General features: G+C 38.6%; 1 protein-coding gene across 6 annotated transcripts; it reads left to right on the forward strand.

The window, feature by feature from the left end:
- Positions 1–3,985: 3,985 nt before the first annotated feature.
- DTWD2 (DTW motif tRNA-uridine aminocarboxypropyltransferase 2) lies at positions 3,986–98,519 on the forward strand. Of its 6 annotated transcripts, none has more exons than XM_075021679.1 (8): positions 4,579–4,699; positions 9,810–9,923; positions 37,390–37,480; positions 39,746–39,834; positions 43,459–43,553; positions 58,610–58,799; positions 88,597–88,725; positions 93,336–98,519. In XM_075021679.1, exons 3-8 carry the CDS (start codon positions 37,411–37,413, stop codon positions 93,504–93,506), a joined length of 744 nt encoding a protein of 247 aa, XP_074877780.1. In that variant the 5' UTR covers positions 4,579–4,699; positions 9,810–9,923; positions 37,390–37,410; the 3' UTR covers positions 93,507–98,519. The 6 variants fall into 6 exon arrangements, with proteins under 6 accessions (XP_074877783.1, XP_074877778.1, XP_074877779.1 ...); XM_075021680.1 differs by lacking the exon at positions 4,579–4,699 and adding an exon at positions 4,967–6,461; XM_075021678.1 differs by lacking the exon at positions 9,810–9,923 and having other exon boundaries at positions 4,559–4,699.
- Positions 98,520–144,179: the final 45,660 nt, after the last annotated feature.

The following is a 144,179-nucleotide window of genomic DNA, read 5'->3' on the forward strand; positions in this document are numbered from 1 at the left end:
TTCAAAAAGGCCTGCCTCGGGAAACAAGAGGGCAGGCAAACCAGGTCAGTGCATGTTTGCATTGAACAGAAAGCAAGCTCTTCCCCAAAACTCAACAGTTCCTGGTTTTGAGTTCAGACACCCCCAAACTTGTCCTGCACTGAGCTCTATTGCCACCCATAGTGGTACTTGCCAACATTGCTCATGAACCCCCTAATCTAACATATTGGCTTCTATATGTGCACGTAGGGTTCTGTTCACACAGAACAGCTTAGAAGGTGCTTTGTTAATACCATTCTTCTGTACAAATAGCAAGATATCTGTCTGCTGTTCTGAGGAATTGGGGCAGAAATATAGAAGAGCAAAAAAACCCCATCATCTCTACTTTTTCACGGCAGCCTTTGTATAAGCACCTCCCAGCTCACCTGTCTCCAACCTTGTTTCCCCTTGGCTCACAGTTCTCAGTGCTAGTGAGTTCTCCAGGCTCACTTGTGGCGCACTGAGACAGCCCGTCACTGCTTCCAAGCTCCCAGCACCAACTCCACTCACGCAGCCTACGCCTTGTGCTGACACCAGTGACTGTGCAGTGAGCCCGTTCAGGCAGTTCATCCAGCTTAACTGCTGGCTTTTGGATCAATCCCCTGAACCCATGGCCAAGTATGGGGGTGGACAGGAAAGAAGAACCACAACTGGCCTGAATTCAATGTTTGTGAGCTGCCATGAAAGCACATTCTGTATGAGGATATGGTTTTTGCAAAAAAAAAAAAAGATCATAAATCCAGCAGGATTTCAAATTACTTATGTTGGTATTTGACACCACAAGGCAAGCCAGGGAGTAGAAACATGGCATTTTGAATGAAAAAGGTTAAAGCTGCTGGGGAACTGCACCTGCCATTTGAATATGCTTGTTTGAGAACTGCCATCCTGAAAACTTTTTCCCATTTCTTAAAACAAATATATATTAAATTTGAACTTCTTGGGGTGGGGGGTGGAACTTTTCTGGGTACACCACTTTTAACAGCAAAAAATGTAACATGTTCTTACTTAACAAAGGCTAATCCTAGAATAAAAGATAAATGGTTTACATAAGAATGCAGAAGAGATCAGACGTGCAAAGGAATGGTACTTTCCATAAAATTTAATGGACTTTCCATACTACAGTGAGTCTACAGCTACTCACTCAACATGTGATCATTCACAATACCAAAAAGGGAACAGTGCAGTACATCAAAGGGTATTCAATCCAAGTAAGAAGCTCCCAGTCACACCATCATTTAGGTCTGTAAATTTTCAAATTGCAAACACTGGTCTAAAGAGATGCTGCGAGTTCCTCAGGTTTCTAATATGATGGTGGAGGTGTTAATTTGGATTTAAGTATGCACATCAAATACTCAAGTCATGCATTAAATAGGTAGTGTGGATGTATCTACCTATTAGCCTGCAAAGGACTATCAAGTTCTGCCATTAAAAACTATTTTACTTTTTGCCTTAATCTTCAATATTTAGGCATTTCTTCTCTTAAACTTGTTCTGTTGTTTAATACTTTTTGGCCTAGAAATCATGCTTCCAATTTTTTTAAATGTGTATTTAGTGTCAGGTTTGTAGTTTGCTGGCCTGTAGTGAGAGAAGTTGCTGTTCTGTTAAGCTCTGGAACAACATGCATATAAGCAAACACTAGTTCTGTTCCAAAAAAACGCTAGGGTCAAGCTGGCTTTTAATCCCTTCTGCTTTTGTTGGTAGTCCAGAACAGCAATGTTCTGATAAACAGGAACCCTCTACCCTTCACGCCTACACTTTAGTCACAGGCAGTTTATCCTAACCTGATCTTGTGCCAACGTTTTCCTTCAGTTTAAACTGCTCACTTTGCTCTTCAGATGTATATATACAGAGAAAAGCTACAGCACTCGTGCTCTGTTTAGTCTCTAGCTATTCCCTGGTACATTTGCCTATTCCCTTGAGAATAAAATTACTTCATGTTATTATTACATTTTAGGCATCTATCAGCAGATCAATTTTTCTCTTCTGTGTAGTCAGACCAGAATGATTTACAGTGGTTTACTTCTAAACTTATGACTGAAACCAATTATTCTTACCAGACCAGATAAAACCTTATTCTTTGAGGACTCTCATGGGAAGCTGTGAAGGCATATTCAGGCTCCTCTCAGTAGCTCTGCATGGGAATGCTTTTCACTAAGGTAGAAGCAGAAAAGTGACCCTGGACTAAGTCATCCACACTCCTTCTCCTGTCCACTACAACTGCGTTACTTCTAATAATCAGCCTGAATAAGCTCTTTGTAGGTTATACCAACTCATCTTGTGACGTGGCTTTCAGCTTCATAGAAAAGTCCCATGTGTGCCCCCCCCCCCCCCGCATTGGTCTCCCTGTCCTAAATTAGGTGACAAATAATACTAGCAATAAATAACTTCATAATTTAAAATTTGCATAGTGGTATGTTTTCCTTTTCCTTACCTCTTATTTTTTTTTGCATTTACACTGTTATTTATAGCCAGCTTCAGAATCACTGGTCTCTGATTTCTTTATCTTGTGAGCAAAATGCATTCTAATGGCTATACAAGAAAATGAATTAATTTGTAGCCTGAGCTACAAATACAAGACTACGGTACAAAAATACAAAACCTAAAAGCAAAACCATCTTAATATTGTGTATGTATGTAGTAGCAGCAGGCCTAAATTACATCAAATGGCTCTGAAGACTGTAAATATATAAACATAATACATTTTATTTTGGATGCAGAACAGAAAACAGGAAATAATACAACCTGCCAACTTATCTGCAGTTGCTAATTTCAGGAGAGGGTCTCTTGCATGGAGATTCACTAGTTACTGTATTTTAGTAGATTTCAAATGTAAGCTGCAACAACCTTGGGCTTGAATTTCATTTTACTGTATAACAGACTCCAATATAGTCTGTTTATTATTACATGTGACTTAATGAGCACAGTATAACTTGCAAGTAAATCCTGGTTTATATCTACAGTTTAATTCTTAAGAGCAGGTATGTCCTGGTTTTGGCTGGGATAGAGTTAATTTTCTTTCTAGTAGCTGGTACAGTGTTATTTCTTGGATTCAGTATGAGAAGAATGTTGGTAACACTGATGTTTTCAGTTGTTGCTAAGCAGTGTTTATACTAAGTCAAGAATTTTTCAGCTTCTCATGGCCAGCCTGCAAGAAGGCTGGAGGGGCACAAGAAGTTGGGAGGGGACACAGCCAGGACAGCTGACCCAAACTGGCCAAAGGGGTATTCCATACCATGGGATGTCATGCCCAGTATATAAACTGGGGGGAGTTGGCCTGGGGGGATCACTGCTGGGGAACTAACTGGGCATTGGTTGGGGAGTAGTGAGCAGCTGCATTGTGCATCACTTGTTTTGTATATTCCAATCCTTTTATTTTTTTTAGCCTGTCATTTTATTATTATCATCGTTATTAGTTTCTTCCTTTCTGTTCTATTAAACCATTCTTATCGCAACCCATGAGACCTACCTTTTTCCTTCTGATTCTCTCCCCCATCCCACTGGGTGGGGGGGAAGTGAGTGAGTGGCTGCGTGGTGCTTATTTGCTGGCTGGTCTTAAACTACTAGACAAGGTGGTACTGGGGTTGGAAAAGACAGCCATAGCTCATCTGTTACTTGACCACCCTCCTACTCGCATAGCTCATGCTGCAGCCTCTCTCCTGGAGTTGTGGGAACTCAAGAAAGAGTGTAAAGAATACCTACCACGATGGGAAGGCCCGAACGCCTACCCTGAAGCACTTCAAATAAAATACCAATTAAAGTGGTCAGGTATGTATTTAGCGACCAGCAGTTATTTTTTTCTTATTTTTCAGTGGTATCAAGTTCAATCTCCAACACGACTGTCACTAGCACCGGGCGACCGTTCCCGCCAGCTCTTCGGGCGGAGCGGGACGCCGGCAGCTCCAAGCGCTTGGCCGGGTTTTCTCGCACTTCGACACCCACGCACACGCCCCCAGCCAGGCTCCGGCCAGGCCCGCCGCCCCGCAGCCTTCCCCCGCCCCACCCCACGCCCGGCACCGCTCGGACGGGCCGAGAGGCACGGCCGAAGCTGCCATCGCGCCGAAGGAGACGCCGCGGGTGGCGGCGCCGGTCGCCGGCCCCGCGCGGTTGCGGCGGGCGAGGCCGGGGCCTGGCAGGAGGCGCTCGGGCCGGCCCCGCCGCTGTGACGGGCGGGCCGCTAGCGCCGCTCTCACCGCCTGCAGGCGCCCACGCCCACGCCCTTCCGGGTAAAGGCAGGGGCGGCCCCGCGGCCCCAGGCCCCGCCGGGCGCCTCAGCCGGGGGAGGCGGCGGGAGGGGCCCGAGCGGGGAGAGCCGGCCCCCGGAGGCGGGAGGGGCCCGAGCGGGGAGAGCCGGCCCCGGGCAGCGACGCGACGCGCGGCAAGGGCGGCCCCTGCCGGCCGCGCCGCTCCCCAACGAGCCGGGTGAAAGGCTCCCCCCCGCCCCGATTGGATGAGGCCCCGCGAAGGGGCGGGGGCGCCTCACGTGTGCGTGGACGGCGGCCTCTCCTGCCCGCTGGCGCCCCCTGGCGGCGGCCGGCGCTTCCCGCCGCGCCGGCATGGAGGGGGGTAGTGCGCCGGCCCCGGCCCCGTCCCCGTCCCCGGCCGAGGAGGGCGATGGCTGCGCGGGCCTGTGGGAGCTGCCGGTGGAGCGCTGCGAGAGGCGGCCGGAGTGCGGGCGCTGCAGGTGACGCGCGGGGCAGGGCTGTGGAGGAGTCGCGGGAGCACCGGGCCCGGTCGGCCCTCGCCTCGCCCCGCCCCGGTCTTCGGGAGCCTGCGCCGAGGCGGCGCGCCGTCGTGGTGGCGGTGGCGGGCGGCGGGCGGTGCAGCGCTCGGCGCAGCGCTCGGGGCAAACGGTGTTCGGTTACTTGGCGGCGGGCCGGGCGGGGGGGGTCGGTTACTTGGCGGGGAAGGAGTCGCCCTCGCGTGTGCCTGTCCCCGAAATCTTGCCCTCGCGTGTCCGTCCGTCCCCCCCCCCCTCCCGAAATCTCGCACGTCTCCGTGTCCAGAGACAGGCTGCGGGAGCGCACACGCGCACCTTGTCGAGATGTCCGTCCGTTCGTCCGTCGGCAGCGGTAGACGAGAGTTTCTGGCCCGCCGTCGGCCGTTTCACCTCAGGAAACCGCCTTCCCTGCGGCGGGGCGGGGGAGCCGCCTCGGCAGCGCTTGGCGGGGAAGATGGTGGGCAGGGGGTAGGGGGGCAGCGCCTGGGGGGACTTACAGAGGCTGGCGACGAGCTGGTGTGAAGTTGTTGGGTTGGTTTTTTTCGTTTTGTTTTTTTTTGGTGGGTTTTTTGGTTTTTTTTTTGTGTGTGTGGTTTTTTTTTTTTTGAGAAGTGTCTGGTTCTCGCCAGGAGTGTAAGTTTGGCTGTACTGGGTTAGACCCCAAGACTCTCTTTCCAAGCACAGCCTGCATCTGTGACACCTGGACAAGGTGGAAAATGTCCCCTGGAGTCTGTGGGAGAGTGAGGTGGGGGAGAGGACGGTGCGGTGTCCCCTAAGTGCCATGCGGTGAAGTACCACACCTCAGTACGGCTGCTCAGTCTTTGCTGCTTTGTCAAAAGAAAACGAGAAACTAACCTTATGTGACAACTGTGCAGCTAATTTTGAAATTCATTCAAGCACTGCGGAATGGAAGAGTTAATATAACTTGATGTGAACTCGGGTATCTTTTTAAAGTAGGCAGTGACTTTTGATCTTACAGAAAAACCTTGTAACCTGATTATATGTCCATGTATATACGTCCTTTTAATAGAGAGAGCTGGCAGTATGTCAATTGTCCCTGAACTGAAAAGTTTGTGCAAAAGCACCAAAGAAAAAAATTTCCAGTACTTATTTTGATTTCATCTGTTTCTCTTGATCAGTTAAACAAGGAGAAAGGCATGTAATTTTACTATCAGTGTAGTTGTAGTCTCTTTAAAGCATCAGAGTACAGGAGCTTATTTTTGGTGAGGTTCCTGTAAATAAGTAATCATAAAAAATACGTATCATGTAATGCATAACATTTGCGTTGAGCATTAAAGAAAAAATAGTCACAGGCCATAGTTGGTGCCCAAAGGTGAAAACCTAGCAGATGCATGACACTTTGCTGTTCTTTTTTTCTCCAGTGAGTTTTAGCTCAGGGGACTTCTTGAACCAGATGTCGGTTTGTGTTTGTTTAATATGCCCCTGTAGATAATTTTTTTTTCTTCTTTGAATTTCTCTAGCCCCCCTGAACCCATGTAAAGTTCTGCAATGTCTGGCTGGCAAGAAGACACCTCAGGCCAACAGATCCCAGGGGGAAGAATTACCTTTCTGTTTATTTTGGTTGTAGCTGCTACCTTCCTCTTTTGCACATAGTATTCAAGGTGTGAGCAAGCCAGAGATTTATACTTTGGGTAATGTGTTTCTGCTCATTCTTATAAGGACCATTCCTCATGCTATGGCTGCTTAGTTTCCTAGTAACCTTTTGGTAAGTGACTTTATTAAAAGTCTTTTGGAAAGCTAAAGTTGATTTTTTTTTTTTTTTTTTTTTTTTTTTTACAACTACAGCACCCTTATCCCCATATTTGTTGAGTCTTTCAGAGGTCTTAAAATAGTTTTGAAAAGCAAGATTTCCTTTTGCAAAAGCCATGCCAAATGTTTTCATGTAAATCATGTGTTTTTGGAAGTGTTCACTAACCATATTTTTAATTATAGTTTCAGCTTACAGTAACAGTTTCATTTGTTGCAGATTTTAATTTTTCTGAAGTTGTTTCATGTTTGCCATTTCTAGTCCTGAGGTGCCAAGGAACAGCTGAATGAGAGTTAACCTACTGTCATTCCTTACTCACCTATTTAACCTTGAGTTCTTTCAAAATGCCTGTAGGGTGGTGCTGATTATTGTTGTTTATTTAGTCAATGTGTTTCATAACCTCTGCTCTAGTTCCTTCGATTTTGGACAGATTCTCTGCTGAGTCACCTGCAAAAATGGTTTCCAGAATAGGCACCCCCCTGTTTTCTTTCGTGGTAAAACCTGATGGAAAGTATTTACTCAGCTCCTCATCACCATATAGTATTAAAACAACAGCTTCCTAAAGAACAATAAATGAATTACACTTGCTGTGAAGAGCACGGGTACAATGAGGACAGACACTGAAAGAAACGTAGGGGCAGAGAAACCAGGGAGGATAAAAAGACCACAGAGCTGCTTGCTTTTTAAGAAACAAGGAAAGTGGCAATTTTTTTGAAACTAAGTTTTGATGGAGGTTGCGATGCAAGACTGAATTCTGCACTCAGTCTATTTTTGCAGTGTATCCTCTCCATCCTCTTCCTCATTCTGGTTGTCGTTGAGCACAGCGTTCTGTGGCATGACTTGGAGTAAAAGTGAGTAAGTCAGTGAGTTAGGGTGCATCGTGGGAGGGAATGTTATGAAACTTGATTATTACCCTGAACGTTATCATGATGGTGATGGTTGGGTATCTTTAACTGAATCCCTCAATTTTCTAAACTATAGTGTAGATTTTTACTGTAAAGCACCTTAATGGATGTGATTTAAGAGTATTTGGAATCAAAGTTTGTAATGGTGATGGTCTGAATTCAGTACAAAAGCACAGAAGAACAGGTTCTCTTTAGCATTATCTGGTGATTCCTCGTGGGGACTGACTTAAGGTTTTGGCTTTTTTTTTTGATATGGCAAGATGTCCGATTGACAGGTTTCTAACAAGTACTCATTCAGTCAAGATGTGAAACAGAAATGTGGGAGTAAGGTAGATAAGTTTTCATTTGGATAATGTGAATGACTTGAGTGTCCTGAAGGAACAAAATGTTTCTAAGTATTATGCGTTTGAGACTTTCTATTGCCTATGGTGGTTGTGGAGAAAACGGTAGCATTTGCAATAGCTTATGGTGGAGAGTTTGAATGAAATAATGTAATTAAATTTTACATTTTGAAGGCTTGTGTGTGTGTAAGCACTAGTTTAAAAAAAAAAAAGATTGTGGAAAATGATCCTACTCATAGTTGGTGTTTGAGGTGGCAAATGGCTGATGCAAAGGAAGTATGTGCAGTTGACTTCATGCTGTTTTATTCTTGAGGCTACTGTTTAATTGGTTGTCTGCCAAAACCAGAAGGTCAGTGGTGATAAACTTTGAATCACCAATGATTATTTGATCACTTCTTAGGCTTTCTCAGCTGACAATGTTCAACTTCCTTTCAGAAGTTAAAGACATCTAAATTGCAGAATAAGCTTAATATAGTTTCCAAATTGCTGTTAGCATGGAAAACAAAATGAGCAGGCCCCACAATTGAAGCCATATAGGACAACAATTTGATTTTGTGGTGTGACAAGCTGAGAGCAATATACCATTTTGAAATTTTGTCCTTGTATAGGTTGGAGTTCACTCTTTTCTAGATACTTGGTGTGCTGTTAGGGAAAAAGCCTTTTGGTAGTACAAAAGCAATAAATGCACGATGACTTGTTACTGCAGGTCTTGACTGTGCATGTGCAGAATTTCACTGTAGTAGGAAAACTTCTGAGGAATGTTTTCAGGAAAAACTAAGATTTTTAACTGTGAGTATTGTTTATGATCTATGCGTATTGCTAGGTCTCTTGTGGGCCATCAGAAATCCCCACTAGAAACAGTCCTCTATGTTTGCAGGGCTAATTTATGTTGTAAAGCCAGGATAAAGTTAGAATAACAACCACTGGTGTTTTCTCAGGTTCTGCTATGATATATGCTGTTATGTGATATTTGTATATCAAGGGGCAGGGGGGGAAGAGAAGGAGTAACTTTAATCCTTTAATACAAATGCTCCCTTTGCCTATATCTAAGGTATTACAGATACTATACTTAATCTGGGTACTGTGTGAGCACTCTTGATAGTGTTGATAGATTGATAATGATGTGATGGCATAGTGCTGCTTCATGTTTTGAGGAAAAATTTAGTCTTCTTACATAAGTGTCCCATATTTGTTAATATTTTTTAATATTCCTGTTAAGTCATGCAAAGGCTGAAGCAGCAATGTGGTCTGTTTTCAACACAATAAATATATGCAGTTGCTTTATAGCACATTGGTATGGTATTTAAGTGTAAACATGAATTTTAAAGTTTAATTAACTATCAGAGACAGTGAAATAAGCATGCATTAATTCTTTTAGCAATGCCTGCTGCAAGAAAATAGCTCCATAGCCTTTGATTTCTTTGATGTTCTTAAAAATGAACTCCAGGCATTTATTTTGACTGCTCTATGTTTATTGCAATTTTTCACTCCCTGAATATATTGATTACTTATCACTGCTTAAACAAACATTCTATGAAACTGAAACTGTATGTTTCCTCATGGTTCATGACTTGTAAGAGGTGACTTACCGTTCTGTAGGATATAATTTAAAAAGTTTCATGCATTTCCTGTTAAGTTTGCATTGAAAAAAAAGGAAAAAAACCCCCCCACATTTAGGTGACAGGCATCACTGGAGTGAAGTTTATTATTCCAGGTTCTTAAGTGGTGTATCAAAGGCAAATTTTTTTTAAAATGCTATTAGCACTTTCAAAGACTCCTAAATCTGAGCAATATTTTTGCTGAATTTACTCATTTTCAGTATAGTTAAATGTGTAAAGTAGGTTTACAAGTGTAACTGAGAACGTACATGTCAAAATTACATGGATAAATAAGGTGATCCTGCAGAGTTTAGAAGGAGCTAAATTTGTGCATCATCAGGAGACAGAAAGGAAAAGGCTAAGCAGGTGAAACAAAATGAGACCCATTCACATGCATGTTAAATTTGGCAGCAACTAAAAGCCAGATTGTGCCAGTAATTATGTTCTATGTTCCTTCATCAGGAGAGGTGGGTTCGCTGTGTGACTGGAAGGACTCTTGTAGGATTTCAGGAGGGCATTGCTATATCTCATCATCTGGTATTAGTGTGTGTATGTATGGCGCTACTGTGAAGGAGGGTAAGTATCATCTAGTCTATGGGGATCTCTGTTATTTGTGGTTCGTGCCTCAGTGATAACAAGACACTAGTAATATAGGTCCTTCTCCAAATGGTGGTGGGAAGGAGCAGTATTTCCATCTCATACTTGGGGTAATTTTTTTGCACTTCAGGCATTTTCTCTTTTGCTCTCTGAAGAGGATTACCTGCTTCCTATCGGGACATAATTGTCAATGACTGCTATGAGTTCTGTAGGATTAGGGTTTTCAGCTGCACCTGTAGTATGATCACACTGTCTTGTCACTATTGCTTACATCACAGAATCACAGTGTCCTGGTTTCAGCTGGAGTAGAGTTAATTGTTTTCCTAATAGCTAGTATAGTGCTGTTTTGAGTTCGAATGTTGGTAACACTGATGTTTTCAGTTGTTGCTAAGTAACATTTAGACTATAGTCAGGGATTTTTTCAGCTTCTCATACCCAGCCAGCAAGAAGTCTGGAGGGGCACAAGAAGTTGGAAGGGGACACAGCCAGGGCAGCTGACCCAAACTGGCCAACAGGGGTATTCCATACCATGTGATGTCATACCCAGTATATAAAATGGGGGGAGTGGGGCTGAGGGGATCGCCACTCAGGGACTAGCTGGACCTCGGTTGTCGGGTGGTGAGCAATTGCATTGTGCATCACTTGTATATTCCAATCCTTTTATTATCCTTATAGTAATACTTTTGTAAATTTATTAGTGTTATTATCATCATTATTAGTTTCTTCTTTTCTGTTCTATTAAATTGTTCTTATCTCAACCCACAAGTTTTACCTTTTTTCCAATTCTCTCCCTCATCCCACTGGGTGGGGGGGAAGTGAGTGAGCTGGTGCGCAGTGCTTAGTTGCTGGCTGGGGGTTAAACCATGACACACAGAATGGGCAAGATTGGCAGGGACCTCCTGAGATCATGTAGTCCAGACCCCTGCTCAAGCAGGGTCAGCTGGAGCAGGTTGCTAAGGACCATGTCCAGTTGGATTTTGAGTATCCCCAAGGATGAAGACTCTACAACCACTCTGTGAACCTCTTCCAGTGTCTGACCAGTAAAAAAGTGTTTTCCTGTGTTCAGATGGAGTTTCATGTGTTTTACTTGTGCCCGTTGCCTCTTGCCCTGATAGTGGGTGCTGCTGAGAAGAGTCTGGCTCCATCTTCATTCCTTCCCATCAGGTATTTGTACACATGTATAAGATCCTTCTGATCCTTCTCTTTTCCACGCTGAAAAGTCCCAGCTGTCAGCCTCTCCTCTTCCGAAAAATGCTCGTCCCTTAGTCATCTTTGGGTGTGTGCTGGACATGCTCCAGTATGTTTGTGTGTCTTGTGCTGGGAAGCCCAGAACTGGACCCAACACTGCAGACATGGCTTTACCAGTGCGAAGTAGAGAGGAAGGATCACCTCCCTTGACCTCCAGGTGGTGTTCTTAATGCAGGCCAGGATGCTGTTGGCCACCTTTGTGGCAAGGGCGAGGACAATTTGCTGGCTGATGATTAGCTTGTTGTCTGCCAGGTCCTTCTCTACAGGGCTGTTTTCCAGCCGTTTGGTCCCAAAGTGTGTACTGGTGCTTGGGGTTATTCTTCCCCACATGCAGGACTTTGCATTTCCCTTTGTTGCAACTTCATGAGGTTCCTGTCAGCCCATTTCTCCAGCCTGTCAAGGTCCCTCTTGTCAGAGTCCCATAATCCCTCATGAGGTTCTTCTAGATATTCCACATAGGGAAAGGTGTAAAGTTTAATAGCAGGTTTACTTGTTTGAACATATCTGACGTTACATGAATTTTGATTTAGCAGACTGATACAGCAGTGTACTGAAATCACAATAAAATTGCAGTATGGCACTTGCATTCTACAGTGGATGTTGGATCACAATAGAAATGTGATTACTGGTCTCTGTATGCTAGCCATTGCTATACTGTGCATCCTAAACTGCCAGGAAGGAATGCATGGGTTGAATCCAGCTCAAACCCATTGCTCTCTTCAAAGTTCATTTGGTGTTTGTTCAGCTTTTATACTAGGTTGTGCTAAGCCACATAAATACTTTCTCCATGCTGGTCTGGCTGGGTTGGGAAGATGGTACTCTTTATCGATTATCTCAGGGGAGTCCATTTACACAAACGGTTGATCCACTTAGCTGATAGAGCAGTTTATCTAAAGCAAAAGCCACTCTCCAGTCCTCTTTGGGTTGAAGTAAGTCCAGTTTCCTTTATGATAGCTGTGGTGACTTCCTACATTGTTTTCTGAGCCTTCTTTTCATCAAAGGGTTCATTTATGGGTCACATCTCTGGATGGCAGCACAGCCATGTACTCAGCACTCCTGCCAGTGTATCATCTGTGAACTTGGTAAGGGTGTACTCTGTCCCAGCATCCAGGTCACTAATGAAGAGGTTAAACAGTATTGGCCCCAGTATCAATGCCTGGAGTACTCCATTAGCAACTTGTCTCCAACTGGACTTTGTCCCACTGGTCACAACCCTCTGCATCTGGCTGTTCAGCCAGTTCTCACTCCTCCTCACAGTCAGCTTATCTTAGTGGTACTTTATCAGCTTATCTAGGAGGGTGTCATGGGAGGCTCTGACACTGTCAGAAGCCTTACCAAAGCTGAGCTAAACAACATCCACTGATCTCCCCTCATCCACCAAGCTAGTCACCTCACTGTAGAAGGCCATCAGGTTGGTCAAGAACGATTTCCCTTTTGTAGATCCATCTGACTACTCCCAATCCCCTTCTTGTCCTTCATGTGTTTGGAAATGGTTTCCATGAGGATTTTCTCCACTACCTTCCCAGGGATTGATGTGAAGTTGACTGACGTGTAGTTTCCTGGATCTTCTTGCCCTTCTTGCAGACAGGAGTGACATTTGCTTTGTTTCAGTCTTCAGCAACCTCTCCCACTATCCAGAAGTAATCAAAATTGTCCTCAGAGTAGCATCAGCCAGCTCCCTTGCATGGATGCAACCCATCAGGCCCTGTCATGGGCTTTTGAACATCCAGTTTGTTTAAGTGCTCCCTAACCTTGTCCTCCTTGACCAAGGGTAAGTGTTCCTTGCTCCATACTTTCCCCTCTGGTTTCAAGGGCCTGGGATTCCCAAAGGCTGGTTTTACTGGTAAAGACAGAGACAAAGAAGACATTGAGCACCTCAGCCTTCTCCCTGTCCTGTCTCTCCAGTTCCCCTGCCCCATTCAGCAGTGGGCTCAGGTTTTCCCTAGCCACCTTTTTTGCTGTTTATGTACTTGTAGAAGCCTTTCTTGTTGTCCTTCACATCCCTTACCAGATTAAACTCCAGGTCAGCCTTGGTCATCTCTACACGTTCAGACAGCAGATCTGTATTCCTTCTGGGTCACCTGTCCCTGCTTCCAGCTCTTGTACATTTCTTTGTTTTTCTAAGTCTGAGTTTAGTCAGGAGCTCCTGGCTTATCCATGCAGGCTGCCTGCTGTCTCTCCTGATTTCCTGGTTGTTGGGATGGACCTTTCCTGGGTTTGGAGGAGGTGATCCTTAAATATCAGCCAACTCTCCTGGACTGCTTTTCTCTTCATGACCACATCCTGTGGGACTCTTCCAAGTAGGTCCCTGAAGAGATGGAAGTCGGCTTTCCAGAAATGCAAGGCAGTGGTCCTACTTTTTGCTCTGCTCTCTCTTTTTAGGATCCTGAACTCCACCTCTCATGGTCATGCCAAGGCTTCCTCTCTGCTGTTTATAAGTATCACATTCAGAAGAGCAACTTTCTTTGTGGGTTCCTCACTCACCTGTGCCAGGAATTTGTTATCAATGTACTCAGATCTAGATTGCTTGAGGCCTGCTGTATTGTCCTTCCAGCTGATATCAGGATGGTTAAAGCTGCCCATGAGGATGAAGGCCTGTGAACGTAAGGCTTCTTCAATTGTTTGAGGAAAGCCTTATCTACTCTACCTGATCAGGAAGTCTAGAGCACATATCCACTACAAAACTCCTGTGTTGGTCTGCCTGCTAATCTTGACCCATCCCCTCTCACTGACTCCTGACCTGTCCCAAGGCTGACCTCCAGGCATTTCAGCTGGTGTCTCACATAAAGGGCAACTTGCCCTCCTTGCCTTCCCAAGCTCTCTGTCCTAAAAAGCCCATATTCCTCTGTCACAGTCTGCCAGTCATGTAAGATATCCCACCACGTCTCCATGATCCTAGTGAGGTTGTAGCCTTTTAACTGCACACAGACTTCTCTCTCCTCCTGCCAGCAGGTTGCGGGTGGTGATCCTTCCTTACTGCGCAGCACTGGTGATGTTTGTTCCCATCCTGAGTCTAGAAGCACTGCAGAGAGGCATGTGAGCATGCAGATTCCTCAGTACAGGCTTAAGAGCCTTCCCCATTAGGCTATTCTGCAGGCACCTTCTTCTTCACGTGCCTGTCCTCACCTCACCTCTGCCTTTTTGGTTGCTATATCCCTTCTGTTTCCATCACTGTAAGGCTTGCCTACTCAACTTCCCTACTTGTTTGTTGAGGAATTACACCCTTCCCCATAATTTCTAGTTTAAAGCTCTGCCTAACAATAGTTTGGCCAGCCTGTTGGCAAAGGTAGTTCTGCCCTGTTTAGTAAATGCACCCATTTCTTTCAAGTAGCTGTTGACCCTCAAAGAGGGTTCCATGGTTGTAGAAAACAAAACCCTGCTGCTGATACCAGCTGCACAACCAGTTGTTAACATGCAGGGTTCATCAAGACCTTCTGAGACCCTTCCCCCTCACCAGCAGGATTGACAAGAACATCACCTGTTCCCTGGAATTCCACCCCCAGAGCTCAGTAGTCATGCCAGATACTTCTCAGGTCGCCCCAACAGTGTCATTGGTGCCTACACGGAAGAGCACCAGAGGGCCAGATGAGCCTTGGTTACTTATCTACAATATCCCAAATGTGAGCCTCCAGCAAGCAGCAAACTTCCCTAGAAGACAGATCATGGTGGGCCTCCATCCCGTGCAGCAGGGAGTCTTCTACCATTATCAATTCCTGCTTCCTTCTAGTAGTCCTGAGTGGGTCATGCCAAGCCATCAGAGATGCTCCATTGGACAGCACTCCCACTTCTCATCAGCTATGAAGACAGTGAACCTATTGTGTAATTGCAAGTCATTGGGTGGGGCAGGAACCTTCCTCCTGGAGTGAGAGGTCTCCACCTTCCAGCCTTCATCATAATAAGAGTTCTACATTACCAGCTTCATGGGCACAGGTTCTTCATGCCCCTCTGCTGCAGCTGAAGGTTCAGGGTCTCAGAAGAGATCCAGCTGATCTCTTAATGCTCTTTGATACTGTGCAGGGTGACCTCCTCCCATAGCCCTTTAACTTTATAGAACAGCTAGTGGGCAACTGCATGCCTCCTGCGGGCTAGGAGACCACATGCCCCAGTGATAGGCCCCAAGCACTCCCTGCAGCCTGAGACTTGCAGAGGTATATCCTCCTTCTGAAGCTCCATCTGAGTCTTAGAGTCTGATAGCAAAGTGGTGGTTACTCCAGTGGTGCCTGAGAACCATGCCCTGTGACCACCATTGCTGAGAGCAATGTTCTAATCCAATGTAGATTAATTATCATAGAATTTCTCAAGTTGGAAGGTACTGATAAAGATCATTGAGTCCAACTCCCTGTTCCTCGCAGGACTACCTAAACCTTATGACTTACGAGCATCATCCAGATGTTCCTTGAACTCTGACAGGCTTGGTGCTGTGACCACTTCCCAGGGGGGCCTGTTCAAGTGACCAGCCACCCTCTCAGTGAAGAACCTTTTCCTAATGTCAGATCTGAACTTCCCCTCACACAGCTTCATTCCATCTCCTCATGTCCTATCACTGGTCACTAGAGAGAGGACATCAGCAACTCCCCCTCCAGTCCCCCCTTGAAGAAGTTGTAGCCTGTGAGGAGGTCATCCCTTGGCCTGTTCTTCTCCAAACTGAACAAACCAATTAGCTGTTCTGCTGAGTAAGTTTGTTCCTGGACAGGCTTTTACCAGCTTTCTGCCTGCTGTGGGTGGGGTTATCAGACTGGAGGTAGAAGGTGGAACTGTGGAGGCTTGACTCAGATAAGTTTAAACTGCTGTGAAAGAGCACTGAGATGACTTAATACTACTAAATCAAAAGTATCCACATTCAAAATAAACTAAAATTAATTGTATATATCTTTCTTGTGAACTGCAGAAGATAATAATGTAACCACTGATGATAATGTTATAGTAATACTCTCATTCCTGGCCATTTGACCAAAAGCTGGCAGAAAGAAGTACTTCAACAGAGGAGATGGTCTTGGTGAAGTTATAGTATAGTAATGAGACAATGGCAATTATAGATCTGCTGGAAGAGCACAAATAGCTGGTAATAAAATTTAATTCTGAGATGAGGCAAAACACCCTAGAAATAGTAACATTTTGTAAACATGAAACTGACTTTCCAGTTCTTGGTGGCAGTCAAAGGTTGCATTATAAAGATGCTATGTATTGTAGCTTACAAGACAGTATCTCAAAAGTATCTGCAGCATCAGCATTTGCTGAGGAATATATTTTGGTAGGTAGTATTCAGTATTTTGCAGATATGTCTAACAGAGTGTCTGTGAAGAGTGATTATGTTGAAGATATTACATCTTAGGTCTGCCTTTGGATTTGTGTGGAAGGACTTTGTCAGTGACACAACATCTGTTTGAAGCTGGGAAGAGGGGGGTGCCTAGCAGGGAAACACTGGGAAAGGAATTATATTTTTTAAAAGAGTTGTCTTTAGCTCGTGCTGTTAATAGCAAAGTGGGTAAATTGTTCTGTGTGTTGCAGTGTAGCTGAAGGAATCAGAAATTATTTATCTCTTCATGGGTTTTTGGCCTGTGGAACTGAATTTTATTTCTTGTAACTTTTTTCATTTATTACTTTTCAAAAAACATGGTGTGTTTGCAATTCTGTTGTACCCTTATGTTGGCCTCGTAATTGCATAAATAGGTTTTTAAAAGTGTTGTCCAAATGTGGGGACAGAATTCCCTGAACTGGTGAATTGATGAGGCTTTTGTAAGCTAGTTTCAACACAGATGAGCCTGATAAAATAGTTACAGGCCTTGTCACCTATAAGTTGTGTTTCTTCAGAAAATAACTAGAAGTATTAGCAAAGATTTCTTATCTCCTTACTGTGAATAAAAATTGTTTATTCCTGACATTTAGTGATTTTTATATAAATCATTTCAAATATAATTTAATACAGAAGGGTAGAGATGTGAATGTATTTCAGTTTCTGTAAGCATAGGTATCTAGGCAGCTGAGAAGGTAAGAGAGACCTTGGTGTAAATCAGGTGTTTGACCCTGCTTTGGGGCTTTGTCAAACTTGTAGCAAATGTGAGTGGCATGAAGAAAAGCTCTGTTGCCATGACTGTATTCTTTTTGATATTTGATTTATGCATTCATAGCCAACTTGGATATCTGTGTTTTTGCACAGAGAGATCTGAAGCAGTACCCTTAGAAAGCTAGGGGGTGAGTTAAGTGCTTGTGCAAGAAGATTCTGTTGGCCTGTCCGCCCTCAGACTTGGAGTTGATTGTACTTTACTGGCCAGCAGAGAATCTAGCTGCAAGACCACAGAACAAATTACTGTCGTGAGTCTGACATTTAAACACATGTGAATCAAGGGGAAAACATTCCTTAAAGGTTTTACAGCCTAATGCAGAATTATTTAACAATAAATGGTTATTTTTGCAATGCAAAAAGTTATTTTACAAACTGTGGAAGTTTATTCCAGCACTAAGTGGTTATGTAGATTTTCCTGCCATTGGAGCCGCAGAGGGACTTATGCAGTAACATGTCAGCTCTTCTGAAGAGGCTAAGAAATTTAAATAGGGCTGGGGGTATGGAAGGCAAGTGTACACAAGCTGAAAGTCTCTAGCATTCAAGAATTACCTTTTTCCTTCATAGACGCATACGTCTTTTGAGTTCTTGATTTATTTTCAGTAGAAGATTCTCAAGGAGTTTTAAAGAATGTTAGGAGGGACTCATGAAATTATATACTTAATAGTAAAATAAATGTAGAATTTACTACAGATGAAGTTGTAACTTGTTGAAATTGGTGAACTAAGATATATGTAATCTGTACCACATTTTAGGAAGAGAAGCTAAAGTAAGTGGAAAAATTACCAAGCATTAGTTTTGAAGTTCAGTGCCTCTTACAATCTTAACACACTTTTATTAATGTTGCTTTAAATGATTGTAGTTCACACACTAAATTCTGTGGCTTCTGTTGGTTCGAATTATAAATATGAAGCTAAACATTGGTCAGTGGGTTTCAGTTTATTTTTGTTCTTCATTTAGCAGTTACTATATGCAGAGTAGTTTCTCATGCTGTTGTCTCTTTGGCCTATATTAGCAGTAATGAGTGGTGCCAGAACTGTTGATGATTTAAAAATTTTAGTAACTTGAATGTTACTTCTTTCTGCTGGGCTAAATTTCAAAGGCACTTATTCATTTCCTATTATATTGTGATCAGATTAATGAGTAGTGACCTTTTTAGGCCACTTATTTTGTGCTCTGCTGACTTGGTTAGCATCCATTTTGATCAGCTGGCATTAAAATTAAAATAAAAAAAGAAAAAGGAAAAAAAAAGTTTGTCAGTCTGGCCACATCCTTTTGACTATGGACAACTATAGGCTAGTAGGAGCACAACCAGAGATAACTGCAGCAGAGAATAATCTTGTTCATTAAAGCAACTCTAGTACCTTTGATCTGCTTCTTTTCTGTAATTACACCAAGTGCAACTTTGCCTTGCAGATGGTAGTGTATTGTAAGAGAAGCCAAAGATGTTTCAACATTGATCAAGCCTTCCCAATTTAATCATGAGGAATATTAAAAATACCAGTGGTTCCTTTACAAGAATTGCTATTGATTTTTATAAACATAACAGAAAGCAAAAACCTAAACAAGAAAATACATACTTTACTTTTCATGCTGTGATGGTTACAGAAAATGGTTAGGTGAAAGCTGCAGACTGTTATCCATATATGCAAGTAAGAGTTGGTTTAAGTGCAGCCAATTCTGTGATTTTTCTTGTAATTTCTGAGGCTTGCATCTGAGATTGGGATGGGTGAATTTCATCTGGAAAGTGGTGCTATGAAACAGAACGTATTTCCTTTTGAGGAAAGCCAGCCCTGACATATCCCAGAGTTGTTTATGATGTAAAAGTACTGTACAGCTTGTCTGAACATCCTGTGACTGATGTGATCTTACTTCACTCAGATTCTTCTTCAGTTACCCTTTTTTTTCTTCTTCTTTTGTTTTCCCCTCAGCCTAACTGAGTTTCATTTTTACAAAACCAAGATTTCCTGTCACTTCAGATGCACCACTCAAACTTTCCCCCCTTCTTGTCTCCGTATGCCAGAATTTATTTTTCTTTCTTTCTCCCCGCCCCCCCCCCCCAACTTTCCTGAGAATGAATTATCAGGGTGATCTGACTTCTTCCACCTGTAGTTTTTTGGCTGCCTTTCATTTATGATTTTGTTTTTTTCTTCCATTTAAGTTGTGGAAGGTCGTTGCTGGAGTCTTCTTTTAGTGACTGTATTTCATTCCACCATCTGATCTCCCATCCAGATTTATCCCTTGCAATGCACCTGTGTGTCAGTTTCTCATTTTTTAAGTCATATAGTGTCTTCTGAGCACTGGATTCAGGGTTTTTTTGGCTCTTTTATAGCTTTACCAGCATCATACTTTAGCTCCACAAGCTTTGCTGAGATGTTTTTTGTCAAAGTCTGTAATGCTTTCTGCTTGGAACAAATAATCCAACTTTGAACTCCTGGATGTGTCAGCCTAGTAGTTGCCTGTGTTGTTACTAGAAGCATAGCTCTCCTCTGGCTTCTAAGACATAGTCCTCAGCTATTTTTTTCTCCATCTTTCTACATACCATTTCTGAGTTACATCAATGAAGCTTATAATTTGTGTTAAGAGTTTCTTTTTAAATTCTTGTCCTCAGTTCCTAAAATTATTCAACATCTGTGTCGGTATTGAAGAACTGCAAACTGTCTGTAACAGCTGGTTTTCATTTAATCATAAGTTTGTCTTCTCATGAATGTCCAGCTGTATTGCCTTAGTCACATAAAGGAGAATGTGTCCTTGCTGTACTTCATAGTGTCCAGCAAGACAATAATTTAAACAAAACAGACAAAACACGTCCTGGAGGCCTCATCCTGTGGCTTTTCTGGGACAAAAGTAATAGATAGTAGATGATTTATGTTGTAAAGTTAACTGGAATTTTTCTTACCGAATGAGTAGCCAAATACTGTGGCTGATCTTTATTTCTTTCTACATATTTTTCATAATTGTTTTTATATCAACAATCGATAATACAGTTTTCTGAGTTTGTTGGGGTTTTTTTGTTGGTTTTTTTTTTCCTATTTTTTAAGCAGTCAATCAACTGTTTTCCAAAAAGCTAGAGATTTTAAATAAAATTGAATGTTCATGCTCCTTAGGCTTCAGGAGGAGCACCTTAAAAGGCACAATTTTTATATGAACTGACAATATCTGCTTATACAACCTTACAATGTTTGTTATAAAGTATTTTCATTTTCTTATGGTGTCATAGAATAGGCGTTCTTCCCTATACTTCTGTTTAGTACCAGCACTTCAACATTTCCATTTATTTCATAAGTCCAGTTTAATGAAATTGAAAATAGGTCAATCATGCACTGGGGAGAGAATAAATGGAGGAAATTGGAATGAATGTGAAATGTTCAGGAATTATGTATTTTGATGCTCACATCAGATAGTGGAAAGAAAATGCTCCTTATCTTAAATAAAGCACCTACAGTTTGTGGGTTTATTAAGGAAGCCAAACAGTCTGGAGAAATCCACTGCCAGAAAGTTAATCAGAGATAAGGTCAGACTGTTATGAGGGGACAGTGACTAACCATGGCTGGTTTTGTTAACAATGGATTACATTCTTAACTGCTAGAAAATTGTGAATCAAATGAGTGGTATTTTATAAAGAACGATGCTCACAAAGGGTGATTTGGGGGTTCTTATGTTTTGTTACTTATATAGGACAAGAGTAGTTGTCCTCTTCAGTTTTATGATGTATAGAACTTGTTTTTCCTGATAGTTCTGAATTCAATATTACTCTTACACAATTTGTAAATAATCCCGTTAATTTTTTTCCTCAGTGTCTATTAGGATTTGATTTAGAAAATTGATAATTTCTCTTTGTTGGAGTTTTCATTGAATGGTGTTCTGAGCCTGTAAAATCGTCAGGGTTTACATGTGTTTTACTATTTTTAATAGAAGTGATTGTTAGTTGTACCCTCTAACAGGGAATTTCTTCATTAAAATACCAAAGAGATGAGCAATTAAATCCAGATGCAGGTCTCCAAGAAAAAGGCACATCTAGTTCTCCAGGAACATCTAAGTTCTTTTAAAAACTCTAATGTATGAAAAAGCAGGCAGCTAATGCAGTGCATTACATTGATTTTAAGTGCCTTTTAGAATATGTCATCTCCAAGTAGATTAAAAAACCCAAACATCAAGTACAGCAAACTTTCTTTTATATATATAGCCCTTTATGCCTTACGAAACCCAAGCAGAGATTCTGATGAATATGTATGTGTTTTAAACTCAAGTAGTTTCAGAGGGATCTGAACACCTAAATATCTTAGAGCTTCAGTCTCTAAAACTACTTCGGTGATGTCTTTGACATTTAGAACAGTACAGTGGATATAATCCATCAAACCCTATTAATTTAGTTACCCTTCGATATAATTCTGTTGTGAGCCACTGCTTTGGTTTCATATTCTGTTCATGTTTGCAAATATAGATTATGTAGCATTTTGGAGAGGGATCAAAGGAGAAACTTAGTAACGGCACTGTCAGAGGACTAATGAAGTCATGTAGCACAAAAAGAAGTGGAGGTAGGGGACAAAAGGAAGAACAGCATGCCCACCTACTTTGCCAAACTGGTTAATGGTTTTAATATCATCTAACCATAATGACAGGTTTTGAAATAGTGGTGGTTACATTTGTCTGAGTGGATAAGAATACTAGAGAGGTGTTCGACAATTTTCTACTGTACCCTGGTATTCAAGATGAGAAGATGCAGACTGGATAAACGGGGCTACAAAATGAACAAGGAGCTGGCTGGACTGTTGAGCTGAAGTGATCGACAGTTCAAAGTCTATGAGACAGCTGCTTAGGAGAGGTTTCTGTGGGGGTTTATGCTGTGTGCAAAGCTGGTGAACGTGTTCCTAATGACCAGGGTGGTAGGGTAGAAGGCGTGCACAACAAGCTTACAGGTGGCACCAACATAGAGGGAGCAGTTGCTGGACTGCAGGAGGATAGAGCTGCCATTCAGAGACTTGTTGATGAACTGTCTTGTCATTAGGAACCTCACAAAATTCAGCAAATTCAATGCCCTGTGCCCGGGGCTGAACAAGCCCTGGCAGCATTGCAGGCCTGCATACTGGCCGGCAAGGAAACCACTCTTCAATAAAGACCTAGGGCACCGAGGTGGGCAGCAGGCTGAATGGGGGGCCAGCAGTGTGCCCTGGTGGCAGAAGAGCTCCAGTGTATCCTGGCTGTTTCAATGCAAAGGTAGCTGTGTTTCAACGTAAGAAAAAGCAAATTAGTCTTTGTGAGAGTCGTTAAATGCTGGAGCTGGTTGCCTGGTGAGACTCTGGAGTCTATCCTTGGAAATGCTCAGATCAGGCTGCTCAAGACCTTTGAAATTATTCCTGCTTTGATTGGAGAGCTGTCCCAGTTGATGTCCAGAGGTCTCTTTCAATCTGAATTATTTTATGAGTCTGTTTATAGCTTTGTACTGTTGTTCTCTGTCTGAGTTAATACCAGTGCTTCTCAGACCAGGCAGTGCTAATTTTCTCAGTGCAAAATCTTAGTGTTGTGGTCCATCTTGTTCCCGTCAATCTCTTAATGAGGTACTCAGGTGCAGTCTAAGCTTGTTTTTGTTAACTTTTGTGAGCATGCTTGCCAAATATACTACATTAGTTATAACACTAGTGTTTCCAAATTATACAAGAAAAGTTCATCTATGCAACAGACCTCTGGCTTTCTTATGCAAAAGAAAGTATTATTTTAAGTTATTTTTTCCTAAGAAATGCTGACTGCAAAGCACCTTGAGTGGTCATTAGGTACAATCAAGATGGTTCTAGGGTTTGATGTGGTGACCGCTATATTCAGCATTTAAAAGCATTTGTGCTTAATTGGTTGTATACCTTAAAAGCAGCATCTTACAGTATGTCCAAAAAGCTTTAGAATAACTTAATGAACTTGATGCCTGGTTAAATAAATAAAATATTCTGTATTCAGTAAAAACACATTTTAATGAAATATAATAACTGTTTACTGTTTAGTAACAGTTATACTATTTTAAAATATGTTATTTCATTGCATTTTACCAGAAAACTTGACTGCTTTTTAGTAAGATTGATGCTAGATCAAAATCAAAGTGAAAGTGTGTTTGACAGAACTGCCTGCTATTCAGAAAAAGGGCGCTAGAGTGTAGTGTAGCATTTATAGTACTCTTACAGTTAAGAGGTATCAGGAAGTCTGAACAGAACATTGCTTGCAAGCTTACTTTTTTTTATATGTGTTATAATGTTGAGTTATACTGAAGTTCTCTCAATGTATAAACACAACTCCATTCTTTTGCCGTCTATGGAGGAGTGGTGAATGGTACACTAGAATATTTTAATAATACTTTAATTGAAGATTCTGTTTAATATTTAACCATTTTCCTAACTTCTGTTATTCATCATATGAAGCTCTGTTAACTGTATTTTTTGCTTACATTCAGTTGAAGGTAAACTGCAGAGAATGGTATATTTTCCTTTCAACAGGGGTATGTACACTTTAAAGAAGTTTTGTCTGATAGAAGGCATCCACTTTATTTCAGTGCTAAATATAGATTAGAATGGGCTTCCTGTTGTGTATTCATCTGTTTTACCAAAATAAAGTATAGCAATACCTTCATTTGCCTTTTTTTTTTTTTTTTTTTTTTTTTTTTTTTTTTTTTGGGGTGGGGGGCATCTGTGAAAGGAAGAAGGCTTAAATTCATAGCTCTAAGTGACAGCATATAGCATTGTTGCATGGATTGAGAGATACAAAACCTTAGCTCTTCTTTTAACTTCTGAAAGATGTGTGGGTACTAAGCATGCTTTCATTAAAAATCAATGGCAGGATTGACTTCTGACTTCATCTGGCGTAGAACTGAGCTTTTAATTTAACTCCTCTTTCTCATCTGCTTGTTTTGAACTAGGATTCAGACTTGTTTTGCTATTAGCAAATAAAGTATACATGCTGATAGGCTCTGTCTTTAAAATACTATATTAAATAAGGTAAAGTTGCATAGGTAGACTTAATTTCCAAATAATAAAAGACCTGTTGCTTATGTGGAGTTAGAAAAGTCAGTTTTGTTGATACTTGGTCTGTGTTTTTGGAACAAGAGAATGCTGTGGATGTAATTTTAACTTCAAATCAAAACTGAAAAACTTCACAAACTGTGACATGGAAAGTCAGTGTTAGAATTTTTTATTCTTGCATAGATTCTTGCAAGGGTACCCTTAATGACAAGTTGTAATTATGCTTTTTTAATCAAGAAACCAACAATAACAAAACAATAATGCATGAGGCTTTTAGGTAGTTTAACTACAGATTTGTAGACCTCATTTACGCAGCTTCAGTTGCTATTTGAACCAATGAATGCAGCTGAAATACACTGTCACTAGCTCCAGCTAGCACTGTCTTAATCCCTTAGTTTCTCAAGCTGCCTTTCCCCTGCCTCACTGCAATGTTCACTATGACCCTTTATTCCACATGGGGTGCAAAAGAGCCTGTGTTTCTTCATGCCAGGGTACCAGACTGAGAAGGAGAGGGAGAGAAGGGCTGATTAGCCACAATTTCTGAGAGTCCTCCTCAGGGAGGCCCTTTGGGCAGACATGGAGGGGTCTAGCAAGCCTACAAGACAAGTCTGCCCGCTAGTCCTGGCAGGTTGGAAGAGGTAATCTGCTGTACAGAATTCCAAGTTGCATGTGTAATATATTTTTGGTGCTCTTCTGGATTGTAATGAAAGCTTGGTGCCAGCAGAGAATCAGTGTTGAGTTCTGTCTGGTGGTTTTTATTGCTTTGGAAGAACCCTACAGTTCTGCTGAAAACAGGCTGAGTAGGAGGCAGAAGCAAACTTCCCTTAAGCTGTGCTACTGCTTCTCTGATTTATCAGTTATGTGTGTTCTTGCGTGTGGAGGTACACGTTAGCAATGCACTGGACTGATTTGTCTTGCAAATCTGTATAAAAATTAATAAAATTTGTGAGTAATTGTGTAAATATACAATTAATACTTAGATAATTATCTGTTGCTAACCTAAACAGAAGCTGAAATACTGCTAAAAATAGTAATTGCTAGTGAGTGTATTAATGCTTGCTAAAATGCTACACCACAATATTAAATAAAATTTATTATTGAATGGAATTTTTTATTTTGAAGTTTGCTGAAATTGGAGTGGCTGAGGAGCAGGTGCGGGAGTGGGGTGCTGCAGGCATAGTGCAGCCTGACAGTGGTAGTGGACGGCTGGGTGCTGCCTGGTGAGGGCACCCACTGCATGGCAGGAGTAGCCCACGTTGGGTTTTGGCTTAGTAGCCCTTGGTAGGGAAGTCACACAGCAGGTACTTTCTATGTTATGACCATTTTTGCTTCTCTGGACTGTTTTATAGCTTAGTGCTCTCTGCCCTGTTCCAGTCCATGGTTTTAAGATAGTTTTCAGCTTTTTATTTTCAGTTTTAGTCAAGAAAATAAAATAATAGAAATATTTTGGGCCACGTTAGGACAGACCTTCCTAATACATGATGTCATTGCAGGTAAATAGGCAACAACTCTAATTCTAGTCAAGTAACTGCTCACACCTTTTCTCTTTTTTCATGTATAAGTCTTTAGACAGGAAAATAGGTCAGATTGTGTAACTGGAGTTCGTAAAATCCTATCTACACAAAGTTCAGATTCTGTGTCTTTTCAGTTAAAATTCGTGGAGAGATATAAATTAAGGAAGTGTTAGAAATGAAAACTTCAAGAGAGTCTCTTTGACAGTCTTTATTTTTATAAGCATTTTGTATTCTTATGTTGGAAATGGCTTGGTGCAGCATTTTCAGATGTAGGCACTTCTTAACCATCTTTTAAACAAGCTGCATGTCAACTTAAATAAACCATAGCTGGACTGAGCTTTATCACATAAAACCAAAGGCACAGTTTCTCATTTTTTAATTATTATTTCAAAGGCTAAAACAATAACAAGCATTTGGGGAAACACAACTCTTCAGTTTGAAGCAAACGTTCAAACAAATGTATTTCTGTAGTGTTGCAAAAAAAATTATCTTCAGCCAATGATATTCACAGACCTCATTTAACTTAGGAAGCATTAATTTAGGAACTGCATATGCTCTTTAAAAATATACTTCTGTTTTTATTTTATGCTATTAACTGGAGTGTTCTCTGCATATATACAAATGGATGAAAAAATGGAGTGGCTGATTCTGTATTGTTGGATTTTTTTTTTTTTTCTTTTTCTTTCTTGAATTGGTTGGTTCCTAGTTCCCCAGGAAATTCTGAGCTTTTCTGCAAGAATTCTTTGGTTACAGAATTTTTCTGGTTTGTCTGTTCTTGTGACAGCCTCTAAACTGAGACAGATTCAGAATTATAAAGCTGGCAATGTAAAACTTCAGTTTAACTTCTTAATCTTAATGTCTCAATGGCTTGCTTTAAATGCTATTACAACTTCACCTTCTTCAACAAATTTAAAGCTCTGTTAACTGTCTGGCATCAAGCTTGTCAGAGTGCCAGCTATTCTGCCAGACTGTAGAGCCAAGATGCATGAAAATGTCAACAAACTCAGGCTCATTAGTTCTTGGCTTTCCTGGCCTTTCTGTAATGACTGCAGTGCTGCATAAACTAAATGCTATTTTTTTATTTACTCCTATTAGTTACAGTGGAAACCACAGCCAACTTTAATGTAAACAGTTGAAATAGTTGAAAGAGTGTTCTCCTATTGATTTGTTAATTGCAGTTATTTGCAAGGAAAGCTGCCTGCCAATGTCTGCTTACATATAATAAGTTAGGAAAATATACAGGGTGGATATATTTTCTTCTTTGTATCTTTTCTCTTTTATAGCATTGGAATATATTTGTTGGTTTTATTATGTTCAGATTAGCACTGTAAGCTGCCATGAACATTCCAGGCTAAAAAATCCCCAAACTTACCTGTTTGTCCTTTATGACTTAATTGGTCAGGCAAAAAGATTATTTGCCTTGGGAAATGGTCATGTGAGAACACTGCATAACTTAGAGCCTTTAGCGAAGGCAGTATGGACCTTGTCCGCATTTCTGGAATATATTGTTTTTTATCTGTATACCTTCAGCATGAAAGTATGTAAAAGAACACTCCTTGAGGACAGCTTACACTTAACATACAGCATTCATACAGGTGCTTTACTAACATATCTACTAATTTTGTTGGGTAACCTATTACCTTCCATTGTAACATCAAAGTCTAAAGGAAATGTCCAAATTAATTTAGAATATTTCTGATGTAATTGCCTGTTACTGTAGTGTTATAAACTTCTCCATAAAAGCCACTTCACCCTTAAGTGGTAATTCTCTAGGTACAACTATCTCTTCAATAATAATAATACATAATAATAATAATAAATTTAAAAAAAAGTCTATTGTACTATTTACTTAGTGTTCAAAGCCACTGTGAAAAATATGATAATGCAAAATAGAAGGGAAGTTTGGAATGATACATCAACTACCAAACATTTGAAAGGGAAGGTTTTTTCTTTACTAGTTTTAGATATTTTTACAAAGACACATTTTCTGGAAAGAAAACTATGATGTATGTTTACTTATTTGCCTAATTTTTCAAGAAACATACTAGTTGGTGTAATTTTCCAAAAGACAGGAATGTTCTCCTTAATGAGAACTCTGATCTTGTCATGAAATAAATGACTGCTTCCATCCCTTACCTCCAGAGAGTTGCCTTTTTTTGTCCAGTTTTAGTCTTAAATCCAGGAACAATAACATCGTGTAATCTCTGTAAGTAGCGCTTTTCAAATGTTTTGCTACAGTTGTTCAAATCCAGACGAGTTGAGCTTTGGCTGAAAATCATTACAAATTGATAGCTGCTTGGTGCTGAAAAAGAAATGAGTTGGTAATGTAAATCCCATTTCCAGTGGTTGGATGTCAACAACAGAAAACTCCAAGCTCAAAACCAGCACTAACACAACAGCTTCTTTAAGACTTGCACTGAGGATAGTTTTGGTGATTTTGCTTTTTGAGATACATTTTGTCACTTTTTTTTTTTTTTTTTTTTTTCCCCAGTAAGAGCTCAGGACATAGTTCCTGAAATGTACTGGGTTACTCTGAAAGTAAATGTTAAAATGGGACCATGTATAGTCTGTGCTCTTGTTCTGACCACTTATTTTGCTGAACTTCATCTTCTTCTGCTGAGCGTAGGAGCTGGATATGGTCTGTTGCTTCATTTCTTTTGAGATGTGTGGCTCAACAACTTGTTTGTGTTGTTGTTCAGTAACAGTAAAACATGCACTCATGGTTATCGTGCCGATGAAGACTGAAAGATATCTGAGAGCTGCGTGCGCATGGCCTTACAGCTGTATTCTTTTAAATAGTGATTTGTGCCAGTAAACTATACTGAGAACAAATGGGTCAGACCCGAGCTTCGTGTGGTGGAGAGTTGAATAGTGGTGAGTGACAGGTGCCTGGGGATCAGCATAAACTCAGAGCAACTGTACAGTGATATTCTGTGGCTGATAGGAATACTGGTTCTGGGATTTTTCTGAGTCAAATGGCATATCTTCATGCTTCAATAGCTCTTGATGATGGATACCTTTTTTCCTGCTGTGAATTTTTTGTTCCCATGTTCATGTGAGATGTACAATGTAGCTATTCATGAAACAGATGCCAATAGGTGTTTCCTTTGAACTTACTCTTCTGGCATTGCTCGATGCCTCTGTCAATTAACTGCCTTATTCCTTATTTGGGTTTTCTAAAGTCCATTGATTGTTTCAAATTTGCAAGAGAGTGATAGTTTTCAAATTGATGGAGAAGTCTTGATTGAATATGATGGAAAACATAATCAGGGTTTTGGTCAGGAGGGTTGTAGCCCATATTGCTGAGAGTGAAGTGGAAAATGGAAAGAAGAACAAGGGGATGTATCTTCTCACCATAACACATAGGAGCAGGAGAACTGCCAAGAGCTGGTGCCAAGGGAATCTGAATGCTAGGAAATAGTGCTGTGATCTCTTAGCTGCTCAGCAGTAGTGCATGCCTTGTTTAGAGGCAGGGAGTTGGCTCCACTCCTTCATCCTCCTTTCTGAACCTCTTTATATACCTCTTCTTTGATGTATTTCTGAACCCATCCCATTGCCTTCTCCCATTGCTGCATCCCCTGCCCACTATAGTTCCAGTGGTGGAATATTAGGTTGTTTCAAAGGCAGTTTTTGTCTAAAAATTTTGTATTGCTTTTTGAGTGCCTCTGTTGTATATCATGCCTCCTTATACTGTGACCAAGCATGCTGTGTTGTTAGCGTCTTGTGGCAAGAAGAACAGATGCTACGTTGTGTCAAATATACAAATATCAGAAAAGTCTGCTGGAAACTAACTTGTCAAATACAATGGTAACCTGTATTTAATTGGTCACTTTTATAGTCGTGTAGGTTTGGAATTTCGTGGTACTGCCTTGAATCTCTTCTGGTACAAAATGCTAAGCTTAGTCTGGTATATTTTAATGAATTTAAAATGTAGTGCTGCAGTGGCTTTTCCTGGAACTAGATGGAAAAGTTTTGAAACTTGTAACAGAATACATTGTAGGTTTGAATTGATCCAGTCTGATAGTGCCCTAAATGTGTGTTTCTAGGAGGATGCTTCTCTGTTTCTTCCTAGCACTCCAGAGCAATGAAAGGAGGAAGCTGATATTTGTAGACATTATACAGAGTCCTGATATTCAAACTCGGTGCCTCTAGCTCATTAGCACAGTTCATATTCCCTGTGCATTGGAAAATGATCTTCCACAAAATTGGAAGACACTAAATGACTTCAGAGCTCTCTCATGGTACAGTGGTAGAGCTTTTGTATGAATTAGAACAAGTATTCCATATTTCTGATCAGCCGAGTTAATTTATTCCTGTGTCAGATCGCTTGAAGTTGCTGTCTGTAATTGTATTGAAAACAGAGTACAAAAACCTTTGTGCAGGATAGCTGTGAAATTTCTTTGAAAATTTACCTCTTTACACCTAAAGGCAGTTTGTTTGCAAAGTAGTTGATGCCTGTTGGTGGGTAACATGGAAATAGTTTTTCTCCTGTTGTGTGTGATCTTTTCTTTGGATAGAATATCTTTTCTGTGCATTTTTTTACAGAGGTTAGCAGAATAGTCTTGTGCTCTTTAAATGCTTCTAGAGCTGATGAAGAGGTTGAGGAGCTGGGGATGAAGAGGAGTATTTGTGTGATTTGTCCAGGAATGCAGGTTGACTAATCAGTAGATAACATCACAATTTTTGAAAGTTGTTTTATTAATTAATACACATATATAATTAATCACCCATTAAGTTATAAATTTGAAATTCAAAAGATGCAAATAATTTTCATTATGGTTTGTATTAGATGCCTCTCCATTTAAATGTATTGTTTTACTCAGGAAACTGGGATATGTTCTATGAAATTCACTGGCTGCACCATTTAAAAAAAAACAACAAAACCAAACCAACAAAACAAAGCCATACACCTGTTTCATTTATTTTTAACTTCTCATGGGAAGCAAAACCTCAGCATTATGCGTCTTTTTTTTTTTTTTTTTTTTCCTTTTTTCTTGCCAGGAAGCTGGTTCTATACAGGTTACCTAGTGGAAAAGGAAGTGCTTTGTTGATTGTTCTCAGTAGTCCCTCCACCTGTGTTTCTGATCCTGGTTTTTAATTTATGTGGCTGTTAACTCTTACTGAAGTTTGTAAAAATAAAATTTTAAATTTTTATGCCTTGTGACCAGTGGGTTCCAAAGTCTTTTGAAAGAGACTGGAGGAAAGGATGGAAGCTGGAACATGATGGAGTCAGAATAATCTTCTATGCCTGTTTTTTTTCAGGAAACACCATTAAACTAAGGCTTGGAATTTTTTTTTTTAATAAATAATGTTCAAAATAAACCTAGAAGAAACCTAAACAGTGTTGATGGCTCCTTGAGTTTCTCTGCATTTCATGAGAGCTGTAGCACTTCTCAGAAAGATAGCTTTCCAAAACTTACTTTAAAGAGAAATTGAAGAGCTGGTAGGCATGTAATCAGAAAACTGAGGCTAAAAAAGGATAAGCTTCTATTGCATTTTACTTCTGATAAGTTCTTATTTCTTGATCTTGTCTGTGGGAGTCTTCTGTAGGTTAGTTGATTTGAATGGTTGTGAGCATAGTAATAGACATCTTAAATGTATAGTAATGCAAGCAGGAGAGTTAAAACAACACAATATTGTGACCATGAATTTTATCATTAAATCTGAAGTGTGGCAGGGATGATATTTTGTTATTTCTGTGCTCCAGGGTAACTGAACACGAGACTGAAGGACTACTAGCACTGCAACGGTGAAAAATATTTACATGGTAATGTTACACAGCCATCTTGTAGTGCCTTAAAATTGCCCAGCCACTTTACCTACAAACTACCTGCTACTGAGAAAATAAGGGCAGTTTATAATAATCGAAGCAGTGGTAATGATTCAATTGGCTCATCCTGTTCAATTTTAAAACAAAAGAAGAGGGAGAACTCCAAGTAATTCCTTCATTTATTTCAGTACTATAGTTCACAGTTTCCCTCTTACTCAGTAGTTTAAAAGTATGTGTGAACTTCAGTTAACAAAGCAGATCAGCAGAGCTTGTATATTTGGGACATCAGCTGTGGAGTTTCTAGTTTAAATCTGGCTCATGTTTACTGGGATCAGAGGATGGGCAAGCTTTCAGAAATCTCAAGTCTACTGTGTAAACTTAGCCAGAGTGAGCTTTAGGCCTGTCTTTAATGTACAGTTCAGCTGGTGGCCATGCCAGTTTGGCTTTTCTTGCAGGATCTATGCTTATTATCAGCAGAGCTACAGGGAATACCAAATCTTCCTTCTGGCTGCACTGGCCCTGGGTTTGCCAGATGAGCCTCAGCCATCTAGAGGTAATCCAGTATTTCACTTTTGTTAAGCACAAAAGACAGAGGTTTTCATTTAATAGGGATGGCTTCCTATCTTCCATTAAAGTTGTGGCAATTACATCAGGTCCCATACTGTGTAGCCATCAGGTGAGGAAAAGCAGAAATGTAACATACCCAGCAAATTCTTTTTAAGATGATAGTAAGTCCTGTCAGTTACAGAAGGCTACCCCAAAGGAGCTGTAAGATTTTACCCAGCGAAATGCAGAAGTACGTACAGCCAAATTTTAGAGCTAAAATACAGAAAATAAATAAATACCGCTAGGTAATCACAAGCCACTGCAATTGGCATTGTATACATTCATTTTAAATTGTGCAGAATGACTGAGGATAGAAGAATGGCCATACTAGAGCATATCAAAGATCCATTTGCACAGCGTGCTGTCACCAGCCATGAACAGATGTTGTAATGAGTGTATACGTATGTCTAAAGAAGAACGGTTAAGTATGTGCTGATACTTCCTTCTCCAACTGCCTTTAGCTCAGGGGACTTTCTGCATTGGCTGTGGCTTTGTACCTTCAGTGGTGGTGCTTCCATATCTGATGGATTTTTATTTCACAGATTTTTCTAGTTTCCCTTGAACCCATGTAAAGTTCTTCTATCCACAGCACTGGTCAGCAAGGAGATCTGTGGCCCTTGGAATGAGGAATTACGCCTCATATTTGATTCTGACCTGGCTTCTCCAGCCTGTTTTTGCACTTGGAGTGCAAACTGGAGGTTTAGGTAGTGGCGTAATAAAGTTCCCTGTTTAATTCTTTCATCCTTTCCTGGTAACACTTAATATCTGATCTGCATTTTTGAGAACTGCTGGGCATTAAACTACTATTTTCACAGAACTGTTTATCTGTTAAACTGTTAAACTTTATGGTCTTAACTCCTGAATGTCATGCCATATTAACTTCAGACCCTGGGGTTTTTCTGTATGGTGTGTTAGGATTGTTTATTTTTAAGTGCATCATTTTATGTTTATCTGTGTTTAAGTTAATCCACTCATTCTTTTAAGGTCCTTCTATAGCTGTAGTGGTTAAGGTGGAGGATACAAAATTAATTTTAAAACCATTTTTGATTTGTATTTGTCCTTTAACATAAGCAAAAATAACATTTGTTCTCAAATTTTATAAAATGTATGGGCTTGTGCCTTTAAACTTCCAACACAGCTTTGTAAAACTTCTGAATGTTGTTTTAATGCATGTGTGTAATGGACTTGTGTTAATATAAAACACATATTAAAACATTAGTATAAAACAAACATACAGTAACTTTGTGGCTTTTTTCCAGACTTCTCAGGTGGGCTTTGACCTTGAAACCCTTGGTGTTTTGACCTAAACAGTAGAGAAATCTAATTTACTTGAAGCAGCCATTTCTGTTTGGGCAGGTGTGTTTCTTTGAAAATACAGAGTCTGGGGCTTGACCTTGGCAATATGTGTTGGAACATGAAAATGTTGCCACAAGTGATAGTAGTTTAAAAACACCAGCTTCCTCTGTATTTTAATATTGCAAGCATTGTTTCTGTAACACGTGTTTGGCACACTTAACCTCTTTGTAGCTTTCCCTAGAAAGGTCTACAAATGCTGAGCGTGAAATTGTAACAGTGTTATTCTTTGCTTACTTTGAGTTTAAATCCTTGAAGTACCTTCTTTAGTTTTCGGAATATGTAAGAGTACACTCATTTGCATTCCCAGAATGGTGCCTATTTCAGAAGCCCTTTGGACATGTTGTAACATGGTAAAAGTTAGTCCTGAAGCCAGTGAGGACATTTGTATTTGTAGGAAAATCATACAGAGACTTGGAAAGAGTTTCAGCGTTAGCTCACTATTTTCCAGGCTGCTGCATATTCACTTTTAGAATATCTCTGCCCCGAAACTAGTAATTGCACTAAACCTGACACCACAGTACAGCACAGTGCACTGTTCAGATTCAGTTCTGCTGGGAAAATAAATTAAATATTATTCTGAATCTAAACATCATTAATTTAGATGTGAATAATGGAAAGAAAGCTATGAGAAGTCTGTGGATGTGCATGGCTGTCTTTTGCATATGGAGCACTTTTGCAAGACATAGAATGATTTTTTCTTTTCTTTTTTTTTTTTTTTTTTTTTTTTGTCCACCAATGTGGCAGGTTACTTTGTCATAAGTTTTTAAACTAGAAGTGCTGTATTGAAAAACAGGTGAGAAGCCACTGGATAGCTTTGAGCTGTAGTGAAATTGCATACAGATGAATAATACTGTAAAAGCTATCCTCCTTCAAATCCTAATCCCCACCCACAAACCTTTGCCTTAATATTCTTAATACTACTGTTCCTGCCTGAAGCAGATTGCTACTTTCATTTCCAGAAATGGGAGAAAACTGATGTTCATCATTAAATAAGTTCCCTGGTGCTGCCCCTACTCTTCTGTAACAGCAGCTGAGTATGTAGTACAAGACTGTAGCAGAATCTTTAAACAAAAGAAAAAGACAAAAAGCCTTTTCTGCGTAGGTGGCCCTTCTCAGAGCAAAGGCAGCTTTTGTGGTGGTGGAACAGAACTTCTAGTGTTATGCAGTGCTTCCTATCTGACTGATGTAGTCTGGTAATATCAGTTGCATGCAGGAATGATGTTTGATTTGTCTCGGCACAATAACCGTTAGGTACCAATGTGAAAGTACAGAAATAAGTCTTGTGCCCCCAGGATGGGGTTGTAAAAGTACGTATTCAACATAATTACATACCTAATTGGGTGCTTAAAGTTAAATAATGTACATACATATGTAAGTAATTAAATTACATTGGAAAGTATTTTATTTGTTATGGTTTGTGCTCTGCTCCCTACAAATCAAATTATAGGTAGAGTTTATTCTATAACTATTTGCAAATGCTTGCTTTCTGGGTAATTTCCTTTTTTGGTTTGGGTTTTTTTTTGTGTGTGTGTGAGGTTAACAAAGCTTTAAAAAACTACCTGTGAAAAATCCAAGCAAATGTGGAAAATGCAAAAAGCATATACAAAAGGGAGATTTGAAAATAAGTAAGTTATATCTAGCCAACTTTGTTATAGTTAAACACCCTGAGATCTGAAATCACTGGAAACTGTTTCTGTCTGCTTTTAAAAGCTAGTGAACAATGCAGCTCTTTGGATTGAAGTCACCAGCTAACTGTTTCAGAACAGCTTTGTGTAGTGGATTGTCATGCCTTAATGTCTCCTCAGTTGAAAACACCATAATGGGGAGAACTTTAACAAATTCTCTTGTTAGTGAAACCAGCCATTTAATAATGGGGAGAAACTAAGGAATTGCACTTAGTATGAAATTGAGTGCCCACTAAATCTGATGATGAAAAAGAGGATAAGCTTCTATGTAGCAATTGGGGTACAGGCAACAAACAGCCTCCAGGGATATTTGCTGCTTCCAGGTTGTTAACAAAACTGTTTTCAGAAATTTCTGTTTAAATTGGTTACACATGAGAAAATTTTGGTAAAGGTGGTACAGTGCTGGAGAACTTCTGAAATTAGACTCACCAGACCTGGAAGTGAGGTTGGTTTCAGTTCATTCATGGTGAAGGTGCCTGAAATAGCCTACTGAATAATGAAATTAATGAATACTTAATTTTAGGCTCAAAGCCTCTTCATTAATACAACAGAATGTGCCAAATTTATGCAGGATTAGCAACAGGAAAATGCCAGCACAAGTGTGAAGGAAAGACAGACAGCAGGCCACTGGAACAGTATACTGGAAGACCGTATGAGAATAATTTCCATTTTGTCATTAGGCTCATTTCTTTGCCATGGGCCTTTTAGTCTAAATATTTTAAAAAACTTTTTCTAGTGCTTATTTTGATGAGTACCAATTCCTTCCCTTGCATCAACACTCTCCCCAGCACTTTGGATTTAGACCGTTGGGTAACCTTTAACTGTATACCCTATGGAGAAAGGAATAGTCTCTGTGTCTTAGTAGCTGGGGCTAGAAGTAGGGGGTTTAAATTAATAAAACCTGTCAGCTGTTAGAGAGGAGCTTATCTGTTGTTACTGCCTTTTTATAATGTTGCCATTTATCAGTAAGTACTAATGTTTGACTATGGAACTCTTATACTGGCTTGGATTACTGTCATGTTACTTCTTAGTACACGTGGCTGGGTGTGTGCTCTTGTAGACAAGCAAGAGCAGTGTCAGCTGGGCTCACAACGAACTTGATCTGGACCTGTCTTCAGAATTTACTTCTGTAAATTCCATCTACTGCAGTGATTGCTTACTGACTCACGTTGACCAACATATAAACTGTTACCAATAAAGATTACAAGGAGGATGCAGGTGAAGTTGTGCTCCGAGTATACCTAGCATCCTGCTGAAAATCCTGACTTTGTATTTTTTAAGCTCAGAGGACTTTGTTTGCAGGGATGGTATGATTTTAAGTGGTGAATATTGGTAATAGCTTCACTGTTAAGGAAATCCTTCTTTTTTCTGAGTTATTGAGTAATATATGTGAGTAGCTATAGTGACTTCTGTGTGTGCACATGCGTGTGTATATGCATGTTTTTGGTGTAACAACTTCAATTACTGTATGTATAACTTTCAGCTTAATTCTTTGCTTTTGTTTATTCTTGAGTTTCACGCCAAGTGATATTTAAGTTCATTTCTTTAGATATGGTTCTTCTGCTAGTCATTTTAATAGCTACGTGCAGTACACCGAAGAATTTTAAATAATTTTTATTTTCTTTTTTGAGACCTAAATTAGAAGTTCCTGATAAAGTTTTTTAGTTTTCATACTAGATGTCTACTAGATATTTTAGCATAGATGGAATTATAAAAAGGAACCCAATCATAAATATAGAATGTCTGGGGTTTCGTCTGTGTATACTTCTAAAGTTTTCTACTGTAATTAATCTGTTATAAATATTAAATCAATTATACATTTTATATATTCTATTATAATATTTTATTGAACTGTTGGAACATTAACTTGGCATGAAAAGCAGTAACAGACTTCTCTTTTTGGGGTATGGATACTAGTAAGTTGCTTCTCTTGAAGACGACGAAAGGATTTTTAGAGTGCTTTAATCCTAACCAGACCACAGTGAGGATCTGAACACTGTTCTCAGAACTCTATTTCAATGAAAACCTTGCTTCTTTATTTTTCGAAACAGAAAATTGTATCATGTTTAATACACTGTGTCCTAAGGGGAAGTTCTTTGTGTGCCTCTTAGAATGCAGTATGTATTTGTGCAACATATTTATACTGTCTCTCATAAATAGCTGATTACTTTTATTTTTTTCTCTCACTCCCTTCTGTCATGTAGCCGTCCTCAGAAGGTGTGTTTATGTCCATTCCTGCCAATACATCCGCTAAAGGTCTCCACCTGCTTGTATATAATTCAGCATCCAGCAGAGGTGAGTAAGGCTGTGGTAATTGTTGGAGTTTGGCTAGAATATTAATGCAGGAAATGGTAGGCAAGAGGAAACAGCTATGCTGTTAACATCATATAATGATTGATTTTTCCCTTTAAACTTGGTGATTGAAGTGCCAGTTCACCTGAGTTATTGTATCTTTTATTCAGTTCTTCTAAATTCTTTTATCTTCTCAAACCACACCTTATTTCTGCAACTTCCATGCACGCAAGACATCTTTTCTTATCTGAATAGCCCTGCTAGAATCTGAAGTCTACTTGCCTTGGTACAAATTGCAAGAATTAATCTTTACATGGTATCTTACAGAGGTACTCAGAGTTGATCCAGGGAGGAAAGTATTTCAATTATAACAGTGGTCTTTTATTGATGTTAGTGTTCTGTTAAAATTATGAATTAAGCAATTCATCTTAGTGATGAACTCAGCTGTTTAGCCAATGAAAAACTATAGTTTAGCTTCAGAATAGTATGTTTTGGTTTACCTAGTAGGAGAATTTATGTTGATGTTTTCTTGTCTCTTGACAACGGAGTATGGTGGTGGATCATAAGGGTTTTAGAAGTTGAACTGCAGTTACACAGGTCTGGATAGATGGTGGGTCTACAAACTAGACTGTGAAGTTCAGAAACCTGTAGTCTTCTGGTCCAGCTGTTTACTTAGCATTATACAGTAGCTCAATCAGCATGCAGAGTCTTTGTCTGAAGGACCTTAAGCAGAATGTAAAAGAGAAAGTTAGAGAAAAGTGTTCTCTCATAGAGAAACAAAACAGAAGCCATGACATAGTTGGTGATTTTTAATTGGCTACTTATAATAAGGTTACTGTTTTGTGTTACTTCTTGTTACAAAGTACTTAAGTATATGCTTGTTACAGAGGCACGCACAATCAAATGCAACAGGTGTTAAAGCTCAGTAACAAGTAAAGTTACAAAAAACCTCTTTTTACTTTAAGTAAAAAGTTAGTTAGAACTCCAGTAGCATTTGTAAACCACAGGCTCAATGATGTAAGGGGAATTAGTATACACAGCAGACTTAAGTATTCTTGAGATTTAAAACGATGACTCAAAATGCACATATCACTCACCTAAAAGATGAGGGCTCTCAACCTGCAGGAGTTACTTCGGGCGGTGCCCCGACCCAAGGGGGAGTCCCCAACTGCAGACACGCTGCTCCAAGGAGGACTGATTCCCAAAATGTCCTCCAGTGGGACCCCATTTATACCCTTGTCGAATCTGATCTGTGGTCATTTTAATCCCCATTGGTGTACCTGGCATGTCTCAATTGGTCAGTTCAATTTTCAACCTACAGCCTCTAGGGTTTGGGGTTTTTTTGCTCTCCTCCATTTTGTTTCCTGGCAGGGGGTGAGGGGGGGGTGGGGTGGTCATGTACTGCCACAATGCTTAAGTCACTTGCTGGAAAAAAGAAGTTTAAAAATGTGCCAGAGAACTTTGAACTGGCATTTGAATTGTGTTGATTTACTTACACCTGGTGGAAGGTATTAGAAGAAGTTTGCAGATTCTTTTTAGATTTCATACACCATTCCTGTGTCCTTCTGAAAGGCTATCTACACTTTTTACTAATCAGCCATTGCAACAGCTGTCTGTTACAATGGGATGCAACTTTTCCATTAGTATATGTTACATAATGATAATTCACATGATAAAGTAGTGTTGGAAGACCACTGTATTTGAAGACAATCCATCTGAGAAGAAAAATGTAACTATCTGATATATGAGGGCACTTGGCTTATCAGAGATAAATCCTAACAAATGGTGGGAAGCTAAGACTATCTTACAATGATCTTTGAAAGCGTTTGTCTTAGATCATCACAGTTGATGCTTTTAACTCCAGAACAGCACAGGCATACCCGAGAAAAGATAGGTTCCCTTTGCCGTAGCTGCTTATACTCAAAATACAATCAATCAGGCAGATAAGCCTTCTGGACTGTATCTGATCCTTCAGTCTGCTATTTCATTACAGATACACTATAAGAGTCTGTTTCAAAAGTACCTCATTAAACTAACAGATAGTGAATGTCTTTCCCCTACTGCACATCAGTGCCAACTGTCATCCTCCATGTGCTTCATTATTTATTGGCTTTGGAAGTCCACAGTGCAATGAAGTAAGCCACCAACTATGGTCAAATGATGCAAATTGAGACTTGTATTCAGGTGAGATAGTAATGCAGGAAGTCAGGAGCAACATTTCCTGTGCTCTGATTAATGTAACTACGTCTCCATATTCTTACTATCCAGAGGCCATGCTGACAGATAGACCTGTGCAGGTATCAGGTACTGTGAAAGGGAGAGGAATCACTTATTGCAGAACAGCGGATCGATCCCAGGTGAGGAATCCTACCATCCAGCTTCCATTTTGCATAATAGGTCTATGGATTAATTAGATTTTTATTTGTGAAGGAATTCAAAGAGAATTCAGCATTCCATGTCAAGGCCTAAATACTTGTTTTTTGAATAGTGTTAGCGTACCATTGTTCATAATGAGAGTAATTTAAAAATCAAATATATAGAAACCCAGTATTCTAAACCCAGCATCAGGACTAGTGGAAAGGTGAAGGAATTATTTGCCTAGGCTAATTTCTTTTTTTCTTTGCATATAGATATAGATATAAAAGTAAATAAAATAATTTCATCATTTTTCTCTTCTTATGCCTACTGTTACGAACCTTATGTCAGGTCAGTGGCATGGCTAGGTATATAAACCCCTGTAGGCTTCTGTCTTACCTTTGCCTTTTATCATCCTTGGAATGATCTCCATGAGAGTTGTAGGCCATTATGTACTTTTCAAAACCTGAGTGATAGGTATAACTCAGGCCAGAACCCTTAAAGCATAGCGGAGGGTATCTGTTTAGGTTGTTCTGTTTCCCTGCCTTCTTTCTTTCTGTAAGTGTAAGAATTTTCAGTGTTAAGCATCTTAGAAGAAAACTTAGTATGTATGTATTTAATGAATTTATATATTGATCTAATGCTAGTAATTAGCTCTGACTTGCTTGTTATAATACTTCTGTATTGTGTTCCTTATTGAACAGTAAGAATCAAATATAAGGGGAAAAATTCTGCTAATTTTCCTAGCAAGTCATAATAAAAAATGGAGGAAATACATATATCTGCTGGCTTTAATAAATATTTTGATTAGTTACAACTGTCCTGTTCATTGTAGATGGATAATGCTATGCTAAACAAAAGTACCACTAATTCCCAGAAAAGAAAAAAAAAACAAATGTGAAAGTAAGTTGTATTGGGTCTGGCTGGGATGGAGTTAACTTTCTCCATAGCAGTTCTCATAGTCCTGTGCTTTGTATCTGTGGCTAGAACACTGTTACTAACAAACCAGTGTTTTGGTTACTGCTGAGCAGCATCAGGGCTGTCCCTCCAACCCCTAACTCCAAAGGCCAGTGGCCTGGGGGTGGGCAAGAGATTGGGAGGGGACATAGCAAGAACAGCTGACCCAAGCTGACCAAAGGGATATTCTGTACCACACAATGCAATAAAAGCTATGTGGGGAGGTGGCATTTGTTATTAAAGCATGCCACGTGCTGAGGCCCTACTTCCCAGGAAGTGGCTGGATGTCACCTGCTGATGGGAAGCAGAGAATAAAATCTTTTTGTTTTCCTTTGCTTCTGCACACAGCCTTTGCTTTTCTTTATTAAACTGCTTTTATCTTGACCCACGAGTTCATTTTCTTCTTATTTTCTTCCTCCTGTCCTGCTGAGGGCTGGGGAGTGATAGAGCAGTTTGGTGGGCACCTGGAGGCCAACCAAGGTCAACCCACCACATAAGTCCTCCAATCCTGTTTCTATTGATGTACTTCAATGGGCAAATAATGAATAAACAAAGAGTTCCAAATCACTATTAGAACACTGAGAAGAACAAAGGAGAGAGTAACTGCTCGTTTTCAAACAGTAAATGGAAAATAACTGATATGATAATAGGTTATATATAGTCTAGTTGAATACAAATGGTTTTTAATGAAGAAAATTATAAACAAATGAAAACTGTTTTAATATTAGTTTGACTTAGCTGTTCTTAAGATTCTGTTCTCAAACAATTCCTTTCAGCTTTTGAATTTTATGCTTTATCTTCCTGTAAATATGGATTGGTTTTTAGATTGGAAAATTCCATTTTTCCTGTTGGTAAGAGAAAGTATTTATTTGATATGAAAGGTAATTCTGAAGTAATGATTCAACATTGGAGGGAACAGTTGAATGACTTTCCCTTGACTGATGATAGTTCTTTTGGTTTGCTTATCAGAGACAATTGATTTTCTCCCAGTTCTTTTATTGCCATTTCTTACATTCTTATGAAGAAGGGAGTCTTCTGACTAGTGAATTTGGAGTGTTATTTAATTACGGTGAAATAAAGACAAACAATACTGTACCACCATTGATGGCTTATTCCACTTTGCTGAGATAGAAGAAATCAATGGTAGTTTGAAGGATGTTTCTCCCTCCCATTGTTAGCACTTCAATCCCCACTTTGATCTTCATCTATCGCTAGGAGACACCATGCTGCTGTTGCTGCTGTGCAAAGTGGTGGTGGATGTAGCAGGACAACTTTTTCCTTCAACTTTGTGATGTTGTATTTATAGAGGATCAGTAGATATGGATCAGAAAAAGCAAAATTAACAAAGGTTTTAGGCAACAGTGATAAAAGTCTTCACAGAACAAATTTAACACCATTTTGGTAGAAAGAAAATGTGAGAGGTGCAGGCAGCTGCACATTGATACTTGCGGAAGGTAACAGCTGCCCAGAGAAAACTGAGAGAGCTGATTGAGGCCTTACATGTTAACAAATACAGAATTGTTGATATATGGCTCATAAATTTAAAGACAGACTAACGCCCCCTGGGTTTTCATTAATTAATCCTGTGGTTTAGGGACTTATCTTCGGATTTTCATTGTTTGAATCATGACACATTCAGGCTGAGAATATTGTAAGAACTCATTTCTTGCTGGGTTTAGGACTTTTGTAATCCTCACCTGTTCTCTAGTGTCTTGCCTCCTGCTAGATTCAGCTAGTAACCTTCCTTTCTTCCTCTTGTGATAAATAAATAAACTGAAAGTTTCATTCAGTTTTTGGTGTTGGCTTGCTGTCTTCATTAGAGGCAAGATAAATCTATGCTCTCTCTTCCTTGATGGGAAAACAAAATTTGACATCCTAAATATTCAAGCTCAGTTTGCAATACTTCTTGTCTAGACAAAAACTAGTGTGTTCCTAGCTGTGTTAAATAAAGGACAGAAACAAATTACTCGGTTTGATAAGCAGATGGTTTGCTTCAGCCAGCAGTACTTCCCTCTTCCTCCACTTTCTGAAGCCCTGCTCCAACACAGCGCGCTCTAATGCTTTATGAGATCTGAAGAGCCCTTGCTCCCCACCCAGGCATGGCAGTCGCCTTCCTCATCTGTTGCACAGAGATGTAGGCAGATGCCTGGTCAGCACAGCCTGAATGGCACAAGATGGGAGTACTCGTGGCAGTGTTGGTGCCATTGTCCTGGTTACTGTGAAGTCACAGCTGAGTGGAAATGTTTGTATTTCATACTGTCTGCTCTGATACACCCAGTGCTTTTATTTTTAGCACCTGTTAATGGAAATCAAGCCCTCCCTTCATTTTCCAGTATTAGCTCCCCAACGTATTACATTAATGCTAATGCTGGTTTTTGCCTGCTGTTTATTATTCTGTGAAGATTCGTTGTTGTTTTTGATACTGATAGCCTACTTCAAATTTATGCTGATAATCATAAGTTAGGTAAAACTAAATTCAATACTGTCAATCAAAACAATACAATTTGAATGCATCAAAATTGGGTATTTTTTCTTGTAGATCTTTTTTATGTTATCTGGTAGGTTTTTTTCGGTGTCTGTAGTCAAAAGAACTTGAAAGTAAATGGAAACATTAACAATTCATAGAAGCTCTCGTGATCTTATTCAAAAGTAACTTTTCTTTTTTATAGGAAAGTCGAGTGTTAAGGACGGTACCTTTGCTAGCAGCTTGTCTTCCTCCAGACAAATACAAAATTCTGGTTGGTCGACGTTTTAGTGAAGACAGGTGAGTGTGATTGCTGTGTTTTCTGGTCTTCTGTAAATTATGGAGGGTTTTTTCAGTGTCTTTATTAATAGAGAACAGAGTTCTTAATTTTTATTTCAAGTGTGTGCATTCACTTTTGATATAAGCTTCTGATTTTCAGCAAAGATAAATTCTATATAATAGTCAGAAACACTTGATATGTCTTCCTCTAGGTTGTAGCTTTTATTATCTCAGTTTTGTGCTCTTGGAAATTTCAGGTGGTTACTCTGCAACTCTTAACTTTTTGCAGTTCTGTTCTTACCTGATACTAGGTTTGTCTTGCTATTCTTTACTGTTCTTTTCATATTTGCTTTGTCTGACAAACCATTTGGTGTTACTGAAATATAAGAGTTTTTACTTGAGTGTGGGAGATTGTACTTGAGAAGGGAGTCCACTGGTGAAAAACTCTCAGAGAATAGGTTTTTTCAAATCCTTTCCCCTTTCTCTTAAAATAAACTACAAGAAAGCATAGCTTTCAGAATTTTTTTTTAGTATGTTTTTTATTATTCTGAAGCCTTGGACAATATTGGTGTCCTGTGTAGTGTCTTTTATCTTCATTAGATGAAGCTAAGTCTTAGAAACCAGTTCTTGGTACAAATGCCAGTGAAATTTTATTTCATATATTTTCAATAAAAGCAAATAAAAATAATGAATACTGTTGAAGGAAATTAATTCTAAAATTGAGTTTAATCTTTGGAGAAAACTTTTTGTACAGTTCAGTGAGCAAAACTGTCGGAAGGTGATTCAGAATGGTGCTCCCACACCTTTGTGCTGCCTGTATAGTAACTAAAGCACATTAGAAATACATTGCTTTTCTATTAGTCTTCTATGATAATAACTATAATAATGACCTAAGAAATTCCAGGCTACAGGGAAATTGTACTGTCTTCCCATTAAACCTGAAAATGAAGCAACTTTTCATATTAATGTGCAGAGGGTGGAACGATATCAATACAGTCTGCTTCTAGTAAATCTCCTTAGAATTTTTTTTAGAAGTGATGATTACAGTATTAAAGCTTCTTGAAGTTTGAATCCAGAGATATTTCTCTAACCTAAAGGATCCTCTTTAGGTCAAAGCCAGTTGTGGAACATCTCAGCCTCAAAATAGTTTAAATAGATTCATAATTACCTAGTTCCTATGAGAACTAATAGAATTTTTTGCCATAAAACATACTGGAGGTGGTGAAAGAAATGGAAGTTTTCTTTAGGTTAATATGAATTTTGGTGATCTGACTTACACAGATGCAGGGCTAAAAGAAATTAGGTAGTAGTCATGGCTCCACTCTTAAGTATCTGCAGTATGCCTGCTTTGTACTGTGGATGAAAGTGAGACTGCAGAAATTGGGAGTGCTCAGTCATGGAGTTCATTCTCACCTTCCCAGGAGGAGGAAGGATGAGAGGGAGAGAAAAGTTATCTTCCAGCTTTGCAGTGTGTTACTTCTACATAATTTTTTTTTTCTTAGCTATATATGCATTCTGCCAATGTTTTAATCCATATTCCTTATTTGTAACTAGCACTTGGTACTTGAATAGCTAGTTAGATCATCATATCAGTCCTATTTTGGACTTCTAGCATCCTTTCAGGCCATAAACTGGGTAGATGTGTTCAGAGAGCTCACATTAATCACCTGGAATGACTTAAGTTCCTTCTCTGTTGTGGTTTGTTCTAGGAACAGGCATCTACAGACAGAGGTAGAAACATCCGAGTGTTTACCGTGGATGGGGGAGGGCTGTACTGGTCCCTGCACTCCTCTTAGGGTGAAAATCTCTGGTAATGGGACTTTTAAAGCTTCATAAATTGCAGTGGTTCAGCTCATGTTTTATGGCATATTAAACTAAACAGGGCTTGTTTTTTTTGTTTTTTTTTTTAAAGCCACGCTGTCTGTAAGCAATTTGGTAGCTGTTGTACAAGCAACTTAATCAGCCTTGCCCCGTGTTGGGGGAAGACTTCTGTCTTTGTTACTCTGAAGAAAAAAAATTGTCAGAGTGTGCTTGCTGATACATTTTATAAATATCATTGTTTTGAAGCACATTAAGGCTGTACTTTTGCTTTTTTTTTTGAAGTTGTGTGACACTTTTTACATCCTTTGCAGCTTCCACCAGAAGTGAATGGGTTGGAAGGGAACAGAAACAGTATAACTAAATCTGTGCTTGCACTGATCTTACATGTGAACAGTGCCTACAGATGGAGGGGTAATGTGGTGCACACATTCTTTTTCTGCATGTAGAAGTCCCACCATGCGGCAGATGACCTTGATGGTTGTCCATACATTTGTAAATTATCAGAGTAGAATGGTAGTGGGAGTATTTGTATTATTACAGGATCCAGCAGGTCTTGGCAACAGCTCTGAAACTTAGAACACTTCAAGGTAGGTAGCCTTTGGGAGCATAAATAATTGTCATTATGGATTTGAGTGCAAATTAAGCTGTACACACCAGCTGATTTTTTTTTTTTTTTTTTTTTTTTTTTTAAGTCTCCATCACAACAGCTCTAGCAGTGGCATACCAAACAGCAAACTGACAGTTGTTAATCTGTAGCTGTCAGAAGAGGTCTCCTTTCAGGTGAGAACAAACATACCATCTGTGCTGGGTAGCTCTTCCAGTTTTAAGTGCCCCTCTCTTGAAGGGGAAGACAAGTTTGTTGCCCAGGTGTATGTAATTTATTTTTCCTCATTTGTCATAGTGCTACAAAATTACATTTTTCCTATGCTTTGTAATCAGCATCCAAAACTAATTAGGAGCACAGAAGGATTTCATTAGGAACTCAACATAGAATTGGGTACTACAGAGTAACTAGGATGATTTGAAAGCTTAATATTTAGGCCTCTGATGTTTATGACAGTAAGACTGAAAATCAGGCTTTTTTTTTAAAAAAACAAACAAACAAACTTGTGTTTGGGTGAAAGAGTAAACTTTTTTTTAATTGACGTTTCCTCTACCCAGGTCCACCTTCTTGCGTCACCTTTTCTTGTGGTTGAAAACTAATACACAAATCATGTAGATTACATTTACCTTGTTCTTGATTGACCTATACTGCAGAAAAGCTAAAGAACCAACTTTTCAAGTCTTTCTAGGAGTAAACAACTAATCAAAGCTTTTTGAAGTTGACGTGTTCAACATGTTATTGACACAGTAATGGTAAAGATGAGACATGATTAATCTGATTGTTTTTAAGTGCTAATTTGTGATTTTTCTCAGTCTTCTCCATTCTTCCTGCAATCTGGCATTTTAATGCTACTGAAAGTATGTAATTTTTGCATGGTGACTTGACTTATCAGATGGCATTTCTGAATTAGAAGACCAGTTCTGTTGGTTATCTGTGGTTTTTTTCCCCCCAAGCACTCAAATTTCTGACCTTTTTAGTATTGATTATGTTATTGTCAGATATTAGGGTTAATCTTTGATGTGCTAATGAAGCTAAAAGCAGTTTGTCATCAGTACTTACTGAATGGTGGTGGTATTGTAAAAATAGCACTTCTGTGAGTTAATATTTTCTGTTCAGCTATTCTTATAGATTTACAATGAACCCAGTATCATAGTAGTATGGCAGGCAGGGGTGTGGGAGTGTGGGGTTAGCATCACTGCCAGATTGGAGATTGAATTTTATGTAAAAGTGTAAAATACTTCTTTGTGTGTCTGACATACCTTATTAGTACAGATGATGAGCCTGTTAAATATAGGGGCCTTTTGGACATTGGCTGGAAGGATGGCATAAGCAAGCAGAGGGCTCAAATCACTTCTACTGAAATTTTCAAAACTTTTATGCGAAGCAAGATTCCTACTTGCACGAGGTCAGGCTGATTCCATCGTAACTGGAACTTCTGCTAATGTTTCTGTTCTTAAAGATTATGTGTCAGGGTAGTAGAAAAGAAAGATTTGATATTATGGGCTTTTTGTTTTCAAATGCATACTATTCCTTTGTGCAGCAAAAGAACTGTGGAAGTGGATGTAAGTGACCAGTGGCTGCGGTTCACCACCTGTGTAACAATAGTGCGGTGGTCCAGATTTGCCTTGGCAGGGTGATGGCTCTGGGCCTATCTCAGCAACAGCTTTGTGAACTAGTGCCAAATTTGCACTGAATTTTTTTCTTTTTTCACATCAAATAAAAAATAGAAGTTATCTGGCATTAGAAATTTATCCTCTGTTTCACTTGAAAAACATTTGTTGCGAGTACTTTGTGTTAACAGTAAAATTACTTGTATTAGCCCAAGTTACAGATGAGAAACAGGTGCATTACTTTCTTGAAGCAAAACTCACAACTTTTTAGGGAAACAGTAATGGATGTCATTTATTTTAAAGGGATGTGGCATTTCTAGATATACTAATTGCTGCTGCCATTTCAAATACATGTTTTATTTCCTAGGCTTCAGTGTCTAATTTGCTTGGCTATTTTTTCTGTATTTAGAAGTTTTGTTCTGATGTCTTTTCACTGTACAATTATCTGCTTTGTTTTCTTGTTATACCTTGAGCTAGAATTAAGGTACTGCATGACCTTCTGCTACTATTCTGGGACTGTAGCTTTAGAAATTCCTTCCCCCCGCCCGCACCTGCTTGGGCTTATGGTATGTTTGGAGAATTTTTTGCTCTACTAGAAGGAATGGAAGGTTATTTTTGTCTCTGGTGGTGACACTTCAAGAATTCTTCATCAGTTTCCTGGCTTCTATTTCAATTTTGTCACCCTTCTCTCCAAAACAAGCACTCTGAAGAAGTACTGGCTTTTAGAATGTATGTAGTTAACATCCTAAATTATAGCAAACGAGTTACAAATAATGCAATGCAGATATTATAGAAAACAAATGTTTAACTGAAGTTTTACAGACTTAGGGGGGGAAAAGGAATCTTGTTGAAATTAAGATTTTAAGACGTTTAGAGATGTTAATGGGTGGTTAGCTTGTGTAACGTAACAGGCATCTCAAGACTCAGTAAAAGATCTATAAAAGCCTGTTAGAATTACTGCAGTTTCTCTGGCTGCCTTTCGGTATAAGTCCTACATGCTGCTTGAGAGAGGATTAGGCTTCTTAGTTTGGGTGTATTTGTTAAGTAGAGAAGTGTTTTACCCTATGGTTATGGCTTCTAGGTATTGCTAAATACTGCTGCCTAGGCTTCTCTGCAGTTAATTGCTTGAAGAAGCTGGGTATAACTTAACCAAACGATTGCTGCTGCTCTTCTGTAGAAAGAATATTCATGTTCTTCATAAGAAAACTGTATATTGGTTTTCTTACTTTTTTTCCATGATGCTAGATAAGCCATAAAATGTTTTTGCTGAGTTTTACATTGTATGACCAGTAGATAGGAAGAGGTTACTGAATGCAGTGTAAAGGAAAAAAGTGTCCTTCAGTAGAATGTGGACACCTGTGTTTTAGTGCATAAGAATCTGTTGTTGTTGTGGGGTTATTTTTTGTTTAAAAATTTTTGGGGGGATGGGGGGCAGGGGTGGCGAGAGGTTTGCAGTAAACTCTTTTTGTCAAGGAAGTAATTAAATATTTGAGGGAATTGGTATTGAGGTCCACTAACAAAGCAAAAACTTGCCACAATAATGGCTCTGCTTTTCATTTCTTCACAGATACCTTTGGCTGCCATTGCATTCATTTTTAAAACTAATCTGCCAAATATGACTGTTGGCATATTAGTAAGAAGAGTCAGGTTTTTAAATGTTGAGATTGGTTGAAAACCATTTTTCTAGAAAAACCTGTTAGTAGTCTTAACAGTACAGACAGGAAGTAATTTTCCTTGCATTAGTAGCTTATATTCTATTTTTGTTTTAATTTAAGCACAGTACATGGGAAAGGAGAAGTAAATTGAAATTGGAATAATAGAAGAACAATAAAAACAACCCATTATTACCCATTATTCCTTTTTATTCTAGTTTATTGAATGTTGCAGGCCAGCTTCACTTGTGACAGTAATAAGAAACTTGGTATCACATACTAGGGTCCTGGTACAGCCAAACACACCTCTGTTTTATTTACATGTTTATTCTGTAAAAGCTAATGTTATTTGGAGGTATTGGTAATGATAATTTTTCACTGGGGGACTTACCAGAGTTTTTGCTAACGAAGTATTTTATATACAGGTTTTCATAGGTTAAAAAGGGTTAATAAGCTGTATTTATGACCTTTTTCACTAGTAACTGGTAAAATATTTAGTTGTAAAATTACAGGTTTCCAGACCTTAAAAATATTTCTCATTATTTGATCTTTCCACCAAAAATAATTTGTTTATACAATTGATCTGTTTAAAAGGGAAAAAAATAATCTAGATTGTATTAAAGACTAAATGTCATTTATCTACAAAAAAGTAGAGTATCTAATATGAAAACATTGGTTTTTCTCTTTCTGGTATCTCTTATGCTTCAGTCCTGGTCCTAAGGGAGTATTTCTGAGTGTGGAAATGATAGAGGGTTGTTGCCTTTGTTTTTATTCATTTTATTACCTTATGGGAATTACGGGGATCAGTATTACTACAATCTTTCAAGTGCGGGAGTATTGAGAGAGGCAAAGGCACCTGCTTATGACCAAGGTGAAATAATAAAAATTATGAGAAAAACTGAGAAGTTGCCATTACCTTGATGGTTTTCCACAGATAATAAATTGGCATCTGTTCTATAATATTAGTACTGTTTGCTACTAAATGGCAATGTTGGATTTTTAAAATTTGAACACTTGCCTTTCACACTGGCAAAGTTTAATAGATCCCCATTGAATTAAAAACACTTAGAGAGTTTGAGAGAAACTGAGTATGGATGTGTAATAAAAATGTTTATGATACAAAAACTGGATTGTAATGAGATAAGATAGTGTTTAAATTACACGTCTCAAGAGCATGCATCCCAGAGATAATGAAATGCTACTTGTCTTAAGTACGATCATGGGAACATATAAATCTGCTATGACAAAGTGGTTGGATACAATTCAGGCACGAATGAAAGATCTGAATAGTTCTGCTTAGTGGAGATTGTTGTCAGACTAAATGGATTATATAGGGCTGCAGTGCCTGATGCATACCAAAACCAAGACTGAACAATAGTTTGTATGAGAAGCAAGTATTGCAAGTATTTCTCTTACAGAGTTTAAAACCATAGTTGCATCTTAAAACATATCTTTTAAACCGCATCATTTTTTGAGCTTTACATCAGCTGTCAGTCGTGCAAAGATGGGTAACACATCAATATAAAATTTCTTATCTATTTATAGAAAAAGTAGGTGATTATCTTCAGATTGATCTTATTTTTGATTATTGCAATAAAATATTAACCTAGATTGAAGTGAAATACTGCAACTGTAGGTGATACAAATGATTTTTCTTGGGAATTCCAGCATTTTCTGAAGTCCACAAACTGCTAATTAAAACTCTAAGCTAGTTATATATATAAATGCAGCAGGTACAGCACCAGGATTGAACGTTCATAGGAAAATCATGTGTTATTAAGTACCTGTGTGAGAACACTGGAAACATCATGTCCATATAGAGGATATTCCTTCAGCATAGTTCCGTTACTTGAAATCATTACGTTTAAGAATAAGATCAGCTGAAGACCGGCATTGGCATTTGATGTTCATTACATGTATATAGGAGCATAGTTGGAGAAGTAGAGATAGAAAGATCATAAAGATGCCAGATGCCACTGTTACTCCCCTATGAAAGTGAGATCAGCTGCATGTAGGCATGGTATTAATAGCATGTGCAGGAGAGTCTGCAGAATTCTCAGTGGGTCTGTTTTAACATGTGAACTTAACTTATTACTGTTGGAGAGCTTGTGAGGTTTTGTCCCTGTATGGTTTGAATCTGGATTGCTGCAGTTATACTTACTATTTCTTTTCTTGCCCTCTGTGGACATGGAGCATAAGCTATTTCCTTCCTCTTGTGATTTTTGGAGACTGTTAACTAGGTTTCCCTTTGGCCTTCTTTTCTCTAAAACTTACAACCTCAGTTTATTCAGTTTCTCTTATGAAGACTTTTTTCCCTTTTGCTGTTCCTGTCAGTAGACCTTCTCCAGCTATTCACACCTATACGTTTGTGGGTTTGCATTTTTTAATTTTTTTTTTTTTTTTTTCATAAGAAAGGACACTGTGTTTTAACTGCAGTAGAGTACTTTTTGAGGTGGCCTGTAATCTAATGTAAGCGCTGACCTGTTTGTTGATGCTGGTTGTGTTGCCCACATTATTCCACTGAAAAGGTCAACTATGAAATTAAATTTTTGAGGTTTTACTTATTCCTAATTTTATTTATTACTAATTTTCCTCTGGATGGCAAACCAGTGTCGTGGTTCATGTGTCGTGTCCGCCCCCCCCGGTCTTAATTAATGTGCCTCTTTTTTACCTAGTTTTCATGGTACTCACTTAGACTTGTGCTATACTTTTATAACCATCCTTAGTATCTTAGCAAGTCTCTGTTATATCTGTAGTCAGGTTTGCTTATAGTTCTTATCTTTCATATGGTTTATGACATCAGTGAGTGTTCAGGATTTGGCAAAAGTTCTCATTGCATTTCTTTTTCATCCTTTGCATTTTGTCCCTTTAATTTATACTTCTTTCTGCTGTGAAATAGTAACTTTTTTTTTTTTGGTCCTTTCGTGCTTATTCTTACTATTGCCCATCAATTCTGTGAGCAACTTTTGTTTTTAAAATTCTGTTGGCTTTGTTTGGAAAGCTTGTTGGAGAGTCTCTGCTAGTTTTTAGTAATGTAGAAATGGTTAGAAAAGAAAATTCCAAGCCATTTGATCCTTTATATGCCTCCATTTTATTCTTTTCCTCCTTAGTTATTACTTAGAGACCCACAGAGAAAAGAATAGATCTTGTTCTGTCTTGCAGGCTTCAGAGAAAGTAACTCCTTTTTTTTACCTGAGTGTATTTTTCAAGCAAGCACTTTTTCTATTAACGTGCAATACATATGAATTTAAAGTCCCTTTAGTTCCCACCAAACGTCACTTCTATCACTTAAATCATATTTTTATAATTATATTGCTTAATACTCACTTTACAGTTCTTCACAAACCTAAATTGTGCCTTACAGGCAACCAAGCCATGTTCATTATCAGGCCCTTTCAGGTAACATCACCTAAAAACTGTTGTAAACTGTTACAGCTGTAATATTTCCAAAAGGAAAAATTAAGCTGTGTTCTTCCTCCCCCACCCCAGTGACAGTTAAGAAGTCAGTGAAACGGTTGCCTTGGCTAGGGTAGAATGTTACAGAGCTGCACATCCTTTTTCCTTGTTACATATGTATGAGTGAATTGCATATACTCCTAACTTCATCAGAGATTCACTATAATATACTCTTTTGAGATTTTTACTTAAGGATTGAGATTCATGGCTTCAAAGTCTTAATCATAACAAATCTAAAGGAAGCTTTTGATAACTGGTGTTCATAGTGCGTGAATATGTGTGATGTAAAATAAATGAAGGATTTGCTTAGTTGATTGTCTTCACGGCTATTAAGTTAACATAGAGCAATTTTGTATTTGAAATTCTTTACCTGGTCCACTTCTTTAATGAGAAAAGTTGTTTGTGAAGTAGCATGCAAAACAAAGTAATAATAAAGCCTGCCAAGTCTGGTAATACACTAAAGTACAGTACCTAAATTAACAAGTTCTCATTGTCACTCAGTTAGGAGTCTATACCATTCTTTTGCAGTGTCTTTGAGAAAGGCCAAGGAGGAACAGATTGTTTAAGAGATTTTTTTCACGTGTAGCAACATAACGTTTCTTTTTTGTCCTGACTGACACAGACTTGAGAATTCCTTAAAAGTCAACCTCTGATCTGTAGGAAGAAAAGTACTTGTTTAGAAATTGAGCTTCTCAGTCTCCTCTTGAAATTTGGTGGCTTCAAAGAGTCTGCCATCAGCATGTCTGTTCTGACTGAAATGTAAGGTAAAATTAAAGTCCCCTTTAATTCTCTGAAGTTAGTTATGCTTCACATTAAGAAAGGTTTCTACAAATGCATGATCTAAAGACCTAGGACTATGATGTGGAATAAGATGTAACTCAACATAGTCTCCAACACTGACCAGCAACCACACTGCTCTTCACTCTCTTCTTTCCCTCACAGTTTAGCTTCTTGGGCTTACTGCTGTGCTCCTTTACCATGCCCAGCATCGTCATTTTCTTTGACATGTCTGCTGGTATTGGGCCACAGTCATGTTCAAGCATTTGCAGGCAAGGTTGAAATTTCAAATCTGGCAGGAAATGTTGATGTTCTGAACACTGGTTAGAAGAGATACAATTAAAGGAGGAACTTTTTTCACCAAATTGATCCTGATTCCAGGTTGTCGTAAACTAGTGGGCAAACTCATTTCTGGAGACATTTCGTAAACAAAGCTTTTTTGTGAGGCATGCAGGTTAGCTGTCTTGTCTACAGCTACTGCTGCCTCCAGCACAAACATCCCCCCGCATTTTGCATCTGCACTGCCAAAGCTACGTGTCTTGATGACAGACATGTTATATTTTGCCATATTTGAAGTCACAAATGCTGTTAAACTGTGTACTACTGTACGTTACAAGATAGCAAGAAAAACAAGACGACCATATTTCTGACTGTGGGCAGCTGCTGTGTGAAATTCTTCCATCATCATAATCAACTGTTTCTTCAGTAACTTGGAGTAGCTTATTCTGGTGTGGCTGCTCACGCTTGTGCTCCTAGCTTGTGCTTGTCCTTGTGCTTATCCTAACTCGGCCTTCTGCTCCTAACTTACCTTTGTGTTTCTGTTGGGTTTAATTTACCCACAGATACAAGTCTAGCTGGGCTACAGAATTGTGTTCCTGAATTTAAATAAAAGCAGCTTGAATTTAAAAGAAACAAACAAACAAAACACACTCCAAAAGATAAAGAGCTCACAGAAGAGTGTCTACAAGCATGGTGAGACTTACCCAATTCCTCTCTCAGCTTTTAGCAATTTGAAGGACTTGGGATCAGGGATATGTCTTGCTAAGAAGTTGCTTATCTACCTCCCAGTGCAGTGATCTAGTGTATGGCCTGAAATTTCTGTCTAGTCATTCTAAACAAGGCAGTCTGGACTGCCAGCTGACCTGGTACTGAGTTTTTGACTCCACCCTTGTTTTGCAGGGGAAATTTAGGCAGGGATAAAAAAGCAAAAATACATTTTCCTGGGTAGCATAGGACTGAGCAAAGAGCTTCTGCTGTGGCTCTGAGAAGAGTTTCAAAACTGGTGTATATCCTTTAATATTTCATGAGTTGTCATGAATACAAATATCAGTATTAATGCAATTGTCTCCTGTATTTTTAATAAGCCATACTATTTGTCTCAAATCACTCCTGTACTTAACAATGGAATAAATTATTGGTATTAAAAAAAATTAACATTGTTTGAATGTATTTTTATAGTAGGATTATATGCACTTACTCTTAGAAGTAAAGCTTTGTGAAGATGAAATCTAATTCCTACTCTTTTTACTTACATGCTGTAGTAAGCTTAAGCATACAAGTGAAAGCTGATATGGAAAAAAAGGTTGTACCATAGGATGTGGATCAGGTTTTCAAAAGAGCTTAGCAGGCAACAGCTCTATTTCAGAATTATGGTGAAATGGCTAATTTTTCACAATTGTTTCCTGTAAGTTTCCTTCAAAAACATTTGACTCTTGTAGTGTAAAACCTGACCTATAGCAGTATTTCAGAAGTAGTGTGTGATTAAATACACTGTATTACAGTGTTTACCCAAAGCAAGCTCATCAGAAGCATATTCTTGCTAAGTGGCTGTGAAAAGTGATAATGTTGATATATACTTGCCTTTTGAATGCCATATCAATTTGCTCAGTTAACAGATTCATTTTTATTTACCAGATGCAAATTCAGTCTTCTAGTGAACTTTGAATTTCTTTCACAGATCTAATTAAATGCAGCTGAAGGATGTACATAAAAACTGTTTTGGGGGACAAATTCTTAATGGTCATAGTATGTGAATAGAAAAAGTCTTACCACTATGTGTCAGCAGCAAACTAACAGGAAGCAAAGCCTTAAACCCCAGCAAATACAAAACCTGCAGTGGAGTTAACAGGAGGGACCTATATAGAAATACATACAACATTTTTTTCTAATTTGTTTTATACAAACTATATCCCTTTCTAAGCAAATCATTAGGTCTTTGTGTTTAGCTCATTCTTCCTGTGCTGTTCTAAGGAAGGGAGAACAAGCACATTTTATTGAATGGAAGACACATGTTTTAATAAAGCTACTAATGTGGACTGTGACTGTCAGTGTGAACCATAACCTAGAAAGTGTTGCACAGCATCTATTTTGGAGAACCTGTTCCTGTGAAAGAGCACTAAATAGCTCTCTGCATGTGACAGTGTCACTCTAGGATTAAGTCTGTTGATAGTAAATTCTTTGAAGATAGCAGCAACTCCTACCAGTTTGTAAAGTGTTATGAGTTCTTATAGCAGTGTATGCATAATCAGCCCTCAAATCCTAGGTTAATTTGTGGGACAAATATACAAAATTTTTTTGAAACACCCCCTGCCTTTGTTTTTGCAAATAAACTGTTGTAAACTAAAATGACTGGAATTCTTGGGTAAGTATGCATTGAAAACCATTTTTTTTCAACTGAATCATATTGCAAAGACTAATACTTCAGTTGTAAAGTTCATAATATGAACTTGTTGTTCTTCATAATCATTATGATTTTGGATTAGTTTTAAGAATTCATTATTTTATTATTTTTTTTAATCATCTAAGAGATGCCAATGATTTGAAAGCTCTGCTATCCCAGAATTATGATACTTTGCTTTTGATTTTATGTAGCATGATTCTTGGTTAAACTGTAGTGATGCCAATTTATTGTAATGTAAGTAAGTTTTATAAAGATAGTGGACAGAGAAATTTCCATGTACTTCTATTTGCCCCAGACTTATCTTACAGATTTCCTGTCTCTCTTTACACTTCTTTTACTGTTCATTTTGGAAGGAAAGATCATTACTCTTCTTCTAGTAAATAATGTTGACAGTAATGAACCACATAGTGTTGCATCAGTCTGGACTGTTTGCTTGGGGGGGAGTGAGGATGGTCAAATACTGGAATACTAGCTCTGGGCTTCCTGGTACACTGAATTCAGTTCCTCTTTCATTTTAGTTACTTCCCATATGGTCCTATATGAGTCTTAAGCACAGGGTTTCAATGTCTTAGGCACTGCAATTCTGCCTGAATCTGACACTGATAAAATTGTGTTTTCACATATATCCCCACAGAGTGATAATGGAGTGCATGGAGTGCACAGATTTGAAGTACACCTAGTATATATCAACTCAAACCCCATTGTTAACCATTTCTTTCTCCCCTAACCTCTTTCTTTCTTCCTTTCTTTCTTCCTTTCTTTCTTCCTTTCTTTCTTCCTTTCTTTCTTCCTTTCTTTCTTCCTTTCTTTCTTCCTTTCTTTCTTCCTTTCTTTCTTCCTTTCTTTCTTCCTTTCTTTCTTCCTTTCTTTCTTCCTTTCTTTCTTCCTTTCTTTCTTCCTTTCTTTCTTCCTTTCTTCCTTCCTTTCTTCCTTCCTTTCTTCCTTCCTTTCTTCCTTCCTTTCTTCCTTCCTTTCTTCCTTCCTTTCTTCCTTCCTTTCTTCCTTCCTTTCTTCCTTCCTTTCTTCCTTCCTTTCTTCCTTCCTTTCTTCCTTCCTTTCTTCCTTCCTTTCTTCCTTCCTTTCTTCCTTCCTTTCTTCCTTCCTTTCTTCCTTCCTTTCTTCCTTCCTTTCTTCCTTCCTTTCTTCCTTCCTTTCTTCCTTCCTTTCTTCCTTCCTTTCTTCCTTCCTTTCTTCCTTCCTTCCTTTTAAGGAAGATTCTTGCTTGATTTTTGGAGGAGTGGTACAGTTGCCCAGCCCAAAAACCTGTGGGGTCACAGTGGCATTAGGAATTTCTCTGTGTGAAGTTACATACCTACATCCTGTGTCTGTGTTGATGGTCTTGCACCTAGTGGGTTTTGATAGGTAACATGGAGAGTCCACTTTGTGTGCTGGCTATTGTTAACCTCATTCTGATACACCTTATTTTCTCTGATAAGCTGTACTGGCTTCCCTTTCCACTTCAGAGCACAAATAGTCACACGCTATTTCAACTACATACTGCTCTTCTCCTCCTACCACATCAGTTACTCTTTATAACCTCTGAGGTACTATGCAGAATTAATTTCTTATTCTTTGTCACATGCTTCAGACAGTCAGCCCTTGCTTTGTATTTCTTCCTGCTTTCTGTTTGAGGTGATTCTGAAAACTACATGATAATACTGCTGGAATTGATTCAAGACAAGAAGTGCAGTCTTTGTTACAAGGTTAGCTTTTTCTCAGATTCTCTCTTAACAGCCTACTTGACTAGGTGGGTTTTGAGGCTTCCAATACTACTTAAATGACAATGCCTTTCATAAATTTTTATAAACTAATTTACAGTGGTGTCCTGCAAAAAGTTCAGGAATTTCCGGGTATGTTAAGTGAACACTTAATAGTTATTCATCTAGTGCCATTACCAAATGTAGAAGCCAACAGGAAGGAAGAAGACAATGTACAAGTTTGGGGACTGTAACTGTAGAAGTAGTAATTAAAAAAAAAAAAAAAAAAGATAAATTGAGATGGTAAAATTTTCAAAAATGTCCTCTAGATGTGGACCATGAATTGCTGATGTTCTTTATATATACAAGATTCAAAATGGGATGATTGTAGTATTTCTGTGCCAAGTGCTTGAATGAATTTTGCTAGAATACGTATGTTGAGCTTTGGTAAACAATTCAAAACATCTTTGGTTCAAATAGATGTTAGAGACTTAATGATTAAAGCATCAGAAAATATTCCTGATATAATGCTTTATCCAGCTTTCATTGATTACTTTTGTGTGTGTTTCCCCCCCCCCCCCTTCCCCCCTTTAGTACCTGAGGGAGAATCAACAACTTATGAGCTGTGGAAAGAGAAAGTAGTAGCTGAGTGATGGACTATTTTTGAAACTTAAGTAAAATTTGGAGAAGAAGAGTGGGAGTTAGTAACTTGGAACATCTGGAAGTATGTAATGAAAACTTATAACAATTATTGTCATTTTGTGTGTCTGTGCATCGAAGGTATCCTGAATTAGCAACTGTGTGCAGAAATCCCAATACTCTAATTTTGTATCCTGGAGCTGAAGCAACCAATTTGGAAGAAGTTGCTGTGATGTATTCTAGTCCATCCGTTATGATCATCATTGATGGAACATGGAGTCAGGCTAAAGATATATTTTACAAAAATTCTCTCTTCCGGCTTCCCAAGCAGGTGAGTTATAATATGTAGAATAAAAATCTCTAAGTGTTTCGAATAGATGCTTGCCTTCTGACCAGTCAGAATGGAGTATTTTTGTGAGGGTGAAAATCATGGAAATCTTTTTTCCTTCTCAGCTGTAAACAGCTGACAAGATAAGGAAAACTTGAACAATTAAATAAAACAACCTATAAGACTGTGAGAAAGATGGCTGTAAATATTGGGGGGTTTCTGCTCAGTCACTTGAAATTTGTCTTTGTTTGTTTTGAGTTAATGCATCTAACTTAATAGTGGATCATTGTTTTGCAAAATTGAAAACTGCTTTGTGTAGAAAATTTTTGCCTGTTGCCTAAGATGTTATAACATATCCAATGAAATAAGCATTTTTCCCCCCCTGCATGAGTATGTTGCATTACAGTAATAGGAAAGCTGAAGGTAGAATTTTGTAGCCTCTTACAAAAGTGTCACACTCTTTCCTGCATATTTGATCTTCACCATATTAAAAACTTTCTGACTTTTGGCAAATGTTTCTTAGAATTTAAGCAGAACAAATTCTGGCCTCATGTGGTTTGGGGATTTTGTTGGGTTTTTTGGTTGTTTTTTCTTCTTTTTTTTCCCTGGGAACATCAACATCCACCCACCTGAACTGCCAATAAGACTTAAGCTGTGGTTATAAAATTTTTACAACTGTCCCTACCCTAATGAAAATACCCTAGATTGTAATAGAATGTTAATAACATTAATGGACATAGGTTCCTGTTGCTGCATTGTGAATGCTATGACACCACTTTTCAAGGAATTTTTTAGTGGATAATTGAGTGTGGCTTTGGCACAGGAGTCCTGAGTATAAGTTTTGAAGGTAAAACTTAATCTAATGTGACTCAGTTCCTGTTATTGAGTAAGTTTTTTCTCCTCTTATTAGATTGAACTTATTTATATTTATGTCATGTAAACACACCAGGAGGTGTTTCTTTATGTACTACAATTGTGTGTCTGAGGTAAATGCTCAAATTACAGATTTTCTAGGAAGGGCTTTAATTTGGCACACTGCAGTTTTGTACCTGCATTGTGCATCATTCATAAACAACTTCTTCTAAATCCAGAAGCTGGAAAAGGTTACTGGTTGGATTTTTTATAAGTCTTTGAAAGGAAATGTAACTTTTTGGTTTTGTAGTTTTGTCATATGCTTGTCAATGGAGCATGGAAAAACTGGTCAAACCATTACATTACTTCTGTGGCTGGAACTTGTGTGCAATACCATAAGTTTGAATTCGTTTGAAAGTCAAATTGCTGTCTAAAGTTTAGCGCTGCCATTGCTTTAGGTTTTATCTTGTGTTGATTCTTACAGTGAGATCTTGATTTTGCTCCTGACTAGTTCCCCCAGGGTCATACTGGTAGGGAGCTAGGGTGTGGCAAAGCACACAGCTGCTGGAGGGGTGAAGGGCCTCTGGCCCTTTTGAAAGGAAAGATGTGCACCTCCTCGAACTGTCAAATACAATGAATACAGCTCTTCTGTAAGTAGCTGTCTTAACTACAATCTTCATTCCAGTTTATAACTAGTTTGCAGTTCCTCCTTTATTGTGGTGTTTTGAAACTTCTGGGACTGCAGACTTTTGGTGTGATTTCACAAATGTGTAAGTGTTCTGAAATATTTGTTTCCATCAGCTAGGTTGATTTGGCTGTCCAAAATCACATATAGGAGCAGTTTTGCTACAGATCAAAATGGGGCGGAATTTTGTCCTGATCACTCAGGTTCTTGTAGATGGCATGATGCTTGTAAGATATTTCTACCCATATATTGTTATAATAGTGTGTCTTAGAGGGAAATTTTTCAACATTTATAAAAAATAGTGCCCACTGGGTGGCATAAACAAGGATTTTGTTTCGTTTTCTAAAGTATTTCCATAAGACTAGTATTATTTGTCCAGGTGTAATTTGTTGACAAAGCTGCCATTTTCATTCAGGGACATTACTGAAAGTATATTGTAGAAAAAGTATTAATACCAACAGTTTTACTAACAGAAAAAATTCTCTTCATCCTTCGATTAACTTTTGATCAGTGAGAAGATGACTACCTCTTCAGGAGGGGAGAGGAGGTGGCAATTTGCAAACTTAAAAACCAAAGCCATATGACTATGATGTTAGAACAGTTTAAATGGAATACTGTTAGTCAACATGCTGCTAATTCAAGAAAAGAGTTACTGTAGGTCTTACAAGTAATTTGCTTTAAGGGATGAATTCTATTTTATATCAAATCTGGGAGCTGCTTTTAGGCTCTTACTATAGTATAGCAATTAGGTTATATTGGTGTAAGTGAAACAGAAGAGTAGATTCTAGGTTTTAGTCAAATTATTTTGGCCTTCAGAGGAAGATGGTAAAACAGATGGAATTTACATCTAGGAACTTACGGGATTCATTTCAGTGTGTTTCAATTTAACTGCAACTTTACGGACAGATTTTATGGAATTTATTTCACTGCAATCCATTTCAAATTCTGCAGTACATTTGTCATATGCTGAGGCACCTGACCATGGATACATGACTTGCCTTTAGGTGAGAAAGTGTTTCCATTCATAATCTCTTTAGTTGGGCCCTACCAAATTTGCCAGCAAAAGTAAAAAATCACAGATTCTGTAAATTGGCTATTCTCAATTGCAGAGTGTATTCCCCAGTTAGAAAAGGCAGAAGAAAACACTTTTTCTTAATCTATTCATTTGCGGGGAGGGGCAGAGAGAGGAAAAAAATCGGTTTTCATTCTTGTCTGTTCCTTTTAAAAGTTGCAAAGATAGTTTTAGCTTTGTTAGCCAAAGCCACTAATTATTTAATTATTCCTGTTCTTTTGCAGCTTTCTTTTTTCTTATTTATTTTGGTGTGGGGGGTTGTTTTGGGTTTTTTTTTGGCCTGAGAGAAACAGATTAATATTTTCAAAGATAAGATCCAATGGTTGCAGATAAACTCTAGCCCACTATTCTGCAACAGCCCATTTTTTATTCATTTGTACTGTGATTAGTGTCCCTTTCTTGAAAATTAACTTGGGGAGTAGTAGCTTTGGTGTTCTAGATGGCCTTCCTTTTCGCTTCCCTTTTCTTATGTACTTGCTGCTGACAGAATTTCCTCTCAATGGGTACATGTAAGACAGGTTATCTCTGCAAAACCTGGAAGAAACAGAAATGTATTGCATGTTTTTGAAAGGTGTTTTTTTTTGTCCAGTCATTTAAAAATTGACTTAAGTCAGTTACTTCTGGTGTGCCTAAATCAACTTTGTTCATGCCACCTTCCTCTATAAAGCTGAAACCTGATCATTGTTTCAGGTTTTTTTTATTGCTGACAGTTAGACTGTCTTGGACTGTGGATTTTGATTTTTTGGAAGATCAGTTATTTGAGCATATTCCCCGTGATTGCTGCTTTATGGCACTTAACTACTACCTCTGTCTGCCCATAGTCAGTGTTTTTGGCAGATCAGATCAGTAGGAGCATTATGATATGAAACAGTACTATGTCTAGATAATCCATTTTGTTATCTGTCTTTTCTTTTAGATAGCGTCATCTTCAATTTCTCTTTCATTATGGTGTTGAGAGTAGCTTCTGGGCTGTTACTCATCTTCGATTACTGCTATTTCATAATTATAATTGCTGTGTTAGAACCTATTTCTCATCCTATATTGTAAACTATAAAATTTGATTTTTCTCTATTCAGTTGGTAACATGTAAGCTAAATTTAGATTCTAATGACCTGTTGAAATAAAAACAGCTGAACCAGAAAGAAATCGACAGTATTTCTTTGTTTAGAAAAAAGCTAATATTTTGCTTATAGTTTTACTATGGTACCTGGATTTTTTGGTAATGATGTTTGTCTTGTTTCACTTTATTCCATATTAACACTTATTTTCCTCTGCTTCACTTTTGCACATTGCTGCTGAGAAAAATAGATCAGGAGCTAACCAGCTAGAGAAACAATGGTTGATTACAACAGATAACTCTTGAGAATAATCAGTGGAATTAAGTAACATGAGTTGAAGTCCTACTTCCATATGGGAAAGATGTTGGAAATAAAGTATTTTCCAGATACCTTCTTTAAACAACTTCATGTTGGAATTTTGTTCCCTGTGTTATAGTTCCATTTTGCCTGTGAACCATACTTTTATTTAAACAAGTATAAAGAAAATGGTCAGTCATGCATAAACCAGCAGAATTCATTGAGTAGTAAAATGAAAAGAGAGATAGTTGATCCAGTTTTGTCCAATAGTTGAGAAGGTCTTTAAGCTCAAAACTGCACTGTTCCAAAGAGCAAAATTTTATATATTCAGAATGTAAATGCAGGGACATAAAAAGAATCTGTATTACGTGTAGAACTAAAATACTTGTTTTAACCTGCCAAGCACAGTATTGAGTAAATAAGGTGCAGCAAGTGAATAATACTTCAGGATAAGTTCATCTCTTACTTAACCTTCTGTATTACAAACACATTAATTTGGTCACACTGATGTAACTAGAACATCACCTGAGGTGCCTGTCAGAAACACCTGACAGGAAGCATATCTATGAAAAAAATACACCCTGCTGACTTACTAGTCATCCAAATTCTGCCTCACCTGTTTCTGGTTGCAGCAAGCGTCTGAGAGGACAGAAGTGAAGTTACTAATCTGGTTTGTACTTTATCATTATGGAAGAACTCAATGTTAAAAACAAATTCCTTAAAATTCTTTTATTTTCAAAATGCAAATGGTTTCAAAATTTTGGTTTTTGTTAGAAGTACATAATGTTCTATGAGGCCTTTTGGGTTATCTGAGTGATTTGATCTTATGGCAAGAATGAAAGAATCCATGGGTGAAATTTTAGGGGTCATAAAAGATAATTATTCAGAGTGGAGATCCACAGAGACTCTGAAAATTACCAGGTCTCTAATACTCAGGCCTTGCCATATATTTGAGAATTTATCGTGTTCCTTTCAGGCTTTTTCTTATGTTTTATAGTTACCTTCTTCAGTTCTCCATGTGGGATCATGTCTTCATGCCTTGTCTTTTTTCTTTCACGTGGGACCCCCTGCAAAAAACTTATGGACCAGAATCATAGATTCATAGAACGGCCCAGGTTGGAACGGACTCCGAAAGATAACCTGGTCCACTGTTTTGTGGGAAGGGAAGCCTGTATGAGATTATCTAGCACCTTGCGTGGTCACATCTTGAAAACCTCCAGTGATGGGGACTCCACCATGTCCCTGGGGAGGTTGTTCTAGTGATTGTTCTCACTGTAAAAAAATTTCTTGAATTAGATGAAAACTATCCCAGTGCAACTTGTACCTGTTGCCCCTTGTCCTCCCCATGTGGCTCCTTGTGAAGAGAGAGCCTCTGTGCTCTTTGTAGCTGCCCTTCAAGTACTGGAATACTGTGTTGAGGTACCCCCTGAGCCTTCTTTTCTCCAGGGAGAAAAGACAAGAAGTATTGCTGTGCTAGACAAGATAATAGTCAAATATTGAAGATCATGCACCCTTCAAGTCTGAAGAGACTCCAGTGTTTAATTCCGTTTTGAGTGTTGACACTTCGAATCTTAAAATTATATCTGCCTCACACTTGAGAGGGTTATTTTCCTGAGTGTGCATACGTCCTTGAGATAGTTTTGAAGTAATAGGTTTAAACTAGTCTGTCTTATATAAATCTCAGTAGCAATCCTACCACAGCTGTGTGTGGTCACAGCATGTGCTGTATAAGCGTGGTTGTGATCCTGGTAAACAGTGGCTTAAGCCAATTCTGAATTGTACCTGAATTCAGTACTAACTGAATTGAACCTAGCTATATAAATGCTCATATGGTCTGATCATTTACGGAAAGTCAAAGGGATGTGGACTAAATACATCTGTATTTTGGCATTGTACTTGCCTAAATTTTTTTAGTCCTTGTAGTGGAGCATAAAATGTAATTAGTACCCCTGAGGCTGTTAAAATGTTTGCTTTATTAAAATAATAGAAAAATTATAGATCATTTAACATAAAATAGTTCTTTTAAAATTCTGAAATCCTGCCTAATGCAAAATGGAACCAAAAAAGACTTTGAAGTGGTAGGACGAGTAAAAATAATGTAATGAAAGTAAACTAAGATACTATGCCAAGAAACTCTTGGAAAGCTGAGCAGTACTATTGACTGTGCTGTGTGAAACATTTTTTTGCTTTTTGAGATAGTACCACTAAATGGTGATAGAGATGAGCTTCAGTATGCCAGACTGAAATATTAAACATTTGCTGAATATTCTTATTGTTCCCACTGCGGTTGATACTTATACTTGTCCCTACACATGTGTTGGGATACATATTTTTTTCTAAGACAATGAGAGGACATAATAGTGTTTCTTCATTAAAGACTATGAATTGCTTTTTAAGGGTGGAATAATATTAATAATAAAATGGGAGGCAGGGAGATACTGTTAGTGTTTTACATGCTTGGAACTGGTATACTGAAAAAGTCCAGTTAGAATTAATATTCTTCTTAAGCTTTCTTCTTTGCTTCTGTGATTTTGAGTGAAATGCGTTTTCCTAAAACATTCATAATTTCTTAAGAACTACTGATATTTAATAAGTATTTAAAAATTCCAGTAAAAAACCATTTTACTACTTTACTTTAGATTTATTTTACTATTACTTTACATTTCACTAAGATATTAAAATATATTTTTGTACTACAGGAAATAAAAAGAATATTTGCTGTTTACAAACAAATCTGCTCTTACTGTAGGAGATTATTACACCAGAAAGACTAGGTATAAATCACATCTACATGTGATTTTGTAGAAACTTAATTTGCCCATAACAGTATTCTGGATTTTAAAATGTTTTGTTTTGTACAAAATTTTATAGACATAGGTAAGTGTGGCAATATTAACTTGGAGCCCTCTGTACCTGAACATGTAACTACATGATAGTCCTGAAAGTTCAAGAATCAGTCTTCCAGATGCTGATTGTTAACAGGGTACTGTGTACCTTCACTCCCTTGCAGTGTGCACCTATATAGAGGGTTTAAGACTTTGCAAAAGTGAACTATCAGATACGGCTTATCACTGGGGTGAATCACAGACTTTTCTTTCTGAGAAAGTTCTGAACCATTGAGTTATGAAGCAATGATGTGAAGGATCATACTCTAAGCTCTTGGGGAAAAATACGAGAAGACAGCAGGAATATCAAAAACATTCCTAGCAGATTTGCTTCTTTGTGCGTACTTGAATTCTTCATTGCATGGATCACAGACTTTAACAGTTGCAGTTACAACCTGTCTCAGTTAACACTCTGTACTTTTTAGCTGATCTTTTCTTAAAGGAAGAGAATATTCTGCTGTCCCTACTCTTCTTTTTATTGGAATTGCATTGCAACTCTTGTTTTAAAGGGTTTAAATTCTTAGTGAAAATGAAAAATAGTGATTTGTGAAGTATTAAGTTAATAAGTGTATTAAAATATTTTTTTAAACTATGATGTATAGTTTGGTTGTTACTAAATACACCAGAGCTTAAAATCAATGCTTGGTTTGATTTTTATTTTATATACTAGTTGATACTTGCTATTATTCCAATCACATGGAGCTGTTTTAATGATGTTGCAGTTCTCAAATGCAGAAATACCTTCCTGCAGAAAAAAAAAAAGTTTTCCCATCTTGAAGTATGACCTTACTGGCTTTAGTCTCTTGGAGCAAGTTTAAAGGTTGTATTTAGTGGTTTGAGTGTTATTTTAGCTTTACATGTGCTGTCCTGGTAGTACAGTGCTAAGTCAGAACTTCTGCTGTAACTGCAAGCCGTTATCTGTGAGACAGGTAGTGCTCAATGAAGACACCCACTGAGCATGGAGCAGTGCAAAGGCTATGTTTAAGCACTACGTACACAGCTGTGTATTAAACTAAGTTTGGTCATTTTGTGCTGAAATGAACTAGAAGTACTTGTGCAGTCCACTATAACTTCTAAATAGTTAAAATTAGCAGTCAGGTGGTAAAAGCCTATAATAAAACTGTCTGTAAGTGAACACCAGCACTCTTATGGATTAAATTTTGTTCACCCTGTGACTGTGTTGTTTCATCTTTCTTACTGAGCTAGACACCATGGCCAACACTTCAGGGGTTTTCTGGCTTTTTCCTATTTCTACATTATTTGTTGTATTCCTACATTATAGTTCATATTTAAATACTCTGTAAATGGTCTTCTATCTGAAAAAGGAGGATTTGTTTCATGTTTTGAAACTTTGGGTTGATAATGCAGTTGTGCAAGATTATAATGAGTAGAATGTCATTATATTTGGAATTTAAGAAAGCACGTTTTTGTCCAGAATGAGACTGAGGTAGATATGACAATATCTATGGAAAGGGGGTATTAAAGGAAAAGAGGGTACAATTCCTGCAGACATCATCTGTAATGAAGAAGAAACTGTTACAACTAAAATTCTTCAACAAATGGCAGTTTGAGCTTTTAATCAATGTTAATCAATGAAGAGATTAGCAATTCTTTATTGCAAGATATACTACAAAGACACAATAAATTGGAGGCATTTGAAGATCACATTTAATTGTGTTCCTTCACAGCTTCACTGATTTTAGGTAATACAAATTGCTATATTGAATGATTTTAAAAATACTGTAGGATATTTTAATAAACTTTGTGGTTGTTTTAAGTTAGTATTAAAATCTAAAGACCTTCAATAAAAAGCTCTTTTAATCAACAGTTCAGTCAGCAGAGCTTTTTTCTTTGAAAATAATCTTTGAAGAAATTTCAGTTGAGCTCTTCCAGAAAGTCCCAGAGGAAATATATTTATGAATCTAACTTATTTAGCTTTATCAGAAAGATTTACATTTATGTCTTGAACCAGAATCATTCTTATTGTCTGGAAATTTTACAAATGACAAAGCATGAGCTTTGACAAACTTTATAGCAGAAACTTGAGACACATGGCTTAAGGTGACTTTTATAGTTTTTAATATGATTACATTGATTATGTCTTGTACTCCGTGAGCTGGCACCCTCCTGAGAAGCACATTATCCCAGGATGTTTTGCATAGCCACAACTGAGGAAGAGGCCACAAGCATTAGAGTATGCACTGCAGGCTTTCTTGCAACAGCTGTTGAGGTTTGCAAAGGTGATACAGAAAAGTATTCCATTAACTTGGAGCAGTGGATGCCATTAGTTCAGAAGGAAGAATGAGCTGGTTTGCACAGCAGGCACTCTTGGCACAGTTAGGCTGGTGGTATATCGTACAAAGCAATCACAGAGCACTGTGGGTGAAGCTGCTTCTGAGGAGATAAGCATAGCATAGTGTGAACAGATGGCTAAAAAAAATTTGACCTTCTACTCCTTCAGCACCAAAAAAAGGTTGAAAAAATTGACCTGGTGACAAGCTGTATTGGCTTTGCATGGCAAGGTTTTGATAGCAGGGGGGGCGGGTACAGGGGTGGCTTCTGTAAGAAGCTGCTGGAAGCTTCCCCTGTGTCTGACAGAGCCAATACCAGCCGGCTCTAAGACGGATCCACCGCTGGCCAAGGCCAAGCCCATCAGCAATAGTGGTAGCACCTCTGTGGTAACATTTTTAAGAAGGAAAAAAAAGTTGTGAGGACAGACAGAAATGGCAGCCAGAGAGAGGAGTGAGAACATGTAAAGGAAATCAACCCTGCAGACCCCCAGGTCAGTGAAGAAGGAGGAGGAGGAGATGCTCCAGGTGCAGGAGCAGAGATTCCCCTGCAGCCCGTGGGGAAGACCATGGTGAGGCAGGCTGTCCCCCTGCAGCCCATGGAGGTCCACAGTGGAGCAGATCTCCACCTGCATCCCATGGAGGACCCCACGCTGGAGCAGGTGGGTTCCTGAAGGAGGCTGTGACCCCATGGGAAGCCTGCGCTGGAGCAGGCTCCTGGCAGGACCTGCGGATCTGTGGAGAGAGGAGCCCACGTTGGAGCAGGTTTTCTGGCAGGACTTGTGACCCTGCATGGAAAGCCCACGCTGGAGCAGTGTGCTCCTGAAGCACTGCACACCGTGAAAAGAACCCATGCTGGAGCAGTTTGTGAAGAACTACAGCCCTTGGGAAGGACCCACGTTGGAGAAGTTCATGGAGGACTGTCTCCTGTGGGAGGGACCCCACGCTGGAGCAGGGGAAGAGTGTGATGAGTCCTGCCCCTGAGGAGGATGAAGCAGCAGAAAATAATGTGTGATGAACTGACCGTAAAACCCATTCCCCATCCCCCTGCACCTTTTGGGGGTGGGGGGGTGGGAATGGATCCGTGAATGAAGTTGTGCCTGGGAAGAAAGGAAGGGTGGAGGGAAGGTGTTCTGAGGTTTGGGGTTATTTCTCATTACCCTACTCTGGTTGATTTGTAATAAATTGAGTTAATTTTCCCCAAGCTGAGTCTGTTTTGCCCGTGATGGTAATTTGTGAGTGATCTCTCCTGTCCTTATCTCAACCCACAAGCCCTTTGTTATATTTTGTCTCCCCTGTTCAGCTGAGGAGGGGGAGTGATAGAATGGCTTTGGTGGGCACCTGGTGTCTAGCTGGGGTCAACCCACCACAAGCTGACATTCTGTTAAGTAGTAGTAATCAAATGTGATGATAGATGAACTTCATACAAGACTTTCAACATGCAGTCTTTGAGGACTTACTTCGTTACATGTAATGTAATACCCTGTCCAGCATTTTTTTGTACTTGAGTCCCTTCCAACTGAGTGGTCTCTTTACCCTGCTCAGTTATTAATCTTACCTGTTTGTATTTTACAGCCTTGGTTACTAGTTCAAGGTCTTCCACAATGTATACAAAAATTTCTCTTACAAATCCTGAAATACACATTTTTTTGTGATGAGGTATGAATTCAGGGGCAGCAACAGCTCCTAGTTTGTTGTGCCAAAGGCAATGGGAGAAGACATGATTAAGTCTTGAACCCTAAATCAAAATTCTTGCTACCTGAAAACAGGGGTTCAGTTCTTCCATTGACCGTGAGCTTCCCAAGATTGCTTTTAGTCCTAATAGCTCATTGTTTCAAAGTGGGAGGGAGACGGTGTCACTTCATAGGCTGGAGAAAAAGAATTATATGGAACGTAAGAGACTGCCACAAGGTCAGAAGGAAGCAGGGAAGTTGATAAGATGAAGAACTTTGTAAATCTCATGCTTTATCCATCTGTGAAGTCATACAACTGTTAGTTTAATTTTTTGTAATTAGTTAAGCGTTTGTATTTTTATAGGAGTAGTTATTACAGTTAGATATACACGTAACTGAGCGGAACAGGTAAATTTGGAATTGGAATGCTGAAGTCACTTGGACAAGAAGTGCTTATAGCTCTGAAAAAGGGAGTAGGTGTCTATCACTAGTATCTTCTTTTTTTGGCTAATTATGCATAGGGAATTTTATTTTTATTTTAGCAGATTTTCATAAGTCCTAACAGACAGGTGCATATGGGAGCAAACGGAAAACACTGTTTATTTCATAGTCTGTGGTTGTCTAGGAGGTTTTGTTGTCTCAGAAAAGTAATTTCAACTTTTCTTAATACAGATTTCTTCATTAATATACAGAACTATCCTACTAATAAAAGGAATTTCTGATAATTTAATCTCAGAAAAAATTCTATGGATTTTAAAACAGTTTCTAACTTCATGTCAATGACCTGATGTGAACTGTAGGTGGATTGGCATGGATTTAGTTTTTGATAATTGTTCTACGTCTGTACAAAAGTTTTTTAATATTAATTTTTTTTTAAATTATGCCATCTAAATAACTGGGAAAATCCAATTAATTAGATTCTCTTACAAAGCTGAAGAGGCATAAAATCCTCCCCATCGCAGGTTCTAGTAACACAGAGACATGCGTGCTTCAGGTTTTGCAAAATTGTTAAACTGAGGATTAGGTGGGAGACAATGATTGTTACAATTATTACAGGGAATACTGTGTAGTCATACTTGGAATGCAAGGCTGGACTTTTTCTGCAATGCTTGATGATCTACGGGTGGCAGAATTGCTCTCATTCTTTTGGTGCTGTCCTCTGTGGCTAAATTAAGGAGAGGAGACAAATATACTTCAAAATAGCCATTAAGAGTGAGCTGGAGCCACACTGTTAGCTAATGCCATTAAACAAGTTTTGAGAAAAACGCAGCTGCAGGAAGCAGAACCCTGCTATGCTCTTTCATTACTGCTGGGAATATACGAGTGGGTTTACCTTATTTGTAGCATTACTTTGTTAGTTTTTCAGGTGTCAGTACTCTCCTGCTATACCAGAGGTATGCCTCTTTTCCATAGGTCTGATTCCCCTCTTTCACTGTAGTCCCAGCATTTCAACCTGTTTGTATTTACTCATTTTCTTCTGTCACTCCTCATTTGCTTACAGTATGATTTAATTGCCAGATTTGTTGCGGGAAAAAATGTTCTACTGATTTTGATGTAATTTCAATAAATTTAATTTTTTGTCAATAAACAACCTTCTAATTACTGATTCTGGTAATAGAAAGAAAAAACCAAACACACACTTTAGGAAGGCTCCCCTTGTCTCTTTGAAACATCCCCTTCCCCAGTTTGTTGTCCAGTCCCCTCACTGCATGCTACACTTGGCCCCTTCAGTGAGGGGAGAGATGGCACACGAGGTTGGGGGCAGTGTGCGGTCGTTCCTCTGCAGATGGCAGTCTCTTCAGCATCCCACTACTCAACCACGTCTCGTTCGGCCACTGCTCCAGCTCTGGCCTCTGCTTGGTCTGCTGCTAGTTTGGCTCCTGTCTCCCTTCTCCTCCTCCTGGTCTGGTCTGGTCTTTTTCTTTTCATCTGCCTCCTCTCGCCACCTGCTCTGACCCTGTTCCTTTTTTCTTTTCTTTTTTTTTTTTTTTTTTGTTTGTTTGTTTTATTACTCTTTCTTAAATATGTTTTTGAGTTGCATACTCCTCTGGTTGTGTCAGAGGCACCACATTTGACTGGCAGGCTCGGCTGTGACCTGTGGTGGCTCTGTTGAGGTGTTGGCAGCCCTTGGCTACTTCTTGCAGTGCTTTGTCCTGCTGCTCTACTGATACCAAACCCCTGACAATTATGCCTGATGCATTCCACCCCTCTCCTCAGCAAAATGCATGTTACATTCATTACAAGCCCTGCTTTTAGCGTCACCATAACCTTAATAGACACATCTTATAAACTCTGCCCTTCCTACCAGACAAGAGGAATGGATGTGGTAGCAGTGTCTATATGTGCTCAGTGAAACTCCCTGCCTTGCCCCTGGAAAACACCAAAATTAAGAGCATTGCAATAGTTTCAACATTTGCATGCATTGCAATCTCTACCCTTTGTCACCCTGGTCCTGTTCCAGGGTCAACATTTCAACAACCTCCACCCCTTGTCTCTATAAAACATGCATCCATACCATCGTAGCTGTTTGAATATTCATCTATCATGGCTTCCAAACTTTGTCCCTTCGGGGGGTGTCTCCTTTGTGGCAACAACAGGATTGACCCATTGCTCCACATATCCCTCCATCAGCTGATCCCAAAGGCTTTTTCCCCTACAGAGGTCACCATTTACAAGTGACATAGGTGCAGACTACCTGGGACTCTGCTCTGTAGAGCCATCAGTGGTATCTCCCCAGCTCCAGTTTCCCCACATCGCTGTAGCCATTTGTGGTGGGTTGACATTGGCTAGCTGCCTTGTACCTACCAAGCTGCTCTATCACTCACCCTCCTCAAGAGGACAGGGGGACAAAATACAACAAAAAGCTTTTGGTTCATAATAAGGACAGGGAGGTCACTTCCCAATTACCATCACAGGCAAACCAGACTTGACTTGGGGATAATAATTTAATTTATTGCCAGTTAAACAGAGCAGGATAATGAGAAATAAGGACAAATCTAAAAACGACCTTTCCCCGACTCCTCCTTTCTTCCCAGGCTCGACTTCACTCCTGATTCTTCTACCCCCTCCCTCTCAGCGGCACAGAGGAATGGGGGATGGAGGTTGTGGTCAGTTCATAACACTTTGTCTCTGCCTCCACCTCCTCCTTATGCTCTTTCCCTGCTCCAGCGTAGGTCCTTTCCATGGCGTGCAGTCCTTCAGGAGCACGCTGCTCCAACGTGGGTCCCCCATGGGGCCACAGGTCTTGCCAGAAGACCTGATCCTGCGTGGGCTCTTCTCCATGGTCTTCAGTTCCTGCCAAGAACCTGCTCCGCCATGGGCTCTCCACAGCATCACAGCTTCCTTCAGGGCACATCTACATGCTGCAGCAGATGTCCTCCACAGGCTGCAGGTGGATATCTGCTCCACTGTGGTCATCCATGGGCTGCATGATGACTACTTACATGACCATGGTCTTCCCCATGGGCTGCAGGGGAATCTCTGCTCCGGTACCTGGAGCACCTCCTCCCCCTCCTTCTTCACTGACCTGGGGGTCTACAGGGCTGTTTCTCTCACATATTTCTCTCCTCTCTCCCAGCTGCTGTTGTGTAGGGTTTTTTTACTCCTTCTTAAATACATTATCCCAGAGGTGCTGCCAACATCACTGATAGGCTTAGCTTTGGCCAGCAGTGGATCCATCTTGGTGACGGCTAAAACTGGCTCTGTCCAATATGAGGGCAGCTCCTGCTGTCTTCTCACAGAAGCCATCCCTGCAGACCTCCCTGCCTCCCCCAAAACCTTGCCACGTTGTCATGGTTTAACCCCAGCCAGCAACTAAGCACCGTGCAGCTGCTCACTCACTCCCCCCCACCCAGTGAGATGGGGGAGAGAATCGGAAGGAAAAAGGCAAAACTCATGGGTTGAGATAAGAACAGTTTAATAGAACAGAAAGGAAGAAAATAATGATGATAATAGTAACAGTAATAAAATTACAATAATAATAATAATAATAATAATAATAGTACTAAAAGGATTGGAATATACAAAATAAGTGATGCACAATGCAACTGCTCACCACTCCCCAACCAATGCCCAGTTAGTTCCCCAGCAGAGATTCCCTCGCAGGCCAACTTCCCCCAGTTTATATACTAGGCGTGACATCCCATGGTATGGAATACACCTGTTGGCCAGTTTGGGTCAGCTGTACTGGCTGTGTCCCCTCCCAACTTCTTGTGCCCCTCCAGCCTTCTTGCTGGCTGGGCATGAGAAGCTGAACAATCCTTGGCTTTGTCTAAACACTACCTAGCAACAACTGAAAACATCAGTGTTATCAACATTCTTCTCATACTGAATCCAAAACATAGCACCATACCAGCTACTAGAAAGAAAATTAACTCTGTCTCAGCCAAAACCAGGACACGTGTAAACCCAATATACCATAGCAGAGGTGTCTCCCTGGGGCAAGGGCTGTGGGCCTCCCTCATTTAGACAATTTCAGTCTTCTGAGTGAAGGACTGTAACTGGAGTGGTCTGATCAGTCTGTGTTGTTAACTCACCACCAGGGTCCTCTGTTTTCCTGTCCAAGATGTTGGGGTGCCCATCTGGGACAGTCACGCCCCACTCTCTGGCAGTGCCCTCCCTCCCTCTACAGCCTGGGCAGCAACTTCCCCCACAGGCACCTCAGCACTGCTGGCTGCTGGGTCTCTTCAGAACTGAGCACTCACTAGTGCCCTGCTATTGCAACAGAGAACGTTGGATGGAGTCCCCAGCTCTGCTAAGCGGTCCTGGTCTTCCAATAGTGATGGTCCAGGCTACCACCAGGGCATGGGCTTGAAGCAGAACTTGTCTATTGTGTAGCTGTCTGGAATTGGCTGTGTCTGGCACAGGGCATCTCCTCCTACCAAGGACTACCCTGCTGCCCCCTGCTACCAAAACCCTGGCAATTAATGCACAATGCACAAGTTCTAGGTCTTCATATCTGTGCTGGGACTTCACCTTGTAAGGACTCCCAGACAAGCTCAGAAAGACTTGGGGAGCAGCGCAAAGCTGTCCCTCTGTCCCCTGGGCAAAGTGGGAAGGTGCCTTCCTGACTTCATCGGACTTCTCCAGACAACCAGGGTGGGAATGACAGAGGAGTCGTGTGATAGGTGGCAAGCTGTGGGGCATAAGGTTTTCCCTTTGAGATAGGTTGTTCTAAATGGCTGGTGCTGACTGCACAGAACAGTCAGCAGGTTGCTCTCAAATGATACCAGCTTTTTAGTTCCATGCACATATTCTCAATTCTGTACCAGGGAAGATGAGTTTAGGGAGCCCCTGTTGCTAGAAATGCTGTTTTGCCGAAGTGCTTTCAACATATTTAAACAAAACAAAAAAAACCCCACAAGCTTTTTATGATGCCTTCCCGTAAGTGATGGGCTGTTAGCTCAGGCATCCTAGCCAAATTCTTCCCAGAGTAATTAAACATTCTCTTAAATTCAATTTTCCCCATTTTTCCAATTGAATTAAGTATTCTTTGTTACACAGTTTTATGGGCTTGAAATGAACTGTTAAATGAACTAGAAAAAAATGTGACCTACTAGTAGGTGAGGTAAATGCTACCATATGCTTTCTTTTTTAAACCTCTTTTTTTACAGCCAGTTACTCATATTTATATGAGATCTTAGGAATCCTGTGGTAAAATGCATTGTCATAATGCTATTAAAATAGATTGCACATTTGCATTAACATAATGGTTTTGATCCAAGACCTTCAGGACGATTTGTTTATGAACTTGTTCGTGGCAATAAGCTGCAAAGTTTCAAGGTACCACACAAATATTCTTAGTTAGCACTGCATTTATAAAGGGATCATTCCTGCTGAGTTTATTTACTTCCTTCTGTTTGTCCTTTGTGTAACATTCTCATCCCATGCATAAGATGCTTGCAGTTCACTGACCATGCTTCAATTTGCAAACAATGTAATCAGGTTGTAAGAATGCTTACTGGTAATTTAAAATACCATGGTACTCAACGCCCCCCCCTCTCAAAATACTCCATTGTCTTCAGTAGACAGGAGAGGTTTACAAAAGGTGTTACCAATGACAGGAAGCTATGGTCTTTGACCTCATAAACGAGTTAATTAGAAGTGTTACTACCAGTTTATAGTTGACGTGCTGTCATCTAAAAAGGCCCTAGAAATTTGCAATGTCAAGGTTATATACTATCTTGAACTCCAGTCAATGAAAGAGAATTTTGGCAATGTATCAGGCAGGGGGAACTTTTCCTTATTCTCAGCTTCTGAGAAATGCGGCCCAAATCCGTATGTTACAATTTGGAAGACAGTGTGATGAAATATTTATGAAACACTTGTGCATTTCTGTTTCTTTCCCATTGTTCACTGACCATCTTGTAATATGTCTGGGCACTTGTCAACACAAACTGCTGCCTGAATTTCCAGAGTTTTGATCTTTCACCAAAGTCAGTCACATCAACATCTGCTTTAAGAATTCTTTGCCAATTTACCTTGTTGATCATGTCAAAACTTCATGCTGTGCAAAGTGAATAGCACTTAATGGATTGACTTCATGGTTTCTGTGCTGCCTCTGCTGGGTGAGCATGTGTTCACAGATGCTTAGGGGTGTCTGAGAGTAAGTCTTACCAAGCAGCTTTCTTGAAATGCTGTCATCATAGGGACTCTTTTGGAAGAGTATTCTCATCCTTCTTCTGCACGATTCAGTGAAGGGATGCTCAAACTATTGGCAGGACCTTACTGAGCATTGTATCAGCAGTAAGAAATGAAGGCACTGCACTTGGAGTAGGGAAGGCAAGGTAAGGGGTCTTGGTTCAAACAAGCTGGCTCAACGTACTCTTGCCACTCTATTTGTTTAAAAGAGAAGAAAAAGTTAAAAAAGCTGTTCCTTTAAGAGATCCACCTGCTTTTCAATTCTAGTGGCGCCACTGGAGTTACTAGGTAGGAGAAGCCCAATGGGGAAAGACGAGGGATTAAATGCTAGACGGGAAGTGATAAAATGCCATCTGGTTTAGGATAAAATGTGAAAGTGTCAATAGGTGTAGGACTTTGAATTGTAGTTGGCAGTAGGGTCTTCTGCCAGCAATTCAACTTGCAGCAATGCTGGAATTATCAATACAAAACTGGCAGCATGCATAGTTGAGCAGAAGCTGAAATTAATTCTGTTATTTTTCCAGTAATGATTAATGATAGGTAAAGTTATGAATGAGTTGATAGACAAACTGTAATGGTTAAAGGTGTGTGAATAGTTACATTGATGTGCTTTTTAACAGAAAGTGTTTTTTGTGGTCTAGTTCTCTGGTATGTTTAGATAGTAAAACTTTATTTGGTGATTTGCCATTTTCAAACATAGAAGTTTAAAGAAGGAGTAGCAGTCTGTTTCTGAAAGCATGTGCAAAAATCAGAAGAATTTCTTTGCTGGGACAAGCAGCTATTCTAAAATGTAATCTTCCATTTAGATAAATTCCTTCTAGAGGAGGTTAAAAACTTACTTCTAATACAGTTAGTTAGTGTTCACAGACATGAGTATAATACAGTTTAAGATGTATAGGCAACTGTCTGAACACCCTGAGAGAGGATTACATTTAATGTAAAAACAGAAATATAAAAACATCCAGTCATCTGCATACAGAAAACATGCAGAACAGAAGAGCAAGGAAAATAGAAAGAATCAGTATTATCATCTGGCTGTATCTTAGTTTATTCCTTTTCCGATGTTTGTTGTCTGAATAATTTTTATAAAATCTCCTATTCAGTAAGCTGAGGAGATGCATAGAAAAATACAGTCTTTCATCCTCCACAGTTATGGGACTTAGGCAATTGAATATATGAGGACTAAATAATAAATGGTGACAAGTAGTAAATACGTTTTATTACAGTCCCCTTTCATCCTCTCTTTTATCTTTCTGTTTTCCTATCTCTGTTTTCCTTTGTCACAGTTTCCAATTTGCATGAGAGAGATTAAATACCAAATTTTGCCATAGACCGCAAGTAAATGGACAATGCCCAGCTTAATTCTGCAAGGGAAAGAGGTATGGTCATGAATAAGTGGTGCAGATGGGCAGGAGGCAAATCAGAACCCAAGGCAACAAAGGCCAGCCAACAACGGTTGCAATGGGGAAGACTGTCATAATATAGGTCCCAGAAAGTGGTATGCATTCAGCCATGCATCCTTCTACTAACAGAAGAAAAATACCTTGTTTTCACTGACTTGTTATAAATGTTTTTTATTTATATGAATGTGACAGTGGTGATTTGACTAATAATCCCACAGGAAAGCCCACTTATCTGTAGGCTGTAGAAGTCTTTGTGAGCTTTGACAGCAAATTTTTGTTTGTGAGTTATGTTGGCTTTTTTAAATTGTTTAATTTTTGATGTAGCGAGAAAACTTGTTTTCATTAAGTAAGTAGCTCATATCTTCTGCTGTATAACTTGAAAGACAAAGATAATAATTAAAATCTACTATATATTCTGCAATGTTTGATGTGTTCAGGTTTTAGCTGCTGTCTCATTACAACTGAAACATTCAAAAGAATATTTTGGACCCTAAAGAACAAAGTATTTTGTGCTAGAACTGGCAGAAATTACTGTTTGAGAAGATGGAGATCAGAGGGAGAGAAACGGGCATTGCTTTGGGTCAGGACTTCATGCACAGTTGAGATATGATGCTGAGCAGTCAACAGGAATCTGTCCTGACATTTAGGTTAATTTAAATGACATTGGCCCACTTTGATATTTTTCTGGTCATAAGTACGTATTTATTACCTCTTAATACAGTGACATTTTCTTTGTGACTGAAAGGTCTCAGGTAATTTGCTAGATGTCAGAAAAGTACGCTATTTTTACTCTTGGGCAGAAACTTGGCTTTTAATCTATTTCTTTGCCATTTCTTTCATAATTGTTGTCAAACTCTTTGCTGACTATCTGAATATCCTGCTGCTAGAACAATTCAGGAGCAATTGCAGGTTTTGTACCATTGTACCCATGCTGAAGTTCTCATGGGATATGACCACTTTATAAAATGGAAACTAGAAATATTTTTCATTTTGATTGAGCTTGCTTTCAAATAACTAGATTAATTGAAGGCTTCTTCCTCCTTTTAGTCTTTCTTTACATGTTCCCTTGTGCCCTTGCCAAAGTTCTTCTCAGGAGCTTCTTCCATGGCTTTTTCCGTATCCAAGGAAGTGCTTACTTACTATTCACATATAATAAGAAAGAAAGAAATCAGAGAAAGCAAAAGTAATTAGTAGATTCCAAAGAACAATGTTATTGCATTAATGCTACTTTTTGACACTGAGGTATTTAGTTTTCCTTTTCAGTTTTCTGATATTTGCAGGTAATTAAAGTTAAATGGCTGTGACAATACAGGTAATTAAATTTTCTTCCTTCATTTCATGACCCCGTTCTCTAGATCTGTACTCTGCTCACTGACTGCATTTACTTGCAGCACTTTCCTGTTGTATTAATTATTAAAAGAATTGTGCTCCATGAAATATTGATCTGTTGCCTGACATTCATTTTTTAAATGTAAGCAGAGCAAGAGAGGTATTACTGGAAATAATTTCTGGATCTTTCTTTCTCTAAATACAAAAAATTACAATGCGTGGAAATTAACTAAAAATGCATAGTCATTTCATGAACTGCCAAACATGCCTTGTATGACTTGGACTTAATTATTTTTACATTACATAATGGCATTATTAAGTTATTTCATTCCTTAGTTATACGTAAAAACCTGCAGTTTCAGAACCTGAGACCATAATCAGATGTTATTTCAATTATTTGTGCAAAATATGTAGTCCAAATATTACTGGGTCAGTCCTATCTTCTGTTTTACCTTAGCTGTAAGGACTTTCCTTTCCTTACAATTCACTGTCTGTTAGCTCTTAATTTTATGTAAGCCATTTGGCTCAGCCTCAGGCTGCCTTATTTTACAGGAATTTGAACTGTTACTTTTAGATTAGAACTACAGCTTGTCTGCACTTTCACTTTATCTCAGTTATCTATTTTAACCAAAGACCATACTATTTTGCTTTCTTTGAGGATAGTAAGGTGGCCTGGGTTTTTTTGTAGTGCTTTTTGTGCTTGTAAATTTTCATACAAGAAACACAGGGGAAATAGTGAAGGGAACCTTGATTTTCTTTTATCCCTATATGTAAGAAAGATTGGCATAATTCAAGTTTACTTTTTTCTCCTTGCCATATCCATAGCTTTTTTAGAAATATATTGCACAGAAATAGCAGAACGAAGATGCTCTTCTTATCTCCAGAAACAGCACTTACTGTTTCTGATTTGTCTCCGACTTCTCCATCATCCAGTCCCTCAGTCTTCAAAGTGCTTTACACCATTGGGTAAATACCATCTTACAGATAGAGACCTTGGAGCTCAGAGAAGGAAGGTGGTTTACTTAATGTTGCACTAAAAGTGAGCTCAGCTTATTTCCTGACATCAAGTCCAATGTCTTGTCTTCCGGGGAAGCAGGAGACATGCATACAAACTTTCAATCTCCTTCCAGCACTGGAGGCTGATGCTTATCTGTCACCATCAGCAGCCTAGTCTTGACACCTTAGAAAATGCAGGTTTAGATAACTTCTACTGATGAAGATTTTCATTAATGTAAAAGTTCGTGTTACTTATCTAGTAAGTTAGATACTTACTTTCCGCAGAGCAGCAATACTGAAGAGATTACTTCTTTTTTTTAATATTTACTTACTGTTTACATCTTATTTATTAAGTGTAGGCCAGAACATCCTGTTTTCTTCTTTGAAAACAGAGGTTCTCAGGTAGGCATAGGTTTATTTTCCAAACTTCTTTTGGGGTGGACACTTATTTCATACTTTACATTTTCCATGCATTGTGTAAGTGGTGACAAACATCGTGGGAAATGATTTGAAACTTTGTGATTCCATAATTTTACCCCTTCCATATTGTATGTAACATTAAGGATTCAAAGTATGCAGATGGGCACCTGAAATAACTTCCAAAACATTTTTTACTTTGGTGATACTTCTAAAGTTTGCAGGTGTTTACGCTACCTTATTTGACAATCTAAATCGGAGGCAATTTTATTTGATTTTGCAAGATGTGACAAGTGCTAAACTGTTGAATTCTCTTAGCATTTTTGAGAAGACTGTAAAAATTTGAGTTCTTAAAAAACTGTAATGACAGATTCCTGGTGGAAACAATTCAGTAGTGATTGCATAGGCAGAAGAAGGGCCTGTTGTAAATAGTTTTATAAAGCAAATGAAGTGCTAAGGAGACCACTGCAAACTGTTCCATGTTTTTGTGTAGATCTTTGATTTCATGGTGCATTAATATGTAATATGTAGCCTAAGGAATTATTAGGTAGTTGTTGGACTTTATCAAAACAGTCTGCATACATGGTACTGAGTATTTTGAATTACCAGGTTCTCCTGCAAGAAAAATTGTGCTTTGGAACCTGAACTTTACCTTAACCTCATACAGTGTCATGTGTAAAGGTGATCAATATTGACATATATTACAGATATATTTAGAAAAGTGAGGTATCTATTTTAGTTGCTATTTTTTAACTTAAGTAGGTATTTGGCTTGCAATTCTTTCAACTATTTAATAAATGGAAGTTTCATGTTTATGTATCAAATTCTCCAGTCTTTACACAAGCTAAATTACAAAGTGGGAAGCTTGCTGTGTGAGAAACTTGTCTTCAGCAGATAAATGATGATATTGGTAAAGTTTTTTGTTTACAGTGTTTTTTTCTGCCCTGGTTCATTTACCACAATTTTTTACATGTGGAAAATGTAATGTTGTCTTGTACGATCATAAGAGCTTTGCGTTTATTCTGATTTACTTTTTAAAGGTAGCATTTCCTCTTTATGTTCATTGCTTCCTTGTCCAGCTCTTGGGAAATAATCTCTGTTGAACAAATTTGGCTGAAGCACTGTAGGTGCACTCTAAAAACTTAAACTTTGGCAGGGGTTAGGTGCAGAAAGTGCATATACTTGTGGGGATTTTTGAGGAAATTTCTTCTATTGTCCCATTTCCCCCCCCAAAATTTTCTGTGGGAATGTGATGTAAGAATCTCTGTCTGTGAAGGACACATTCCTTTTGCAATTTAATTTCTCTTCCTGTCAATCAACTATGTCTAAAAATGAAAGCAAGGAACACAGTAGAGAAATACTCTTTACAGTCTGAGTTATCCTTATTAAAAAGTTATTTTAAAAGAAATGTCAGAATATTGTAAAACACTAAAATTATTTTTTTCCCAGAATGTACTTATGGCATTCTCAAATATTTTTCTATATACCAAATTGGTGGATATTTATTTTCTTTCAGACTTGTTTGTACAGTAATAGGAAGGAGACATCATGAAACACAGAGGTGATATTTTTAAAAGAGTTGTCATTTGACATAGTCATGGAACAAGGAGACATTGTGTAGGATTATATTCAGATGATGAGCATTAAGTCGTTCAGTGAGTAGCTCTACTGATTTCTTCTGGACCATTTATCTTTAGCATGTAATACCCCACAGCAATAAAATCTGGTTCTTAAATTGTTTTGGTTCCAGAAGCAAAGAAAGGTCATTCTTGAAAGTGCATAGAAGTTTAATGTATTTTCATACATTAACTACATATGATGAAAGAAATTCTGGGGACTGCTGTTACACAGGTGTGTTTTATAAGGGTGTATGAAGGCTTCTGGTTTTGACCTGTGAAAGAACTAATCTGAATTGCAACGCTGAATTCAGATTTTTCTGCACAGGCTGAAAGGAGCATAAGTAGGTAAAACCTATACACAGCCATTGTTCAGCAGAAGCAGTTGTGCTTCTCTTGCAAAGATGTAATATTACGTATTTACTGCAGTTCCCATCACAGCAGTAGTGAGATATTCTGAGGCTTGTTGTAGTGATAAGACTCTGGAGTCTAACCTGACACCATGAATTGCCTGAGAGGAAGGGTTTGTGGGATACCCCAAGAGAAATGTTTTGGGGTTCATTGGAAATTGTCAAAGATAATGTGCAAAATATCTTGTAATTTTGTAGAAATTGAACAAATTTATTCAAGTTTACCTGAAAGTCACAATATAATCTATAAGTTGTTTCACCATTTTACATGAAAGATAGATACACAGGAATGTAATGGATATGCCTAAATATTCAATCAAAAGCCATGCAAAGTGAACAGGGGTTTTTGTGACATCTATGTACTTTTTCAGGCTATCCATTTGTGACAGTTGCATGGCAGTTATTCCCTCCAGTATTTAGAAACAAAGTGCTCTTAAGATGTCACTTTAAATTAAAGCTAAGCTTTTGAACAAAATAACTTATTTATATTCTTGATTTAAATTTCAGTAGCATACTAAGACTAAATTTACTCAGGCTATCTTCTCTGTCACGAAGGTAATTTTATTTAACTGCATGAAATTTCTATAAGATACAGAAAATAGTTTGTTTTGGCTTACAGTTAAAAGGTGCTTGTGCTAACTGAATACTGAGTGAAAGATCTTTCCCATGCCTGCTTACCTTTTCTGTCTGAGGTCAGTTGTGCAGTAGCACACATGGAATGGTCTTCCTCCTCAGCACCTTAAAAGCAATTTTTTCTTAGTTTCTAGAATGATGGGTGAGATGGCAGGATGTGGTTGTACTCTTTCTGGTTTATTTTGTGCCTTTTGAATTCCTTTTAAAAAAAAAAAGGCTTATGGTATTTTTTCTGGAAGTTATTTATTACAGTAACAGTACATATGAACAATAACTACGGCCCGTGTTAAGCAGGATGGTACTTGCTTACTTTATTCTCTGAGAGTTGAGCAAATTCATTCCCAAACAGAAATTCAGATTTTATGAGGACACTATCAATATAAGTAAAAGAGGAGGGGAACTTAAAGTAAGTACTAGGTTTTTCACAGAAGCCACAGAAGGATATGTTGTTCCTCTGCCTGTTTTGAGGTGCCTGTAGTCTAACTGCAGAAAACAGGACAGAAAATAACCAAGAGATGTTGAGTGTGCCCTGTGAGACAGGTGTACTAACTTTATAGTCTTTCTGTGCTCTTGGGGATGCACTGTTTTCCAGATACAATTCTGCATAATGCTGGATTCTGTTTGGAGAGTAAAGCTAGTAAAAGTACTGGTGAAGAAATCATCACAGAAGAGGTAAAATGATAAGGATATTGACAGTAAGGAGAGGACTGAGGATAGCACTTGGAGTTTTCTGCAAGAGCTCCAGTCCTAATGTTTAAAATAAGAACAGAAATCAGTTGCTGGTCTTTACTGACTTAAATTTTTAAAATTTCAAACAGCAGGTCTTTGACCCCATCAAGGCAACACTTTTGCTTCCATCAATTCTGAATGGAACCCAGGACCAGCTGGGTTGTGACTTGCCTGGGGGATCTCCAAAGAGGGCCTTGGAAGAAGAGGAACTCAGACCTGAGAAATACCGAAGGGTTACTGTTTTTACTGTGGTTCAAATCCTCTGTAAATACTCAAAGGCTGTAGCATTTGCTAAGAGGGTGATGCGGTGGCAGAGAAGCCAGTGTTTGTTAAGTTAATGTAACAGTTTGTGAAAATTGCTGACATTCAGGCTTTTGGAAACCCTGGGTCTTGAGTTACACATAGAAACGAAACTGGATTGTATGTGTTGCTTCATGCTCCTGATGGCTTGGAAACTAAGCCCCCAAACTCCCTTGCACTTATAAAGAGAATAGGTATGCTAATTTCAGTGTTTTGGCTACATTCCAGTGAGTAATTGCATTCAGCTTATCTAAATTCCTCTCTCTAGTTTGAATTGGTTGCAATAGTTTTCATCTTCTGTCTTATACTGTTGTTTATTTTGGTGAGTGGTGTTAAATAGGCTGCTGTTTTTTCAACTTGACGTTGCTGTATTTTTTTAGTAACTGAAGTTATTCCAAAGTGTGCATATGATTTGCAAATTGCTTTGACAGCTAAAAAAAAAAAAAAAAAAGTAAATTGTATGTTTATCATTTTATGCACAAGTGGTTATAAAATATCAGATTATTGTTTTGAAATGTACTTAAATAGGGTATTTATGTATACCTATTCTGAGTTTTTGAAGTGTAATGTAAGGGGTAGATGATCTGATTTTGTTTACATTAACTGTGGAGGAACATTTCCATAACTTTGAATTAAGCTTGTTCAGCTGGATTTGATACATGCAGGTGACAGACAAAGAATTAATAAATCTAGGTAGTGCAGAAGCTTTGATGAGACTGTTGCAATACCCTACCTGAAACTAGTAACTCCACAAAAGGCAAGGCTGGCTGAAAATGAGAGAAGTCAACCTCCTACTCAGTCATGTTTGAGAACAGTAAATATTTCATATATCTAGGCAATTTTTTTCAAGAAGATATTCTTCCCATGTCTGAAATATGTATTAACTATATGAATTCGGTTTGGTTTCTATGTTGTTTTGGTTTTGTCTCACCATTCGATTTATGCTCTAAGTTGGTGGAGCTCCTCATTGTGTGTTTTATTCATTCAGTGAGCGTACCTGGTTTCTGACTGACAATCAGTCGTTTGGTGAGTCTATCCAATTTGTGATAGACCAAGGCTACCCTAGCGGTATTTCAGGTGACTGAGGATCGCTTATTTAGATACTGTGCTGCTCTGGAGTAAAGAGTAGGGTAAAATGCATGTTTGTTGAAAGAAGCCTAAGGGACAAACTGTACCAGGGAGTTGTCCTGGTCAGGTATTCTTCCCCTGATCTCCACCACTGTGTTCTCTCTCTGTGGTATTTACGTCTCATCCCAGTGAATGTCATTTTTCAGAAAAATGGATGGGGACCACTTTTTTCCATCCTCTCTGACTCTTCCCAGGAAAGAAGAAATTTGGTTGCTGCTGATGTTGCCGTTAGAAAGTTGCCTTTTCGTACATTGTCAGCTGTTTGAGAGCTGCCCTTACACACTTCTCGGCTGCATGGTGTAAGGCAGAGTGCAGGCAGCTTTTCTTCCATAGAATTTGTCTTGCAATCATGAATAATTTTCCCTTCTCTGGAATGCTGATGATCTTAGGAGTTTTTCAGCATGAGACTCAAGAAATGAAGTATAGAAACCAGCAGACAAAACTATTCCTAGCTCCTACAAAAAAAAAAAGCCTTAAGGCATTGTTGCCCATGTCGAATAGGGGGAAGCCAGTGTGCCTGCAGGTAGTCCATGAGGTGGTTTCAACCTCTGTAGAAAGACTTTGTGAAGAGTGTGGCTGTCAGCTGTTGAGAAAAAGTGTGGATATGTGCCTGCTCTGCTGCTCAGGATACATGCTGGAGAAACAATGGCCTCAGTTTACCCTGTTTTTTAATACCTATCTAGGAATTTCTAAGTAGGGACTGAAAGCTCCCTCCAGCATAGATCTCTGTATACTTGAAATAACTAGCCTTCCTACTCTGTCATGATGGATATCCATACATCGTCCCAGTAAAGGGAGCATAAAACTGAGCAAACCTTGAGGAACAATAAATGAAAATATTAATTTCATTTTAATTTTCTTTTGCATTTCATTACATACACAGATGTCCAAATTCTACATTTTCTCCCCTAAATCAATTCACTCTCTTTTAATTTTTCACTATCAAATTGAAGAAGGTAGTTGATAAAGGCTAGTATGTATCCACTACCTTCATTCTTAAATCTGCCCTGGATCTGTTCCCCAGCATATGGACAGAATTTGCTGTTGAATATCCAAGTAACTGTTAACATCTTTCATACGGTAGATAAAAATTCTACAGTATGACTATAAATTAAAGATTGTATGATAGGCTTCCACTATAGTGTAACAGCAAGCATAATCTGCTAATGAAGTGCTAGGTATAAAATCTTTTCTTTCGACAGTCAAGAGTACAGAGCTAGAGACTAAAGACAATGAGTTTGCAGACATGGAATAATCAACTACTTCAACTATCTTGGCTTTAAATATAAAACATTAGGTTCGACTTTGTAGTAAGTAATAGGCATTCATGGAGTATTTTGTCATATATTGTGCCAATTCATTTGCAGAAATATGCTGAATAGGTGCGGAAAATGAAAATGAGTTTTAAGTGGGGATGACCATTGAATTTGCAGGAAATAACTCTGTATATTATCACCTGTAACCATTACTTTCAAATATCTAAGAATAGTAAGTTCAGGGAAGGTACATTTATGTGTGCTTTGAGACCACTGGTGCATTTTCAGTTTAATTAACAGTTGGTAATTGTATAACCTGATTAAAAATACAATGCATTCCAGGTAATTATTATGGTAAGCAGCTTTAAAATAGCAAAAGCATCGATCTTCACTCAAGGGTACAAAATAGATTTTAGAAGATGTGATTTTAAAATTATTTAATTAAAATGACATTTCCAGTATTACAGTTGTAGAAAGAATACAAATGTATTTTTATATAATGCAAAAATCATAATGTTAGTATGCTGTATTCTTTACACAACTAACATGAGTTCAGCTTCTCAATTTTGCAAACCAAGTGTGTGTTCTTTGGCTGTTGAAAGTGATCTCTCTAAAGTATGTAAACAATCCTTGCTGGAAACTTTTAAAACATTCTGAAATGTGCATGTTTTGGTCCTTCAAGCCTACCCAATAAGAAGACTAGCATTAAAAAAAAAAAAAAAAAAGTTTCCTTTGATAAACAAGTTAGGACCTTCTCTCACAAAGGTACATTTCTCTGTCTTTTCCTCTATTTGAGTATATTGAGCTTTTATAGCTAACTTATTTGTTCTTTCCAGAATGGCTCTCTTCATCTCTTGTCAACTTCTTTTTATTTATTTATTTTTAATTCCCATTACATTGGGATCAGGTAAACCATTGGAATTTGATCTTATTCATTCAGGTTTCTTCAGCGGCTTGGAGTTTCTCTTTTATAAATGAGATACCTTGAACTGCTGAGAATGGGTCATGGCATGTAAAAGAGATGAAGGAAAATGAAGCATTACAAGTGAAAGCAAAAATGGGAAAAGTGAAGAGGGAAAATACTGAATGAAGTGAGGAATGCTGAAAAACGTCTGGCACGAAGAATGGGAGCAATATTGTGGTGGCCATAGGGAACAGTCACTCATTTTTTTGAGAAGAAGGAAAAATAAAAGACAATTGTTGGGATAAGATAAAAAAAAAAGAAAATTGCCTTGCTCTTTTATAATAACTCCTTAGGGTTTATGGTACTGTAGTACAATTTTTTGGAAAAGGAACTGATAATTTTTGGTTAAGAATAGTGACAACGTTGCTAAAACATTAACTTGTTTGGCAAATTATATTTTAAACATATGTGGAGATGGAAAGTTTAGGAATAAAGGAATAATAGCTGAATTTTGACACAACATATAATAATGTAAATTCTTTGATGTTTCAACCACTGTTTATAAGCTCAGTAAAAGCTTTTGGAACTGATAAAACAGGCAGTGTAGTGGTTGAATTAAATTTCTTTTTCTTCAAAACCTTTAACTTGTGTGATAGTATAGAGTGGTTATCATTTGAGGCAGAACCAACAGAACATTTTCAAACATGATTTAGGTAAGCAAATAGTTCTCATCAGTGCCCTAGTATGTTATATGAGTAAATGTAGTTTCTAAAAGTCTTTCATTCAGAACTTGACAAATAATATTTAACCAAGGTAAATAGTGTCAGTGACTATACAGTCATTGTTTATTGTATGGGACCGTGTGTGTATTTAGTGTACAATAAAACAAGCATAAGTGAATAATTTTAATTTTGTATAGGATATCTATGGCAACTGAAATTGGTTGCTAAAATTTCACCCAGTCTTTCTCTAAACAAACAATTGTATTTTCTTTATGTGTTTGTACAGTAACAAATGAGCTGTTCATGTCTCTGATGGCAACTCACAGGTATTATAGTATTATACTTAACAGTAACATAAAGTCATTGGCTACTGGGAGACAAAACAGCAAAATGGAAAGAAGGTGACTGGCCACAGAGGGGAAGGGCCTGTATTTTGCTTAGTGTAGGAAGGAAGTATTTTGTTTGCTATACTGACCTGTTTATTTTAGTAGAGTGTGCTATTTTTCAGGTGCAGTTAAAACCCAACATTTCAAGTCAATATGTAATTCGTACTCAGCCAACAAACACCTGTCTGTCTACACTTGAATGTGCAGCTGTTGCTCTTAGTATCATGGAAAAAAATAAGAGTATACAAGAGGTACGTAGTTTTAAACATCTGAGTTTTTCTTTTAGGAATAGTAGAAGGGCTGCAAAGGTACTTAGCTATTAATGTCACATTTGACATTCAAAATCTTAATGGCATTGTGAGGGTTTTGTTGCACAGCAAACTAAACCAAGTATGTACCAATAGAAACTATTTTTCTTCAGATGTTTATTAACTCTAGCATGTTCAGATAACTGTGACTCTTTCCTGTCATGTTCCAAAAGTCTCTATAGTTTTCCTATTCTTTATTCAACATTGCTGTCAGATTGCTGAGGGAACTTGTTAGGTACAAAGGTCTTGAATGATTGTTTTGCTATTCCTCTTTTGAGTATGTTAAATTCTAGTATGGTATTTTTTGTTCTATCCCATAATGGAGTTAGATTGGCTCTTTTACCACAAAGAGTTGTCTGAAGGTAAACCTGGGCAAGATTCAGAGCTAAAAATCTTGCTTTGATGATGTTTAAAGTACCAGTTAGGGTCAGATCATGTTCTGTAACAGATTGTATTTGGTGCTGCAACATCCATCAAGGCTGAATGCAGACTACTTATCTTGCAGACCATTTTTACTGTGGTAGCCCGTTTGTGTATGGAGTATTAGATTGGTTATTGAAAAGAACTGCTACCTTCTCAACCCATCTCCTCAATTCCTCTTTTTTCCTTGTTTGTTTTTTTTTCCTCTTCCTTTTCTTTAGTTGTCTAGTGCTTTCCCCTGGCACTTCCACTTCTACAAGTTTTCACTATGCAGTCTTCAGGTTCATTTGTCTCAGGATTTAAGACTTTTCCTGTGCTTTTTACTCCATGTCCCTTTTGTTTTTCCCTCTTTTTTCCATTTATCTTTTCTGGTCACTGTTTCTCTTTTGTACCTTTTATGCATTTTTAACTCAGCAGTCCTAGTGCCTTCCAGTTCCTTCTTTCCTTCTACCTCCTACTTCTTTCCCATCACATTCTCTCATCCTGTACTAGTTTCTTGCACACTTTCCCCTGCAGTTCTAAATATGATGGAGTGAACCAAATTCTCTTCAGCTGTACATTACTTTTTTAAAATGGTTGGTTTATAAGGCACCAAATACATGCTTGCCACAATACAGAATAAAAATCTGTAGAGATGACAGTTGGGGATTTAGCCCAAAACAAATAGAAGTACTACTGTGTATGTTGCAGGGCAAATAGTGCAGAGGTGCACTGTTGTAGTTATCTCTTCCTGTGATGTTATTCTAAGTTCACTTGACATTTCTTATTGCAAAATTTCAAAACATGGACTGTGTACCAGGCACATGTAATATACTAAATTGTACAAATGTAACATGCTAGATTGATTTTTTTTTTTAAACAGTTTTCTTTTGGGTATTTTTTAACTATAGTGTATTGAAAACTACTTTGTTTTATGTACTATGTTAAATAACTGTAATTAACAGTTAACTGTTAGCTGTGGGACAGGCTTACAAAAGCATTTGATCTTCGAGCTAGCTATGAGGGGGTATTCAGATCGTCTCTGCCATCTAGTTTTTGCAGAAAGCAACTTACTACTTTCCAGGCAGTAATATACTCAATTGCCTGTCTCAAACTGGATTAGCTTTTGGGTGTTTGAGAGTCAAAGATCACGCTGCTGTGCTTTGACTTCAGAGGATCATTTAAAAATACTGACCTATTAAAAAAAGATAATGGTTATTTGACTCCAGTAAATATTCTGAGACCAACACATGCTAATGTGCTGTAATGTATAGAATTTACATGTTGCACTCATGTAACGGAAGTTATACTCACTCTAAAGTATGATTAGCATTTTGTAGCAAAGGAAGATATTAGTAAGCTTGGCAGAGATTACAGCCTATAATCACTCTGATGTCTAATTTTCATGAAGCCAGAAAAACTTGATGATTATTTAGTTGATTAGTGATTCATTGGTACTGAATAATGTAGCAAGCAGTGTTTGGAATTAAATTTTTGTGCTGGGTCTTGAAGGCTTTGTGCCATTGACTTTCTTGTGCTTTTTCCTAATGGTAGATAAAACCTGAAACCACTTAAAGTCAGGAGAGTTTATTAATTTTAAATTGTACATCCTATAATAGATGTTAGGAGGTGGTATATATGTATACACACCTTAGAATGTTTATTTTCTTCTGTTGAGAACAAAATTGTCATAGAAACATTCAGATATTTTCACCAGTCTCTTCATATTCTAATAATGGGGAATAGTATTACTTCAGGTACTATCAGTTGAGGCTCTTGGGAATTTGTAAAATACCTTTAGAAATAACTTGTTAAAAAGGAAAAATATTTCCAAGGTGTGAGAAACTTAAGAAAAATTGGAGATTAGTAACAGTAAAGTTTCTATCTCTTTTACGTAGGCTATTGAATTATTTAACTACCTTTAAACTTATGGTTTACTTCTTCAGTTAATATCTGAATTTAAAGTTACTGGGTTGACAAATATCATTGAGAGTAACTGGTGCTAGACTCTAAAAAGTTTCATTTAGTTATCAGTCAGGTAGGATTAATTTTCTTTTTAGTGTATCTTGGTCTCAGGATATTTACTGGAATCAAATAACCATTATCTTTTTTTAATAGGTCAGTATTTTTAAATGATCCCCTGAAGTCAAGCACAGCAGGGTGATCTTGGACTCTCAAAAACCCCAAAACTGATCCAGTTTGAGACAGGCAATTGAGTATATTACTGCCTGGAAAGTAGTAAATTGCTTTCTGCAAAAACTAGATGGCAGAGACGATCTGAATACCCCCTTACAGCTAGCTCAAAGATCAAATGCTTTTGTAAGCCTGTCCCACTGACCTCCTCCACTCCTGCAGCCATGGAATGCAACCCACTGGGTTACGTCTTCCTACCAGCCAGCTCACAACTCTTAGGTGTCATCGGAGGAATTTGGGACTTATCAGCCTTGAGTTGAAGTTTATCCTAGGTCAAAGAATACTAATTGGACATTAGCCTTTTCCTTGCAAGTTGTGATCCCACTAGTCTGTGATGGAAGAGGTTATTAAGATAATGTCCTTCTTAATCTTTTGTTGCTGACATTAGTAATACAAATTTAATAAGCCTTTTGAAAAAGACCTATGAGTAGTTTTGCACCATAGACTCAGGTCTGCAACCTGATTGTGTGCGCAGAATGTAGTACAGAAGGGTATGTGAAAGAGATTTAAAACTTATCCATGTATTCACTACATTCTAGTGTCCAGCCTGGGGTGCTCATATCCCTCTCCATCAGATAATGAATATTTTGGTACTTGAACTCTGCCTGCTAAAAAAGGTTCCCAGGTCAAAAATTGCTTCTGCAATTGTCATGATGTAGAGTATGGCACCCCTGTGTCTGCCTGTGTGACACTAGAGAGTCACCTCAACATTAAATCAATTGCATTTAGAACCAGACTGGGACAAAGTGTGTGGCCACACAAGAAAATATGGCTCAGAAATTGGAACTCTATGTGAAGAAACTTTTCTAGAAACTTGTATATCTTTTATGACAGTGTGGCTACCATATGCTTTTATGCTAAAAGAGGGTTTTGTATATTTACTTTTTCCTTTGGTGTGCTAGAACAACATTGGCATATTTTTCCTTCATTAGGACTTCTGTCTCATTCAGGTCCAGGGTGAATGTTTTGTTAGTGTCTGCAACTCACAGTCCTGTATTCTGTTTCATCCCTACCACTCAGAACTGGCCCAGCCTACTTTTCAAAGGCAAAACTATCAGTTTCTCAAAGGTGCTTCTATAAATGTTGCAATAGCCAGGAGCTTCATAAACATTTGTGCACTTTTTTTATACCCTCTCTGAATTAAATGAGTGCTGTTCCCAGCATATAAGATGATGAATTGAAGTTGAGAGCCATGGAAGTTAAAGTTGGGCACTTAGTTTCATGCCCAATGTAAGTCACTTCATTTTCCTGTGTGCTTGGAAGAGTCACATTTTACTTGGTAGAAACTCATCTCCTGCTGACTGCAGTTACATTTGTGATTGCTTTACACATCTGCACATGAAGCCCCGTGATACTGAGTCAGGCAACCAGAAAATGAAGAACATACAGTTAGGAACCACTTGAGATAAATTTTGTTTATGTGGCTTCATTAGTCCTACATAATATCACTGGGCAGAAGCAGGGATACAGTCCAGTCTCCAGGATAGCAGTCCAGCTGCCTTGATCATGAGTCCCTCCTCTCTTTCTAAAACGCTGCCTTAAGGTAGTTTCATGATGCAAGCACAAACAGCTTAGTTATTGTTACTTATTTTATTACAACTTGTTGGCTGTACCACAGTAATTGATCGTAGTCCATTGCTAAGGTCAAGTTAAAGTCATAACTTAGAGTAATGTAGCTGGGACTGAAGTCAGGACTGAGTGGGTCCAAGGAAGCAGTAAGGGACGGCAGCAGGTAGGTGGATATATGTCTACTATGTGGCTTCTTTTTTAGTACATCTCTTATTCAGCTGTGCCCTCTGTCTCCAAAGGCTATATTTTATCAGCATTTATCATCAAAATTATATTTTATCAGCATTTTTAAGTAGTCCTTGAATACAAAACCTGTAATAATTGATGCCTCTAAAATAGTTTACTAAAAAGTTGGCTTTTTTGTCTCCCCCCACCCCTTCATCTTTCTGCAGACTATACTCCGTCCACTTCAAGCTTTATGCTCTTTTCAGCTTCAGCATGGTGCCCAGATCCATCACAGCAAGGAGCATCTTCTCAAAAATGGTTTATATGACAAGCCAATGCCAAAGAATAAGCGCAAACTCAGAAGAATGGAGCTTTTGGTGAATAATGTTAAAATATAAGAAAACTGTACTGACAGTACAGTGGGATTTATTTGCAGCTAGCAAATGAATATGAATCTGGATTTGATCCAAACAGTTGACTATACTGTAATAAAACAACTTTTAGGCCCTTCATAGGTAAGACTTTATCTACCAATGTGACAAACAGTAATGGACAAGCTTTTTCATTTTTGCAGTAGGCCAGGTGCCTTTGTTCAGATGATAGAAGATCATTCTCATTTCCTATAGAAAAGAAGAAGAAAACTCTGAGCATAATTTAGAGTTATGTTATCTCTTGGGTGACAAGTATGATCCTCAATATGACTGGATAAATTTACTTTGGAGAAGCTTTTATCAGTACGAAAAGTCACGGAATATGAATGTGACGGAATGGTAAGGCTTCAGCATTTAGAAGTATATTGAATTTCTGCTGAGCATTATAACTTCAGTATCTGATTACAGTAGGTTTTCAAACTGTAATTCCTTATATTACTTAGTTCAAATGAACATAAGGCATGCTATTTGTATAGTTCTTTTTTACTTTGAGTTTTTTATTTCTTACATTATTAGAATTCCTTATCATAAATTTATATACATTTTACAATGCAGTCGGGTTTAGTTTGTCTCTCAGGCTTAATTTTTAAATTAAGCCCGCATATGTTTTTACCAGAACCTGAATACTTCTGACTTAAAAAAAAAGAAGTGAATGTAGAGAAATTATTTTTGGAATTATAACTCAGGTGCTTCACTTTTACTTCAACAAAAACCACTCTTTCACAGAAGGAGACATTTTATGGATGTTGATGCGCCATGCCCTGATATGCAATCGTTATGATACTAAAGGAATTAAACAAACCCAGTGTAAACAACTCTGTAAGAAGTATGATGCAATGAGAAATGATTATGTCTGGATACAACCTACTAAGATGATTGCAGATCCATTAGATTTGCACGTGTTCTTTAATTAGTTCTTCTCTTCTAGCAATGATATAACTGTACCTCTTTCTAATGGGAATTAATAGAAGTTGAAGAATTGGGTATTTTTACAAGCTTTGTAAAGTAATATTTTATGATCTGGAGGAAAAAAAAAAGAAATAAAGTTTTTGATGTTCCTTTCTTCATGTTCATAAATGCTTCCTACATGAAACAGATAAAAATGCTTAATATTTGTCTTTACTATCGGTTCCACTCTAGATAACAACATGGAGCTAATTGGGTACTAATTAGACTTAGAAAAAGATATTTTGTCTTTAATTTATGAGCTGCAAGGCAAGAAACTACAGAAGTGGAGGGTGTAAACACAGCTAACCAATACATTAACTGAAAGCATTTCTGCAATTAACAAGAGAGGTCAAAATTAGGTCAGAGATTAGCTAAGAAATTTTAGAGCTAATAGTGACCTTTTGTTTAGGCATGGATTAACAATTTAATTTGTCTCGATATGTTAGCAAAGTTTATGTAACCTTTTTCTCTTCTTCCAGTCTAGATAAATTCAGCAAATCGGAATTAGTTTTGACAAATCTGAAGCAAAACAGTGTCATATGATTAATGATAGTGTAGATGCACTTTTGTTCACATTGGAACAGAGAAAGGACATGTTTATTCCTGTAGCGAAGCACAGCGCAGCAATCTCCGGGCTAGCTTGGAGGCTGAAGTTGCAATCTTGTGCAACTTGTGTGCACAGCCTTGTGTGTGACACTGCCTCCAGTTCTGGGGTTGGCATGGCTCGTGCTGGGCTGGGAATCTGTTTCCCCTGTGCCCAGGGACATGGTCCAAGCATTCCTTAAGGAAACAAGGGTATCAGTTAGGCTTGCTTGTTAATGCTGTATTTACATATATGGACAATATTCACATTTAATGTTGTATATCTTCATTTAGTTTACCTTATTATAGATTCACCTAGAACAGTAGAATATCTTTTGACCTACATTGTGAAGATTATTTTCCTAGACAGAAGACTAAATGAGTCTTTTCATAACATGTGAGTTTATGTTATGGAGAACAGAAAGAAATTTGTATTGCAGCCTGGGATTCACAGACATCTGCAAAATGCCTTAGAATTACAGGATCAGAGAAATACTTGTCATAATTGAGTTATAATCCTACATTAAATACTCTTGTGCATGCAATCTCTGCAGAGTTTTCATGTTTTTCAGCAGAGGACAAATTCCACACAGCTTAAAATAAGCACTTTTTACTTTCGTTGATTCATCTTGTTCTTCTAATTTTGCTCCTGTGGTTAACAGGATTTGTAGGATGTAATGCTGGATGCATGGAAGCCTTTAATTGCTAATTTCCTGTGTTGTACGATACTAGATCGATCACTATGCAGCAGTTGCTGAAGAAATGAAGAACAATTCATTGCAAACCTCCAGGCTTTTCATTTTTGGGTTTTTTTTTTGTATGTCCCATCTCAGCTATAATACAGCGATCATTTAGATGCAACACAGCAGTCGAATGAAGTTCAATTTCAGATTTGTTCAAAGCTATTAAACACAAAATACTTTTTCTTACTTTTTTTGGTGGAACTTACATGGCTTTAAAAATATACATAGTGTAAGAGAAAGAGTTTAGAAAGTTTTTTTCAGGTCTTTTGGATTCAGAATTTCTCTATAAATACATGACCTCAAAGAAATGGGTACTCTGAATTCCAAGCTCTTTTGATGGAAGTTGTGTGTGATGAAGTAGCACTCTTTGCAAGCAATTTCATTAGAATGAGTTTAATTTGCAATTTTATTTTTTGCTGTAATAGTCAATCTGTTTCATTTTTCACTTACCAAAAGATTAATGAGTGAAACCGACCAGTCTAACAAGATATTGATTAAAAAAAAGGAACATGTTTGCTTCTAATGTTTGGTCCTTTGTCCTTGTCCACTTTTTGTATTTCCAAATATTGCTACCAAAATGAAATCTGCTTTCTATGTGCCACTGTGTCATGCTTTGGGGAGCTGGTGACTTGGATAGCAGGCTTTTGAGCACATGAACACATGTAAAAATTTTACGAAGGTGGGCATTGTTAAGTCTCCATATGTTCATAATCTGTACAACAAAGTTTAAGAAAAAAGACAAAGCTAGAAATCTTTCAAAACAAGAACACCCACACCCACACACCTTTTGTTTAGAAAGCTTTCAAATTAAAAGTGAAGAGATGCTCAGAACAAACATAAATTTATTTTTCTTCAAGATTTTACTTTCATTGCTTCATAACTCCATTGGAATTCCAGCTGGAAGATGGTGTTAGCATACTACCAATAAATTACTCTTTTATTAGTTTTTCTTGAAATAAAAAGGAAACTTTTCAAGTGACTTCAAAAAGTGCAAAAATTTTAAGACCAAGGGTTTTCTTCTCAATTGTTACATTAGGTAAAAAATTGTTTATGCTACATTATTTTCTACAACCTCTCTGCTTGTTTTGAAATTTAATTAAAACCTGAACTTTTTAAAAGGGATAGTGGTTCATGCTTTTCTCCTGATGATTGTGTTTATTATGCCTACATACACAAATGCACATAAATTATATATTTGTTTCTGCTTTGAACCAATGAAAGATCTAATTTACTGTGATCATATGCCACTACGTCTCTACAGAACTGAATTTGTTCACATGTGCTGGTATCACAAAGAAGTAAGCCTAGTCCTTTTTTGTGCCTTTTTAACACCATTCAGTCAGTTAATGAAGAGATGTGGCTTTTCCTATGCCACTTGAAGAAAAAGGTTCCTTTGTTATCCATTGAAACCTGCATGAAGACTAAACTGCTGTGGCAATTTCTCAAGCATTTCAGCTTCAGAGCTCTCTTCTCTCTTTCTGCAGTAGTGGCTGACTCCTGTTTGCTACCTCACAAACATGCACATCTTCCCACACTCTAGCATCCTCCAAGCGCTGTATCTCCAGCTTAGTGCCCTACTAGGAGTAATGTTGTGAACATCACCCACATTTTTTCCTTCCTGAAGTTGTGGTATTCAGGCTAAAAAGAAAGCTGGTTCTGTTCTCATGCAGCCATTCCTCATCTCCCTGCTACAAAACCTGCACTTTATGGACTTCCATACACTGTTAGTTACCAGGCTTGTTCCTGTGTCCCTTTTCACAATTCCTCCAAAGCCCCAGCACTTCATGTCCTGAGAGCTACTGCTTTTGTAGTGGGGGACACGCAACAGGGGGAAGTAGAGGGGAGAAGGAGAGAAAGGTCTGTGTTTTAAGAAGTTGAGTACGTGATTTAGATAAAAGTTGCTTCTATTGCTAGGGTATGGTTGCTATAAAGCTCAATACTCATCACTATGGCTTGGTGTTCACTTAATACCAAGATTGTCCTAACAGTTTGTCTTGTTTGTGGAGTATATCCTAGGGCAGCTTCTTTGTTTTACTAGTTTAAGATTCACTAAATATTTATTTGGATCCCTTTGTATTTCCTAAAAGATGCTAACTAGTTTTCTGTTTGAGAAGGTGCTTCCCATCCCTAAGCAACAGAAAAATTGCTATACCTGTGGTGCAGCAATGCTTGCAGCACAGTTATGGTTTAAGTTGATGTATATACACCACTTGATCTGGTTGGACTATGCATACCATACATCTTCTGTCATAGATGTAAGAGGCAGCAGATGCTCAGTTGGAAGTAGCTTTGAACTGTTCTCTCTGCCCATGTAAATAATAATTAAAAACCTCAGTAGCTGTAACAGACCATATGCTATGCTGTGGCGTACTATGTCTGTAAGGACAGGTAAAATATTTTAGCTTTTATAGCTGAACTGAAACTGGGACTTTCTCTGCCATATGAAAGATTCTTTTGGGCTTGAATACTAGGATTTACTCTCAATAAAGAGATGTATCAAAGAGTATATACAATAGATTTAAAGCACATTAAGACATATCTACTTCTCTGTGTTAGTGGAATAGAGGAACATAGAATATTTGGCAAATTAATAATATATAAACCATTTGCATATATACATGCATGTAACTATAGATTGTGTTTACAAAATATGTAAGTAATTATTATAAGTTATCACCATCTTTTAAATAGGTTTTAAAAATAAAATTAAATTTCTATGAAAAAAAAGTCAGAGGTTCTAGTGTCTTGTTTGCCTTTTGCTGCTGAAAGGTTCATATGTATATAACAGATGTGTAGGTAAAAGTAATAGTAAATTTCTATTGTTTTTTTTTTGTATGCTTTTTTTATACATTTTTAGATGAATGTGTTGAGAAATGGGTCGTATACTGGTTGTGATTAAGTATTTGCAGAATTGAGGTCATTTACATTACATTCGATTTTTTTTCCATAATTATTAGCAGAAGGTAATGAGGAGAAAGTGATACTGTAGTATATTAATTTATCAACTTATGGTACTTTATTATAGTTGAAATAGAACTCTAAGGGATCTTAAATTTCCACAAGATCAAGTTTCCTATTCTTTTCAGGGATTAGATGGGATGACTTGTGTCAGTCTTAGTTGTGCTGCTGTCTGCCAAATGTGGATTCAGTATTGTGAGGAATACTAAGTTTAGATGAAAAGATAATTTATATAATTTTCCCTAGAAAAGTTATGTGGACTTTCATTTTCACTGAAGTGTCTATGGAGTAGTGTCTATGTTTTTTTCCATTTGAGTGTAATAGAGTTATGCAGAACTTGAATCTTACTGGTCATTCTGGATTGTATCAATAATAGATTTGTTAATGGAAGGTACTGGTAGTCAGGTATTAGCCAAAAAAAGATAGAACACTTAGGATTTGTGACCCATGCCTTATTCAAATACATTTGCTTTCTCTTTTTGTTTGAGCAGGCATTTCTATTAGACAAAATATGTACTCCAGTTGATCTTGAAACAGTTGTGAGATTCTTGTTCTGCTTGCCTTTGTTCACCTGTCTCACCCCCAGACAGATAGCAGTTCTTCCCTCTGGGATTCATGCCGCTGGTCTCCCTGCGATCAGCAAGAGTTTCACATTCTTTAGCCACGCAGGCTGAACTTGCACCTCTGCATGCAAAACTAAATCATCCCTGCCTCTCTGTTCAGACAGCCGTCTTGTTTCCTTTTTGACCCCGTCGCCACTGTGGAGTTGCGGATGATATTTTGCAGAGCTGTTCTGGCACTGTTGGGGCATGATGTGCTTTTGATACGAGGAAGGAGAACACAGTGTGAACGTCCATTTCTGTTGCAGTTACTGTTTACTAGGGGTTTATCGGAAACAGAAAAAATAAAAAGTCAGTATTTGTCCAATGACAAAGGACAAAATATAAAAGCAAACTTTTAATGACCAGATTTTACACCTTGCCCAGGAGCAGGTAACGGGAGGTCCTTGCTTATGTGCCCTTCACAAGGTGCAAGGGAAATCGCAGCCCTTCTGTTCAAGGGAACAAGAACAGTTCTTTCTTTCTGTCTCTAGAGGTAGGTATCACTTCAAAGTCAGAGGAAAAGGGGCTTGACTATTGTGTAACTCAAAATTGTTTTAACACTGTATGTTACTGCTATAAAAGTAAATCTGTGGATGGATGCAGCCTCTTCTTTAGGATATACCCTCAGTTAAGTTTTTGAGGACTTTACATCAGGAGGAAGTTAAGCATATTTAAAAACCAAACGAGAAGCATTCACTTACCTGGCAGCATTGTTTACCTCAGACATAAACTGATCCGAATTACTGTTGTTGTTTTCACAGTGTGTATATGAGAAATGATACCTAATTCAAAGTGATAACAAAGTTTGGGGACAGGGAAATTGGGTGTTTCTGGGTTTGGTGTTTTTTTTTTTTAAGGTAGCTCTAAAATTCAGGAGTGTGGGAGAAATTGCTGGAGGAATTGGATTGGATGTGGAGAGAGGTATGAGTTATAGAATCAGAGAGTTTAGACAGGGTATGAGTTATAGAATCAGAGAGTTTAGACAGGGTAATTTGCATCTGCTCTGACTTCCTAGCACCTTCAAGTCAGAAAAATTGTAATGTGAATGCTGTATCCTTTCAGAGAACAGTCTTCATCTTTATATTCCATTGAAATAATAAAATGAGGTCCTGTGCTGCCCCTTGCAGAGGTATAAACTTTGTGAAGCTTTGGATTAAATTTTGGTGATTTGGATTGAATTCGCTGCAAGTTTATTTAGCTTTTATTTTTTGCCTGTAAAATACTGAATATCTTCTGCCTCCAAAATTGCTGAAGCAACCACAGAAGATGGAAACCTAGTTACACCTTGTATATGTCTTCAGCTTTCGTGATGAAACATTGTCCTCCTGAAATGATTGTATGAATTGTGTCTATTCAATGGCAACAGCTGATTGTCATCCCCTTTATAAGTTCATCTAAAGTTACAATCATACTAGTTCCTTTATTTTGAGAAAATTACTAGTTCCTAGAGTTAAATGTTTGGCAAGTAGTTACTTAAATTGTATTTATATCAAAATGTTATTCATATCTACCTATTTGTATTTATTCAGTAATTTTTAGGAACTTTGTCATCTGCACAACAGATTTCCCACCTTTTAGTCCAAGGTGCTATTTCTCATGTGTGGCAGATAATAGACGTTCATGAATAAATGCTTCATACACTATTTCTTTCTTGGGGAAAAAATATGCAATGCTTTTGATTAACATTGGAACTTAATAAAGGGGAAAAAATAAAATATGACAGGAGTGTTCTGTTGAGTGATTCTTCCAGTTAAGTTGATGATTTCTACAGGGGAATGCCTCATGAATAATTCAGGTAAGATGGAAACAAGTGCCTTGCTGGCCAATGACTCAATGAAGAAATCATGTTAGAACCAAAGCATGCTATGTAAAATGCATGATAGTCTTAATGCTGATGTTTAAGTATTAATAAGTTTTATCCTGTAGGATAGTCAGAGGTGCAGTAGAGTTGAACGCCAGAGAAGGTTTGTGTATATCACTTCTGAAACTGTCACAAATGCTCTTTTTTAAAACGGAACCAAGTGGATGGTCACTGTTGCCTAAAGTAGCACCAGGCTCCAGTTCTCAGGCAAGCTGAACTGGCTTTTAAAAGGAGCATGGTGACAAAATTTTACATTTAGGTATGGATTAACTATAGGAAAGAAGCAGGTACTCCACTCTATGTTGCTCTGCTTCCCGAAAAGTTAAACTTCTTTGTGTAAGTAAGCTAAGCAGGAACACAGGCAAACTTTAATAGAAATATCTTTCAAAAATGAACTGTAGTAGCTCATGTAAGAAATGCATAGTAAATGCCAACTGTTGTGTTTAAATTTCCATATTTATTAAACAAATATATTTGTTGTCCAAATATGTCCCAGTTGTGAATGCAGCTTGTAGATGCTTGAGTTATAGGGAGGATAATGACTGTTATCTGAGAATCGCTGAGGAGTTTAAAAAGGCTAATTTCTACATTTTCCTTGTAGTGCCAAAACCTGCTAACATGCTTGGATTATGTTTGAAAGGAGTTTTTGAAAAGTTAATGGGTCGATCCTGCCATTCCTATTTATCTGTTTCTTTAGTGCTGTTTGCTAAGGCTGGAATTTGTCCTGCAGCTATTGTGGCTGTTGAAGGCCTCTCTAGGGTACAGCTGGAGACTGGTCCTTTTGCTTCTTCTTTACCATCATCACAGTTTTGTACACAGGCGTAAGGACTTCACTGCAGCATGTAAAATTTGTTTCAGCATCCCAGAGCTGAAAATGTGTTCTAATGTGCAGTGGCATTGAAGGGCTCAATGCAATACCTGGATAGCTACTGCAGAAGTTCTTTCCCCTTCTTAAATATGTTATCACAGAGGTGCTACCAGTGTCACTGACAGGCTCAGCTTTGGCCAGTGGCAGGTGTGTCTTGGAGGCATCTGGAACTGGCTCTATTGGACATGGGGGAAGCCTCTGTCATCTTCTCACAGAAACCACCCCTGCAGCCTCCCCTGTCCCAAAACTTGCTGCAAGAGCATCACCCTGTGGCCCGCTGCGGCCGGCTCCTGGCGGGACCGCGGCAGGGCCAAGAGGCAGGGCGCAGCCTGCCCGGCCGTGGCCAGGGCCTTCTCCCGCTGCCCCACAAGCTGCCAGGCAGCTCGTTCGCTGAGGGCAACAGAGCCTGTGCTCTCAGCCTGGAGGAGTCCAGCAGAGCCCTTCCCCCCGAGGACCCGGGAGACCCCCTTCAGCACAGGGCTCGGGCGCTCCTGCAAGCCACGCTCCCTCCCCTCTCCTGCGCCTGTGAGCAGGGGACATCGTCATCCAAAGTCTTGCTGTGACATGAAGTCCTCGCAGTCATCTCCCGCTCTGCTTGTCCCATTCATAAAGGTCAGTGGCTGGACCAGGGAGCACGGGAAACACCCTGTCCAGCCTCGTACCTCTGCAAAGTCATCTTCCTGAGCGACGGCCGTGGCCTGGTCTCCTGCAGGAGAGGGCAGCCAGCGCCTTTGGCACATGGAGGGCTGCGACACCTCAGTGCAATGCTTCGAACAGCAGACCGCAGCACGTGCCACTGCACTGGGGCTTCATGCTGTGGACCCAGCTGAGACCTTGGTCCTTGAGAAGAAAAGCTGGCCTGAGAAGGCAGGCCAGCCCCTTTGCCAACTGCCACCTTGCATCGAGCTGCAAAGGTGGGGTCAGGCTCATGTTGGTGGGGGCTGCCCCTTGTCTCCATTGCACAAATACCAGCTGGAGTGCTCCAGGACGGAGAAGGTGGGGAGATGCCTCCTTCTTGTTTCCCTCTCCCCTGCAAGCTGCGAGTGGCACAGGAGGGGAATATCTCAGGGCAGAGCCGGGAGTGCGGAGAAGAAAGCAGGGCGAGCCCGTGATGTGCCGCAGGGCTTTCCCACCCACCCTGCTGCACCATGCAAGTGCCCAAGCAGACCTGGGTGGGAGGAAATGCTGCGTGTAGAGCACCAGGTGCCGGAGGCAGCTCTTAGTATATCCCTGACCCCAGACCCAGGGCACGAATGGCATCTTCCTGCTTCAAGAGCAGCAGGCAATAACTTGGAAAAGCCAGCCTGAGAAGGCAGGTCAGCCCCTTTGCACCAGACTTCAAAGATGGTATGATAGGCCAAGTTGTTCCTTCTGGGATTAGAGCCTGTCATCCACTGAAGTTAGGAAAACATGTTTCATGATTGCAGTAGATTTCTCTAAGCTTCTTGAGTTCACAGCTGTCCTCCATCTTTGGGGTGCCCCTTGGAGAAGTCTGCCTGGGACTGGAGCATCTCTCCTGTGAGGAAAGGCAGAGAGAGCTGGGACTGTTTACCTAGAGAAGAAAAGGCTCAGGAGGGAACTCATCAATGTATATAACTATGGCAAGTTGAATATGAGTGAACAGTGTGCCCTGGCAGGCAAAAGGGCCAACCTTGTCCTGGGGTGCATCAAGCACAGCATAGCCAGCTGGTCAAGGCAGGTGATTGTCCCACTCTGCACTGCACTGGTGCAGCCCCACTTCGAGTACTGTGTGCAGGTTGGGGCGCCGCAATAAAAGGAGGACATCAAGATATCAGTGTCCAGAGGAGGGCAACCAAGATGGTGAAAGGTCTCAGGGGCAAGACTTAGGAGGAGCAGCTGAGGTCACTTGGTTTGTTCAGCTTGGAGAAGAGAAGGCCGAGGGGTGAACTCATCACAGTCTACAACTTCCCCAAGGGGGGCAGCGAAGGGGGAGGTGCTGGTGTCCTCTCTCTGGTGACCAGTGATAGGACACGAGGAGACGGAATGAAGCTGCGTCAGGGGAAGTTCAGATCGGACATTACGAAAAGGTTCTTCACTGAGAGGGTGGTCGGTCACTGGAACAGGCTTCCTGGGGAAGTGATCACAGCACCAAGCCTGTCAGAGTTTGAGGACTGTCTGGACAATGCTTTTAGTTATATGGTTTAGTTTTAGATAGTCCTGCAAGGAGCAGGGAGTTGGACTCGACGATCCTTATGGTTCCCTTCCAACTTGAGATATTGTATGATTCTAGTGCACTTCTAAGGTAACTGGTTGAAATATCACTGTACGATATTTCCACATTACTTGAAGTCTTAACAGCTTGCTATTTTTAAACAAGCTGATAATTTCTGCTTGGCAACTTTTGTCAGGAATAGAAATAATTGTGTATAGCTCTTGCATACTACCCCTGTCTTTTGTAGTGTGCCTTCTAGGATATAATAGGTTTTAATTAACTCTACTCAATTTGACAAAAATTATTTTAGTGATGCTCTGTAATGCCAGAGATTTTACATTTAATGGCACTTAGAGCACATTGACACCTGGAACTGTTGTGACATGTTTATATTTCAGTGTTCCTTGAATCAAAAGTCTGTTTTAATAAAAAATGACACAGTATTTATGATGCTGTGATACACAGGTCATTGATTCTTAAGGCTGCAGTGAACAGTATGGCATGATTTCAGGAAAGTGGATGTGATCCCACTGAAATTTAATCACAGTTTTAGCAAGACTATCAGTAATTCAGGCTCCCTATAGCTTTAGATTTCCTTTCAGGAAATTAACTTTAAAAATATTAAATTCCAAGTAACAGCTCAGATTCAACTTCAGCAAATAATAGTACATGGTTGAGCATGATTTCTAGTTAATGATATGAGCAAAGAGATTTCAGGTAATATTGTAGACTAATAGTATTTTTTGATGGCTGAGATGTGGTAACTGTTCATGTGTGTCCTTCAGACAAGCTGCAATGTAGAGTAGTTAATGTTAAACACAGTTACTAAGATGTTAGCATCTTGTGATCATGTTTTTCAAGTCAGTGAGCTATCCTGTTAGCTGCAAATGCTCAGTGGAGGTCATACTAGTCTTTAAGCTTGTCCCTGCAAAAGTACCCAGGGAAGGAAAAAACCCCAACAAACTAACTTCAGCATTACAAAATGTGACTTTCACCAGTGCCTTTTCCTGTTCTCTTAATAGAGGTTTTGTCTCTCTGTGAAACAGAGATCAGGTCTGTAGGCTTGCTAGAGGTTTCTCACTCAAGCTGCAATTTATCCATAGCAAAATTGTAATTCTCATAAATTGCAAACATGCTTTACAACAGCATGAGATACTGCAGATACCCCTTCAGGACTGTTTGGCTTTACTGAGCCCTTCAAATTCCTCTGTTGTCTTTTCTTTGATTTTCAACATCTCCTTTATGCTAGGAATTACACTCTAACCTCCCTAGTGTCTCTCTTGACATGCCATCTCCCCAAATTAGGGCATATGCTGACCCACCTCTCTGAAAGGCAGCATTTAAATATCTTTCCTTCGGCTTTTGTCTGACAAGTTGCTAAAAAACAGAGGAGTACCCGTTTTCCCAACTAATCAGATCCTTTCTTTTATTTTTATATGCCTCGTTTTTGATTGGACAGACTTGAGAATTACTTCTCTGAGTCTCTGGAGTTTAATTGCATGTAAATTAGTTCTTTCATTTGCCTTACTGTGCTAACCACTTTCTATTAACATAGCTTTCAAAGATCCATTTTCTTTGCTCCAAAGACCTCATATTTCCATACAAGATTACAACATTTTATGGTTCATGAGGCTGTATCTTAAGCTAAAACGGCAACATACAATTGTGTGCTGCCATAGCATCTGTTTTCTATAAGCTGTTACGTTTTAAATTTGCTCTTCAGGAAGATCTCGCTGATTTTCCCATTTGAGACCTCTTTGGCCTTCAGGTATGTTAAATGGCATTTTATCAGATCATAACTTTCTATAGAGCACTTACTGTGCTATAAAATACAAGAGCCAGCTCAAGATTTGTTAACTGTATTATAGGAGATGTATGTGGGTGAGTTTGTAAGGTCATGTTGGTGCTCTTTTGTCTTCTCACTTAAACCCTTTCCCTAGGTCATCTGTATATGGGTACACATCAGACCTTGGCTTTGGTTTGTGTCTGCTTCCATTTGTAAGGAAGCTCTAGCACTGGATAAAACTCTAGACGAACTGGAAACGAGCCTTCCCTTTTCCAGTATGGACATAACTGGTGCACTCTGAATGGGCCCAAGTCTACTATGATGGAGATGCAACTGCTATGCACAGTGCTCAGTGAATTTAGTCATAGAGGTGTAGATATTTATCAAAGTCATTTGTGTCTATGCAGTGCGGTCAGTGAAAGCCTATGCTCTCCTGGTGTCACCTCTCTGGACTCAGACAGCTCCACAGGCAGCGTGTACCCAGTACAGTAAGACATACTTGATCCTGCCAACGTGTGCAACAGGACTCAGGTACCTCAAGGCACAGGTGATGTGTCAGAACGCTTGTTTTTCCTCTTCCCCTAACCTTCCCCCTGTATCTTTGTCATGCCTCTTTGGATAATGAGACAAAAACTGTGACAGCCGAAGGAAAGATATGTTAAGGCATTCTCTTGAACATAATTTTATTTGACATAAAATTTTGCTGCATCAGAAGTGACTGCAGTATCACAAACCCAATGTTATTTCTTCCTTGGGAAGGAGTTTGAACACAGTTAATGTGTAGTAATGAATGAAGCTGGATTTTTTTCTTAACCTTTCCAAATTTTGCCTTGGTATTTGTTAACATCCTGTCTAGTACTAAAGTACCGTCTTTCATTAAAAGGAAAATTTGGGCTCCGGTTTCTCAAAGATCCGAAGGGAATCTCATACTTCTGAGCACTAATCCTGCTAAAAGTAATTTATACTAGTCATTTGTTTTAATTTGAGACTGTGGGTAATGGACGCTTAGGCTTCTGATGTTTACTCAGTTTTTGTTGGTGTTATTGTGTAAGCAATTATTTAGTGGAATGGAAATATTTATGTAAAAGTTGAATATGCATGACAATGCTAATGTCAGACCAGTGCTGGTTGTGAACTCCCTTAAACTATGTGAGAGTTAGTTCAAGAGAAGCTTTAAAGTTTGTTAAAGGTTTCTAAGACCTGTCAGTGGAACTGGCGGGACTGAATGGACCTGTACAACGTACTAAATCTGATCAACAGGAGATGTAACGTCTACTTATTTTCCCTTTTCCCCTATCTGCTTCTAAAATGTTTCTATCTGTGACAGTTCTTGAATGTAACAGGCTCATGTCTGTGACTGAAGGGATTCCATTTTCCCCAGCCTTTTATTGTAGATCTAGATAGCCTTATGTGGCAACATAAAGTATTGTTTTAATACTTTTTGGAAGCATTGGATGCTCACTTCTGAATGTACGTGAGCACTGAAGCTGTTGTTTAAAAAACTTGAGTTTCATGCTGTGCATTTTAAGTGTGCTGTTTTTAAGAATGTTTAAAATAAATTTTGATTTTTCAACTAAGTAGGCCCTTGGTAAAAGAAATGAGAAACAGCAAATAAATTGATTTGCCCCTTAGGGGATGACTCTTGAGTGGTGATAGAATGCATTGTTTAGTCCAGAAATATCAGTACGACACTGGGGAACATAGAGATGGTTGAGAAGCAGTATCAGCTCAATGGAAACGTGTCAGTGAAGCATTGGTAACTGCAGCTGGGAGAGAAGGAAAATAACTAGGAAATTTCCCAGCCAAAAGAGAGAGACTGTTGAAAAATGTTGTTAGAGGTTTAGTGGGGCAGAGAAAGTACTAACATGACAATGGGAAACTGAGTGGATTCAGAAGCTGATTTTCCAAGCTGTATGTTTTATTTATATATGTAAAAATATTGTGTGTGATTAGAGAGAGAGAGTATGTATACTTTGTCACCAAACCATGTGTAAATGAAAGCTATAATTTTGCTTTGAGTTTTCGAGAATATGCTTTTCAACATCTTGGTCTATAGTTTTTAGTGTCAGAAGAATCCCTTTGCAGGGGCTCTGCTTTGTGGTGCACTGTTGGAGGAACTTTATTTATAATATATTTTCAAGCAGAATATATTAGTGGCAACCCTAGGCAATTGCTTTGTCTAGAACAAAAACTACATGATTTTGTTGTGACTACATAGGGAATTTTACACCGAAAGTACATTTTTGGAGTTTGTCTCAATTTTTATTCTCTTTTTTTAAATTATTGTTTTTAATGATATCTGTCTTCTCATCCTGCAAATGATATAGTAGTGGAGTTTTACAGCTTCTTTCCAATTTCTGACTTCAGTGAGTATAGTCTGAGGGGAAGAGGGTCACAGAGCCTTGAGTAAAAGTAAACCTGGCAGGCCTTCCATGTCCAACTACTTTTTTACTCAGGGACATAGCGAAAAAACAGTAAGGTATCTTCTTATTTGGGTTGAGCTTTTGTTAGGCACCAACTCTTGCAATGAGATTTGGGTGTTCTTGGATTCCTTTGAAAACCCAAGCGTAAATTAGTACCTGAGACCACTGTCCAACTTTATTTCAGTTAAAGCTCAGCAATGGTGTCTAAGCTCAAGTACACACAAATACCTTAGCTAAGGAGGTGCCATGAACCAGCAACAGCAGTGGCAACTACTTATAACTAGGGATCAAGCTTTGAGACATTTCATCTGAAGACCATTTTAAGTTAAGCTCAAAATACATAGGTAAAGCGGGGAAAAAAGCCCTTGAAAATCTTGAAGATATATATAGCTTTGTAAAGGGTTCAAATAGTTGTGTAGGTGACCCGCAGTGGTAAGGGGAAAAAACAGATCTGTATGGGTATTTAGGATTTTGAATTACTTATTCTGGAGAATGAATCAGGAAAATTGTTACACCTTGCTGTATCAAGAAAACCAACTTCATGATTTTCTTCAACTCTCTGCCAGAAAGAACACATCTTATGTGAGGAAAGTGGGCTGTTTTCTTGCTTTTGTTTATAATTCAGTCCTTGTTCTTCACACAAGAACTGCTTTGCTGTAGCAACCTTACTAGCACCCGGTAGAGTTCATACATAGCTTGTAAACAAATTTTTTTGTCTTTGTAAACACCTTCAAAGCAAAGATTTTGTCATGGTTGGATGGAACTGCACATCGCAGAAGCAGCCATTAGACCTGAAGACAAACTAATTAGATGTCTGCCTTTTGCTACATGATATTAAGGCTTAAATTCTAGCACACCTAAAGTTCATGCAATTCCAGGCATCAGTCAATTAGACAAAGGAAAAACAGGTCAATTTTATTAGACTCCATGACTCAGGCAGTTGATTATACTGAGAAAACACAGGACTTCGTGCTTTAGCAGAGGGTTTGCTTTTGTAATTGACTAACTGCTGCCTCCTGCTCTATTGACCTTCACTAATTTGTAGTATTGTCTGTCATTCCTTATCTGCAGCCGAGTGGGGAGGTTCATATGTAAACATCAACATCGTTAAGGTCAGGGGGGACTGCATCAGTCTCTGTAGCCTGTTCATTTTAATTGTGTGTACAGCCAGGCTGCAGGCTTTCTGCCGTTTCATTCTGCAGACCTATCTGAAAATCTGCAGTCTTTGTCACACTGTCACTGTTTTAATAATAATAACAAGAATAATGAAAATAGCTATGGATCATTAAAACACCTTGAGAGTTTCTTCTGGCACGGTCCCTGCACTGCCACAGCACTGCAGGGGGGTGTCATTGCCTGGGGAGCAGGCCTGTTTCAATGTATAGGGTACGCTGGTTTGCCCTGTGTGGGACGGTGGTGTATCAAGAAGGGTATATATCCTGTTGTTGTGGCTGCTGTGGGACACTCTTCCTTTGGTGTATCAGTGGGGAGGCTGAAACTGAGAGAAAACTGCCTGAAACTTTTACTCCAAAACGTTGCATAAACATGCTCAAATTGTATTTCTCAATGTTTTGAGTGTGTCTATGTGAAGTGGAAGAGAGTGTCAATGATTACAAGGGCCTGCCAAGATTCCAACTTTTTAAGAAAATGGTTATTTAGTGTTATTACCAATGCAGCATTTAAATGTTTGCGGTTTTTGAACACATTGGCAATCCTATTAGTTAGAAACACTGTGGCAAAAGAATCACTGTTGTTCTGTTTTTTCTATATAATCTCGTTTTTGCTGCAGAATGATTATATATGAAAGTACTGCTTTTTTTCTTCCTCTAAATACTTATGAAGTTTCAGTTCTGTCTGTGATATTTCCCACAGCCTGACATATTTTAGCACAAACTATTTTTGGTAATAAGCATATTAAATGTCCTTATTTTAATTTCACCTCTTTGTTCAACATAGCAAGCTTTCTATTTCAGCAAATGATTTTTCTTCCTTTGATGTTTCGTCCCTTCAGATATTTGCATCCACTTTATTTTCCCCTTACTTTACCTTGGTTAAGCTGGCATACATGATAGTCTTTTAAGAGTTTTTCCAAAATTCGTCCTCTAGCCTCTTATGCTGATATTGCTTAGTCTGAAGCTTTTCAGTAAGTTGTCTAGATAAATACCAAGAAGTCTTGGTGCTATCACTTTGATAGCAAATGACTGCTCCTTCTCTGTTCTGCAATGAGATGGAGGACCCAAACATAATTTTTACTTCCCTGCTCTATATCTTAGTGAGCTGTCCCAATTTTTACTTCCCTGCTCTATATCTTAGTGAGCTGTCCCAATTAATAATCAGCTTCAATTAAGTATCAGTATTCTGAATTATTTTGCACAAAGAGGTTCTAGTTTGACTTTTTTTCAGGTTGATTTGCAAGGTATTTTGTTTGTATTCCAAAGCTTCCTTGTTTTCGAAACAATACATGTAGGCATTCATAACCCTTATCAGCATGGTATCAATCAGGAATAAAATTGACATATTTTCTTCCTACTAAAGATTGTGAATGAGAATACTAAATAAGTGTGTTTTCTCTTACTCTAATTTGAGCAAGAAGTACAAAATGAAAGGCAATATATGCTTCAAGGTCTGGTTGTGAAGCAGTCTTGAATGTATGAAAAGATGATGAGTGCATTAATGGACAATGATCAGTTTCACTTTGGCAAAAGTCCATGAAAACGTTTTTAATGACAGTGACCTACCTGATCCTCCCTCCAGCCTTGCTACTTCAAAATGATCTAAGAAACCATTGCTATCCTGTACAGAATGCTGAGAAGTGCTAAAACTCGTTCTGCACATCGTGATGACTAATTGAAAGAAGCAGCTTGATGAATTTTCTAGTTCAGTAGTCTGGCTTTTGCAGAGAAACTACATTTCTAAAACACAGCAAGCTGAGACCAAAAAGTTATTGCCTCTAGCAGTGGATCTTTGATCTGGCTCTGACTGATGTTGCATAGCTGTGAATTCCTCAAGGTGACGCAACATCAGTTTTGAGCTGTATTACTTGCAGATCTGGATGATGAAGCAGAAAAATAACCTGTGTACATATTTAACCCTGCATCTGTGTTACACTGCATTTCCTTGAGCTCAAACTCATGTTTGTTCCTTGCATTGCTTTCTTGAGAAGAACAGTGCTGTTTGTTTGTGTATTTGAGAGCCCCAGTGGTGATATCTCTTCTTCAGCGTGACCAAGCATCACTCCTGCCTACCAAGAAAGTGGAGATGAAAGAAAGGAAACTAATTGATGCCCTTGGGAAACTGCAGTAAAATATCATACTCCAGTGTCAAATTTGCACATCGTGAGTGTGCTAAAAGAAAGTAAGCATCCCACAGTTCTCTGCAAGCTGAGGGGATGGCAGGTAAGACCAGCATAAAGGATGTTGTAAATTCCTTGTACAGCTAGTGAGAAGAAGGAAAATCCTCAAAAAGTCTCTGTCCTAACAGTTACATATAAGTTGCATGTACTTTCTTGGATGTTATTTTCCTACAACAGACAGATGATATCTATCTCCCTGCCTTAGTAACATTGCTGTAGTGACACGCAGATGAAGAGTGAAAGGAAATGAAGGCAAGGTCAGCCCCCAAATAAAAAAGCATTCTGTTTCAACAAGCTCTCTATTCCCAGACAGAAGTGAAAGTTTTTTTCCTTTAAACCATGCTTCATCTTAGTGACAAGTGACTGAAACACAGAGTAAAGCAGAGAGAAAGGGTAATTGGGTTAAATCAATTTGGCCTATATTTCCAAGATTTGATCAAAGAATGACTAAATAATTTGAGGGGAGTTGTTTTGTTGTTTTGTTTTGTTTAATTTCATTTTTAAAAAATATTAATTACAGGTTGTAAGAAAATCATCACAATCCCCTAAGTTTATGAAATATTGTGTGAGATGTGAGTACAACATTGATACAGATTGTAAATACACAATACACTATTTATGCAGTACATTTAATCAAGAATAATTTCAAAGTGCTTTGCAGATGACTGTGGCTTCTATACAAACCTATACAGTGGACAGCAGAGGCCAAAAAAATGTAATGCCCATCTTAGAAAATTACTTTGAAATTACTGATAAGCAAAGGTGCCTTTATTAGATCATGAAGCAAAGGTCGCAGGGGCAGGGGGAAGAGCTCAGCGGGAAGTGGGGAGTCAGGAGGTTCTTGAGACACTGGCATCAGGACTGGGAGGAAGGAGTCTATGAATGCAGACTAGTGGGGAAGAAATACTGGGCAGGAATGAATGGCTGATAGTGTTAGTAACTTCAGAGAACACGATGTTAGTGTGAGTAAGTGACTGTGCTCTTGTGTGAACAGGGCTGTTTAATACTACAAGAGAATTTGCTGTCCTGCATTATGGGATGAAAAAGAAGTGGGAAATTGTGTTAGCAGGTTCATGGAGAACCACTCTGAGATTCAGAGGTAAAAGGGCAAAAATTGGCTTATTCGAAGAAACTGATAATTAGGCCACTAAATCCCATTAGAGAAGAATCACAAAATAGATAAACCTCCTAAGCCCACTTTTCTGATTCCCATTATACTAATTTGTTGAGTATGCTGATTTCCCCATCTTTTCTCATTGTCTAAGTTATTAGGAATTTCAGGAAAGAAATAGTATTTTAATCTTTATGCTTATAGGCCAGAGATCTCCAGCCTCTTTTACAGGGAGACAAACGCTGATGCAGAGCACTGGATACCATATATCCAAAAAGTAAAAAAAAACCCGACAACTGAAAATGTGCAGGGAGATTATGAGAGTAAAAAGCAAACTTCAAATGTACAAGCAATTTTTCTGTAGTGTGCTTTTTTTATTTAAGTGTTGTCTTGCTTGGCTGGAAGTAAATGTGATTCGTTATGGTACAGTGAAGTAGTGCTGCTTCTTTTTAAACCTGGGGATTAAGTCTACTGCTCTGCTTCTCTGACCTTCTCATCCATGAACAGAGGTTTTGAATAGAGCATCCAGCCATGGCCTTGCCTGAAGAACTCACATTTCCATAGAGTGTGATATACTTGTTTCACAGTGTCAGAATACCCTGAGCTGCTGAAGACTGGTACTAAGGAGATAAAGCCAACAGGGACTGTGGAACACCACTGGCAGCAAGTTAGTGTGTGATGAGAGTAACTGGATTCTGCTGATGGCTGTGGTTATAGGGGTGGTTGTACCTGTAAGTTTCCACTCTCTATGGGCCTGTTTTTAACTAAGCATGATGTTTTGTTTAGGTCAAATGTTCAACTATGACCTGTGCCTTGTCCAACAAAGTCGAATGGGGTTGATGAATAGGGAGATATGTTGTCATGTTCTCACAGTTTCTGTTGACTTGTAGTACAAGGGTGCCCTGAGACATAATGTCTAAGAGGTCCAGGGTGGGTTTTTTTCTCTTTATTTTAGTATTCTGAGTAGAATCCTATAATTCTTAGTTTTAGCCTGAGTCACCAGCATGAAATACCTGTATTTATCATAAGCATTTTCTCTGTAGTTCCATTTGGGCGTTGCAGCAGATAGATAGGTAGATGCAGTGACCTTAAAAACTCCTGTTCAGAGAGGCTGAAAATCTTCTTCTTTTATATCTATTCAAGGGTGATAGCCCCATATGAACAAGATGCAGAATTTCAAAGGCTGCAGCTCCTGTGCTGTAATGCAATGGTCACCCAGAGACATTCACTTCATTCTTACCACTACTCAGATATCACCCATGACAAAGCTACATTGGCTTATGTAGAAGCTGATGTCATAATAGTAACCAAATGATGAAATGCATGTGTAAATACCTTTCTCTTCCTCACCACAAACCTGTATTTTACCTGTGTTATTCAGTGACCAGTTTTACCCCATCATGTTGGTAAAATCTCTGACACACTGCTACCCATCATCAAGGATTTCTACTTTTAGCTTCTTGATCTTCCCCATGAAGGCTAGACTTGACAGGACTCATTAGATCTGGGCAGAACAGACATCCCCCGAGTTCAGTACTGCCATCTTATTTGGTAGGTGGGTCTGTCGTACCTATCCCATCCTCCACTGGACCCATCACTTTCCTTCTGTGTTGCATCCAAATTCCTAGTCTTTTCTGGTCTGCTGCATGCAGACTTGGGATCAAGGCTGAAAATACAGTGTTGTTTGTCAATTTTTACTACTGGTGAAAAATACAGTTAGTAAAGCACCTGTTTGGATTAGGATAAGAATACACTTAAAGGAGAATCTGTTTCGTCTGTATTTACAAGATTTAGGAAGGCAGATGGGAAACAAGCCAGCTGCAGTGCAGTAGGGTTGATTATCCAGGAGGTGGCAGCTGAAGTATTCTGTTGCAGTTAAGAGCGAAAACCAGCGTGTAACTAACCCAGCTTCTGCCTCTTTGCAAGGAAAAAGCCTGTACTTCGTTAACACTATGCTAAAAAGAAAAGTCATAATGGATGTGTGCTTTTATCCTACCACTTCAAGCATCCATCCCAGCCTTTGAATTAATTCTGGGTATTGTTGGGCAGTGGTATCCAAAATTAATTCAAAGCTTGGAAAAAAGCACTTGTTTGCCATTTCATGCCTGTGCCTTTTCTTTTTTGACTGACTTGAAAATTGCTAGATACACTCTGGGCTTTTGTGGTTGGGGGAGCATGTTTTTGGTTTCTTTGGTACATTTTGTTTTGTGTTCTTTCCAGAAGCTAACATCCAAACTTGTTGTACTTGGAGTGCCATAGGCGATCAGAATATCATTTTCATCATGGCAATGATTTTAATCTTGCCAGTTGGGCTTAAGTGGTGTCAACACCGCTTCTACCTGACTAACAATCTAGTCTATATATAAATAGACCCGAAATGCCTATTAAGTCTACAAAGTGACATGAGCAAGGAGAAACCAAAGCACAGCTCTATGGGTAGCCCCTGACTATGTTATCCCTTACTAAGAAGAAGCTTTATAGCAGAGGGCATTGTTGACTGGCCTGTTAATGTTATGGAGAGGATGGCTCTTTCAGCCACTTGCGTTAAGTTGTTAGAAAACAAGCTACAGCTGGCCTGACTTCTTTTTATGAAAAGAAATTACACAGACAGCTGGAATCATAGGTGTTTAAAATATTTTCACCCTTAATAAGCTGGAACAGCTAGCTGGGGATTCCTGGATTTTGATTACATGTTTGAGGCAGCGAGCCCTTCAACTGCACAACTTCCAAAGTGGCAGGTGTTGATTTTTCTCCCTCAGGCAGCAAGTGAAAATACACCCGTACTCCCTATTAAATTCAAACTGACAAAAAACCCCCAATCAATTGCAAAACAACAAAAAAACCCCCAAATCCTGCTGTCTGAAGTAGAATCTGTACTTCTTCACTGGTCAGAAAGATACCACACAGCTTCTAGGGAAGAGGATTTCTGTCCTGTAAGGTCCTGACCACTTGAACCTTCAAAGCCTGCCCTTGAACACAGGACCTAGGGATGTGTTTAAATATTTGCTAGAGTAGAGTAAGATCTCTTCCTGGTATACTTGCACATCAGGGACATATCTGTGCTGCCTCATTGTACAGGATGATAACTCCACTGCAATGGATGCAACAACAGCAGTGCACACTTGGAGAGCTGTAGTACTCAGTCAGGCATCTCTTAATAGCAAAGTGTTGGTGGTGACAACAGTATTGTTTTAGTTCTTGAAAGGAAGAGGTGGATGAATAGCAAATATGTTATTCACTCCATGTCAAGTTTCTCAGTCAGTTACGAGCAAGGTATTCTTGTCTTGACCTCAGTTATTTGAAAGTGTTAGCAAAACCTGTATTAATTAACTAGGAATGATCCATGGTCCAGAAGAGATGGCTTGACAGACAAACTTTTATTAAAGTTTCAGAGTTGCTTACAGCTGATTTTTAAAGAAGAGTATCTACCTCTGGAAAAATAGTAGTTCTTAAATCCCTCTTGGTTTCCATTTGTCTTACAATGTAAGATATGCTGCTGGTTACACCTGGGTCTTCAGCAATGTAAGTGGGCTTTAAGTGAGATTCCTGAGGCCAGTTCAGGAAAGATAGCATGGATGCAAGGTGTGCATGCTGACCTCCCTAGGCCTTAGCTATGTAGTTAGGTCAGATTTAGGAGACTACTGGCAGAGAGATACCAGAAATGGGTGTACTCCTATATGCTATATGAATTTGAAGCCTATGTGAATTTGAAGCCTATGCTTCAAGGGTGAATTTATGGGGAAGCTGAGGGATTATATCTTCCACACTCCATCATTGTTAGCACTGCCTAAGAGTGACACATTTGGCTCTAAGTGATGAAGCCAGAAATATCACTTATACCTCCAGCCCTGGATTAAACCTTTCTTTGGGCCAAAAGAGAGGTCTGGCTCTTCTCCAGGAAATGCAAGAGCTCAGCATAAAGGCTGAGAAATACCTCTTCAATCACTGAACTTTTCTTCAGCCTAATTGCCTGGTTTATCTTGCTCACTTACAAATTCCCGTTTGCTTCCCAGCATACATTTTTAGTATTTTTCTATGTGGCAAATATTGGTAGCAGGATAAATGCTTTTATGTGAAACATCTGTTGAAGATGTGTAGTACTGTAGCAAATTCATTAAACTTACTTTCAGTCAATCTTTCTTTGAAGTGTCCTCTCCACTAAACTCATCCCTTGTTTCCGCCACTTTCCTGGCTAATAGCAAAACAAACAAAAAAGTCTCCTCCAAAAACACCCTCTTTACCCCTTAGCCTAGCTGCTGAGACTGTCCTGATGTCCCAGCAGGATGAAGCCTCAGTGCAGCATCCATCAGCTATGCTTTGCGTAGAAGCTGATTTCTTTCCCTTCAAGGCTGTTGGACCTGGTAAGGGACAAATCTGGGCTGATCCTCACATTCTCTGTAGCCTGCTCTTTTCTGGTGCTGAAGTGGATTTGTATATGCGTCACGGGCTTTCCATAGGATGAGCTGTAGCTCCACAGCACTGGAAACACAGGGCCTAAACAGCTTGATACGAGTCTTTTTTAGTGCTGTTACAACGTTAGCATGCAGGAAAAACTGGTAGAAACAACGCGTCACCTGGGGGCACTATTGTAGCCAGATACTCAGATTTTGTGTCATTTACCTTTGAAAGTTTGTACCAGCAGAATATATATATTTCTGGTAAAGTTTCCTGCCCTCCTTTATCAGGACATTTCTTTTAGCTCAACTACTGGTTATCATTTTAAATGGTCCGTGCCATCGAGTGAAAAACAACAGCAAAAAAGATTAATAAAGAAACTTAAGTTTCCTGGGTTGCTTGCTGTTGAATTTTAGTTTACTTTTTTGATGAGCCAAGCCTTATTTTATCTTTAAAAATTTCCTACAAAACAGTAACTGTTTCCCTGTGAGTTCTGCCAAAACAAATATTCCCACCATTTTATCCTGTGAGGTAAGCTGGTGTTCCATATACTTTATTTCTAAATACACTTTCTATCATAAAAAGAGTCTGTATCCAAGATGAGTTTCCTGTATTCATGCCTTGCTGCAAGAGACAACAAATGCTTTGAGAGCGTTTATTGCACTAATTTCTGGAGTTAACCCTTACACCGCACAGGTATATTCTGTTTGGTTTTATTTTGTAGTAGATAAGAGGAAATATAAAGAAGGAAGACAGTTTCAGTTGTGTTTGTGATGTTACATGTGCTGTGATAGGGTTGCAATGACATAGTAAATTGATGAATTAAAATTGTTGGCAAAACAAAAGCCATGTTATCTGTGACATCCCATACTGTGAAGATTGTCAGTCACTGGAAACTGTGTCACTGATACCTTATGATACAACTTATATTTGGAAAAGCCAGGTAATTACCATTCTGAAATGGACCTGTATAACACATTGTGCAAATTCTCATCCTCTTTTCTTCTGCAGCTGTAAAAGCCCCAACTTAACAATGAAAATGTACCAAATGGTATGTCTCAGTAGAAGACTTTAAAAAGGAAGGTACTGAAAGTGTTAGCTACACAGGGGCATACTTTGTTCCAGCAAGCAGTTTTGCCTTTCTGCAAAGGAGTGTAAGAGTGTTAAGATTAGTGAGTAAATTTTTCCTGCATGACTTATTCCTTGTGGCCTTTTGTAGTATCCCTTTAGCAACTGCTACATGACATGACCTTTTCAGCATATTTATCAGCCTCAGGCTTATGGATGATGCAGAGTTATATATGTGGTTGCTGGGGGGAATGGCCAATTCTAGGAGACTGTTCCAAAGTCCGGTTTTGATGGGGGTACTTTGAAACACTCGTGTCCTGGTGCATGTGCCTGACTTCCACTCTGAAGCTCTGACATCCAAGAGTAAGGCACAACTCTAATTCCACAGCAATAATTGTGAAAAGGAACTTAAAATTAGACTAAATATCAAGTAGGCTGCTTTTGATGAAGCATGGGTGTTAGTTTCAATAAAAGATGCAGAATTACAGCATCCTACTTTGTGTTTTAGTAATATGCATACATATATGCACTTATGAATCTTGTTCCCAGAGCAAAAGTAGTGCAAAATTAGTAAAGAGAATAACCTAGTTTCTGAGTAACAACATGAATTTACTGTTTTAGAGGCTAAAGTAGACATTTATGATGCAATATATTGTCCTCCAATGAAAGAGCTTTTGATTTTGTTGAAAGTTCTTTCTTTTTGCCTTTTTTTTTCTCCACAGGCATGATCATTCTGTGGTTCCTGTTGTAGGGAGTCTTATCTTTGAAAGGCAGAGGATTTCATATTTGGGTAGTATATTATACTTGAGAGGTATGCTGACTTATTAAATTGGTTTCCTGGTACTCCACTGGGGCATTTCTTGCATGCATGTATGAAGCTTCAGATATTACCAGAATATCCCTTCGTACTACTGAAGTCAGTCACAAAACTGATTCTGTGATTCTGCTCTTTACTCTTGAAAGATCACGCACCATGTCCCATTTGCACAACTAAACCAAACCAAACCAAACCAAACCGAACCAAACCAAACCGAAAAATTCTGTGTTTCTGCATTAATCCATTTACAGGAAAACTAATAATGTATCTGTGTGAGTTCATGTGTTAGATTTTCTGGTACTGTTTGGCAGATTTTACACTCCCTCCCAAAATTTCCAGATCTTTCACTGGCAGATATGAATAAGCAAAGAAAGATTATAACCTAAAGGTAGATGAGGATGAGACAGGAGAATACCACAATCTGCTGTTTGTGATACTGGAGGAGGGAAGAATATCATGCTTGATCAATCACCTCATTTTAAACTGTAATTTCTAATACAACAAGATTTGTGTATGCTGTCAGTGACTTAAGTGTTGCTATTTGAACCTATTTTAACCAGTTATTTCTGATAAAGTTGATAGATTTCTGATTAATTATGTAGTTTCTTAATCTATTTTGCATTTTTTTCTCATCTTCTGTTTTATGGCTACCCTGCAGGACTTGAGTTTTCCACTGTGACTCAATTACTAGCATTAGCACCTGGTTTAGAGCCTGGAGCCTTTTCAGGGCACGAACTTATTTCATAGCAGGTGCTGCATCACACGGCTGCAGAATCAGGGATGTGAACAATGAAGAAATTCTCACTGTGTGCCTCCCTAAAGCTTTATTTTTGCCATTTGTGTAGATAAATGATACTCCTCTTTGCCCACTGGCTTCATATCACTGAAGTTGTCTCAGAGGTCTGTTAAGGCTCCTGCTAACCATCAAGATGGTACCTCTGCTGAGGCCTGTCCCTGCTTGCTGCTGGGACTTGCTGTTTTGGGAAATAAGACACTCTAAGATAAGAAATGGGGTGTATTTGAGAAGGACAGGTTAGGGAATCCAATGGCTTTCAATTCCATTCTAGCTCTAGCATTTGCTCATGTTGATTGTTGCTGACTCTGATGTTCTCTGTGATTGATCTCTTGCTTACAGAAAGGAATTATCATTAGTCCCTTCTACATCGTGCCATGTAAATGAATTTAGAAATAAGCAAACCTACTTTTTGTGGGTTTTTTTGTTTTGTTTTTGTTTATGTACTCTGCCAGTGATGTGAAAAGAAGCAGACCTCCAACGAGTTTGCGTTCTGCTGTCCAAAATACCTGAGACTCCTCAGTCCTCATTTACAAGAGAAGATGAAAAGGAAAAAAAAGCATGAAGACCTGACAAATTTCTGGCTTCATGAGGTGAGGCCCATAGAGAGAGAGTTGTGCATTAGTGAGAATGTACAAAGTGATCAAGTACAGTAGAGGATATGTTTAAAGAATACCTCTTGTAAACTTTTATAGACAATTCCTCAACTTGTCCAGAACTGCTCCCTGAGGTATCATTCAAAAGTCTTGCCAGAAGTAACAGATTTGAACAGCAGACATCTGATTCAAAACATTTTGCACCTCATAAACAGAGCTACCTCCATAAGAAGCAAATAATTTCCATAGAGACCTGCCATAGCTTGTGACATTATTTGAATCGTGGCAATGGTGAGATGCTTGATAGCCTGCAGTTGCCTCCTCTTTAAGCCATGCATATAGAGCAATTCATTCTATAGCAAACATCAACACTTCAACATCACATGAAGAGGCAGTGATAGACACGTACGAGAAGTCTAGGAGGCTACACCCAGCTGAAATCCCCACATTACAAACTTTTTGAGAACCTGCACTCTAGTTTATCCTGTGGCATGGTAGTTTTCTGCTCCTTTTCCCCACTTTTTTTTATGCTGAAATGAGTTTTTGCAGTTCTGGTAGACACTGATCTGGACTGGAGACAGAGACACTGCTGGAGTCCAGCAAAGGGAGGTGGGGATGTTGGGGAAGGACTAGAGGAAAAGTGAGTGGAGGTTGTATGGTACTGTGTAGTACAGTACAGAGATGAATTTAAGGAGAAAGACTGCGTACTGAGGTTCAAGACAAAAAACAGGTAAAGCAAGTTGATCTTTGAACTTCCAACATGGTGGCAAGACCAGATTCAAACAGGCCTATTTAAAAAAAAAAACAACAAAAAAACCCAACAAAAAAACCCCAGCAAACAACTCTGCTATTTTTAATTTATTTTTACTTAGTGGCATACTTTCTGTTTGTTGCGTTTTTGCTCAGTTCTGTTAGAACTATATGAATGTATCCCCAAGATTTGGATTTTAAGATTCCAATCCTGCATATCTATGTATCATCAAAGCTTTAAGTACACATGTTGGGCCCAATAACTTATCTTTAAGGAGGTCCACAACGGTATGCAGGACTGTGAAAAAAATCTCCAGAAGAAAAAGATTGCAATGGGGTAAAATGTTCTACTCTCTAGATCATGTTATATAGGAAGGAAAATGAACCACTTGGATAAACTTCAGAATTTATATACGTATTTTCAAACAGTGTTAGTAGTTTGTTATAAGTTTATGTTTTCATTTTTTTCTTATATGTCATACCGTTTCAACTCCTTTAAAATAAAGAGTGGCATTGCTTTAAGGAACGTGAAAAGTAACATTATACTTGTTCCCTAACCAGAAAAAATTGTAGTCCATGTTATATGCGAAAACCTTTCTGAGAGCAGCTGTCAGAGTGGTCAGATGTAGATTTTCAGCCAGCTTTTTTTCCCCTCCCATGAAACTGAGAAAGGGGGAGGAAAATGCATGTAAATTGTAACATGTTCAGTTGAAAACAAATGGCCTAACTGTGGAAAGAGTTCTAGTCAAAAAACCTCATGCTTTCTCCATACCCTAAAGCTTCAAAGAAAAATGTACACCTGGGACCTCTGTAAATGTGGATGAAGCTGAAAATGTGATAAGTGGAAGTAATCAAATTAGTCTATCATAACCTAATATGCCTAATATCTATATGACCATTGGAAAGAATATTTTTTATTAAAATGGTTTTGTCTTTTTCTGGTTTTAGTCCATTTCATGTTAACTAATATATTTTATGATCTATGCTTTTAAAGACAGTACAAAGGATAGAAAAGAGGAGGAATATCAACTGAGTTTGAGATAGTTGTTGATATGACTGCTTGATGCTTCTGACGGGCAGAGAAGATTACATACCCTTCTTTTCTTTGAAAACATGGAGAAGCCACAGCATAAAGACTTCAGTGATTTTATGCAGGTATTTTGAGGAGCGTAAGAAAATGAACAGCTTTCAGTGCTGACTCTGCAGTCTGTTCCAGTGGATCTCCAGTCCAACTTCAGGAATGAGGCAATAGAGCTCTATTTAATTGAGCAATTGAGTGACATTCTATTTGAAAAAGGTTTTTTCCAGCATCAGTCCCTATCATCTAAGACAACATCCAATCCAAAGAGTTTCCAAATACCTGAGATTTCCCTGTTATGTAATAGGAGTACTGATAGCTGTACTACTAGGTACCTCTGGCTGCTTGCTAGTAATATCTTTACTTAAAATACAGGAACTCTGGGCAGCTCAGTGTACTTCACAAATGCTAAATGAACAAGGTCTGCATTTCCCTAGTCACAGACACCATGGGAATGAGTTGCCTGTACACTGGAAGAAAGCAGCTGTCCTTTTCCCACAGGAAAATGAAATCAGACAGATAGGAAGGATCCTGGCAAAGTCTGTGGTGCCAAATCTGTGGCACAAAATTCTACATTTTGTAGTATTTACACCGTGGTAGAGCTGGGGATGTCACCTTGTGAGCTCTGAAAGACTGGCGTTCAGTGTTACTCATGCCTGCAGTCAGTGTGTTCTGTGGAATACCTGCAGACTTCTACATGTGTGTTGCGACTGTGCAGACAGCAAAGCTTGGCACAAGACAGTGAATACTGCTTTCTCATGCAGAGACTTGGGAGAGTCTAGGCCTAGAAGAATCAATTGACAGAATGATTTGCTGATCTTGATACAAACTCTGTCCTGTGGGTAGCTTTGCTTTTTTAGTAGTAGTACCTGAAATTAGTCTGAAAATTTTCACAGGGGCTTCCTTTTAGATTGGTAATATTTAAAATGTTCTATCAGAGGAGTATATCAGAGCAAAGTTTTGTTTGTTGTATTTACTGACATCTAACTGGGGGAATTACTATGAATGCAGCTCATTATACTACACTAATTTTTCCTGCCAGTCTGCTGAAGTTCTTGGGTAGGCTGTGTTGAATTTGCATTATGAATACTGATTCTATCCACATCTCTTTTCAGGTTTCCCCTTTACACGACATTTTTTCTTTATTGTCTTGTTAGGCTTGCTAACCTTTTCATTCTTACAGCAACCTGGATAGAAAGAATGCCTTCTGCCTCCGAGTCCCCTGGAAAACAATTTCTGATCTTTTCAGCTTGAATGTGAGGAAGTGGAACAGCAGCATATGAAACCCTTTATGGGATAGATCTTGACAGATAGTATTATCTTTCAGAAAGAAATGAGAATGCTCGCTGCCAGAATGTGCTGCTGCCTCTGCCCCAAATTCTATTTTTATTTCTGTTCTCCTTAGCAGAACAGAACAATAATAAAACATTCATTTTACTTTTTTTAATTTTTTTTTTTTTAAATCATTTTCTAGCCTAACTCCAAAAAGCAGCCTGCACATAGAGATGAGGTCTTTGTAGAATGGCATCCGCTGATCCTCCATGGGGCAGCCTTATCTGGCCTGAGCCTGCTAGGTCTATTGACAGTGTTGCCAGGTAAGAAGTGGGCTGTTTGCAATCACACTTGACTTGTTGGCTGGCCTAAGTTTTTATTTTGTAAAGTTGTCAGTTTTCTTTGTTAAGCTTGAGGCAGAGATTTATTTTATTGAAATTGAATCAGAGTTGAATTTTACTGCCCAAAGCTTTGAAAGGGTTGCACCTGCAGGGCTATGACCACAGAGGGGAGGAACAGAGATGGCAGCAGAGCACCTGGGGACACTCCTGCTGCTTCCAAACTGGGGAGGGTAACAGGGACAGCAGTAGATGCCACTCCACACGCACCGAGTACTCATTGTGTTGTTCTGCAGCCAGTCTACTGCAGCTGTCCAGTTAGCTTGTGCAAGATAGCTGGCTCTATCTTGAAGATGCCAAATAACAATTACCATTAACTCTTTTTCATTTCCACAAGAGTGAAAATGTTTGAAGTGATAAAAGTTATCTTTCCTTGGGAGTGAGCATGCACACATCTACACCCACACCCTTGAACTCTTTGACTAGGTTCTGAGCACTCATGTGCTGAATTCCACAAAGCTCCTGCTCCATTAAGTAAAGTCCACATCTTAACACAAATGGTTTAAGCTTCTTGGCCTACCTATGTTACAGAAACCATAATAATGTCAAAAACTATTATTCACGAGGAAAAACTTGAGGATGATAGGTGGGAAAAGGAGAAGCAGTTTCTATAAAAAAGCAGACATGTAGAGACAATTTTGAGTTGGAAGCTGTTCCATTTTTTATCCACAAGGGAATGGATAGGATAAATTGCATCTAAAATTTTCTCTTAAGGACAGTCATTGAATTTTAGCATAAGACAATGCCACATTATATGCACTAAGGAAAACTTTTCTTCCAGTACCAAAGTAATGATTTCATTAGAGTTGCATTGTAATCAAGAATGCATTAGTTCATTATCAGATTCTTTCATTCCTGGTTCGTGTATCCTGAATGCACTGTTGCTCTAGAGAGTTTCTTTTCAGATTCAGGCAATCTTTTCAGAAAGCTTTGTGCTAAAGATGCCCTCTTGCACTACTTTAATCTGTCTCTGGTTGTGTCATCTAGCTAGCAGTCTTTAGTGAGGAGGCCACAATCTGCAGTGGCATCTCTTATATTCAAATGTCTGGAGTCCAGTATTGCTAAATGTAGAAAAGGAAGAGAAAGTAATTTATCTGCAGCTGGCAAATGATGAATAATTGCTCTAACAGTAGTAATGCAAGGCATAACAGAATAGGAATTTTGTTAGTAACGGAAGAAGACCGAGGAGGCTTTGGAATATTTCTATGAGCAGTGGATGCAGTTACACTAAGGAAGGACTTCATAGGAAGACCATGATGTGGAGATAATAGGAATGTTTATGTGAGAATAAGCAGAGCTAAAGAGACTTGTAATACACTGAGACTTACATTTAACTGAAAATAGGATCTGGCTACTTCTTAACCAAGGTGGTTATGATATTTGTCAGCTCTGCGACTTTAATAAACCTCTATGAATTTCAGTTGTTCTCCTGCACTTCCTACTATTTGGCCTCAAATTCACAGTTTGAATTCATTGATTTGTCCATACATTCATCCACCACCTGCTTTTTATCTCTGAAGTTTTGCATGTCAAAGTAGCAACTGCAGGATTTCTGCAACTGAATAGAAAAATAATACAACCAGCTATTAAGGATCTTGAACAGCTAGTTAGACCAAAGTGTGATCATGCAAAGCAACTGACTTAGTTTTACAGTTAAGGGTGCGAGGCAGGGAGAACATAAGTATTTTGCCTAAACTATGTAGAAACCTTTGCAAAATTTTGCCCAGCTCAGGATATTGTTCTGAGCAATGAAGGCACTATCCTTTAATTATTCTTTCAATAAGATACTGGTTGCAGTTGAGCAGGGACAATTCTCATTCAAAGTCATGTTGGAAAATATTCTAGCACCCAATATGCTACATTTTCATATGCCTTATCTCTTTCATTGAGTTCATTTTAAGAGCTCTATAGTTTCTTGGCTGCTGTCTTCTTATTGTAGTTTTGGTTCCTTCTTACTTAGGCAGCTTTTGTCCAGGTCATCTGCCTACAAGTTCTCTGGAAGAAAATTTCTTTCCCCTTGCTCTGTGAAGATTTAAAAAAAAAGGGTGGGGGAGGAAGAAAGAAGAACCTGTCAGGGGCAAGGACTTCCTAGCTTTACAGGAAACAGTAGGTATTAGCAATGCCAATGGAAAAAGAGCGGTCATCTACAAATCTTGTAAGTTTCAAGCAAGAACCTGTGGCAGGGTGAATGTGGAACCTTTTTTGGAGACAACACACCCCTTGGACACTGACTCTGCTGCCCTGCTTAAGAATGGGTCAGTGCACATGCAGTCTGTGTGGAAAAGCACCTGTTAATATGTTTGATGTGAAGGATGGGTGTTCTGAGTTTAAAATGTAATAAAATGGTTTTAAGGGATAAAGTGAAGACTATAATATTAGCATTGTTGAAGAGTTTAAATGAGCCCTGGAGCACTGCTTCCCCTTTTGCTTACAAAGAATGAGAGGGTAGTGTTGTCTGGAAAGCTGTGCTGTTCACCTCTGAAGGATCTGGTCTCATGACCTGAAGGCTGAAAGTCCTGTGGTTTGCTTGGCCCTTAAGACTCTTGCTTCCTGTCTCAGACTTTCTGGCAGATGAAGGTAGAGGGGAATAATGCTTTCTGAAGAAAGCTGTTCTCCTCTTCAAGAGAGAAACTTCTAATTATGTCTAATGAAAGGATATTAAAAGTTTATTTCATTATGGGACTGCAGAGCAGTTCTGAGTTTTAAGACAGATGTTATTCTCTGGTGTTTTCCTTATCGTTTCCCAGTTTTTTTCTGATGTCAAACTATTGAAAGGCTGTTCCTTTACAATCTTTTGATTCTTTTTTTGTATTTGGCTTATTTGGAAAATTTCAAATAGTGTGGTCTCTCTGAGGGGGAAAGGGGAAAGGGGAGTATTTATTCTCTTTGATCACAGGCCAGCGCTTTCTTTTGAAATAGTATTGTTGTGTATAAAACCGGGAGAAGGACTTCAAGAACTTCTGCCTACAGAGATGGGTGAGGACAGAGGAGTGATCTTTCCTGAGACAAAGATTGCTGAGGAGTAGTTATTGGCAGCATGCCTGTAAAGCTGAAACTGATGCTAGGCTTTCATGTCTAGTGTAAAACTTCTATTGCTATCTAGTTACTATAGACCGGGTACATCTAATAAAATGTTGTTGTTGTTTAATTCCCATCAAAGAAAAATTTCCAGCCAGACAAGTTTTGTTTGAGCAGAGGACAAGTTATAATTTACTAAGCAGATAAAATCTTTCATTTCTCCTTAGAGAAAATATTTGCATCTATAGCAAGAATTGAAGATGCCTTTTCTTTTCAGAAAACAAGTCTAGCATAGATCCACTTGCACACAGAGGGAAAACACACAAAAAACAATATGCTTTTGCAAAAGAAATGATATTGCCCAGTGCAAAGATTCATCACTAGACACAACTGATTTGCACATAGCCATCTTTTAAATGAGTCACAAAATATTTTCATCACTTTCCCATCTCCCTGTTTTGTAATATAAGGTTATACCTTGGGAGTGACCACCTGTTTGCACAGCTATACTCACAATATTGTCCACTATTTGGATTCTGTCTGGGGTAATACAATACCTTGACCTGAACAGTTTTAGAAGCATGTGACAATAGTGATGTGATAATTTTGGCTCACTGCGGAAGTAAATGAATTAAAGAGCAGGTATTGGAAAGGAAATCAAGATGACATTTTCTTTAGCACCCCATTTTGGGGGTTACTTTAATTAAAATAATAGAAATGTTATACATGTCAGGGCAAATCCTTATCTTGGATACTACTAGCTTAACTCCCTCAAAGTGAGAGAAGTTTCATTGGATTTACATCAATGTCACTGAAAGTAGAACTTGGCTTTGATTGAGCCTTGTTTGCCAAGATTTGTAACTTCCTGGTGGAGAGATGAATGAAGATGGATATTTCTTTGTGATGACAGCCAGAAGAGTACCTTCACCCTTGTCACAATGTTCCCCCCAAATTTCATGATGATTTGTGAGTGGGAATGGAGCTTCTAAATCCTGATAATCAACAATTGTGTATTTGGGAACCAGGGCCCTCAGGGCACCCAGAACTTTCATCTCTGGCAGTGAATTATGTTGTCCAAACAGAACATATAATGTTCATACATACAAAGTAAGACATCTAAGAATGAAAAAAACTAAAGAAAACATAAATAATAAATAGAAATAAATAAAAATTTCTGGGTTTCCTTGGTACAATCTTGCATCTAATGATGAAATCAAAGGCAATAATTAAAAGAAATCTTCTTCACAATTGTTTAAAGAATTAAGCTGGGCCTTTTCATTTGTTAGTTTAAAAAAAATGTTTTTTTTCCCCTAGACTCAAAAAATTCAGTCCAGAGTAACCATCTTCTACAACACTTGGATTAATAGTCAATGTAGCTTTTTGCTTGAGAGAATATAAAATTCTTCTTGAGATAATTTAAACAGGTTATTTTCTTAGTTATTCTCTGAAGTATTCTTCATATCCATGAAGCTTATTATGAACCAGAAGACTGAGATTTTTATTTTTTTCTGTTACTGCACCCATGAGACAAAATGTCATAGCAACAAGGGGAATGGCAGCGAGGTCATATGCTTATGCCATGCTTCAGTGATGCTTGGCTGTAGGCCACTGCAGTATACCAATGTTTGTGACTAGAAGTTTCTCTTATTTACCTCCAGCATGTGTAGTTCCCTGAGGCCTTGAAACTGAAAAAAAAAAATGTTTTTGGCAAGCGGTAGCCTAGTCACTTCACACCTAAGATATGGTGTTAGTAAAGAGCTAACAATCCTTTTTAAAACTTTATGCAAATCAGTCAAATTAGATTTATTAAAAATTATGAAGGAGAGCAGGGAAATTTTATTGAGTAGCTATGCTGTGCATTATCTGTGCACAAAGCAGATGTAATGATGCATTATAAATGCTGAGAAAATTTAATCAGTGTAGAAAAAAATATAATGAAATGGTTGTTTAAACACTGCAAAGCTAATGTTACAGTAATTACTTCCCATTGAGCAAGACATGGTGCACATTATCTAGGCTCTGTTTGATTAGTGATCCTGCCTATGACATCTTGCCTTTTCTTAATTTTACTTCAATATCATTTAAAAAATCTTCAAATCAAACCCCATTTAAAAGAACAAAAGTGAGCATGACATCAAATTCAGTCATCCTTCCCGTTCCTTTCTAACCCAGTCTGCATAAAAGTATGCTTTGATTTACAATGTTTATATGCAAGGAGTCTGAATGCTTGCGCTTACAGAAAACATGGTTCTGTGGAGTTTCTGCTTTTTTCCCCTGCAGAGTGATATCAGCAGTATTACTTGTAATGATACTCATGTTTTTCAAAATGTCCTTGTAGAAGGTGGACTGGAATATATTGAAGCTTTACTATGCATTTTTTCTAAGATTTCTTTTAAATAAGACATGCATTTCACCACTGATCTTTCTTCGTTCTTCAGAGCCTGTAGGGATACTTTTTTACTAACAGCTGTATGCCAGTTTCCAAAGTGAAGCGTATGGAAAATTCTACTTATAGGTCCTCTTACAATTATAAAGCTTAGATATGAATAAACAGGGAATTCTTATTTATCTTGTCTACTGAAAATTTTTTGTAAGAGCTGATTAGGACTTTTGCTTTAGGAACTGTCTTAAAGTCATAGAGATTCTGAATTGTGGTTGATGGTCTTTTAGTCATGTTGGATCATAAATGATAGATTGAAATTGAATTCTTTTCATAACCTTCAGTCAATGACACTTGCTCCATGTTTTAAGATGTGTTCAGCTCTCACTGAACGTGGTAAGTGAGAGCTTTCCATTGCTTTTATAAGATCTGAATTAGAAACCTTTACTAGAAGGTTTAGAAACCACCATCTTGCATTACTGAAGACCAGATCAGAAGGGAACTGTTTTGCAAATGTGGAGTAACAACCTTTTATAGAGAAATCAGATCCAGAGAAGAAAAAGTAGGCATTTAAAGAAAAGAAAAGAAATTATACTCTCCCAGTAGGTATAATTGAAATATAAAAATGTAGCTGGACTAAGTACAGCTGCATTACAAATACTGCATGCTCTTGTTTTCACAAATATTAGAAGAGTAAATGCATAAAAGACTGATTTTTCTTGCTTTCAGTTTGAAGCATGCAACCCATGCATGCTTCTGCATTCTTTCTCCTATTGAACAAAAGAATGTTATTGTTATAAACATGAATTTTAACTGTAATTTTAAATAATAATTTGTGTATAAGCCCTAAGTTGATATTGTCAAGGTAAAGTTTATTGATGGTTTTAGAATCAGTAAGAGCTTAGCACAAAAAAAAAATTTTAGAAAGTGAAAAGGTTTTTGGTGAAATATTCCAGTTTTGATTTGTATGTGGACTTGAAAACTTTAATAACCTTGTAACAGTCTCACTGATGAATTTGGAGTCAGACCATTTCTAATTAATGTAATCACAGGCTACTTAAACAGTTTTCTGTTTTTGATTGCTCAGTTTCTTGGAGTTGACAGTATAAACTTTTTTTCTGCTGAGATACATGTTAGTATCTGTTTGTACATTGCATGTATATTGCTCAGGAATAATTTCCATTTTTGTGAATCCTTGGGCTGATTTTGTAAACCTTTGATTCCATTTAAATAAATTAAGAACATACTGTTTCAGAAGTGAATGGCCCACTAATGTCAGGCCTAGGTATCAGTTGGTACAGTTGCTACTCTTGGCATAAGCCTAGAAATGAAAAACAATTTTGGGCTAATTTGAGAAAGGAACAGGTGAAGCTCAAATAATTTAGGAGCAAGGAGAAATAGAACAAGTGGCAGCTGCTCCAAGAAACATTGGCTTGTATCAGTGCAGCATATGGAAGGGCAAATCATAAGCACATGATTTCATCATCCCTGTGATGAAGGCTTTGCCTTCGGATCAACAGTACACAAATTTTGTTGTTTTTTTGGTTAATAAAGAAGATTGGGTTATGGTTCCTCCAGGAGAATCCTGCAGAGTCACTAAATAAGCCAAGACATGGCTTACCTCCAGAAATACTCTTTGTGTCATGAAGAGTCTTAAATCAATAGCCACAATGCTAAAGTGAGCTGACAGTGCATCTAACTGGTATTCACTTGAAAGAAAAGAAAAAAAAATACAGATAAAAAATCTGTATACGCTTATCTAGTTAGTGTGTTTAGTTTTCCTTAACTAGGTCTCATGCTCTGTTTAGAGCTCTTTCTATAAAACTTGAAGTGGCATGATGCCTGCAATCTTTATGAAAGTAAATAGTGTGTCACTGTGATGCATCCTACTTTGTTCAGAGACTGCACTTTGGGCTCATATCTGTAATTGCAGTCATGACATGAAGATACAGGGCAAACCTTACAGCCTGATTTATCTTTGTCAGAGGGGTAGCAATGCTCAGCACTGAAATCCAGGATATACGTGACTCTAAATAGAGCAATTTGTCAAGTATTTCATGGACACAAATTGAAATCAAACTAGTTCTCAGACTCTAGAGGTCATTTTGCAACAGGAAGAATTCATTATCTAAGTATACACAGAGGAAAACTATTTCACAATTGAAGTTGATTTATGAGAGATGGATGCACACACATAAAACTAAAAACTCATAGGTCACACTTGCAAAGTAAACTATAGAAACTACAGGCTCCGGTATTCCCTGGCTAATAGCCCATCAGTTCCTCTGAAAAATACAGAGCAGCTGTTGTCATATTGAGGGCTATCAAGTATTTCAGACTCTTTTTGCATAAGGAAACACAGGAATTACCTGCTTCAACCCTTATAGAAGGAAAATGTCTTTTTCATCATGCATGTATATTAGAGTACTGAAGACATATATACAGCATCCCATCCTAAGAAGAAAGATCTTTTTTAGAGTTTGTGTATTTTATTTCACTTATGGCCTACTTTCAAATTTATTAGAGAAATGCTTCTCTCTTGCAAGTGTGTTCACTTTCAACCCTATTGCTTCAGAAGCCCAATTAAAATCTTTCCTGGGTTAAATCTCGATTCTGTCATGGAAAAAGAATTCTGCTATGCAGAAACAAACTCCACTTCTCTCATTTGCTCAGTTTGCTGGGATGTGAAAAAGAAGTGAGAAAAGACAAGGAGAAAGAAGTAATGATAAAGATATGAGGGGTGAAATACAAGTTTACAGCTGCAGTGAACTTTATTTTATGTGTGCCAGTGTTTTATGGCAGGAGACCATAACCACTGCTGGCAGGCTAAAGTCATCTGAAGGAGTGTCACTGATCAGCAGTGACACCAGCATGGTCCTGGTGGTGTAGATCTTCCAGAGGGGAGGAATATTGCTTCCTATTGCAGACCTCCAGTGGTACGTAGGCTCTCTTTTTTCAAAGGCTGCAAGTCTGTCTCTGCCCTCACTTGTGTGGCCACTCTGGTGGAGAATGACAGCACTTCACATCCACTTTGCACATGTGTGACAGGTCCCAGGCTGCGGCAAAGGAGGCCCAGTATACAGGATTTTACTTCATGTGGTGGCATCTCTTGAGGGCGTGTTTTCCCACTGAAATGAATGTCAAATTTTGAATCTTTCTTATGGGGTAAAAAGAAACAGATTAAGAAAGGAGTAATTTGAAAACAATGAAAATAAAAGAAAGCCCCAAATTCTCCCTGAAAGGTGGAAATATATTTACTGTGTTCTCCACTTAGAAAATGTCTGGTTCAGGCATCTAGTGCAGAGATAGATATAGATATGTGGTCCCCAGATGTTTTAGACCAATCGAGATACCTTAAAATATTGGATCACCATATGTCCTTTTCTGTACTTTTAGTTATAAGCATCAGAGCTGCTAATATTTTTTGTTTTTTATTTTCAGGTCATATTTTGAGAAATATTAGTCTAATGTATTTGGGAAAAGAGCCAAATTGTCTGATCTAATACATTTTTAGCCAGTAGAATTTCATTGGAACCAGGGACACTACTCCTGCAACTCTACTATCTGTCCAGATGAAAGGTGCCATGCTCTGGACACTGTATTCCCCTGGAAAACAAAGGCAGGTTGGATTGATAGCTTTTCTTTCTTGCAAGTATTCACAGTAGTTATAGTGACCTACTAAATGGGAGCTATTGGTTGGGACTATTTCTTTATGTTTGGTAGCTGTAAGGTCTATAACTTGATATCTCATAATTTATCTCAAAATTATTTTCCTACTAATTTTTGGTTGGCAGAGAACATGTTTAATGGAAGCATTTTCTAGCAGAAACATGCTTTCTGATTGACATTTGTCACTGGGAAGAAAACCTCTTTTTGAATCCTCTTGTCCTGTTCTGATTCTGCAGATGTCTGTTAATATGCTTCTGCTGGCTCCCCTAAAGTTTATGTGGTGTTCTTTGTTCTGAAACACAGACAGACCAGAGCTCTGATTTGTAAAGAGCAAGTTGTGGCATAAACTGCAGGAGAAAATGTATAATTTGGAAATGCAAATTCCAGTTCTATGAAGTATTGAAGAAAACAAAGGTTAAAAAACCATTGCCATGGGTAGCTTGTAAAAAAATATTTGTACTAAGGTGGCTGTAAATAAATAGGCTAGAGATTTCTCACTAGTGAAAAATGACAACTAGGAGTTATTCAACGTGGCTAGAAATATTTATTCTGGTAAGTGCACCATGTCTCAATCTCTGAGGAAAATAAGTACCTAATGAAACAACAAAAAGGGCAAAGAAAACTCAGAAATATTGAGATGCCTGATGATTTGTCATTGAAAATACAGAAAATTCAGAACAGGACTGAATTGCAGTACGAGTATGAGTTTCTCCTCAGGGCAAAGGTTTAAATTATACTTGCACAATTAGGCCAAATGATGGACTTCTCAGAAAATTTCATCAAATTGATTATGTAAGTGGGAGCAATTAGATGACGGCATGTTGGACAGCACAGTATGTTTTGAAATTACAAAGGGTAGCAGAGGAGAAAGAGGTTAACTTTCTTCTCTGAGAAAGAGAGAAGGTAGGAAATACTGAGAGTTCAAATATTCAGTCTGACAAGTATCTTTGAAGATTTGGGATTTCTGTCTTATGGATAGAGAATTTTATGGATAGACAATGAGTTTGTATCTGGAGACTTTTTACAAGGTCACGTAGTGATAGGATAAGGGATAATGGTTTTAAACTGAAAGAGGGTAGATTTAGATTGGATGTAAGGAAGAAGTTCTTGACTGTGAGGGTGGTGAGACACTGGAACAGGTTGCCCAGAGAAGTTGTGGATGCCCCATCCCTGGAAGTGTTCAAGGCCAGGCTGGGTGGGGCTTTGAGCAACCTGGTCTAGTGGAAGGTGTCCCTGCCCATGGCAGGGAGGTTGGAACTGGGCAATCTTTAGGGTCCCTTCCAACCCAAATCATTCTATGATTCTTGGACCAGTCTTAGAATAGAATCATTGAATCATAGAATCATTTAGGTTGGAAAAGACCTTCAAGATCATCAAATTCAACCATCATCCATGCCCACTAAACCATGTTCTGGAGTGCCTTGTCTATGCGCATTTTGAATACCTCCAGGGATGGTGACTCAACCACTTCCCTGGGCAGCCTGTTCCAATGTCTGACAAACCTCTCAGTAAAGAAATTTTTCCTAATATCCAACCTAAACCTCCCTTGCTGCAACTTGAGGCCATTTCCTCTTGTCCTATCTCCAGTCACCTGACAGAAGAGACCAACACCCACCTCACTACAACCCCCCTTCAGGTAGCTGTAGAGAGCAATAAGGTCTCCCCTCAGCCTCCTTTTCTCCAATCTAAACAACCCCAACTCCCTCATAAGACTTGTGCTCCAGGCCCCTCACCAGCTTGGTTGCCCTTCTCTGGACACGCTCCAGCACCTCCATGTCTTTCCTGTAGTGAGGGGCCCAAAACCAAACACAACACTCGAGGTGCGGCCTCACCAGTGCCCAGTACAGGGGAACAATCACCTCCCTGCTCCTGCTGGCCACACCATTTCTGATGCAGGCCAGGATGCCATTGGCCTTCTTGGCCACCTGGGCACACTGCTGGCTCATATTCAGCTGGCTGTCAACCAGCACACCCAGGTCTTTCTCTGCTGGGCAGCTTTCTTGGTGGTCTAGTTGGAAGCAAGAGTTCTGGGGAGGCAAGTTTGACACAAACTAGAAGATAAACCAATGTGTTAAACAAAAAAAAAATTCAGTTAGTCAAAAAGATGTTGTCCATTATTTTTTAATCAATTTTGAATAATTGTAATTAATGGAAAAATACGAAGAGCAAAAATATAAATAAAAATACAATAAACATTAACAACAAGCAAGAGGAAGTTGTAAATCCAAACAGTGAGAAATTTTTTTTGTAACAGGTGTTTCTAATACCTGATTGGAACTGTTTGTCAGTACTGAAACATTACAAGCCAGTCAAGTTCATTGGCTAAATTCTACCTAGGACATTTTGAGTAGTTTACAGATACAGTTAGGGGAATGTGGCATTACAATGAAATATCATCACTTGATTTCAAGTAATCATAAAAATATAATCTGGAGTTGTAACAATTATGCTTAAATATTATAGTCTAAATTCTGGAATGCTAGAAATATTTAACAATTGTTGAATCAGAACAAAGAACAAAGAAAGTTACTCTATAAGTACTGTTTTTAATACATAAAAATGAGACCTTTTGTACTGCAGAATTTTATTTTGGAGGAGATGTGCAAGTGGTCATAGTATAAAGTCATTGAAGTCTCTAACTATTACTGATTATTATTTTCTTTCTCTAATGATATGAATATGTCACATTTAGAGCCTTAAGTTGGTGGATTAAGTTAAGGTGGTGACTGGATTGGAAATTGGTTGATGGCTTATAAATCAGTAGTTATGATGTGTTTACTTTTAGTGTTAGGGAAAGGGAAGACACCAAGTGGTCAAATTTTTATTTTAAGTTATAAAAAGCCTTACTTAGCAAAGATAAGGACAACTATAAATAAAACTCTGATGGGAGAACATGAATAAAAATTTTGATATTTCAGTTTATGGGGAAGTGAAAAACTGCAGTAATGTGGTTGAGAAAGAGGACAATTTTAATTAAGGTCTTCTGTTTCAGTGGAGAAATAAAGTTTTTAATTAAAACAATAAAAGCAATATCTAAATAAAGGGGGAAATATGAATTATGATAAAACTTTGAAGTTAGAGACATATAAAACACACTTAAGGGAATCTAGCATAATTCTGCTAAGAAGGACAAGGGAGACAAAATGTTTCAAATTTCATGTGTATAGGAGACAAAGAATGGCAAAGTCCATTTATAGGTGGAGGTGGTAAAATGATGATGTAGGGAAGAGACAACTATTCATAACCATTTGTCTTCTGTATCTCAAATAAATTGGGTGATGTGCCAGTATCACCTGAGGATGACATACTGCATTCTCATCCACTAAGGAGAATAATAATTAACAATGTTTAAAGATAAACACTTTAGACAGAAGGCCTAGGCAATTTGTACACAGTCTAATACCACTGGGTAAGATGTCTTTCTTGCTAGCATTAATATTTAATAAATGTGGAAGATTATAACACTTCAGAGAGCTATTTGAAGTAGACAAGCATGTCATGGGTAACTTGTTAAGCTGAGTTCAGCCTTAGGCACTGTAATAGAAAGGCCTGATATTGGATTTGATTAAACAAAGCATTAAAGCAGCAAGTTCCACATTTTTCTACGGAAAACAGGTCTTGTTCAATCAGATTATAACTTTGGTTGCTCAAGGTAACTGCATAATAAATATTTGAATGGCATTCATCCAATGATATTCCAATTTTAAAAGGACACTAAAATAATGTCAGTAAATCAAGTGTGTGTTAAATTCAGAGCTGAAGAACGGATGTCTCAGAGAAAATCACCTTGAACAGTGGTATTTCTAGTGGATTTTTTGGAGTATGTACCAGATTGATGGAAGCATTGAGTAGGGTATTATTACCTGGAAATAAATAAAGTTATGGTTGTTAAAAAATTTGTTGCCTATAAGATTATAAAGATTATAAGAGGAGTAAATAAGGGTAAGAACTGGATTTAATGACCCTGCTTTGTATTATTTCAGCATATTTTATTTAAATACAGATTATGTCTGTATTCCAAGGGAAAAAAAGGAATGAAAAAACCAAGCTGAAATTGTTTTGGAAAAAATCTGGATGTCACAGCAGATAAAACTCAGAAGAAACTGTCAGTCAGTGATTTCCTGCCTAAAACAGCTGTAGAAGCTCTTCCGGAATGAGTAGTGAGTAGGAGAAAATGGGAAGTATACGTCTGGTTATAGAATACTGTATATTGTACACAGTTCTGTCGTTTTGTTTTGGAAAAAGGATTTAAGGAATAAGGAATGATGGAAGAAATATCCACTAGAATGTGGTGAAGTATGTAAAATAAAATATGTTGATGTGAGAGGCCTTTACCGTCAATACATCTAGATCATGAAGGAAAGTTATTCAACTAGAGAGAACAACAGCTTCCTGGGAGGGAAAGGCAGAGTACTTAACTCAGCTGAGATGGACCAAAAGGAAGAACCAATGTCTGTACCAAAAATCAGACAAATTCAGGTGGGAAGTAAGGGGAATTTTTGTCTTTGAGGGAGGGTGATGAGTCATTGGGGAAGCTATCAAAGGAAGAGGCATTTTTTTGCAATACTCCCTGTCCAACTGTTCTTGGCTTAAGACTGAAAGACTGTTTAGAAAATATGCTTTAGTCAGACACAGTTTAGACTTTAATGCTGCTAATTATTAGACTCCATACAAGGTCAGCAATGTTAATTTTAATGGTCCATCATATAGTGAGCTGTATTTTGAAATGTTCTTTATCTACATGATAGATGAAACAGAAAGAACACCATATGCTATTAACTCTTGTCTGCTCCTACAGGGATGACAGAGGACACTATATCAATATTTTGAAAAAGAGAAGAACTGAGTGTAGTAGTTTCTTGGGATTCTCACAAAATGTAGTCCTCTTTTGTTGTTACCTAGTGTTGTTTGGAATTTTCTTATCTGGAGCCAGGAGCACACAGGTTACAAGCCAGTCTGAGGGACATGCTATAAAATGTGCATATTCACCTCTGAGTGTTGCTGTCAATTTCTTCTGCTCGATTGTAGTTTAATGTCTTGCACATAGTGCTAAAGGTATTTTGGGAAGTTTTTTCTTTCTATTCTGGTTGAAGTATAACATGAGCACAAAAAAATTCTATAGTGGTGAGTGACTCATCCTTTAGCCAGAGTTAACTTAATCAACAACTTCTAAATAGTGAAGATCCTTCACATTGATTTCAGTGAAAGCAGAGCTTTCAAAATTACCTTCCCACTCCCTATTAAAAAAAGTAAAGGAAATTGCTTTCCTGCTTTGACTATAATGGTCAAATGCTAAACAAAAATTTTGTGCAGATTTGCCTTTATTGTATTTGTTATCTTGAAAAGTAAGAAAAAGAGGTTGTAACTTTTCTGAATGATCTAATTTATTCCTATGCTAACTACAGCTTATTCAATGCTACCAATGGCAGGCAAGAAAATTAAATGCTTCTGTAAATTTTAAGTCATCAGAATTTCAAGGTTCAGAGGGTCTATGATAGAATCCTATGCATTTTAAAACCATAAAAATAGCTAATCAGCTAAAGCAAATTTCTTCATGTTAACAATAAACAAAATCTTTCTTCTTGCAATCTTACTGTTTTGCAAATACCTTTTCAAAATTGCTTCAACAATGAAAGTAATTGTTTTTGTAAGCTATAGGAGGTGTATGTTGAGAAATGCACAGAAAATAGTAGGGGGTCCACGCTACCAGCTTAACTGTAGACATTTTGGTGCTGTTTTTTTTGCTCGCCTGCTTGCCAAGTTAGGAATAATTTAGCAAGCATTTTGAGTGACATTGGTGTCAAGTGGTACTATATGCTTATTCATGGTGTTCAGTATATCAGCACTTAGTGTGGTAGGTACTCTTCAAAGGGTCTAAAATATATGCTTGTGTAATTAAAATGGTAGAAACCAAAACATGGCAATGAGATTTGGACAGCTGGAAAGCAAATGACCTAGGTAATGTGAGCAGGGCTTCACACTGGCTAGTGTCTTGCTAATTCTACTTTTATCATTGTATTAAATTTCTGTAGGTCTTGAGGAAGGATTGGAATTATGTAAGTGAGTGGTATAAGAGCTAGTTTCATTGTGACTGAGGTACTAGAGGGAAAGAAGGTATACATCATTCTTTCTAAATTGAATCCTCATTGTATAATCACAGATTCATTAGGAACAAGAAAAGCAGAAGTAGTTTGCAAAGAGCTCTGAACTCCGTAGTGCTCAGAGAACAGATTTCTTACTGTTTGGTAACTGGTTTGTGTCATAGGCTTTCAAAATTAGAGTGTTTTCCAGGCATTTTTTCTGCATCACTGTCATAAACTGACCCCATATGAGAATCTACATTTGTACCCTGGACACAGTTAATCCACAGATGTTGAGTGGGTACTACTGATCTTATGTCTATTGTCTATATCACTGTGCAATGTATTACTTGCCATAAGAGTCACAAGGCAATGCTTTTGTTAATAAATAGCTAATTGCCCTGGAATGAAATTGGAAACTTGTTTGAAATCAGGCAGAAGAAGGTGTAGATTCTCAGAGCAAAAAACACTGGAGAAGAAATCACTTTGTGGCTCTTTTGATACATATGAAGATATTGTTCCAATAACCCTAAGAAGGCTTGAATGTCAAATATGGTGCAGACTCTCAGGGATGCAAAGACTTGCTAAATAAATTGGAGGTCAGTTTTATCTGCTATATCTTGGAAATAATAATTTTACACAGCTCTGCTTCCAGCATCCATTTCCAATCTGTGGAATGATTCATTTGTCATTGTTCCGGTCCCAGCAAGATTGTTCATCTTGGAAGCATATTTCCCAGTAGTAAACACAGCTTTAGACATATATGAAATGAAGCACCTATCCCTGAGGAAAGTTAGACAAGAGAACTCCCATCAGTATTGTAAGCTAAAAGGAAAACAATTGGCCCAAATAAAAAGCCTGTGTTACAAACGCCCATAAAAACAGTGAACATTCCTATTTTAGTAGCACCGAAGCATCCCACCACACCAATGAGAGCAAAACAAGTAAAATGGCAGCATGTGCAATAGATGCCACTTGTAGAAGAAAATCCTGTAGGAATATTGAGTGCTTCGTTGAAATGTTCTCGAGCCAACAGCTGACTGCAACTGTCATTATAACTTTGGGTATTGCAGAGCTATGACTCACCAAAGTGGCCCACTGCTTGCTGACATTTTAAATGCTTCTTCTTTCAGATGCCCTGTTTTCTTGTAGTAACATAAAGCACGATAGTGCATTCAGGCTGTGTCTTCTGTTTTAGGATGTTCAGATGGAAAACTCTGTGTTGAATATGGGAACAATAAGAGACGTCCCTTCTTTTTCTGGTCTTTCGTGTAATGGCTGGTACAAATATTTTTACTTTCCTCTTTGTGGGTGAAGAGAAATTGTACTAAGGATGTGTGGAGTGATTCCTCATACCATTGCTTCTAGTTCAACCCAAATAATCTTTAAGACTGTGGGAAAAAAAACCAGGTTAAGATTGATGTCCTCTTACTGCTAACACATGTTAGTGGTTATGAAAAGGTCAGGATAATGGGTGAAATGGAAACACACAGTTCTTCCAAAGGCTGCAGGGCAGGGACGTGTTCTAGCTGCACTGTGGAGTCGAGTGGTACCATGATAGGAGGAGAGCGGGAGGCTGTTCATAACAGAAGAGTAAGGGGAGTCATGGAGAACATTACCTGTCGCTGCAGTTACTAACATGTATCTGTTAAAGTGTTGTATTCCTCAGGTGTATTCCTTTGATACTTCAATAAATACCTAAGTTAGAATCAGGCTGTCAGGCTGCATATCAGTGAACACTGGCATTTGACATGAAGAACAGATGTTTAGGCTACACCCTTGTTCAGACCAAGTCGGAAGTTGAAAAACTGAAAAATTATGAGCTGAGGGTTGGACTTTAAATGGCTGCTTTAATTAAGAAGAGCCCATGTACAGAAGGTAAGTAGCTAAAAGATTTGTTTCATGCAGGAACTGTATGTCTTTTGCTGCAGAGGCTGGACAGGCCGTACAGAAAACGAGGTAAGCTTAGGGAGGGGAAATGAGCCTCTCATAGGAAGCACTGCAGTAGAGATTTGGCTATTTCAGCCTTTGCCGTGGGGACCTAGATTAGATTTTTCACAGATGATTGGCACCTGTTCCCTGTGCTTGACAGAGACCTTTAAATTGCAGGAGGATCGCTGAGCTGTGCTTTCAACGTGAAGCTTTATAGAACACTAAGTACTTTCTGAAATAAGGTTGCACTTGTCTTATATTGAGCATCCACATAAAATGGAACATTTTGACCTTGTTATTTCAGTGAAAGGAGAAATGCAGTATCAGTCACTTCACCGTGCTGGGGTGTTTCAAAGATGCGTTGGTTACTGTTTGCAAAGTATTTGACAACCTAAAAAATCCAGACAATAAATGCAAACATGTTGAAGTGTGTTTTGTTGTATATCTATAATGGTTATGTAGTGAGTTTGCAGTTGTATTTGAGTATTCAGGACACCCACACAGAATCCTCTAAAAGTAATCCTCTCTTTCAAAATACTTATTTTATAAACAGATATATCAGGATTTTGCTGTAAAAGATTTTGCTCTTAATAGACTGGAAAATCCACTATTCCCAGAGATGGCTGACTCTTCTCATTACCTGGTTTGAATCAAGCATTCTTTTGCAACCAGAATCTTTATTTTTTTGAAGGGGAGACTCACAGAGGTGGTGGTAACAAGGACTAGTTCAACTAAGAATATACAATACAGCTTAATTAATCTGTAAAACTCACAGAGATAATCACTCCTTCTGACTGCTGTATCATTAACATTAGAGGCTGAAAAATCTTCCTTCCTGAGGTTCTCAAGACAAGAATAAATCTGTGAGCTTTACATCTTTCGTTTTTCATTTTTATTTCTGTTCAGTTTTACTGATTGAGCACAAACTGTAGGAACCCCGAGTGTGTGCACGCAAATGAAAAAATGAAGTACCTTTTTTATAAGCCTCAGAAGCCTCAGAGGGACTGTATTACTTTCACTCAGCAAAAACTACTTTAAAAAAAAAAAGATAAAACCATATTTGATAGCTGCTGAAAGAGGGAATAATCCAGATGCAGACATTATGGCACAACATGCCATGCAGTTTCAATCTGCTACACTTTAGTAGCACATCAGTCACAATGAGCCCATTGTGAAAGGTTTTCTCCTCTTTGTATATTTTTTAGGACACCCCTGGAGGCAGTGGGAAATATGTATATTTTTGTGCAAGGGAGCACGAACAAACTGTCTTTGGGATAATCTGAACAGTTGTTGATTGATAATTCTTATATGGATTCTAAAATGGAGATTTCCCAGCTGTGCTTGATGAGACTTATCATCCCATCTAATGCTGATAGCTCCCAAAAGACTGTTCCAGATCTCATCAGTCCTGAAACACGAGAGGGGTGGAGCAGACCATAGCAAGTGCCCACTTCACAGAGACCCCATTCAGGCATTGGGTGTTAGCATTTGCCAGCAGACAGCAGTTGGAGTCAAGTCAGAGACAGACAATGACAGATTTAGCATCTTTCTCCAGTTGTAAAGGCAGCCCAGTGCACATGCACAGACTTGCAGTATGGGGAGCATGCCAGAGAGCTGCCAGCGCCTCCCTGCTATAAACAGCACCTGTGCTGCCAAATGGTGATGCCGCTCCATGGCCAGCTCCTTCCACAGTGCCTCTAATTTATGAAGCTGATTCCCAGGGCCTGGCCCCGCTTTCTCGGGGAGGGGGGGGAGGGGGTGGTAGAATTAAAAATCAAGATCCCTGTTCCTCCTCTCATATGAGCAGTTCACCTGACCACATGATGCTGAATGCTTTCTCAAATTAAGCTCTCCACTCAGTAAATAAAAGCCATTTGATTCAAGTAGTATGACTAAGAGCACACTCTGTTTTGTGGATCAGGGTCCAGAGGCTGGCTTACCTAAAGATTCAGGTTAAAGGTTTCTCTAGCCTTATCTGTCTGCTACTCTGAATTGCCTTCAATAAAATCTTGCAAGTGATGCAGGACTGAGATTGTTCATAACACTCAAGTGTGAAGACCTGCATTTTTCTCATGTGGCTTTTTTTTCTGAGATCAAGTCAAACTCATTTGCAAACAACAAATTCTTTTTTCCCATCTTGCCAAAACTCAATCTTTCTCAATATTCTACAGAAATGTTAGGATAATTTCCATGGCTTGCAGTTGTGTGCCATGGAAATTTCTCCCATTCCCTTCCCACACTGCTGTGGGAACAAATGCCCATCAGAAAAAAGCCCACCAAAGTTGCCCTTATGCCAGCCGAAGCTGTCTATACAGCCTGCCCAAGACACCGTATGCGTTGCCTTCCTAGGCCAAAGCATAACTATGAATTTCAAATTGGCCTTTGCATATGGATTTACTGTGCTCTAGAAGTCTATTAAGATTTCAAATCCAGATATAGGCCTCCAGCAGTGAGTTAACCAAGCCCCCAAACCTCCAATTACTTACAGATAAACTATTGCTTCAAGAAAACTGTAAGAAGAAATACCCTATGCTAAATGTTGTGTATGTGTTTTGTACTTTACAGTCTTACAGTGGCATTAAGGGAAAAGTAAGTGGGAAACTGGGTTAGAAAATGCCAAAGTGGTGGTTGCCTGGGGAACTTGAATCAGGTCTTTTTGCAGTACTTTTATAAGTCAGTCTTTGAGCACACTATTGGATACTGCTGTGGTTTGTTTTTTTTTTTTTTTTCTTTCAGCATGGGCAAAACAATTGATCTTCTTCTGTAATTCTCTACTCAGAAAAATGACTGTGGTTATTCTGGAACCGCAGCTGAAGCTTAAAAATTACATAGGAAATTTCAGCCTAAGCAGTTAAAGACAAAGTGTTAAGCAACTAGAAAGACAGCCTTATAAAGGGAAGTTCTGGGTAACCTTAGTGAGTGGGAATACTGTGAATTATTTTACTAAAAATATTGAGAAAATTACAGAGCTTTTTATATTTCATCTG

The sequence above is a fragment of the Buteo buteo genome, chromosome Z, assembly GCF_964188355.1.
Source record: "Buteo buteo chromosome Z, bButBut1.hap1.1, whole genome shotgun sequence".
Taxonomy (NCBI): Eukaryota; Metazoa; Chordata; class Aves; order Accipitriformes; family Accipitridae; genus Buteo; species Buteo buteo.

What these genes read in the sequence shown, in the direction of transcription:
- DTWD2 (XM_075021677.1), top strand. Translation starts at nt 4,572, where the DNA reads ATGGAGGGGGGTAGTGCGCCGGCCCCGGCCCCGTCCCCGTCCCCGGCC. An exon ending in TAATTCAGCATCCAGCAGAG is followed by an intron (nt 37,481 to 43,458) that starts GTGAGTAAGGCT and finishes TCTTTTTTATAG; the next exon opens with GAAAGTCGAGTGTTAAGGAC. An exon ending in AAAATAAGAGTATACAAGAG is followed by an intron (nt 88,726 to 93,335) that starts GTACGTAGTTTT and finishes ATCTTTCTGCAG; the next exon opens with ACTATACTCCGTCCACTTCA.